This window comes from Lynx canadensis, chromosome A2 (assembly GCF_007474595.2).
Source record: "Lynx canadensis isolate LIC74 chromosome A2, mLynCan4.pri.v2, whole genome shotgun sequence".
In the NCBI taxonomy this organism is placed as follows: Eukaryota; Metazoa; Chordata; class Mammalia; order Carnivora; family Felidae; genus Lynx; species Lynx canadensis.
Window position 1 is genome coordinate 39,372,393 of NC_044304.2, and position 144,179 is coordinate 39,516,571.

General features: G+C 42.7%; 1 protein-coding gene and 1 pseudogene across 1 annotated transcript; both read right to left on the minus strand.

Moving 5' to 3' along the window:
• Window positions 1-25,997: 25,997 nt before the first annotated feature.
• On the minus strand, window positions 25,998-111,596 carry LOC115508483 (RING1 and YY1 binding protein). The gene is made up of 5 exons (XM_030307243.1): window positions 111,491-111,596; window positions 110,609-110,734; window positions 30,609-30,785; window positions 30,414-30,512; window positions 25,998-29,980 (listed from the first exon to the last, which is right to left on the minus strand). Exons 1-5 carry the CDS (start codon window positions 111,520-111,522, stop codon window positions 29,728-29,730), a joined length of 687 nt encoding a protein of 228 aa, XP_030163103.1. The 5' UTR covers window positions 111,523-111,596; the 3' UTR covers window positions 25,998-29,727.
• A 14,056-nt stretch (window positions 111,597-125,652) lies between these two features.
• LOC115501246 lies at window positions 125,653-126,845 on the minus strand (annotated as a pseudogene).
• Window positions 126,846-144,179: the final 17,334 nt, after the last annotated feature.

Consider the following 144,179-nt stretch of genomic DNA (forward strand, 5'->3'; position numbering starts at 1 on the left):
AGCCAAGATTTTTCAAGAAAAACACACACTTTACCCTTCTCTGCCCTTTACTTCCTAACCAGCTACCAAACACTGAAGTCTACAATGGGAAGGTTTCCATGAGGATTAACTAGCCCCTCCCCCAAGCAGCCCAGAGAGGCAATGCGGTGGCAGCTGGGGCTGCAGGGGTGTCTCCCCAAAGTGGGAAGAGGATGACAGGAGGGTCTCTTGGGCCAGCACTGATGTCACATTGAAGAAACGGAGCCAGATCTGCAGAAGGAATGTTCGCTTTACTTAAGAGGACACCCTAATCAATGTCATTGCAGTGTTCATTCAATTGCACGCACAAACATTTCAATCAGCCACTAAGGTAACCCAGGACCAGGAGAGCTGGTTAACTCTACTAACTGCATGGTTTAAAGCCTTTGCTTTACAAACACAGTCATCCTGGATTGATGTAACAATAGAACCGCGACTGGTGTATGTCATCCTGTGTCCAGCACCCACCGTGAGCTGGGGCTCTGCCCTGAGCACTTTATCTCCACTAAAACTCAGCAACTTCAGGGACGCCTGGGTGGCTCAGTCAGTTAAGCATCCAACTTCGGCTCAGGTCATGATCTCTCAGTCCATGAGTTTGAGCCCCCTGTGGGACTCTGTACTGACAGCTCAGAGCCTGGAGCCTGCTTCAGATTGTCTCTCTCTCTCTCTCTCTCTCTCTGCCCCTCCCCCCCTCAGTCTCGTGCTCTTTCTCTCTCTCTCAAAAAAAACATTAAAAAAAATTTAAGGCTCAGCAATTTCACAGTGTTTCAGAGAGATAAGGTGTGTCCATTCTACACGTGAGAAAACTGAGGCTCAGAGAGATTGGGTCACCTGGTCAGGGCCACAGTGCTCTTCTCATTTCCACTTTTGTTACCCTACAACAGGAATCAGCAAACCATGGCCTAGAGGCCAATCTAGCTGCTGCCTATTTTCATAAAGTTTTATTGAAACACAGCTATCCCCGGTTGCTTACGAATCGCTTCTCGCTGTTTTTGTGCTATATAGCAGCAGTCCTGATTAGTCACAGCAGAAACTACATGACCCTCAAGGCCAAAACTATTTACTATCTGGACTTTTACAGAGAAACAACACAACCCCTGTCCTATAATCTATTCGCTGCCTGTTCCCCAAAGGGATTCTTTAAAAAGCTACCTCAAGTCATGACCCAAACCTGCTTAAAATCTTTTGAATAAAATCCCAGTTTCTTCCCATAGCCCAGAAGTCAGCAGGATTTGGTATCTGCTAACCTCTCCCACTCTCCCCCCAATTAACAGGTCCAACACCCAGGACGTTTTTCCATTTACCTAAAGTACTGGGCTGTTTCTGACCTCAGGCCCCTTGTACACGCTCTTCCCTTGTCTAGAATGCTTTTCCCCCAGCTTTAAGACTTAGCTCAAATACCATTTCCTCAGAAAGGCCTTCCCTGCTGTTATTCTGCATCCCCCTTTCTAGCAGTGATGATAGTCTGTCGTTTTTTTGTCAATACGGTCACTTTTTTATTTTTATTATTTTTTTTTAATTAAAAAAATTTTTTTTTCAACGTTTATTTATTTTTGGGACAGAGAGAGACAGAGCATGAATGGGGGAGGGGCAGAGAGAGAGGGAGACACAGAATCGGAAACAGGCTCCAGGCTCTGAGCCATCAGCCCAGAGCCCGACGCGGGGCTCGAACTCACGGACCGCGAGATCGTGACCTGGCTGAAGTCGGACGCTTAACCGACTGCGCCACCCAGGCGCCCCTTTACGGTCACTTTTTTAAAGTTTATTCATTTACAGTCTCTACACCCAACGTGAGACTCAAACTCATGACCCCGAGAACACATGCATGCTCCAGCAACCAAGCCGACCAGGCCCCCCTGTGTGTTCACTTTTAATCTCTCTGTTGCCCTAGGCTGCAAGCCTCATGGGGGCAGGGACTGTCACTGTGTTGATCAGTGCTTTATCTCCTGCCTGGTACCTAGGAGATGATCAGTGACTATATCTATGGACATATGAATGACTGTTAGCACTGCACGGCAGCATCCAGGCTTGCAAGACTCCAAACCGCATTCTCAGATGCCTTTATCCCTCCTCCTTCCCACGAGCACTCAGAAGACAAGACTCATAAAAGCGTGCCGAGGAACTAGACAAGTCCCAGGAAGTGGACAGCCAGGCCCCGCCCTCAGACAACTCCCCAGGGACCAAATCCTCCCACCCAAACCTCTTCCCTCCTTCCGAAGTGGCTGGCCAGAGAAGAGAGACCCCCTTGAGGGGCTGCCTGGGAGTGTCCCCGTGCTCAGGTAGAAATGAGCTGCTCCTCACTCAGTCTCCACCAAATGTCCGCCAGGATTCCCGTCTGCTGAGAGGCTTTCTTGTTTCCCCAGAGAAGGTGACGCTGCAGGACTGGGTTGGGGGCCGAACAGGATCCAGATCCCAGGTGTAATGGGGTTGAGTGGCGGCCATTAAAAAGATACGTCCAAATCCTAATGCCTGGCACTTGTGAATGTGACTGTATTGGGACTGTATCTGCGTCTGTAAAGACAGATGTAAATAAGGATCTCAAGATGGGATCATCCTGGCCTCCTGGGGTAGGTTCCAAATCAAATCACAAGGGTCCTTTCAAGAGACAGAAAAGAAGATGCAGACACAGGAGAAGGCCAACGTGGACACAGAGGCGCCCCAGAACGCCTGGAGCCACAGGAAGCTGAAACTGGCAAGGAAGGACCCTTTCCTAGAGCCCTGGGAAGCAGTGTGGCCTTGCCACCCCATGGGTTTCAGATGCCTAAGCCCCAGAACTGTGAGAGAACACGCTTCTGGAGCTATCAGCTGCCCAGTGTGTGGCCAATTTGTTAGCACAGCCCCAGGAAAGGAATACACCTGCGAAGGGAAGGCTCACTTCTTGTTTCAGCCCTTAGAGGACACGCTTCAGAGAACCACAGAATTTTCTGCAGGAAGGGACATCAGGGCCAAGTCCCCTGAATCCAGGCACCTGTCGGCTCCACCTGTTTTCCCTTCCACACACCACTCTGCTCCTTCTCCCCGACTATTCGTCTTCACGGGGACCGAACTTTCCCCTGCTCGGGTGCATCTCCAGACCGTCATCTGTGTGTAGAGAGAACCAGCACCATTTGCAACTTATTTCATCCACCCCTCTATTCATTTATCCGGTCCACAAAACATTTGTGAAGCACTGACTCCACACCGGACGACACTCAAGGCCCTGGAAACGCAGCAGGGATGCCGCAGACGTGAATCCCCACCCTGCTGGGCCTGGCGTTCTCCTGTGGAATGGGCTGGGGGATACTTGCCCAAGTAAATACAAAGCTGTTAAAAAATTTACAACCTGTAGTGACATGTCCCCTAAAACTGTCTGTGACCCCCAGGTGGGGAAGTGCTGACAAAGCCCCGCTCTTCCCTCACAGGGAAGTAGAGGAGGGTGGGGAGCAGGGTGGAGGCAGAGACCAGGGTTTGAATTCTGGGTGTGCCACTTCCTGGCTCTATGCTCCGAGAGCCTTGGTCTCCCCCCCCTCCCCCCACCACCTCAACCAAAGCAGAAGGCGTCCAGTTCCTGGGCCTCCTAGTCCTCTGTGGCCAAGAGCCTGTGCTTCTGTGAGAGGGGGGCCTGGCCCTGGGGGCAGGGGTTAGCACCGTTCATTTCCCAGGGGCTGAGTCCACCAGGCCCAGAGGCCGGCTGCGAGGGCAAACGAGAGAGAGGCTCTGGGGGAAAGAAGGTACGGCCTGCCAGAGCTCGGAGGCTGTGCCAACCCCATCCTCCCACGGGCGACAGGAAGGGGTGTCGTGTGACTTGTGGGATCTGTGGGCAAACAAACCGTGACGCTGGATACTCGCCCAGGGAGGACAGGAAGCCTGCTTCTGAATCCTCTGGTTGTAATAAACATCATGCATTGCGTAGCTACAATTTGGCAAGCCCAGACGACCTGTTTTATACGGTTTACCAGCACAACACTCATCGATGTCACAAATGAGATGGAGGTACAGCAAGGTCACACAGCTGTAAGTGGCAAGGCCAGGATTTGAACCCAGGGCTGATCTTGGCCACCTCCCTCGAATGTCTTTAGCTCTATTTCTGAATTAGTAAGGTGTTTTTGACTGCAAGGGACAAATAACGAAATCAAACTTAACCCCACTTCTATCCCCCAAAACAATTTATTGTAGAGTTCAGGGCTTTCAGGCACAGCTGGATCTAGATGCTCAAGCAGTGCTCTCACAACTCTGTCTCACCCTCGGGCTTTGTTTTCCTCAGGATCACCTTTACTTTACAGTATGAGAGGTACAAAGATGGCCACCTCTGAGACTCCGGGTTTCTACTCTGCTTTACAAAGTCAATGGAAACCGGACCTCCGGCTCTAATAGTTGTAGCACATATCCTGGCTATCATTGTCATTGAGCCAGGTTGGATCCCATGACCAGCCTGGAACCAATCATTCAGTCAAGGGGATGCAGCATTCCCATTGGCCAGAAAGGGTTCAGGTGTCCACCCTTGAAGAGGGTAGGTGAGGACAGCAACCTCTCTCCCCAAAATCACATAGAATGAAAATGGGAGGAGGTGATTCACCAAAGGGAAATAGGAATCATTTACCAGCACAAGAGACTCTTGGCAAGCAGACACAACTGGCGTGCACTGTGGCTTGTTTCTCTCCCTTCAGTCTTCGGTAAATTTCCTTTGGAAAATCTCCAACCTCATCCTCATGGAAAGTAGAGGCCCAGCCTTCTCCCACCACAGCAAGGCAAGATGGCCCTGGGATGAGTTGCCTTTGTGTGGTAGATTGGATTGTAGAGGAAGTGGATTGTACCTCTCCCTGAACTGAGAGTGTCCTTGGTCATTCGACTGCCTTTGGCCAACAGGGTGTAAGTGAGTGTGCGGGGACAGAAATTTTACATGCGTCTGCTGTGCTGAGTTCAGTCTCCTCAGCTTCTGCTATTTGCCACAGAAACGTCCTCTGGGTGACTACAGACTGGAGAATGCAGATGTACATGGAATACCCGATCGTCGTCCCAGCCTAAACCAGAGCTATCCCAGATGACCCATGAACCCAAGAGGAAGACACATAAATGGAGGTTTTTGTTAAGTTCGTAAGATTCGGGGCAAGTTGCTTGTTACGTGGCATTATAACAGCAAAATCTGACTATCACACTTGGAAAGTTTAGGAGGTTTTACGTTGAGGGAGACCACTATTCTCTGAAGTAAACAGTCTTTGAGGAAGGTACTCAGGGCCATGGTCAGTGGGTATTCTGCCACCATCCCCTGGGGACCCAGAAAGGCACAGCCACCATAGTTTAACACAGCACCCATATTTCAACTCCTACCCAAGAAAGTCTCCACAGGCCAAAAGGAGTTTCAGCATCTTTTCTAGAGTCCTGCAATCTGCCTTACCCTCTATCTGGGGTCTCTCAGGATCTTTATGAGCTGTGTTAATCACTTGCCCTCTCTGAGCCTTAGTTTCCTCACCTGCAAAAAGGAGTAATACTAATCCTTGGCTTTGGGGAAACTGATTAAGAGTATCACAGTTATAGTGCCTGGTACAGTGAAAATGTTAGCTTTGTATTTACTTTGTTTAAATTTCTTTTTAAGTTTATTTACTTATTTTGAGAGAGACCCATCATGAGCAGGGGAGGGGCAGAAAGAGAGTGAGAGAGAGAGAAACCCAAGCAGGCTCAGCAGTGTCAGACATGACCTGAGCCAGCAAGAGTCCAACACTTAACTAACTGAGGCACCCAGGTGCTTGTATATTTACTTATTTTTCAAATTATTAGAGGAGTGAAGATGTATCTGAATGTCTGGTCTGTTTCTCTGAGCCTTGGGAACACCATGCACCAAGCATGTCTGTATCCTATAGCAAAGAAGCTCCAGGGAAACCTGACCCTGGAGGGGGGGGGGGGGGGGGCCGGGAAGGAATCCGGAAATTGACAAGGCAGGTTTTTCTCTTCTGTTGGGTTAGGTTTCAGTTACTTGAAATCACGTAGCCAATGTATTTATTTTGAATGTTCATCTCACAAGTAAAAATAAAACAAAGACATTGGCACAGCAGCAGCATTTGCTACCACGTGAACCTATGATAAAGAACCCTGGCTGGAAGAAAAGTCACAATTCCATTAATCGGAAAGACATGGAACTGGCACCCTTCATTCCCCCGGGGGAATTTACTGTGAGCTGGGACTTTAATCCCAACTGACTGACGGGCCCCTGGTCCAGCCTTCTTCGGGCTCTGCCTCTCTTAGACTCCTGTTCCCGGCCCTGCAGTGTGAACCTCAGAGTGAAATAACGACGCTTTAACTAAACGACAGCAGCGAAGCAATAGCCAATCGGGTACTCACCAGGTGCTAGGCGCTGTGTTACACGCTTGACATGCCGAACCTTCTTGGCACCCACCACATCCCCGCCAGGCTGCTATCCACTTTACTGCAGATGAGCAGCTAAGACTCAGAGATTTCAGGGCATGTGCCCACATCCCACTTCCAGCGGGGACAGATCCAGGACGTGAAGTCAGCTCTGGTCCTGGGTGCTGCCAGCCCAGGCGATGCTGGGTCAGCAAGAGTCCCCTCCATCTTGTATGGAGGCCCAGAAAGAAGCTCAGTGTCAGGGTCCTCCTTCTCCGCATTCTGTAGTTCCCATCCCAGTCTGTGAATCTGGCCATGGCTGCATCCCTCTCCTGGGAGAGACGGATCCCAAGCGGCAGCCCCTTGGAGCCCATCGCTGGCCGTAGCTGGGGCGGGCATCCTTGAAGCTCGAACCTTCTGACCCCACAGCCAAGTTCCCAGTCCGGGTCTCGGTGGCAGGCAGTCTTCTCTTCCCAGCTGCATGGCCTCAGACATTCACTAATCTCCCTGGGCCTCAGTCGACCCATCTGTAAAAGAGTAGCTTACGGTCAGCTCAGTGGTTCCCAATTTGAGGCGAGGACACAATGGGTGGAAGCACAGGTAAAACGCCCTGGGTCAATCCAGTGCCGGAGCAGCTGTTCCAGATGAGAGAGGCCTAGGTCTTGGCCCGCCTGAGTCCCCCCTGGGAGCAGTGGGAACACTCCTCACCTGGCTCATCCCTGAGGCCCCATCCAGCTCTAACATTCTGTGATCCTTGGATCTCAACACATGCCCCCCAGAAAAGTTTTTCTTCCCAGATGTGTTTATCAAGACCCTTGGGATCCAAGTGACCAAAACTCAGCTCAAACCAAGGGAAGCAGAAAGGGGAATATATGGGCAGAGTCCCCAGAATTCCACTTTGGTTTGTTCAAACGTGGCAGTCCCTTGCTTTTCTTGAATGGCTTTTTGCAGCTCGTGGGGGGGAAAATGCAAATGCTTTGTGTTAGCCTCTGAGTCTGTGCCTGACCTGGGCCCTGATGCTTACTCCCTCATACTGAACCTTCCTCTCCCTCCTCCGGGCCTTTGCACATGCTGTGTCCTCCACCTGGGACATTTTTTTCCAAGGTTTTTCGCATCCAGCTCACTCTCCCAATCAGGCTGCAGCTCGCTTGTCACCTCTCCAGAGAAGCCTATCATGTCCACTCCAACTTAGGTGGCCCCCCGTTCTCCCTTTCGCCTCACCTGGCCTTATTTCCTTATCACAGTGATCTTACCTGTGCGCTCCGGTGCCTGCTGCCATCTCCCTGTTAGAATGTCCATTGCCTAAGGCTCTTTGAATCACCTACTGGGGTATCCCTGACATCCACACTCCCCTCGCTGTGCGCAAGTGTTCCATAAATATTTGTGGAATGAACGAATAAATAGTGACAGTAACTCTTCATGCTTTATCAGGTCCAGATTCCTCTGCCTCAAACTCAACATGCCCTTACAAACCAGAGCCTCTTTCTTTTCTCAGCTGGGAGCCACACCCCCCTGGCCAGGTCTGCAAGATAGTGCATCCTGGGCACCTCCCCGCACCCTCCCACCAACCCGTCTCCCCCCACCCCGATCTGTCAAGTTTCTGCTTAATCTCCCGAAGCCAACCACTTCTGCCCGTCCCTACACCCCCACTCCAGGCCAAGCAGGCATCTCCCCCGCCACACACACACCTCAGGGCACCTGCTGCAGCTTCCCAGGGGCTCTCCTGGAACCCCTTCTCACCTCACGCCAACCTCATCCCTGCACCGCTGCTCTGATCGTGTCTCCCTCCACTGAGAAGTTACCATAGCCCCATCCAGACACTCGGAAGAAGCTCGCTGCCTTCTGGAGGCCGCAGCTCTGCATGGCCCATCCCCAGGAGCCCATCGTGTGCCTTCCTGCCCCTCTCTGCTCCAACGCTGTGTTCACCAGACTCTTGCCCCCAGCTTAGAGCACGGACCACGGTTGTTCACACGCTTCAGCTGGGGCTCCTGGAGCAAGGCTGCCTCTTCTACTTCAGTTTAAACTCCAGGGGCGGAGACACTTGCCTGGCTTTGCATGCACAGCCCAGCCCTATTCCTGGCATTCAGTGGTGCTTGATAAATATTGGTAAATGAATGGATGAATAAACGCGATTGAATGTCTTCTATATGCCAGATGTTGGGCTAAAAATATAAACACGTTATCTAATTTTCCCGGCAATCTTGCAAACGAGGTGCTGTTATGTTTGTTGATTGAATACATGAGTGAACGGATGAATGAAAGAACTAAGGGGAGCAGAGCCGCAATCCCAAAGCATACAGAGGCCAGGAGGAAATAAAATTTGTAAAAGGCACCCAACGTAAGGCACTAGAGAGTAAAAGAGACCATGGCAAAATGGAGCCCCATGGCATCTATTATAGGCTGAATTGTAGTCCCTCGAAATTCATAGGTTCAAGTGCTAACCCCCAGTACCTCAGAATGTGATCTTATTAGGAGATAGGGTCTTTGCAGATTAAGATGAGATTGTTAGGATGGGCCGTAGTCCAATATGTCTGGTGTCCTTATAAAAAGAGCAAATTTAGACACAGAGACAAACACACACAGAGGGGAGACCATGTGAAGGCACACAGAGAGAAAATAGCCAAGGACAGGGGGCCTGGCACAGATCCTTCCCCCACAGCCCTCACTCAGAAGGACCCCTGCCAGTACCTTGATCTTGGACTCCCAGCCCCCAAGCTGTGAAATCATACATTTCTGCTGTTTAAGCATCCCCCCACTCCTGGTCTGCGGTACCTGGTTACAGCAGCCATAGCAGACGAATGCACATCTGAAGGCATTCACATTCAAAACCATTTTTCAACCCTGGTGGGCCAAATGAGATTTATCCGGAGGCCACGTCCTGCCCGAGAGGGCACAGGTGGAAACCCCTGCCGCTTCCCGGGCCCAGCCACACTCTGCCCGCTGGGAATTGGCTCTGTGGGAAGCTGAGGTCAAGCAGATCAAATGGGAATTCAATTATGGTTTGGAGACAAGTCCTCGAAGTCACAGATTAAATGAGGGCAGGTACTGAAGCCAGGGCCTCCCCGTGGTGCCTGAGCCCCAGGCTTAAGAAGCTGGGCATTGCCTCCCAGCAGAACCCCACGAGGTCCAGCCTGTTTGTCAAGTATAGCAGAAAACCCAAATTAAAAAGAAGAGGTAGATTGGATTAGTTTAGACATGCCTGTCGACTAATATCCCCAGCATATGGTAATCAATGTTCTGTAAAGCACATTGGAACTGCTGTTTACCAGTATCTGTTATTTGTAAAAAAAAAAAAAAAAAAATGAATATTTTTTTCCCCTCCATTTAATTCAGAAATCTCATGTTACACAGAAAGGTTAATTACAAACCGACTTCTAAGAACCCTTTGTTGGAAGCTTCTGTTTCATTTTCTCCAAGATGAGTCCTTGAACTCCATATTTGGGAATGCAGACTCAGGCTGGCTTAGAGAAATCATTTCCTCATTCTAGCGGCCCCCAGATGCAGCAAATCTCTCAGATGGCCTGATGGAGCTGGGATTAACCAGAAACCACTTCAAACCACCCAAAACCGTCTAAAATGTGGTTTTGTTGCTTTTTCCATTTAGATTGAAGACCACCATCTTTTCAACATGTTGTCCTGGTTGCAAAAGTAAGAGGGTCTCGAGTTCTGGGACCACAATGAGAGACATCCAATATTCCAGTGGCTACACCAATTAGGTCTGTTTGCTCCCAGCTCCGGAGAAGGTAAACGGTCTATTACTTGGTAGGTAATGCATACCACATGGCATTCCTCAGCCTCAAGCCTGAGAGGCCTTGTTTTCCTGGCATGGTACAGAGTAGGGCCCCAGCACCCAGGCTGAGCCCGTTCCCCGTTAGCTGTGCCCAGAGCTTGCCATGGCCCCGTTGCAGCCTTCCCAGAAGGCTTCTGTTCTCTCCAGCCGTGCTTGGAAAACTTCCTTACAGTAGATGTGGGCAAGACTGGTTTTTGTCTGCCTGGACCCTGGGCATCGTGGCTGGGCCAATCAGAGGACTGCATCCCTCCGTTTGGGTCGCGGACGGGCACGTGACCCAAATTCCCTAGGACGTAGAGCTAGTGTTTAAAGATAGTCCTCCTCTTTAAAAGAAAAAAAAAATTTATTCTGCCCTACAAGAATATACAACTAAGCTTCTAGGAACCAACGTTCTTGCCCGATGGAGTGTTCCCAGCTGCAGCTGAACCACAAAATAAATCCCAATGATAATAATAATAAGAATAGTTAAATACTTATATATTATTGACTCTGGCAAGCACTATTCTAAACATGTTACGTATATTACCTCCCTGAATCCCCACAACTTTCCTCTGAGGTCAGTACTCTGTTATCACATCCTGATTCTATACAGATTAGGAAACCGAGGCACAGGAAGGTTAAGTAACTTGCCCAAGGTCACAAAACAAGTGAGATTCAAATCCAGGGAATCTAGCTCCAGAGTCCTCACGCTCAAAGACTACCATTGAGCGAGCAAGGGAAAGAGGGAAAGGTGCCATCATTTAAGCCCCAGGATCTAGCCATGCCTGAAGCTACCGCTGGATTTCTTAGCATCACAAAGCAATTCATTCCCTTTGTTTGCTTACCTGCTGTGTTTTGCTGTCTTTTGCAACCAAAGGAGTCCTGCTTCAGTTATCCCTCCAATACATTCTGCCCGGGTAGAAGATTGGCAAGAAGCATCTCAATGTTTCCTAGAGTCTATTTCCCAGGGCTTGGACGACAAGCATAAAATCCCTTCTTCAGGTTCTATTATTAATCTCGTTTCACTGACTATGAAACTGAGGCTGGAAGAGGTTAAGTCACTCCTCCAAGACTGCATAGCTGATAAGTAACAGGCATGCCTAAGGCCCCTCATGTCTGGCTGAACCTATGTCCATGACCCCCCACTACCTCCATCCCAATCTGTAGTATCACTGCGCTGATTTGTAATGCATAGCCCGTCTACTTCCAACATCAACATAAAGGTTCGTAGTAGAAATTCAGATGCCAAGACAGTTAAAAGTGGGTGTTGTTGTTAATTTTTTAAGTAATCTCTACCTCCCATGTGGGGCTTGAAGTCACAACCCTGAGATCAACAGTCACATGCTCTACCAACAGCCACCAGTCACCACTAAATTTGGTGCCTATTTTCTTTTTTTTTTTTTTTTTTCTTTTTTTTTTTTTTTTGAGAGAGAGAGAGAGAGTATAAGAGAGTGTGTGTGGGGAAGGGCAGAGGGAGAGAGAGAATCCCAAGCAGGCTCCGTGCTTAGCACAGAAGCCGACATGGGGCTCGATCTCACAACCGTGAGATCATGACCCAAGCTGAATTCAAGAGTTAGATGCTTAACTCACTGAGCCACCCGGGCGCCCCTAAATTTGGTGCTTTTTAACAATAATTTTATTGATACATGACTCACATGTTACACAATTCAAACAGTAAAATTTACAATTCAATGATTTTTAGCATATTCACAGAGTTGTGCAGGCATCGCCCAAATCAACTTCAGAACATTTCATCACCCCAAAGGAAACCCTGTAGTCTTTCACAGTCACTTTCCATGTCTCTATAAATTTGCTAACTCTTAGACGTTTCATATCAGTAGAATCATAAAATATATGAAATTTGTGTCTGGCTCCTTTCACTCAGAATAATATTTTCAAGGTTCATCCATGTTGTAATATGTATCAGTACTTTGTTTCTTTTTATTGCTAACACTGGAAATTCTATGGATATACTGAGTCTTACTTACCCATTCATCAGGTGATGGATATTTGTGGGGGGTTTTCGTTCACTTTTTGGATACTATAAAAAATCCTGCTAAGAATATTTGTGAACATGTTTTCCTGTTTTCATTTCTTTGGTATGTACCCAGGATTTGCTGGGCTTGCTGTAGGGTAACTCCATGCTTAACTTTTTGAAGAACTTCCAGACTATTTTCCAAAATCGCTACACAATTTTACATTCTCACCAACACTTTTGATTCTCCATCTTTTTTATTATGGCCATCCCAAGGAGTGTATCTCAACATGGTTTTGATTTGCATTTCTCTGATGGTTAATCATATAAGCGTCGTTTCACATGCTTATTGGCTATTTGTATGAATATATTGGGAAAATGTCTATTCAGATCCTTTGCCCAATTGTTAATTGCATTCTCTTTTTATAATTGACTTGTAAGAGATCTTTATATATTCTATAAAGTCCCTTATCAAATATATCAGTTGTGAATATTTTCTCCCATTCTATGAGTGTCTTTACTTTTTAAAAATTTTTTTAAAATATTTATTTATTTTCAAGAGTGAGTGAGAGAGAGAGGCAGGAGAAGGACAGAGACAGAGGAAGACAGAGAATCTAAAGCAGGCTTAGCACTGAAAGCGCAAAGGCAGACCTGAGGTTTGAACCCACGAACCGTGAGATCATGACCTGAGCTGAAGTCGGATGTTCAACTGACTGAGCCACCCAGGTGCCTTTCTTTTCACTTTTTTGATGGTATCCTCCGAAGCATGAAAGGTTTTAATTTTTATGGACTCCAATTTATCATTGTTTCTTTGGTTGCTTTCGCTTTTGGCATCATATGTAAGAAATCATTACCTGATCCAAGGTTTATGAAGATTTACTCCTGTGTTTTCTTCTAAGGGTTTTATAGTTTTAGCTCTTACATTAGGTCTTTGATCCATTTTGAATTAATTGTGTATGTATATGGTGTGAGGTAAGGTGTCCAGCTTTGTTCTTTTGCATGTGGACACCCAGTTATCCCAGCAGCATTTATCAAAAAGACTATTCTTTCTCTGTTCAATTGTTTTGTCACAGTTGTCTAAAATCAATTGATTGTAGGGGCACCTGGGTGGCTCAGTCAGTTAAGCTTCCAACTCTTGATTTCAGCTCAGGTCCTGATCTCACACGTTCATAAGTTTGAGCCCCATGTGGGGCTCTGCACTGTCACTGCACCTTGCTTGTCATTCTCACTCTCAAAATAAATAAATAAACTTTAAAAAAATCAATTGATTGTAAATGTGAGGGTTTATTTCTGAATTCTCAATTCTATTCCATTGATCTATAGATCTTTCCTTATGCCAGTATCACAATATCCTGATTATTTTTGCCCTGTATTGTTTTTAATATAAGAAGTGTGAGTGCTTTGATTTTGTTGCTTTTAAAAAGATTGTTTTAGCTATTCTGGGTCTTTTACATTTCTGTGTGAATTTTAGGATAAGCAATTTCTGCAAAGAAGCCAACTGGGATTTTGATAGGGATTGCATTATGTCTGTAGATCATGGGGGAGTATTGCCATCTTAACAATATTAAATTTCTGATCCATGAACATGGGATATCTTTCCATTTATTTAGGCCTTCTTTTGTCTCTTTCAACAATATTTTATAGTTTTCAGCATATAGGTTTTACATTTCTTCTGTTAAACATATCCTTTTTAAGTATTTTATTCTTTTTAATGCTCTTGTAAAATGGAATTTTCTTAGTTTTATTTTCAGATTGCTCCTTGTTGGTAGATAGAAATACAGTTGGTTTTTAAATACTGATCTTTTATTCTGCAATCTTGCTGAACTTCGCTGCAATAGCGTTTTGTGGATTCCTTAGGATTTTCTATATATAAGATCAAGCCAATTGCAAATAAAGATAATTTTACTTATGTATTTCCAATCTGGATGCCTCTTGTCTCATTTTCTTGCCTAATTAGCCTAGCTAGAAATCTCAGTACGATGTTGAATAAAATTGGTAAGAGCAGACATCTTTGTCTTGCTCCTGATCTAAGGGGGAAAGTAGTCTTTCACCATGTAGTTTGATGTGGGTTTTTCATAGATATCTTTCATCAATTTGAGGAAGTTCTCTTCTATTCCTAGTTTATTGTTTTTATATCACAATGGTGAAAATTAGTTTTAAAAAGAGATCTTGAGGCTTTCAGATAAAGACAGAGCATTGAACACACATACCATTTTGTTCCCTCTTGGACACCATCTGAACTGGAGTCAAAGTTCTTTTGTTTTGTTTTGTTTTTTTGCAAGAAACCGCAGGTCTGAGAGAATGAAGAGGACACAATAAAAGAAAATACTTTAAGCTGGGAGCAGACGGGGAGGTAGTCAGTGCCTGCTGAAAGCCAAATCTAAGCCAACATGCAAAAGCCAACAAAACCAACCAAATCCTCCAAAAGTCAGGAACTCATTACTCATGTAATTCTAGAAGGGCAGGTGAAGGGTGGCGAGGACCGAATAAGGAAAATCAGTTAAAAGCCAGCAAGAAAAGCAGATGGCTTCCCATATCTGCTCCCTGGGTCACCCCTCACTCCAGGATGCAGGGCATCCAGCCCTCCTCCACTCCCCTTAAGAAAGAAGGTTTATTTCCTGAAGAGTGTGACGCAGAGGATATGGGACTGTCCATGATGAAGGCTGAGGCCCCAGACTGCTCCCCAGTCTCTACCTCCAGGCAGGAATTTGGAAGGGTCTGACGAACACAAAGTGGAAAAAAACTAAAGATATTTACATTTAGGGTTCCCCCAAAAAAGAGTTCCCCCGCAGCCCTCTACCTTTAACAAGTTCTATTCTTGGCTTGGTGTTTTTAGCCTTAGCTTGCCTCTCCATAGGATTTAGAGACACCTGAGAAGAGCCTTTAACAGGACATAAAACAAGGAACTTAACAACAGCAGACTAGTCTGAGAAAAGAAAGCTTTAAATCATCATTAATTTTCTCCAATGAGAAAATATATTGCAGGCATGAAATAAGAGGCTGAAATGACAAAACAGAAGTGTACAGAACAGCAAAAGAATGGCCCGTGGAAATGGGAAACATGATATAAGAAATGAAGAACTTAATAGAAGACATGGAAGGCAAAGATGAGGTGTATTCGTTTCCTAGGGCGGCTCTAACCAAGTACCACAGACTGGGGTACTTAAAGCAATAGAAATTTACCATCTCACAGTTCCGGAGGCCAGAAGTCAAAAATCAAGGTACTGGCAGAGATTAGTTCTCTCCGAGGACTCTACAAGGAGAATCTGTTCCTTACCTCTCTCCTCCATTCTGGGGGTTTGCTGGCAATTTTTGGTGTCCCACGGCTTGTAGAAATATCACTCCAATCTCTGTCTTCATTTTGACTGGCGTTCTCTCTGTGTCTGTGTCCAGATTGCCCCTGCAATAATGATGCCAGTCATATTGGATTAAGACCTACCCTATTGATTTCACTTTAACTTGATTAGCTCTGCAAAGACCCTATTTCCAAATAAGGCCACACTCACAGACACTGGGGGTTAGGAGTTCAGCGTATTTTGGGGGACACAATTCAGCCCATAGCATGAGGTTGTTTTTTTTCTTAAAAAAACCTGAAAGCATGAAAAGAACACAAACAGAAATCACAAGAAAATCAGAGGAGGTACAGTATCTGGATAACAGAAGTTCCAGAAAGAAAAGGTAGAGAAAATGAAGTCATCAGTGAAATAGTTTAAGGAAATTTCCCAACACTGAACGATTTGAATTTGGGGATTGAAAGCAGCCAGTGGGCATTCGGCACAGTTGTGAAAATAGATCCACCCCAAAGAGCATAGTCATGAGGTATCAGTGTACTGGGGACACAAAAGAGCTTCTTTATTTTATGTTATGTTATTTTATGCTATTTTATTATTTTATTTTATTTTAGATTTTATGTTGGCTGTTGCATCCAACATGGGGCTCAAACTCACAACCTTGGGATCAAGAGTCACATGCTCTACCCACTGAGCCAGCCAGGAGCCCCCAGAAAAGCTTCTTTAAATGTCCAGAGAGAAAAAAATAGGTCCCATGTGCAGGATCGGGAACCAGAAGGCTTGAGGCTTCTCATCAGTGTCACCAGATGTGAGGAAGGAAAATGACTTCCAGGGGAGTGTACAAGGTGGGTATGAAGGAAGAATGCAGACATCGTTGGTCTTGAAAGGTCTCAAAGAATAGAGCCCCCCCCACCCCCCCACATCCTTTCTCAGGAAGCTACTGGAGGATGAGCTCCACCAAAACGAGGAAGTAAAACAACAAAGAGGAAAACCGGGATGACAGGAAACAGGAGATACAACAGAGAAGAGAGGGACATACCAGGGTGGTAGTCAAGGGAGGTCCCACTGTGCTCGGCCTGGATGGGGACAGGTCGGGAGACACTAGAAGAGATGTCTTCAAGAAGCTGAAACGAGGGCACCTAAAGCCAATGAATCTGTTGGCAAGCATCGAGCCCACAGGCCAGCTAGCCTCGTCTTCCCCCTCCACCCTGCATTTCCTCCCTTTTCTGACTGGCAGTTTCAGGAGGCTATCCCCGTGGATTGCCAGTTTTGAGCTCCCTCGCCCTTGGCTTCCTGTCGGGCTGGCTATTGAGTAGCATTGGCAGGAGATGAGAGGGGATGAAGCAAGGGGGGTCAAGTGTATTTCATGCTCCTCCCGGCCTGCTTTGATGCCACCTTTTTGGCAGTGGCTACTTTATCCCTCCCCAACCACAAATCCTGCAAAGCTGCTTCTCTTGCAGAGCTGTAAATGCTCTAGGCTCCGGTAAGCCTCTTTCCCCTCTTTGCCCTTCAGGCCTGGCACTGGTAATGGCTTCCCACTGTTGCTAACGTCTGTGGGTACCTCTCCACCCAAGTCCACACCTCTCTCAAAAGCCCTTTCATGTAGAGCCCTCGGGTGGAAACCTCTCAGTGATATGCTCTGTATGACCAGGGCCCTGACTAAGCCTATGCATGTTTGGTTTTGAACTGGTGATAAATGCAGAGAGAAATAAGCAGACAAAAAAATACTAACTCCAGAAAAAAAAAAATGTGCAGGAAAGACAAAGTAATCACAATTTTACCATAAAACTCCACTGTGATATACACTTACGTACATAGTCAAAATAATATAAATGCTGATGCTGATCTAATCAAATATGCTATACAGACAGTGGGTCTGGGGTCAGGGAGAAGTCTATGTTTGTAGATTGAAAATGGGCAGAAGGAAAGAGCTAAAATCTCATCTCCCATAGTAGAAGTTAAGAGGTAACACGCAAGATGGAAAACAGGAAAGAACCCACTGGGCATGATTGTGACATATGAAAAGAAATACCAAATAGTGATAAGGAATAAAAAAGAGTTTCCTCTGAGAAAAAGGAAATGGAAGAGAACGGAAGCAGGACTGGAAGTTTAGACTGCTGTTACTCTTAATGGACTAATCCTCTAGGGATGCATAACTAAATACCACCGATTGGGTGGCTTAAAAAACAGATATTTATTTGTTCACAGTTCTGGAGGCCAGAAGTCTAAGATCTAGACACCTGCAGCAGGGATGGTCTCTGCAGACAGCTGCCTTCTTGTGGCCTCGCATGGCCTTTGACCTGTGCGCGGTGAGAGAGTGAGGTCTCCGGTGTCTCTACCTCTTCTTATAAGGACATCAGTCCCCTTAAGGGACCCACCCTTACCACCTCACTTAACCTTACATATGTCTTTAAATTTTTTTTTTAATGTTTATTTATTTTTGAGAGAGAGAGTGAGATGGAGTGTGAGCAGGGGAGGGCCAGAGAGAGGGAGACACAGAATCAGAAGCAGGCCCCAGGCTCCGAGCTGTCATCACAGAGCCTGACGCGGGGCTCGAACTCATGGACCGCGAGATCATGACCTGAGCTGAAGTTGGACGCCCAACCGACTGAGCCACCCATGGGGGCCCCCCCTTACATATGTCTTTAAAGACTCTATCTCCAAACAGTTCACTTTGGGAGTTGGAGCTTCAACATATGAATTTGGGAGGAACACAATTCAAACCATAACACCTAACATGACTTGATCCGGGAGATTCTTTAGACTATGGCTATGTGCATTACGGTGTATCTAGGGAGCATCCAACTGTGCGTTAAATTGTCCTGATGTAAAGGCAGGATTAAGGGCATAAAGACACAGGCTAATGGTGGACTTTGGTGACACACACGCTTCTTACGGATCCTGGCTTTGGATCACACAGGAGACTTGCCATCAAGGGCTCCAAATATGGACCAGACTCACACAAAGACCTTCCAGAGCAGATGCAATTAAATGCATAACTGAAACCTCATCCCTTCCCCAACCCAAAACCTCAGACCACGGAATTCCCCAACTTGAGGACCATTTCCCAGGTTTCACTTTGGAGGAGGTGGACTGGAACAAAGAGGTGACTGGGAACGTGAAGCGGGATTAATTATCAGCCTGGCTCGCCCAAAGTTCCAGGTGCCTCCACCTGGCTTCAGTTCGCTCCCACTTTTAACAATACAGCCAGAATGGGAAACCAGGTTTTTCTGCTCGGAGTCTCTCCTTGGATATGGGAGGGTGAAGGGTGAAGGGACTGGAATGGAGGAAGCGAAGTTGGGAGTTAGTTCTTTCTAATTCCTGGTCAATCTCTGTTTATGTTCTTATAGTCTGGTAAAATGGTATGGTAGACTAGTTAATGCTCAAAATATCTGCTGCCCCTCCCCGTGGCACCCAGCCTAGAGGAGATGATACATCGCTATCCTGTGTTGGGGAAGGGATGCTTTTTTCTTCAGGGAGAAAGTCATTTATAGGAAGAGAAGTCAGAGTCATGCCCAAGTTGTTTGGATCCTTCTTGGCCTGCAGTGGAGATATATACACGTCTCCTTCTTTTTCTCTGGAGAGCCCTAACTAATACATAGTGGTTTAAATAAAAGAGAAGTTTATGTCTCACCAATAGGGGTCAGGGGCTAGGCAGGGCGCCTGGGGATGACAGCTCTAAGGTGTCATCAGGGACCCAGGCTCTATCTTTCAGCTCTTCCTGTCAATAGGTAGCTTCCATCCTTAAGATGACCTCATGGTCCATGATGACTGACAGTTCCAGCCATCACCTTAAAGTTCTAAGCCAGCAGCCTGAAGAATCAGGCAAAATTAAAGCATGCTGGCCTCCCTCCCATCATTCAAGGACATTAAGAGTCTCTACTGCATAAGGGCACCTGGCTGGCTCAGTCGGTTAAGGGTCTGACTTCAGCTCAGGTCATGATCTCACGGTTCGTGGGTTCGAGCCCCGTGTCGGGCTCTGTGCTGACAGCTGGGACCCTGGAGTCTGCTTCAGGTTCTGTGTCTCCTTCACTCTCTAGCCCTCCCCCACTCGCAGTCTGTCTCTCTCTCTCAAAAATGAATAAACAAGAAAAAAAGAGTGTCTACTGCATAACTGGAAGATACCCTTGTTCTTATATTCAAATACGGCCCTGGCCCTTCTAATCAGACTCATTTCGGGCCGTGCACTTTGCAACACTGGGCAACGGTTGTCAAGGTGTAAGGACTGTCGTGTTTGCCTTCGGTCTGTGACGGTTGTTAACGGGAGGTCGGGTCAGACTCCTTTTCAGGGTGGGCTCCTTGCAGGCAAAGACAGGGTGAGCAGAGTGAAAGTAAATAAATATGCTGACATCTGACAAACAAGAGAAAACAGCCAAGCAGAGGCATACAAAACTCAGGAAACAAGAGGTTAAGCCCTCAGACACAGAGGGTGGAGACAGGGCTGGCCCCCAACTGGGCTCCCCACAAAGGGCCTGCTGCCTCTTGGGATGCCCGCCCCAGCTCTACCGGTGGCCCTGAAATGGGAGAGGCTGTTCTCCAAGCGTTAGAAGGCGAAGCCAGAATCTTCCCTGTGGGGAGGACTCCGAGAAGGGGGTGAGGCTTGCAGCTAGATTGCTGTCTTGGAACTAGGTCCTTTGGTCAGTGCTGGTGTCCACGGAGCAGTTCACACCGTTGGTTGCATGCTTTTAGGGGCGCTCAGGAGCGCACGTGGGAGGGCCTCGGGCCCTATCTGCCAACTAACTGCTGGGCCCCGGCACCCGCGCTCTGCCCGCTGTGCCTCCACCCCTCCCCCTCCCCTCCCGAACGAGGCTGCAGGCCCGGGCGGCGGCGGGAAGTGGCGGGCCCTCCGGGCAGAAAGAGGGGTGCGCCCACCCGGCAGCGAGTCCGCCAGTTCTTGCGCTTCATTCTTAAACACGCGGCCGGAGGACTTCGCCGCTCCACGCTTCGGACGAGGACACTGCGGTCCGGCCGCTCCTGCGAGCCCACTGGCCTCTCCGGCTCCACCCTTTCCCTGCCCCCTTCCCCTTCTCCGTCCCCAGTCCTGTCCCGGGCCCCTTTCCCGTCCCCCCACCTTCCCCATCCCCGGATCAATCGCCACCCCGTTCTCCCGACCCCTTCCGCCACCCCGGCCCCCCTCCCTGGTCCCATTCGCGGCCTGTCCGCTTGCCCCCGGGGGCCCTGGCGCGGCAGCCTCCCGCAGGCCGGGAGCCCCCACAGCCCTCCTTCGCGGCAGCGGACTCTACTAAGCCGCATCTTCAGATGTCTGGGATGCGGGCGGAGGGGACTTTCTCAGACCCCCGAAGTGGACGGTCATGTCAAGAGGCCGCGGAAGCCTCACCTGCTGCCGGGAACAAAGGCTTCCGGCGTCGGGGGAGTCAAGAACGACTCACGCAAGCAGGAGTGTGACTGAGATGAGAGCGGAATCCAGAGTCCAGCTGACAGCCAGGGCGCACCTTTAGATCTGCTCAGAATGGGTCGGAGGAGAAACCTCCGAGGCGGAGCGCACGGGCTGGCCAGGGCCTGGGCCACGCTGCTGGCTCGCACTGGCTGGAGCCCGCTCTCCCGTCGGCTTCTCTCTCCTGCGGTGGGGGCTCCCTGTTATGGCTCTGAATGGTCCTATCCTTGTAACTCATGGGCACCGGGAGGTGACGCGAGCCACCCCTTTGCAAAGCTACTGTGGTCCGCACGTGGCCTCAAAGGTAGGAAATGGCGGGTGTGCAGGATACGGAGTCACCCTGTGGAGCAGGGAACTGAGATTTTGTAGGTATCTAGGAGGAGCCGGGAACTCTAGCTCACAAGACCTTTGTGTTACCGTTCTCCAGAGAAAGAAGCCAAGGTTCAGAGAGGCTCAATCATTTTCTAACGGCCACAGAGAGGCCCAGTAGGTCTTAACTACAGTCTTTTCACAAACGCTCCCCCCAGAGTTATGTTAGTTGGTGGAATACATTTTTAAAACACCATATTAAAGAAAGTGAAATGGGTTTCTTTCCAGCAGGACTTCTCAGAGCCTTTGATATACTAATGATCACTGTGAAACTCCAAGAGGGCTTCTGTATTAAACAGGACTTCAACCAAATGTATTTGGCCACAGCCAGGCATCTGGCCTAACTCGAGTTCAAGGAACATACTTTGGAGGAAGCTGCCCATTCAGCCTCTTGAAGACTAAACTCTGAATTAGACAGCCTTGATTCAAATCTCAATTCCTCCACTTACTAGCTGGGTGGCCTTGGGCAAGTTCCTTAAGATCTCCGTGCTCCAGTTGCCTCATTTGTAAAACAGGCAGGCAGCGATTTCTTCATTCCACAACCATTTATCCAGCACAGACTGCCAGTAACCCTTCTAGACACTGAGGGCTATGTCAGTGCTTACCTCATAGAATGTGACAGACGGCAGTGTATTCCAGGAAGCAGTACATTTTTTTCTCTGAGGGGCCAGATAATAAATATTTTAGGCTCTGTGGCCCACACGGTCTCCACTGCAACAATTCCACTCTGCCTTTGTAGCAGGAAAGCAGCCACAGACAGCACGTGAACGAACGGGTGTGGCTGTGTGCCAATAAAACTTTATTTATAGATGCTGAAATCTGAATTTCCTATATTTTTCATCACAAATATCATTCTTTAAAAATTTCTTTCAACCACTTAAAAATGTAAAATCCATTCTGAACTCACGGGCTGTACAAATACAGGCAGTGGGGAAGGATGTGGCCCACGGGCTGTCGTGTGCCCATCCTGACTATATTCCATAATGTTTCTGTGCGGATTAAGTGAGTTAATACTAGGCGCTAAACACAGTACCAAGAAAGTGTGTTCTTGCTATGTAAATAAATTTTGCTACGGTGATGTCGCTCCATGTTGCGCAGAAGGGATTTACAGAGTCAGGATGAAGTGAGGGATTGTCACAGAGCTGGGAACATAAAAAAGGGTCCCACGCAACTGTGGTTCCCAGGACCCGCCACTCACACCCGCTGTTCCTGGTGTACACAGTGCTCTTCGAGGGTAAATCCCCACTAGGGATTCACGGGGCTTCTACGGAAGAGTAGCAAGCCCAGGCGTTGTCGGCCCTCGGCCTCTGCTCAGCAGCCACCGAAGTGGTCCCCACGTCTCGCCGGCCACACAGGCAAGCTGGCCCCTCCATCCACCAGTGGCTGCTGATGGCTTTGGGATGAATGGAGGTGCTGGCAATTCTCCCTCTTATTAGTCTATTTGTTTGCATTGTCAGGATGATCTCTGCACACAGGAGTCACTTGGAATGTTACAGTACCATTTATTAGAGGGTCTTGCCTCTTGGGAATGCCTCCCCTTCACACATTTTCCACTCTGGCAGATTGTTATAATTCCAGCCAATGAGATAACTCTACTGTAGACTTCTCCAAACGGGTACAAATTTCTTTAAACGTGAAGAGGCAATGAATACAATTTATATATCTGCCTTGCTCCCCTGCACGGAGCTCTCCTCCTTCTGGGGCTGCTGTGATGGCTGAATTACTCAGGCTGAAAAAATGGTTCTCATCTACAATTCACTCTCCATGAGCGTATTTGGGGCCGATCTAATGGATTGTAGCTCAAACTTCTCTGTGCCAGGAGCTCGTGACATTTATGCACGAATGAAAAGCCCCACTCCCCATCAGTACACATGTGCGTATACACTTACGACATACACACGTATAGACACATATGCACGCAGGTACAACATATGTGTGTGTAATCCACAACCGATGCTTAGTAATCTCCTACTGTGTCGTGATGCCAGGCACCCTGTGGCTCTCTAATTCTCCCACTGGCTCTAAACTTCTTTTTTGGTAATAACAGGACAGCGAACATCATTTAAAAAAATCAAACTTTTAATGAAGAGAAGCCATATTCATTGTAACACTGTGTGTAGATACAGAAACACCAAGCAGCTGTCAAAAATACCACCGGACTTGATTTACATGTGGCCTTTGCCCAATTGCTCTGGGCCAAGGCCGGGGGTGGGGGGGGTGGGGTGGGGGGGGCAGGTATATAACATAAAATATAAAAACAAGATAAAACAATCACAAACCAAACCTTTCTCATTCCCAGTGTTGCCATCAGTGAAGCATTATAGCGAACGTCCAGGAAATAAAGTTGTCCCACTTATTAAAACCACGACAAAATAGAAGCAACCCTGGGGGGGGCGGAGCGGAGACCTGGGCAGAGTAGTGTTTGTTTCTGAGATGAGGAAAATGAGCCTAGGGAGGCTGACTTGCCCACAGTCACCCACAAAGTCAGGTAGAGGTGGGAGCCTTCCACAGCTCTGACTCCCAGCATGAGCCTTGCTGTTTCCAGGAATCACATCCGTTTGGTGTTTTGCCCTGTTATTTGAGAGTCCCTGGGGTTGGCAGAACCGGTGCGACAGCCTGGGCAGGTCCTGGTCTGGCCTACATGGCTACACCCATCACTGCCAGCAGGCCTTTGGGTCTGGCATTTAAAGCTACAATGCTTGGCACTGGCCGCCTCCTCTGGTCCCATTTTAAACAGGAAAGCGGAGGTTTTCGAAAAGTTGGTGTTGGATATTTAGTTTCCTTCTTTCCGGACTCCTTCAAGTCTCTCAGCCAGCCTTCCATTGAGAATCCCTATGGCCCCAGGGAGGGCTCCACAACGGAAGAGTTGACTAAGTCAGCCTTGTAGGGTCCCCCAGTTGCTTTGGATGGGTTTGGTCCAGGGAAGGAATGGCAAATGAGTTTTACCACACAGGAACACGGGGTCACAAGACTGTAGAGCTGTGTTGAGGCTTTGGAGTCTGAATTCAGCTGAAAAGAGAGTACTGTGAGTGATTAGTGAGGTCTGGCACAGCTCCAGATGGGGGAACAGGTGGGGGTGTGGTCACTTGAATGCCAGGTCTAGGTCAAAAGCACCGGCAGGAGGGGGCCAATTTCAGTCTGCATCCACGCGCTTAACCTGTGTTGTAACACGGGTAACACGCTTAGCTGTGTTCTGGCAAAGCACTGGATCTGTCATTGGGACTAGAAACACCCAGTCACCAGGTGCCTTACAGTGAGCCCCCCGTCGCAGCCTTGTGATGAATGCCTGGAGAGAAGGCAGGTTTCCCAGGCAGAACATGACACCTGGATATCTACTTTCGCTTCAGGGTCTGCCCTGACCTGAGCCCCTTCCTCTATCTTTCCAGACATGTCCTATGACCTTTTCTAGAAAAATCAGAGCCTCCCCTGCAGTATTCAGTGGTCCGTGTCTATTGCACTTCACAGAACTCCAACTGCTAGGGAAAAGACTGCACCTTCCTGACAAACACTATTAGGAGCGGCCAGAACAGACCTTGGCTTCTTTGACAATTAACAAGCAGGACCTTGATCAAGAGGATGGTTCTGAACCTTTCCTTCCCGGGATGTTAAGGTTTCGGAGTAGCTCTTCAGAACCACTCGGAGATCAGGGACGAGACAGACCAAAGGCCTCCCTGACACCCCTCATCTCCTTGCTGCCCCAGGCAGAGGCTGGCCGGTTGCCACGTCACAGGATTGTGAAAGCAGAGCATAAGCCTGGGTGCCTTCCGGCTTCAGGGATCATCCTATCCTTGACCAGGATGAATTCAGCCAGGGTCTATACCATGTCGGTGTCACACCCCAGCCACGGTGTTCCTCAGTGGGGGTCTGGACGCGTCGACACGGCGTTTAGCCGAGGACAAGAGGGAAGGAGCCACTGTCTCCCTTCCCTCTTGTCCTTACGGCCAGAAAGGATCCAACTTCTTGCTGTACGTCTCTATCTATGCGAGGCAGCTGCCATCCTCCTCAAAGGGTGGAGCCAGGGCCACCAGCAGCGGGGACCCTCACGCAGGACTCCTCAGACACCAAAGAAAGCAGAGAGATAGGGGGTACAACCAATCGCCTGTCTATAGCCACAATAGCCACTGGGAAACAGGAGACGCCATCTGATCCCTGCCCTTACATCCTTCCAGATCCTTTCCGAGACTTCTGAGGAGCCAGACTTGGGTGACGACTCCATACCGGCAATTAAGGACCAAGGAGAACGCAGCTTTCTTAGTTTCCTTTCGTCAGGACGAACCCATTTTCCAGTTGGGGGTCCTGCACCATTTTACACCGTGTTCCTTTCAGTGCTAGTCCAAGTGCAAACTCAGGACAAAGAAGAGTAATCAGGGGTGCACCCTGAAGCGTTTCAAGTGGTTTTCGTATCCTCTGGAAGGGCACAGCGACCGCTGTGGCCACTCAGCAGTGGTCTCCCTAGCACGCGGCAAGCTTTGTGTGTGTGGCCTTCAGGTCTGACACTGCACTTCGTTTACATCGGAGTCACAATTTACCTAACTGCAGTTGGCCAGAAATGGGTTGTCTTCTGACAGTTTGCGGCGAGCCACTGAACTGACCGTTGTCAGCCACCATCTCTTTTTAAATCGCTATAACCGATCTCAAAGGATGAGCTTAGACACATTAAGATGGTTTTCTTCCCAAATCTGGACGTTCTTTTTGTTCAGTTAGGTTTGCTGTTGCAGCTTTGAGATATGCACACCTAAACCAACTTGCGCTCTTGGCCTCCTGTTCCCATTGGAAATAACCCGCGAGCTAAAAATCCAAGTACAAAATGGAACCATTTTCCTAAGGCTAAAATCTATACACGAGGAAATAAAGATTTCAGTGTAAATTTTACTATTTTATTTGTGAAAAAACTACAAGCAGAATTCATAAATAGACATTTCTATTTAAAGCAGGAAAATGATAAAGTGGCTTCTAATAACATAGTCGTGCACATGCCAGTAACAGGAATATATTAACATCTTTTATTTGCTAGACAAAGAGCAGTGTCCAATATAAATTTCCCCAAAACATTTAAGACCTGTGAATTTCTGACCAGTTCACAAAACCACCAACTGACACTTTAGCATGAAGAAAAAAACAAACCTAACAGACTGTCAGCTCTAAAGACGTTACAGAGCAGAAACTTCCAAAAGCGTTATACAAGCTGTCTTTCTGGGCAAATGAAAAATATAGCTCGTATAATACATTAACAAAAATTCACAAGATAAGATTATGTTTTGACATACTTAACAAGCATTCTCTATTTGTCTCCAACAAACAAAGCTAAGGAAATAATGTAACCATCTTTACACAGTAAATTAAGGTTACAAGTCATACACAAGAACAGAACTGCTTGCGCATTAAAAACTGTTCAGCTCCATTGTCATACTCTAAATGTTGGCTCTTAAACCATTTTCGGTTACATACAAGCAAAGGTTATTATATATTCAGCAATTAATAAATTTTCAATAATTTAAGATACGGTAGCTTAAAAAAGTAGACTGAGAATGGTCTTGATAAGGCAGGTGAGACATCTTAGTGGAACTAAACTCACAGAAGCTTCTGCCAATGTTTTTAAAGATCCAGATTGAAACTGAAAGGTTTGATCAGAATATTTTGTGGGTGTCAAGATGTCTTTCCCTTTTTTTTTTTTTTTAAACTGCATGACTCAAGCAGAGCACGCTGGGGAAGCTCTGTCGTGTGTGCGCACGCACGAGTGTGATAGAGCGTGTGGTATGAAAACAAATGGAAACTTGCAAGCGTAACACTGTGCTTTTGTTTGTTTTGTTTTTATAACCTGCTTACTGTGCCACTGAATACCAAGTATTTCTGGTCCTCTTTTAATATATATCTTTATAAACTACACTAGTGTTTTTATGCGCTGCCTACTAGTTGTAGGGCAAACTGCAAATGCAGAAGTTATAGGAATTCCATTTCCAGAATACATGCCTGAGGGATGTCTTCAATTTCGGAAATTAAAAGTGTAGAGTCCCCACCACTTCACTACCTCAACAGGATACACCACAGCAGCTGGAGGACTGGCCCAACGGCATGTGACTGTCGAGAAGTCCCAGTGTTAGCTGCAGTTTCTAGCAAAATGCCAATTTCACCTTACCTGTTTGAAAGCAACCCTCCCTGCCTTCACCCCTCCCAATCCTTTCCTCTATTCTTTATCACGGAGGCAAAACTGAAAAACCAAGACACTGGCGATGAATTAATTAGCAGCCTATGAGTAGCTGGTTCATCAGCTCTTTCCACTAATCTAGGGGTCCAATCACTTTACATGAAACGAATTTTGAGAAAGTACACAGTGTTTCTGAACAAAGTGCATACCAACACTTATTGGTTCAAAAAGCAGTGCAACCCACGAGTTTGGTGGCATTTAAATTTTCTTAAAAAGGTAATTAGAAAACGTAGCAATTCCTTACATCTCTGGAAAATAAATATGGCTGACTAATTTACCCTCCCTGAGACCCTTAATAAAAGGAATATTAAAACTTTAGAAGGAATGTCTTTGCAATATCCCACTAATATTAAAACGTGGATTTAAAATTCATAGTCAAATCACTATGGATTATATATTCTGATGCTTACAGAAAGCATCTGATTTCCTTTGGTTCATTAATAAATACTTTAAAAATGTATTTAAAAAGAGAACATAGCTTGCATCCCAGATACAAGCATCATTTTAAAAAGAGGGGAACAATTGTCCATGCATTTGAGAATAGGAGCACAGCAACAAATAGCACTGCTTTACAGCCTACACCTTTGAGGACGGAATTTAAATTACGGCACACCAGTGACTACCGAATAGTTTTAATGTAAATGTGAAAGGAACCTTTCCTCTTGGCTACTCAAATCAAGCTGTTAATTGTTTCTTTACTCGTTGCCTCCATAGACAGGTACTTCTGTTCTTAAGCAAACCAGGTTTTTCACCCCACAATGTGGCACTTCATCACAAATCTGCCCTCCCGTGAGTCCTTCAGTATGATCAAATAAAGGAAGGTGACACCAAGTTCCCATGTTTGAAATGACTCTGAAGCCTACAGACCGCGTGGATATGAACGTAAGAGTCAAACGCAAGAGACCCGAAATCCAAACAAAGCAAAACAACACATTTGAAAAACAAGGAGGGGGTGGAATCATGTTAGTGGTCTTTGTTTTTTGTTTTGTTTTTGCAAGACAGTGAAAAATGAGGGAACAGAAATGTTGAAAAAGACAAAGATCACACGCTCGCAGGAAGTCTGAACTTTCCCTGCAATTCTGGCTGCTAATGCTTAAACCATTCACCACGTTCCCACAGCAGGGAATCAAGAAATGTCTCTAAACACTGTAAATACTCCATGTCGGGACTGGATGTGCGTTTGAGAACGTTGGTTCAGTCAAAAACAAATAAGTTTTAAGAAGGAAGAAGAATTCTCATAAACTAAATTGGCAGGGTAAGGAAAAGGAGAGGACACAAGGCAAACCAACTTCAATTACAAAAACCATGACTGCAATGTCACGTGCAAAGTGGTAATAGGGAGTTGCTTCTTGTATGGACCAAAAATATAGGTTAGACAGTTTCAGTCCTGAAACTAAGAGATTTACCTCAGACATGAGTGGAGGTCTGGAAAATGGATGGAATTCGAGTTACAGAATACCATATTTTCATGAGTGCTTATGTAAGAACAGCAATGCTAACATGTAACCGGAACTTACACGAATACTTGGCATTCTGGAGCTAGTTTAGTTACTTTTGAATCGTCTTCAAAGCCCTCCCAACTAAACCATTTGTGATTTGTCAGTTATTCCATTGCAAATGCAGGCTATCTGGAGCAGTCTTGAAATCTGAGATCACATTGTGTAAAAAATATATATTTTTATATCGTCCAGTACTCTTTAGACAGATGAGAGTCAAGTTCCCACGTGGGTTGGAACATACTTCATGTAGGACTGATTTTAATTTAATTTCAGCACTTTCCTAGAAGGGACTGTCCCAGATCTGTAACTGTTCAATGTTGTATTCACTTCACAGTGTATCAAGCACCAGCGTTGCCATGGATTGGTTTCAAATAACCCTTTATATATAATTTTATATTTATATATATATAGTTATATCAAAACTGATAGTACATAGTATAACTGGAAGAAAGAACTAAACTTAAAAGGATATGCTGAAAGGATGGAGTCTGTGAACACAATAAATAAAAGTTCCCTCCCCCACCCAGCCCCCCACCGCCCCCCCCAACAAAACAAAAACAAAAAACCAGTTGTCATGTACATGGAAAATTGTGCACAGCAGATTTTTTTTTTTTTTTTATAAAAAGTAGATTCAGGAGCACATCCAATTATAAATGATTGTTAGGAAAATCATATAAAACAATGGAATACATAAAAGTGTCAAGAGTAATCGTCAGGGTGCGAAATTCCTTGGTGGCCAGATGCCCATGGCAAGCAGAAATCATCCTGGCAGCTTCACTAAGAGGCCGATGTCCACAGAAGATTCTCCAGGGGGTGCAAGCAGCATGGGCAGGTGGAGGATTTGAATTTCATACCCTGATTCATAGTTTTCACAATTCCATGTGCAATTTCAGAAAGATTCATCATTTACTGCTGACATGTCGCCCTTTGGCGTGGAGGAACGGGAGGAGCCCTTGTCTGTGCTCTCTGACCCCGAGCTGCTCTGGTTCTGCTGTTCTGACCCTGCACTGGAGGTCACTGTGGATGAGGAGGTCGAGGAGGAGCGAGTCTTTTCCTTAAAGTCTGTGATAATGACGGTGACGTTGCCCACAGTCACTGCCAACTGCTGTGCGGTGCTCCTGTCCACGTTTTTCAGCCGGGGCCTGAAAGCAACACCCCGGGGAACAGCCAATTAAATATAAGCTATGGATTCAAAGCAACTTCTCCATCAATATACACACGGACCTCACACCACCGTGGGTGGCAAGGGGTCTAAATCACCACCACACACACCAAGAGCTTCCAGCAAAGTCTGCTGATTAACTTTTAGCGACAGAAACCACCACGGGTTAAACCAAGCTTTTGGGCCAATGCAAAATTATCATCGGTTGATCTTTCTCCTGTTGTGGGCACAGTGATACAGAAGAAACCCACATATTTACACGTGTGTTTTCCGAGTGAACAGGCCCACACCTAGCTCCTGCCCCCACCCCTTCTTAGCTTGCAAGCTCACAGGCACAAAACCTGCCCCGGGTTCTGGACCGGGACAAAGTAAATCAGAGCAGCAATGCTGTGTTTCAATCTAGCTTCAAATACCTTGAGGTGTGATTCGTTTCACTGGTCTTTGTTGTAGCATTTGCAGACTGTATACTGTTTGCTTCACTAGGAGGATCTTTCAGAATATCGGACTTTGGTCTGGGGGGCGGGGCGGAAACAAAAAGAGGCATTTAAAACAGGGCTGGAGTTCACCGGCAAAATAACAGAACTGTGCAGAGTGGGCTGGGAACTTACTTTGTTTTCTTGTTGGTATTTTTCTTGGTAACACTAGGACTGATTTCCTTATCTTTCTCAGGTTTCTCTTTGTCTTGCTTCTCCACCTTCTCCTTCTTTTCCTTCTTCGGGGGCGGCGGGGTGGCGTACTGCTGCGCCACTTGCTGCGCCACCAGCTGAGAATTGATCCGAGGTTTTCTAAAACGTTTAAGGAAAGACACGTCACTATTTGCTTTGTATTATTTCTCTCACTTTTTTTTTGCTTTGGTCTTACAATCTCTCAAAGTATTTTATGACCGGTGTCTGGCAAGTGCAAACTACACTACTTGTTATTTCTCCGTTACTGCTCCTACGCAATAGGTAGAACCCTCTTCCTCTTTCAGATCCACCTCCTGCATGTCTGCCTTTAACGACACACACACATGTGCTCCCACAGACACATCCCTTTGCACAAAAAGTCTTTCGGGCCATAAAACATGACACTGTTTCTAAGAGTGCAGAGAGCACTTCTTCTTTTGAGCTGTCAAGATTATACTGACTGACAGCTTTCAAATACTCCTGCTGCAGAGGGTTAATCTCATTTTATTAAATGGACACTGGTAATCCCTTGAAAGGAGAATGAAATTAGAAGTGTGACATTCACTCCTCAATCTAATTATTCCAACTCGGTCTGCTCCCCTGCAGCTCTGTGATTGGCATGGACAACACATATAGAGCAATAAAAGGTAACTGTGGTTCATACTAGCTCCCAAGGGGAGTGAAAGACTGAAAGTCACTATAAAAAAACCTCAGACAAGTGATACATTCATTGTGCCATCAACCATTATGTCCGCGCCAATCTCCAACTGACACCGGCTCTTAACACTATTGTTTACAAAATCTAAGTGCTGCCAAACACTTTGCACAATGCAGGAGCATTCAGACCCAAATGGGAAAGGGAGACAGAAGAGCCTATGCGTTATTTCTATACAATATTAATTTTCAAACATTTCCCATCTAGATCTCCATTTATAATATAATAGATCGCCATTTGCAATATAGTAACTTCTCCAAGAACAAGCTAGGAAACAAACACCTCCAGGTGGGTCGTTAATAAGGTGAAATGACCAGCTGCCACAATGTAACCATCACCTTCAGACCCTACATCTCCCTCTCGGTCCCCAGGATGGAGAAGAGGGCTGGGGAAAAATAACCAGCCACACTAGTTCTAGCTCATCATTGGGAAGCCTGGGGGGGGGGGGGGGGGGAAACAAATGGGGGGGGGGGGAAGCTTCCTTCTTAAGTAATTCTGCCATTTTTGGGCAGGAAAACAGTTGCTAGATACCTGACATGCTGAACCCCTAATTCCTGGAGCTTCTGAGGGCTGGTGTGGCGTAGATGAGGAGGAAAGCAGCACAAGGAGGAGACAGTCAGCTCACTCCTGCGAGTTCCCCAAGGTGAGCCTGAGCGTGGAAGGCACTGGGTTTGCTCTGAGCGTTTCAGTACTTGTTCAGTGGTAGGGTGGCTTTACCAGAAAACGTACCAACAAAGGTATAATCTCAGAGCAAACTTCCTATCAGTCTCTAGCAACATAGGCCTTGGTCATGGGTGGTCACCACAAAACCCAGTCACAGGTACACCTCAGCCTGGACCACAATATTGTCAGTGGTAAGAGATGCAAACGCAGACGTGAAGTACCTCTAGAGAAAGGGAGGAAGGTACTTAACTCTAAGCCCCCAGAAGATCCCGTATGGAAGTAACTTTCTTTTTCCACAGGTTCTGAGAAAGGCAGCAGCAGCCATGCTAACACATTCTACTCCTTCAAAGAGCAAGCACGAATGTGTTCATACTTACAAAGAAGATCATCACCACCACAAACATTTCCCAAGCACTCACTGGGGATCCAAACAGATCAGCTGTCTAAAGGGATTACCAGTTTAATTCAGGTGAAACAAAATGCCACACACTAAACAATACTCTGGTATCAAAATAAGTCAGCCAGAGTTAATACTGTGAATAAACCATAAAAACTATGAAAAAACTACACCTTGAGAGAGAATTTCAATTAAGCCAGCACATTCATTTTATTCCAGAGAAGTCTGACGTGCAAGAACATGAAAGGACACCCGGACATCAGTCTAAGAGAACCTTCCACAGGGAAGGAATAAAAGGTTAACTGCCAGCCAAATCACCAGGCCCATCCAATCCGAGTTAGAGGTGCCTGTCTCATTCTAGAACAGTCTACAAAGTTCTGTCACTTACAACGCTGTACTGTGATTGCCAGTCAACTGTACACCCCTCAGTGGCAACCTCACATCTTAATCATTCTTGTCACCATGTCATTCAGCACGGTGACAGGTGCTCAATAAAGTTATCTACTGGATGAATAAAGAATAAACGAACATAGCAAAGACAAAGTAAAATGAGGATGAACAAGAGGGCCCAAGCTTCGATAACCAGAAGGAGGTCAATGCCGACCACCAGGAGAACAAGCCACATGGGATCAAGGGCTGCGAAGATGAACGGACGGTCAGCGCACTACTACAGAGATGGCCAATAGGAACCCTTCTGAGAACTGTGGTGCAAAAGTGAGCACGGCCCTGGCCATTGTGGAAAGGGGTAAGCAGGGTTTGAGACTGCTATAGGAAAAGAAGACTTATATCATGCTGTATGCTGAAACAGACCGGAGGCAGGCAAGAGAGGTTAATTCATGGGGTAAAGGAGAGACAGTACAATCAAGACAAGTCCTGGGAAAGGAATGGGGACACATTCTTCTGAAGCAGGAAAGGGATGCTAAGTAAATGGGGGTTATGGGCAAAATTCAGGAATAAGAAGTCAGAGAAGAGATTCAGAAACCAGGGACCTTAGAAGCAGTGCCCGGTTCAGTGAGTAGCAGGCACGAACATTAGCAGAAACGAGAGCTAATGATGAGCGGTGAGAAAAGGAAATTGCTTCTTTTGAGTACAGATGACATACCAGGTTACATTAGTTTCAGGTGATTCAACAACTCTATATGCTGTACTCACCCCAAGTGTAGCTACCATCAAAAAGAAAGCTACTTGTATCTCACGAATGGCCCTTAAGGGCATGAGTGGGGGGACCATAAGAAGCTGTGAGGCAGCCAGACATCACGCGTGAAGAGGACGGAGTACCCCGAAACGAGGCCGGCTTGCCAAGGCTCCAGGCAGACTGTGGACAACAGGTGAGGTGCCTGCGGTGTGTTTCTGTGCCAGATAAGCATTCCCTAAGACTTCAGCAAAATGCATGGTCTAAATTCTTCAGCACATGCAAACCATGATTCACTATCTACAGGAAAAAATCTATATATACCTAAGGTAAAAATCAGCTGTGATTCCTAATACACAGCACACATGCACAGCCATGTGATGGCTTGTACCTGCTCCTAAGAAAATGAATGTCTGACTAGAAGAGTGAATGCCGCTCTCCGCCAATGGTTAACCAAGCCACAAGCTCAGAAAACGACAAGGACCCAAGGCTATTTGTGATCTGATAATAAGCAAATAAGCAAGGAATAGGGGATGTCTGCTAAAGACATTTGTGTTGTTTCGAAGGTATTACTGTGTTTTATGTCACCCATTTCCAAAGTCACAACCTAACTCCTCAGTTGTTACCTGACCCCCTCCTCACAAAAAACCCTCCAAAACTGAGGAATATTTATTATTGAAATTACTATTGCCAAAAAAAAAAAAAAATTACTATCGCAGCTTTTTCAAACTCTCTCTCTCCAACAAGTCCCATAGAATTTCTAAGATCAGGGTACAGAGGATGTAGGAAATAAACCTAGCCAATTTTTAAAAGATTTGATTTTTAAGTAATCTCTACACCCAACATGGGGCTCAAACTCACAACCCCAAGACCAAGAGTCACATGTTCTCCTGAGACAGCCAGGTGCCCCAAACCTATCCAATTTTTACCAGCTGCACAGTACTTTTCTCAATCAAGTGCATACCAATACTTACTGGTTCAAAAAGGAAAGCCAACTTTTTTGCAAGGGGAAGGTTAAGAAGACCAGAAGGCCCACCAGTGTGTACCTGCCAAATAAAAGTGCCACCCCGTCAGCACTACTCGGGCAGCTCCTGCCATCTGTCCCCTCTGGTTCCTAGGCTTATGCTCTGACTGCATGTGGGACAATGGGGACGCCCCATCTCCATAAGAGCTGCACCCACCTCACTCCAGTGAGGCCACCCCAGCCTCTCTAGACTAGACACGGCGAAGTGCCTGGAGTAGCAGAGGCAGATCCATTTCCCAGCCATCACAAGACAGGCACAACGTGAAGCTAGATTTAGCACAACTCTAGGAAGAACTGACTGTCTCCAAATTACAAATTAAGAAGATTGAGGACCAGAAAGATAAACTTGTCTAAGGCTAACAATTAAGTGGCTGAGCTGGGATTTTTAACCCAAATCCATCTGGACTCTTGGTGGATTCCTATTTTGAAGGTAACCTCAAAAGAGTCTCTCTGCCTTAAATAGCCCAGACTTGTCTACGTGTGTGTGTGTGTGTGTGTGTGTGTGTGTGTGTGTGTGAGAGAGAGAGAGAGAGAGAGAGAGAGAGAGTGTGTGTGTGTGTGTGTGTGTGTGTGTGTGTGTGTGTGTGAGACTTGGGCCTGAGGTACTAGGGATGAAAACCTCAGGTCAATCCGTTGAGCTACACAACTCACTGACAATGCCAGGAGCCTCATTAGCCTCGTCATCCTCATTGTGGCAAGAGGACTACTTGGTTGTCCCTAAGGGAAGAGAAAAGGGCAGTGGAAACTACCAAGAATGCTTTCCACTGCCTGTGGAACATTCCCAGTAACAAGGGAACACCTATCATGATTATGTGATACTGCTGATCAGTGAGAAATCATTACTTCCCACAGATTTACATAGCTCACTGCATCTTCTAAGTGTCATACAACGCACAGTGTAGACAGCACATTTAGTGGGCAGAACTTTCAACATGTTGCAGAAAGTCAATCCTTCAGTATGCAACTGCAGAGTCTGGGTTCTTCAAAATTATCTGTTTTCCAACTATCAAACCTAAAATAAACTATTAATAGCCTTCAAAATACAGTGGGAAACATAGATCAAAACATATGGCTTAAGCTTTTGATGTCTAAGCCTTGAACTAAAGCCAATAAACTAACAACAACACGAAACAAAAACACTACTGGAGAAGTGTTATATAGTAAACAGGGGTTCTAGTTTCTTTAAAAAGAGTAAAGCTGACACTGAACAAGTTTTCTGTATCTTCCTCAAGACTTTTTTATAACCAAAAAAAAAAAAAAATTACCCTATGGGTTTATGGTTGCTGTCTCAGTAACATTTACAAATGAAAATCTGCTGTGAAATTTCAGTAAAAGACATCATCAGGAAAACATGTCTACTTATTTGCTTTTAAAACAGCTTAATATTTCAGGGGTGTCTGGGTGGCTCAGTGAGTTAAGCATCTGACTCTTTATTTCATTATCTGGCTGAGTGTGGTGCCTGCTTAAGATTCTCTCTCCCTCTTTCTGGGGCTCGCACTCTCTTAAAAACAAAAAACAAGAACCCAGCTAATATTTCAGAAAAGTCCATTCCATGAAAAGTGAAGCAAATCTTCATCTAGGGACAGCCTTAATTTTAGACAAGGAAAATTTTCAGAGTTTGAACATACATGAGTAAATGAACACAGTAAGAGCACAAAACAATCTTTCTGAATTGTTTCTGGTATGTGTACTCATGTCACTGGGGTAAGCACAGACAGACCTTTTTCTCTTTCTTTTTTTTAAAGGCAAACCATATTTTTAAGAGGTGTTTCTACCATATACCCTTTTCCTTGTTTGCCTGTATACTCAGGGGAACCTGAGATTTTTTTTTTTAATTTTTTTTTTCAACGTTTATTTATTTTTGGGACAGAGAGAGAGCATGAACGGGGGAGGGGCAGACAGAGAGGGAGACACAGAATCGGAAACAGGCTCCAGGCTCTGAGCCATCAGCCCAGAGCCTGACGCGGGGCTCGAACTCACGGACCGCGAGATCGTGACCTGGCTGAAGTCGGACGCTTAATCGACTGCGCCACCCAGGCGCCCCAAGGGGAACATGAGATTTTACCGCTCATTTCTCATAAACTTCTCTATATCTAAGCTACCTAACAAGCAACAACACAAACCACCGTCTTGTGGTTCAGGCAACAAAGAGCAAGAAGAATCTCTAACAAATTGTATCTTTCTCTTGATTATGTTCAGCTTTTCCTAAATTATCATTTGTGCATTTTGCCAACTTAGAGAATTCCATCTGGTGTTTCACTTTTCAATTAAAATACCCTAAAGGCTCTGGAATCAGACAATCAACTCATCCATTAAAAAAACAAAAAAAAAAAAAACAAAACAAAAAACAAAACAAAAAACAAAAAACAAAAACAAAAAAAAATGGTGCTTTACAAACTTGCCAAATCGTCTTCACTGAGCTTATACAGTCCTTGAGTTCTCTGGCCATTTACATCTCCCCAACCTTTTCCTTGCTTTGGTGATCTGCTAGGTGAAGAACTATTAACTTCTAGGATTTAACAGCTGTGAGAATGCTTTTCCATTTAGCTCACTTCTATCAGGACCCAAGATTCTTCATGAGAGACCACATGGCAATACAATTTTTTTTTTTTAACGTTTATTATTGAGACAGAGAGAGAGACAGCATGAGCAGGGGAGAGGCAGAGAGAGGAAGAGACACAGAATCTGAAGCAGGCTCCAGGCTCCAAGCTGTCAGCACAGAGCCCAACGCGGGGCTCGAACTCACAAACCGCAAGATCATGACCTGAGCCGAAGTCAGACACTCAACCAACTGAGCCACCCAGGCACCCGGACCACATGGCAATATAAAAGGAAACTTGACATGACCAATTTTCCTGTCCTTACATGCAAAAGGTCATCCTACACATATTGTTACACCAGCTAAGACAGATTCTATACCACCCATAGTGATTGAATTTTTGTATTGATGATGCCCCCCCCCCAAAAAAAACAACACACAGCAGCTGGGAACACAGCGCAGTCTGTATTTATGGCAAAGGCAATATACATGTTGGGTCAACAACACTGGCCACTACACACTAATGGCCCCTGGCTTTGATGCCTAGTACAGAAAAGAGGCCCTACAAGAACAACCTGTTTTCTTTTAAAAAAAAAAAAAAAATTTTTTTTTAACGTTTATTTATTTTTGAGACAGAGAGAGAGACAGAGCATGAACGGGGGAGGGTCAGAGAGAGGGAGACACAGAATCTGAAACAGGCTCTAGGCTGTCAGCACAGAGCCCGACGCGGGGCTCGAACTCACAGACCGTGAGATCATGACCTGAGCCGAAGCTGGCCACTCAACCGACTGAGCCACCCAGGCGCCCCAAGAACAACCTGTTTTCTATTCATTTTACCTACCGGCTCTTGAGCCATTGTATCTTTTTTTTTTTTTTTTAATACCAAAGATAACCCAAAGTAGAAATGCTGCAAACAGAACACAAGTTAGAATTCCAGCTTTGACACCAAGGATCACAAGCCTAATGAGTCGAAATCATTTGTTTTAGTTTAAACTAATTATCATATTCAGTTCATTCTAGCCCTTTCTGGATTCGTTCATAGGCTAGACTTGCGGCTCAGAAATGAAATTAATAGTAGTGTCACGGTGAGTACGGTTGATAAGTTGTCTCTTTGAGAGGCTCAGGGTAAGGGTAGCAGGAGTGCGATTTCTAGGTCAGTAGAAATGTAACAGCTACTAGGAAAAACTTTATGGAGAAGGGCAGGCGGGCAGACAGACCCTAGTGTGGGTCAAATCCGCATTCATATGGGCTTGCTTTTTCTGCGTAGATGTTTAGTTGGGGCAGGCAGAATGCAATTAGTATGAGTAGTGTAGATAATAACGTGTTGGTGAGTAAAGTTAATATTCCATTTATTATTCCTTTTCGGATTACACCGAATGTATAGAACAGATTTCAAGTTAACAGGCTACCTTTAGGGCTCTTCCCCCTCTGCGTGTACTTATATATATATATTTTTTAACAACTGTTGCCTCACTTTGTATCTTTAACAGTTCTAAAAGGTAAGTTAGAGACTAAGATTCTCAGTTTTTAAAAATGAGAGGATTAACAACTAGACCAGAGAAATGGAATCTCCAGACTATTCATGTGGTGATCTTTCAGCTACACCATGTGAGGCTAAGACTTTTTTTAAATGAAGGGTTTTAATCTCTTAAAAACCTCTGTACTTTTTCATATTTGTTCAAGTGTTATAGGACAGTATTATTATTAAGAATCACCAATGTGGGGCGCCTGGGTGGCGCAGTCGGTTAAGCGTCCGACTTCAGCCAGGTCACGATCTCGCGGTCCGTGAGTTCGAGCCCCGCGTCAGGCTCTGGGCTGATGGCTCAGAGCCTGGAGCCTGTTTCCGATTCTGTGTCTCCCTCTCTCTCTGCCCCTCCCCCGTTCATGCTCTGTCTCTCTCTGTCCCAAAAATAAACGTTGAAAAAAAAAAATTAAAAAAAAAAAAAAAAAAAAGAATCACCAATGTGATCAATTGGCCCAATGAAGAATAACGGATGAAGAAACACAGCAGATAATCTGGTTTAAAAGTAAAACCCCAGGGAATTCCTAGGTACGTGCTTTGTTTGCCACTATTTTATTTTATTTTATTTTTTTTAATGTTTATTCATTTTTTGAAAGACAGAGACAGAGCACAGGCAGGGATGGGGCGGGGACACAGAATGTGAAGCAGGCTCCAGGCTCTGAGCTGTCAGCACAGAGCCCGACATGGGGCTCAAACTCACGAACTGTGAGATCATGGCCTCAGCCGAAGTCGGATGCTCAACCGACTGAGCCACCCAGGTGCCCCAATGTTTGCCACTATTTTAAAGGACGGGTTATCTTAACAGACCACTGTGCAAATATTCGTTATGTTCAGCCATGGGAAGATGAAACCAGCTCCAACCTAATTCCTCTCTGATGCAGGACATACAAGACTTTGTTGTACCAGGTGTTAGTCCCAATGACCAAGGTACCCTTTCCGCTGGCTTGTTCAGGCCCATGTGAACACTCCTTAGACCTAGCTGGCTCTCCTCTGAAAGATGAGTACCCCTAGCTGTCCCCTGAGCTGCTCCTGACGCAACCTCCAGCCATGCTGCACCAGGGTGAAAAGAAACCTATGTGACCTTGTGACCTACACTGAAGCCAACCATCATAATAAGGATAATTTTAAAGTATCTTTTTCTAAAAAAATGTTTATTTATTTTTGACGGGCAGGGGGGCGGTGCCAGAGGATCCCAGGCAGGCTCTGTGTGACAGCAGAGAGCCCGATGCAGGGCTCCAACACACAAACCGTGTGATCATGACCTGAGCTGAAGTCAGACGCTCATCCAACTGAGCCCCCAGGTAATCCCTAATATGGATACTTTTAAAAGTCAACTATCACTTTACTTTGCTAGGATCATATACATGGTATGGCATTATTAACTTCTCCCTGCCTTGCAAATAGTATCTCTTCTTGCTGTTCTTTTTCTCCCACACCATTCTTTCCTCTCTCATGTAAATATCTGACTTCATGAAATCTCTCAAATCCTCTGGCTCATCCTTTAGAATGAAGCACTAAGTGACCCAGGGGGTCTCAGTTACTACCATTTTAGGTTACTCCTTCCCAACAGTACACATCCTTGAAACAGGGTAACCACTCTACTCTGTACCAGAAAACAAACTTTCTCTCAATTTCGACTCCAACTATCAAATTTTTTTTTAGAAAACAAACCATCCCCTTTGTCTGTCTTTCCTTCTGCCGTCTTCACAGCTGAGAAGGAGAGCATGGACTCTGGAGTTAGGATAACTTTATATAATAGGCTCTGCTACTGGAGAGCTCAGCAGTAGTAGTAACTCAAAAGGGAATGGGGCCCTATCTCATTTAATACAGCTGAAGCGAAGATTAAACGAGGTGAAGTTCACTTAGCTTGTCATAGGACATGCACACAGAATGTATAAATACTTAACAAAATAATTCCCCTTAGAAGTAATATATATACACTACTTTTCCAGCTGCAGATGTATCTACCACCCTTCCTCAGGTACTGGGAGGCAAATATAAAGGTTTACAAGTGAGACAAGTTGGTAAGCCCTGCCCTAGGAAAAGGATTCCAGAGACACATATCTTTCACAAAAGTTGGTGTCCCAAAGCTAATTATGCTGTCTAGCTTCAACACAGCAGCACTAAGCATCCTCATCAACATGGCTACCAATATATCTACATACTTCAGAGAGCACTTTGGCTGTAGATATTCCTTTTATTTATTTTATTTTTTTAATTTTTATGTTTATTTATTTTTGAGACAGAGAGAGACAGAGCATGAACAGGGGAGGGTCAGAGAGAGAGGGAGACACAGAATCGGAAACAGGCTCCAGGCACCGAGCTGTCAGCACAGAGCCCGACGCGGGGCTGGAACTCACGGACCGCGAGATCATGACCTGAGCCGAAGTCGGACGCTCAACCGACTGAGCCACCCAGGCGCCCCTGTAGATATTCCTTTTAAAAGAGAACGCCTTCAGGGGAAGCTACCAGGCTTCAACTGTGCAATATCTACAGTATTACCCAACTCTCACCAGACACAACTTGGTTAGGAACAGCTGACTCCAACAGAACGAACGAACGCAAGCATCATTCATAAGCAGCAGAATCAACAATGTTCTATTCCAGGTTAAAAATTGCCGTTTTGAAAATTCAAATGTCTCTTATGCCCTGAAACACATGACTTTACAAATAACCACCACTAAGTACAGGCACCAGAACTTTTTTTCTAGAACTCAGAAACATATTCAAGTAGGTAAGAGAGCAACAAATGGTTTAGAGTCTTGAAAGCAAGACCTGTATTTCATAAGCAAACCTGTGAGCAATGAGTATCTTAGCCCCATAGTTCTCAAAGCATGATCCAGAGATTCCTGGGGGTCCTCTAGAACTTTTTAAGGAGGATCTACCTATGAAGGCCAAAACTATTCCCGTAATAATTTTCCGTAACTTTTACTTCCACAATAATTCTAAGACATCACTTACCTATTCACTTTCCAAAGATTACATGACATGTAACATCACTGCTCTGACACCTAATGAAATGTATGTCTGTACAACTGACCCTTGAACAATACAAGTTTAAACCACACAGGTCTACTTATACAGAGATCTCCTGATACAGTACTGTAAATGTATTTTCTCTTCCTTATGATTTTAATAATGTTTTTTCTCTAGCTTACTTTATTGTAGGAATACAGTATGTAATATAAAATGTGTTAACTGTTTATGTTACAGAAAGAGAAGGTAATAGCAGGCTATTAGTAGGTCATTGCTTTCTGGGGGGAGTCAAAAGTTATATGCAGATTTGACTTCAGGGGTGTGTGGGGGGGGGAGGGACTGGCGCCTCTCACCTGCGTGTTATTCAAGGATCAACTGTATAGTTTTGTGTTCTAAACATTTCTCAGTTTTCATTTCTGATATGGAAAACATCTATAGATACAACCAACATGATGCGAAAGCTCCTCGGGATCCATAATAATTTTATCAACAATGCAAGAGATTCTCTGGCCAAAAAGCTTGAGAACTGCTATCCTAGGACCATGCCAAATTATTTTTTTCTGTGCCAGTCTGCTTCATTATAGGCAAAGAAAGAAGAGACTTTCTTTAGATGGCAACTTCTAAAATAACTCAAGCTTAAAATCTTCCTTAGCAAAACTTCAAAAAAGAAACATGAAAAGCAACATTACCTCCAACTGCAGGTTAAAAAAACAGTTTGAAAATAAAGAACAATTTTAAACTTACTAAACATCAGAACAACTTTCAAGAAGTGGGCTTAAAAGTATTTCAACCATAGACTATAAATCTGGCTTCCTTCCATTTCCTCTCCCCTGTGGTGCCTAAAATAACAATTTTATTGTGGTCATCCAAATATTTTAAGTAAATGTCCCATAATAAATATGCCCTTTAGATCTCCCACAGCTATCTTTCCAAAAGCAAGCCCACTGACAAAGAATGTACTAGTTGACTTTATATAAGGAAAAATGTTTCCTAAACTGTTTTTAAACTGGACCTTCTTTGAAGGTAGCTAACTGAATCTCTCCTTTTTTTAATGTTTATTTATTTTGAGAGAGAGAGAGAGAGAGGGAGGGAGGGAGGGAGGATCGCAAGCAGGCTCTGCACTGTCAGCACAGATCCTGATGGGGCTCAATCTCAAGAACTGAGATTGTGACCTGAGCCAAAATCAAGAGTCAGATGCTCAAGTCACTGAGCCCAGCAAGGGTTCCTAAGTGAATTTCTTTTTGATACCTCCATTCATTATTTTCAACATGAATTTTATTCTACAGCAAAAGACTTCAGTGTTCAGACTGAAAAGGTCTTTTGCTTGCTGAGGATTTGGTCTGAGTAAGTGTTTTAGGGAATACTACTCATACTGGAGGCAGCCTATCACCGGAGCCATTGGTCATGTGACTACAGGTGTGGTAGCAACACTCTTCTCTTCACCAGCCCCCTTTAGAGGAAAGCCCAAACAGGCATCTAATCCCTAATTTCTGGGCCAGCATCCTCTACCTCTCAAACTTCATTTGAATAAAGGGACAGAGACATGGCATGCCTTGTGCTGTCTCCTTTCCCAGTTTCACGTCTGGCATTCTGGCTTTTGTTTTGAAATTCACTAAACACGTTTTTCCTGGTGCCTACCATATGCCGAGGCAGGGTGCTGTGCACTTGGGATGTGCATGCATATATGCTCATTATCCAAGGAGTTGGTAAGACATGACATAACAGATACCAATGGCCGAGATCACTGGTGAGGGTCCTCTGTGTTTTATGGGGTGCTCCCTGACACACAAACCGGATCATAAGACTTAACAGGTGAGATGCCTAAGCTTTCCCCCTTCTTGCTTTCTGTACTTATTTTGGGACCTAACTCGGTGACTGTGAGTACTACCCTCTCTAAACTTCAGTTTCCTCACTGGCAAAGGAGATTAGAGGTAAGTGATCTCTACGGTTCCTTTAGCTGAGACACCTGTATTCAATATTTAATAAAGACAACTACATAGAGTATTTGTTCTCAAGGTAGAGGCAGGTTTTCAGTTTATGCTGTTAGTAACTCATTTAGCCTCTTATTTTAAAAAGGATTAAATATCATGGGGTACATTCTACAAACTATACTGTTGGTTTAGTGACTATGATATGACCCCTCTCTCCTGCTGCGAAAGACATACGAAATTACCTTATAAATCATGTCAATAATTTAGAAGGAATCACAGAAACTACAAATCTCTAAGCAAACCACATTTTCAGATGCAAATAAATCCAATGATGAACCAAGGTTTTCTCTCTCCAAGAAACACTTTACAACAGCAATCCAATCTACTCTGCAAATTACTTTATAGTTGTCAAAGATCCCATTTAAAATGCATTTAAACACTTCAAAATTACAGTTCATGTCACAAAACTGGGCACCTGCAAAGCACACAAAAGAATTAGTAAATCTTCAAAGGGGAAAAAAAAAAAGGTAATTAGATAACTCAAAGGAATCTGAGGTCTAACAAGTCCATTGCCTCCTTCAGGTCTTGGGTTTCCTTACCTGCAAAATTAAAGCATTGGGCTTCATTAACATCATCGTTTAGGATTCCTTCAAATCTAATCCTTGAAAAAACCAAACCAAAACGTACATACTAGACAGTAACCGTTCTAACAAACATGGCTAGAGCTAGTTCATGGTCAAATTATGTCATAATGGGTTTCCTACATCACTGGGTATCAAAACTTAAAGCCCGCCATCACTTGGCAAAGAGGTTCACCGCAGGGTTTTTCAGCCTCAGCACTGTTGATCTTTTGGACCTCCTAACTCTTTGCTATAGGGGCTGTACTTAAGCACAGAGGAATATTTAGCAGCATCCCCCCCCCCCACCTACCAGATGCCAGGGGCACCCCAATCCCCAAGTCATGACAGGCAGAAATTTCTCTAGACACTGCCAAATGTTCTCTAGGAGGCAAAATCACTCCCAGGTGAAAACCACTGTTATGTACAAGATTATCATACAGAGAAGCAAAATATCTACAAAGATGGGAAAGCAGCCCAGAATACAACAGTGCTTCTGTTAAAATGTTATCGAAAGATATCCACCAGAAACATCTGTAATGTGTTCATCATCCTAATTGTTGGAGGTTACCAGAGAGTGAGATTTAGGAAGAACAATCTGAAGAACTTTGAATATATTAACAGTGGTTTTTCAAATGAAGTCGTATGATCACTCTTCTCAAACATTTTGCGATACTTTTACTAAATAAAGTTCTATACCTCACAGCAACACAAGGATTTACCTGTAAGATATATCATTTACACTGACATTAAACAGAAGTCTTTGGTAATTTCATATAGAGCCAAGCATCACACATTTGGTCGGGAACATACCAGTCGCTGAGATCTAAGTAACAGTGTTTTAATGTGTAGCACGTAATCTAAGGGGGGAAAACCCAAGGTAAAATGTAAAGCAACTTCAGTATATTAATAACCACGAGACCGGTCTGACCAATCACCAAAGAGAAGGCAGAGGAAAGACTATTTGATGGTCTCTACACAATTTCAACTCTATTAAGATCATCTAGATTTCAGGCATTTCAGGTGAATCAGTTTTTATTTCCAGTAAGGGAAGGGAAATTTTAGGGTTATCTCATTTCAAACGGTTGAAAAGTTCGATGCGAATGAAGGCGAGAACTCTGAAACCACCAGTAGCTCTCAGCAAGAGAAACTAGCACTGGAGTTTGAGAACTCCTTCAACTCCATGAACAGGATTTTGTTTTGCTGGGACAGTGTGGCACAGGCTGGAGATCGGGATTCAGAGAGCAACTTAAACAGTATGGTAAATCTTTGAGTTAAATATTGGTCCTATTTGTTACACAGGGATGAAACATTTCTCAGAATCAGAAAATAATGAGAATTATTTGAAGAAGAATAGAAGTTTCAATAAAGACGAGAATATTTTGAGATACACTGTCAGCAGTCACGTATCACACCCCCAACAGGTCCGAGCATGCACCTTATCTTAGTGCCTAAGAAATCAGTGATGCAAGTATCAAAATCTATGTCAGATAAGGAAAACACATTTATTGGAAAATGTTGATAGCCACGCCTCCTAGAATGAATACTTTTAATTCTGAGGGACCGAAGGAAGTGTTTAGGACACTACATTAACCAACATCTCTATGAAGAAAGTGAATTCTGTGCACAGCCCCTACCCACCCTTGAGTACTTTTCTTCCCTTAAGCAAAATTCTCAGAACAACTTTCCTAGCAATTAAGCGTGATGAACTGAATGGGCGCTGCCTAATGCTTTCAGTGTCAAATCATGTGTTACTACTATGGTCAGAACACCTTCCCAGGAAGATATACTCTCTCCCCTTCCTCATTCTTAACATGCTACTGTGACCTCAGAACAGGGGCTGCTTACCTCCACTACTCATCCCTACAACCCCACTTCTGGATCTTCACTGTCTTCCTCCATTCTAGCTCAGGGCCTAAACACCTTCCTCCTCAATGTCCTACCTGCAACGTCCAGTCTTGCCCCTAGTTAATCCCACATGACGCTACTGAGACCAAGGGTCTGAAAAAGAAAGTGTAATTGGCGATTTCTCTGTTTAACATCTACCCCCGACCACGGTTTACAGAAGTAAATCTGAACTCCCGAACTTGATGTGAGGGGCTCCTCACAACTCGGTTCTGACGATCCTCTCCAGCTCACTCCGCCTCCACCACAGCCTGCTCCTGAGCTCTAGCTTAAGCCACACGGACTTGAGCCCATCTTTTTCAGAAGATACCTTTTATCTCTTGCTGTATTTGCTCACCATACTGATCCCTTAGCTTCTGAAATGTCCTTCCCCATAACTGATGTGCAAAACCCATACGTACCTAAGACCCAGCTCAAATGCTGCTTTTCCAAATTCTACTGGCTAATACCGGTTTGTGGCCAGATTTTCAGGGTTCCCTAGCACCCCTGGACCTACCTCTACCACTTAATACTCTGTATTATTATCACTCTGTCTCTCCTTACTAGATTATAAACATCTGAGGCCATACTGACACTTTACATTTTGTTTTACTTCCCAAACTTGCTTCAAAATAACTGACAAGAGCTCAGTTAATGTTGCCTGCAAGAACCCAGGTCCCCTGTACAATGTGGTGCAGACAGCAAGTGCTGTATCAGCATGTGACACAAGATTATATTATTATCATGCTGTACATAACAGTCTCTCTGGGACTCAGAACTGAGGGACTTTGTACAACTCCTCTTTCACACTGCCATTCCCCAGCAAAACACTAGGACACAGGAGGTTCTCAAAGAATATCAATACCTACCCCAGAGGCAGAACAACTCCCAGTTTAAAAGAGGGGAAGAAAGGAGCAAGAAAATGAATGGGGAATGCACTGCACCCTCTGAAGAGGCACTGTGTCACGTGTCCTGCACGCATCACCTCACAATCCTCACAACTTTCCCAAGTCACTGAAGGGACCAAAGCCTGAAGGTCCAACGGTAAAGGGAAGGCTAGAGCCGGTAGAGTCTAATCCAAGTTTATGCTCTTTCCACTAACCAACACTGCCTGCCCAGTGAACCTCGAGAAGGAAGAAAAGAAGTGAACTGAAGCCAGTGAAAACACAAGAGAAGACTATACCACAAGAGACACAGAGGCAGAGACAAAGAGACAGAGAGAGAGGGAGGGAGACGGAGATCGACTCCAAGAAAGAACAGCCAATATTGAAAGCTGCAGCAAATGAGGACACAAAAAACGAGATCTCTGAATCTGCTAATCAACGAAGTGCATTTGCAAAAGAAATGTTTCTCTTCTGTTCCTTCACTACATAACATAGTGCCCCTTCACCTTTCCTCTGACCTCAAATATCCCAACTATTTCAACATATCCAACCTACACTCCACAACTATATAGGTATGGAAAAAGCAGACTCTGACATTCTGTTGTACAATGCCTGGATTTTTAAATATCTAGAGCCCAGGATTTTTAAATATCTAGAGCCCAGGAATTGGTACAAAATTCTTAGGAAGTCTAAGGAATGCTCTTCATCTTTTCCGTTTCTTTAGCAAAGTAAAAAGATCTATGGGTACTAACAAATGACTTCTCAAAGCATTGCACAATTAGTAAGTCCGCTTACTTAACCTTACAGGAACCACACTATTTTCAAGAGTAAGCACTGTGGCATCAAGTGGGATCCTCATACTACCAGCAAGCTCTCCAATTACACAGCTTTATCTAAATCCCTGGCTTGTAAGAAGGGACATTCGGATACACAGAGATGGTGGTGTGGTGCATACCTGCAAGTACCCGCACCACTCTGGAACAACTTCTCAAGCTGGCACTCCACTCCACATCAAGTATCTGCATTTGGCATGAAAGTAAGCCAATCTGCATGCCTTGTAGTAAGTTTCCAACAGGGTAAGGATCCTACAGGTTCCAAAAATGACTCTTACGTGTCTTTGTTTGAAATGGGCTTTTTTTTTGTTCTTAAACCAAACTGCTACAACTGCACTTTGTTTGAAGGTTTGCTGAAAATTGGATTTGCTAACTGGCAAAGATAAAATAGAGATTTTTCAAATTCTTTGTTTTAGAAGTCTGAAAACACAAATGTTTTGTTTTTAACTAATTTTAGAGTTGCAAAAATGGTACTCAGCATATACCCCTCACGTGGCCTCTCCTGATGTTAACTTCTTATATAAACATAATTATCAAAACCTGAAAATTAACACTGGGGTACAATACTGTTAACTAAAATGGACACTTTCTTTTATTCTCACCACTCATCCCACCAATGTTCTTTTTCTCTTTCAGGATCCTGTCTAGGCTCATGCATTGCATTCTATTGTTAGTTCTCATCAGCTCCTCAGTCTCCAGGTCTCTGATGACCCTGAAACCTTTGAAGAGTACTGGTCATTATTATGTAACAATGTCCTTCAATTGGGGTTTGTCTGATGAGTTCTCGCCCATTTTCACAACACCAGGGCCAAGATGTGTATCCTCCTGTGTCTGTTTTCACACCTTATTTGTAATGTTAACCATAACCACTTGGCTAAGGAGGTGTCTGTCAGGTTTCTCAAAAGTTATTGTCTTTTAAATAAACATCTTGAGAGGTATCTTGAGACTATATATAAAAATATGTTGTTTCTCCTCAAACTTTCACCTATTAACGTCAGCATCCAAATGTGGACTGTGCAAAAATTACTATTTTGTTTTGGTTTTGCCCAATGGTGGCTTTCTGGGTGCCTCTTTCTTTCTGTATTTACTAACTGGGATTCTCCTGGAGGTAAGAACTGTCTTTTCTCTCCCAGTATGGATTCATGGATATTTACTTTATCCTACAGGTTAATATCCAGTATTACCATTATTTATTTTGTGTCTCCAATCACTTCAGCTTTGGCCATCAGGAGCTCTTTCTTCAGGTTCAGTTCTACAATCCCTCATCCTTTTCTGAGGCTTTAAAACTCTACAAAGTTTTAGGATCAACTGTTCCTAGGACTATTTCACATTCCTAAGCACTGTACCCAAAACCAGTTACAGCCCAGCTAGCAAGGAATAAAACACCCTAACTTACCAGTCATGTAAAGTGATAGATAAATCACTACATCCTGTCCCAATCAGCATTATATTCCAGACAGCACAACTATTAACAAAAACGGGTGATGCCTAAGCAAATGGGAGCTCTAGGTATCATTATGAGTACATTTCCTCCAAAGGTACTATTTTAATGCCTCTTCTAACAGAAAACTGCTGTATTCTAAAGACATCCTTGATCACCAAACAATTTGCGGCCAGAGGTAAAAATGCCAGAAAGAACAATGATGGATTCCAGTTAGGTAGAAAGTGTTCTCTAAAACACATTCAGGGAGGGGGACTGTGGGGGAGGGGGGACAGACTTCAAACTCTGAAAGAACCTGGAAATATTCTGACCAGGAATAGAAAAGAGCGCAAAAGCCAAAGCTGAGTGCATGCACCAAACAGCAAATAGCCTCTGGTGGGGGAAACAGAAGCCACCCCTGCCCACTTTGTGCGGCTCTGTCCATGGCCTTGGAAGAAATAACTAGCAGCACCTCCAAAAGGACTTCCCTTTGCTTTACAGGTGCATGCTTACCTGCCATCAAAGGAAAACCAAGGGAGGCAGGTAGTAAGAGTACTAGGTGCTGTGGCCTGCTAACTAGAACAACTTTTGCCTAGGATACATTTTAAGAAGGCACAATTTACATAAAATGCACACAGTTTTAGCATTACAGTTTAAGTTTTGACAAATGTATACAGCAGTAGTCATCACCCCCAATCCAGATTCCTTTGTGTCCACCTTCCCAGACAACCCCTACTGCCAGCTCCATGAGTCTACTGATTTGTTTTTTGTCACTATGGTTTAAATCTTTGAGTTTCACATAAATGAAATTATATAGCATCTTTGTTTGTATGTATTTTTGCTGAACATAGTATTTCTGAGATTCACCTACGGTGCTGTATTTTGCTTACCCAGTCTCCTAATGATGGACAGTTGGGCCGTTGCCAATTTTTAGCTATCATGAATAAGGCTGCTATTAACATTCATGCACAAGTCTTTGTGTGAACATGTTTTCATTTCTCTTGGCTAAAATTCCTATGGCAACTATATACTTCACTTTATGGTAAGTGTATATTTAACTTTTTAAGAAATCGCCCAACTATTTTTCAACGGGACTGTGCCGTGTTACATTTCCTCCAGCAAAGTATGGGTATTCCACTATTCCACATGTTCAACAACGCTTGGTACCATCAGTCTTTTTAATTTGAGTAATTCTAGTGGCCGTACAGTAGTATCTCAATGTGGTTTTAACATGTAATTCCCCAAAGAATAATGATGTTCAGCCAATGTGTTGCCTAGGATGTACTCTTATACAAGTGCAGTTGATGCCTTACCAGAAACAGTAAGATTTTACAGTATTTGTAAAGATCAAGAGGCTTTCCAATACGGTAACTGTTGAAGCTGGGTGACGGGTAGAGAGACTGTGGTCTCTACTTTTGTGTCTAAATTATGTTTATTAAGAATAAATAAACCAGAACCCTGCTGGGTTGCATGCCCAGAGAACGTCTTAATGTTTTAACGGAGGTAAAGAACTCAGAAAAGAATGAGGTGAAGACAATTACTTGTCTGATTCTGGTACAGAGTAATGAAATAAAGCATTTCTGATTCTGACTTAAACAGCCTAAAGAAACTATGAACAAACTCCTAAAAATTAGCCAACTGACCCAGATGATTAAGTGTTTATGTACTATATAGAAAAGTTTGTGTAAATCAGTGAATTAGACGCAGACACACAGAAGACAGGGGACCAGACCAGCAAGGATAGCTACCACTTTAGATGACAGAATGAAATTCTGAAGAGGTTCAGCAAACTGGAATAATGGACTTGAGATCAGACAATAAGGTTTCACAGGACAGCGGTATTAACGGACATAATCTGCTTCTTGTACTTCTTAATCTGAATGCGACTGGTCCAGTCAAGAGTCACAGATGTTAAGAAAATGGAATTTTAGCTCTGGTTCTTTATCAATTTGCAGAATAATAACCAAGAAACACAGCCTTCAGCCTCAGTTTCCCCAGTTGTTAAAGAGAAAAGACCTGTCCTATGTTCCTCCAATAAAGTTAAGGAGAAAATGTTGGACAAGGAAAACAAACACTTGGGGAGACAAGTAGAGAAGACCTATTTTTTTTTTTTTTTAAATTTTTTTTTTCAACGTTTATTTATTTTTTTTGGGACAGAGAGAGACAGAGCATGAACGGGGGAGGGGCAGAGAGAGAGGGAGACACAGAATCGGAAACAGGCTCCAGGCTCTGAGCCATCAGCCCAGAGCCCGACGCGGGGCTCGAACTCACGGACCGCGAGATCGTGACCTGGCTGAAGTCGGACGCTTAACCGACTGCGCCACCCAGGCGCCCCAGAGAAGACCTATTTTGGTTTTCATGTTCACATACACTTTTGCACACATGTTCAAATTTTAAAAACTTTGATTTTAGTAAAAATGGAAGAATATCTCCCCATATGTCATAACAACATATGCCTCAGAGGGCTGATGCTACATAAATACCCCAGCAAGAAAAACAGACAAGCCTTCATTGCCACACTACATTTACTGAGTACCACTGGGGGTAGGTACGCCCAGTGCCAACCAGGGTTAAAGATAAAGAGCTTTTAAAAACTATACTCTATATTCCTATTATTAAATATTTCATGGAAAATAATTTAACCCTGATTATTTTAAGCTATTACAGCGAGAGTCCCTGGAAAAGTATGAAAGGTGGCCCCAGGCCCCCCACAGTCCACGTTACTGTTTTCATCGGTATGTCCATGACAGTGCCATCTCTGCTACCCCAGCAGCTGTCTAGTTCCCGCTGTTAATAAGGAGCCATCCACACACACACTCAGGAAGCCGAGAATGCACTTGTAAAAGAACATGCTAGAATTGAGAATACAATGTTTTCAGAAGCAGATTACAATGCTCTCAACTTCTGACCGCTAATCTGGCATCTTCCCCAAGTAACTTTTCAAGAAACTTGTTCTTTTTAAAAAAAAAAAAATTTTTTTTAATGTGTATTTATCTTTGAAGGAAAGAGAGACAGTGTGTGAACAGGGGAGGGGCAGAGAGAGAGGGAGACACAGAATCTGAAACGGGATCCAGGCTCTGAGGTGTCAGCACAGCTCGAGGGCTCGAGCTTACAAACCACGAGATCATGACCTGAGCTGAAATCGGTCGGTTAACCGACTGAGCCACCCAGGTGCCCCGAAACTTGTTCTCGAGTTATTACTATGTTAAATCCATCAAACAAAAAATACACTTAAAACTTTCTCTTATACTTAACTGTTCTTAGTAATAAGTCACAGCCAAGTTATCTCACTATGCACACACATCCAACCTATAATCTAGTAAGAAAAACTTGAAAAAACAAACCAACCAGTAGTCATCTTCATTCTACAAGTAGAAAGTACTCTCTCACAAGAATGACATCTACAGTTAATATCAAAGCTGTTCCCTTCAAACAGCAACTAACATACATACATATATATATATATACACACACACACACACACACATATATATACATATATATACATATATATTTTGACAGCAGGGTGGGGGTGGTATTCTGTTTTCCTAAAGAAAGTTGTGATTCGTTTCTTTTTTTTCTAGTAATAAAAGTTAATTCTAAAAAGGGCTAAGTGTCTGTGATAAAAGTATGAGTTAGAAGCCAAAGCGGTAATGAGTGTAAACATTTCACACATTACAGTTCCCGGGGTAATCTTATTGTAGTTACAGGATTATTAATGCCTTCCAAAAATGTTAATAGGTAAGAGAATACCTACAGAGGTTGCTGGAGTATGCTCAATACCCTCTCTTGTGCTTAGTTTCAAAGAATGGTATGACTTGATGGTGTGAAAGCAACGCACAATCAGAAGAGGCCATCCTTCAAATTTGGAGTGTGGATCTTTTCCCAGGCTGGTGGTATATGGTATGAGCCTCTCCTGTGAGGCTGGGCATCTGCACATGCAGCTCCCAGCCAGCCCAGCGATCACAAGGGTCAATAACTGATACGCTGACAACTATTCCATTATTCACTTTCAGTAGAGTATTCAACAGATTACATGAGATGTTATTATAAAATATGCACATCCCCACAAAAAAGGCCTTGTATTACAAAATAGGCTCTTATTTTAAAATAGGCTTTGTGTTGGGGCGCCTGGGTGGCGCAGTCGGTTAAGCGTCCGACTTCAGCCAGGTCACGATCTCGCGGTCCGTGAGTTCGAGCCCCGCGTCGGGCTCTGGGCTGATGGCTCAGAGCCTGGAGCCTGTTTCCGATTCTGTGTCTCCCTCTCTCTCTGCCCCTCCCCCGTTCATGCTCTGTCTCTCTCTGTCCCAAAAATAAATAAACGTTGAAAAAAAAAAAATTTAAAATAGGCTTTGTGTTAGATGATTGTGCCCAACTAAAGGCTAACGTAAATGCTCTGAGCACGTTTAACGTAGGCTAGGCCAAACTGTGATGTCCTGCAGGTTAGGTGGTATTACATGTACTGTAGACTTATATTTTCAACTCACAATGAGTTCATTAGGAACAAAACTCCATCCTAACTCAAGGAAGACCTATTAATTACTTTTTCATAATAGTAAGTAATTTCCTTTATTTTTACAGATGAGTAAAGAGGCTTAGAGATAAATAGTAATTTTCTCAAGAATCCGAGTGTCATTTACCACACAGTAACAACCAACGACCTAACCAAGACTCCTAATCATTTTTCCCAGTTTATAATAGAAGGGTCATTGCCTAACTAAAACTCTTACTCATCTATTCCAAGCCCTAAACCCAAGCGATGTCATGTTTCTTAATCTAACCAGATGTCAAAGGGAAATTTTTACACTCCCACTTTCTAACACCAACTGAGATGTCAACAATTTCAATGTGTGTTACTATTTCAAAAGATTAAAATGTGGAAGGTGATGTATCAGAATGGGCAAAACAGGGTATGATTTGATTTACTCCTATGGATCACTTAACTGGAAGTTACCACTGCAATAGGCATGGTGCTTAAAAATTAAACTGCATGAACTTAAAAATACTCTAATATTCTAGTTCTTAAGTCAGATTGGACCCCTCCCTTTCTATTCCAAAACAGTTAGCTCTCATTAATACATAACTTAAAGCTCCACTTCAAGGAAGTGGCTGTTACCATGTGTCTATCAATTGCTATAAAAAAAAAAAAAAAAACCTTAAAAAAATAAAAATTTTCACAATGATCCAGGACAAGTATTCTCCTTAAAACTGCATTTTATTCTGCTGTTCTGGGGCCCAAAGAAAAAAGCAAGAGCATGGGTTAGTGGAGGATATTATGGGTTATCTACAGTAATAAATTTTCCCAGAAAAATACCAGACTTCTGTCCCGGAGATAAATTTATTCACTGTCCTAAGTGCTAAGGAAACAAATTAAGAATACTACCTATGTATCTCAAATTCTTCAGTACTTAACATGGGTTTTTGGGTGGGGTCTTCTATGGAAGCTTTTGTGAATACGATAAGTATTAATCTACTCAGAAAAAAAGTACACAAACAAGTAAATATCTGTGTGCAATTTCAATCTTGACCAGTTATAGCTGGTCCAACAAATATAAAAACAAACAAGAATAATAGGGATGACTGGCCAAGATTCCATCTGGAAGCCACAAAATCTCCAAATGTTACTGTTCAAGCTGACTGACTCTTATCAACTAGGAGAACTGCAAATTCAGCATTTAAGGTAGATCATGCCTTTAACAGTATCCAAAAACTTAGCTAAATTAAAATGACTGAAAATGGCCACACAAATGCCATCCTACCTTTTTTTTTTGCCATCTTATCTTTTTTTGTTAAGATAGAGTCACCTGTATTGTTTCCGTTAGCGTGCAATTTAATCCTTCCATCTTTCCCTCTCCCTTTTCCCAACCCTGTCACCGCCATTTATTACAGAGAAATTAACAGAGTTTATATTTAAAAAAATTTTTTTTAATGTTTATTTATTTTTGAGAGAGAGTAAGAGAGCGAGTGGGGGAGAACCAGACAGAGAGGGAGATACAGAATCCAAACCAGGCTCCAGGCTCTGAGCTGTCAGCACAGGGCCTCATGCGGGACTTGAACTCATGAACCACAAGATCATGACCTGATTTGGATGCTTAACACAGAGTTTATATTTTGAAACTTGCTTGGGGAGCCTGGGTGGCTCAGCCGGTTAAGTGTCTGACATCGGCTCAGGTCATGATCTCATGGCTTGTGGGTTCAAGCCCCGTGTCAGGCTCTATGCTGACAGCTCAGAGCCTGGAGCCTGCTTCAGATTCTGTCTCCCTCTCTCTCTGCCCCTCCCGCCTCGTGCTCTGTCTCTCTCAAAAATAAACATACATAAAAAAAATTTTTTTTAACTTGCTTATTTCTCTCTTAAGTTGAGTTTTTGCTGTGTGTTTAATTTCCTTAACTAAGTATTTTGTGATCAACAGTTTGCTTATTCTTTTTTCAAATCCGAGCCTCTGTAAAATATTACCTTGAAGATGAAGACAATTACTAACATCTAGCATTACAGGACTAAGATCTGTTTCTTTTCTCCTATGACACCTTGAACATTAGCCCTGAATTCAAAAATCTGCACTTTAAAGTTCTCTCAGAATAGAGATTATTTTGAAATATGTTCCAACACGAGGGAATAAGTCTTTATACAAAGGTTTATTCAGTCTCCTTCACAGCTGAATCCACTGGGCCCACTGTGAAAATGTGAATATGAAGAGAATTTGGCCTTAACTCAGTCAGATGCTTGAGTGATGTGATGAGGGCAGACTAAAATGGGGTGGGGTTGGGTAAGATGAGTTCCACAGGCCTATGTAGCAAAGCCATCCATACGGAATATGTGTGTGTGTGTGTGTGTGTGTGTGTGTGTGTGTGTGTGTGTGTGTGTGTAATGAGATAATCCCAGTTGAGGGCAAAGGCAACTTCCAAAAGCAGAAATGTGGCCTCTCTTGGAGGTCTCCAAATGAAATTTCAACCTGCCAGATAAGAACCTACTCTTTCCCACCAAACAGCCTTCCTTCCAGGTAAAACAGTACTCTACTGTTAACTGCCTCTTGTTCTTCACCATGGACTATAGCTAACAAACAGAATTAGACTTAACTGACTTCTGAGTTTAGAATATAAAAAAATCATGGCTTTCTCCCTTGCTCTCTCTTGGACCATTGTGAAAAGCTGGCAGTCATGGTCATGAAGAATCTTACAAAGACTCAGGGAGAGGTTCATATGGTGAGCAACCAAGACCTCCCCTGCCATGCCTGCCAACAGCCAGCAAGGAACTGAGGTCTTCCACAAAGTCATGTAAATAAGCATTTTGAGAAGCAGGACCTGCACCCCCCCCCCCCCAATACAACCCCAGTCAAGCCTCCAGATGACTGCAGCCCCACCAAACATCTTGCTACATACATTCTTATTAGGGACCCTGCCTGAACCAGAACCACCCAGATAAGCCATTCCTACATCCCTAACTCTTAAGAAAAGATATGACAATTGATAAAGGTGGTCAAAAGCTACGAACTTCCACCTGTAAGATTAAATAAGTACTGGGGATGTAAGGTACAACATAAAGAATACAGTAGCACTGCTCTCTGGTGTATCTAAAAGTTACTAAGAGAGTACATCCTACAAGTTCCCACCACAATGGAAAAACCTTCCTCCTCACTTTTTAAAAAAAAATGTATGCGGTTAAAGATGTTAACTAAACTTTGGTAATCATTTCGCAATATATGTAAGTCAAATCATTATGCTGTACATCTTAAACTTATGCAGTTATCTTATCATTATGCAGTGCTGTATGTCAATTATATCTCAAAAAAAAACTTGAAAAAAAGGTGTGAAATAATAGGTTTAAGTTGCTATTTGGGGAATCATTTGTTACACAGCCATAGATAATGCACGCACACACACACACACACACACACACACACACACTTCTCAAATATACAGTAATTTTTTTATAAAGTAAAATTAAAAAAAAATGCCTAGAAAAAAAAAAGATTCATGTTCCAGGTTATAAAACATCTACTACTTCCTACAAAACCTTTAAAGGTTATACATCCTAATGAGATCCACTCTAGGGAGAATAAAGGTTAATTTGAGAAGCCAGAAGTGAATCTTAATTAATATAAGTAACCCAGCTGACCTCACAGTCCAGTCGTCAGATATTCAATCAAATACTGTCAATAGTTACTGTATTCCTTTAGAACAGGGACCAGTGAACTTTTGATGTAAAAGGCCAGATAGTGACTATTTTGGGTTTTGTAAGCCAAGAGGCAAAAACTAAAGAGTATGGACACACTTACGTAACAACCATTTAAAGCTGTAAAGAGCATTCTGAGCTCCCAGACCCTACAAATATAGGTGGTCAGCTTCAGAGTCTAGGCTACAGAAAATATATGGTCTCTCATATTAAGCAATCCAAAACTTTCAGGGTCTGTATTTCAAAGGACTTCCCCCAAAGGTTGCACATTATGCAAGTACTGGTAAAGCAACAAGAAACCTTATAACTAGAATGGCTGCTTTTTCATAAGATGATAAGGTCTGCCATTCCAAAGTTAACAAAATCTCAATACCAGAGTCAGAAGAACAAGGATACATTCCTGTCAAACTGGAAGATGCAAATGTGTTTCAGTAAGAATATTAAGGGCAAGAGAACGATAATGGTAATATTGCCAGCAAATAAATTTATCATTAAACAAGGGGTCTGAGTAGCAAAAATGGCATAGTGGCTAGCCAATACAACAAAGAAACACAACTCACCTTCAACAATTCCCATTCTCTGGCTTTAAAACTCATCAAGTTACAGATATACACACGCACACACACACAGCTTTGTAAGCTCAACTTATGTGGATCAATGGGTGCCTGAAATAAGGTTAATCACATTAAATTAGCCCTCATCACACTGTAAGAGTCAAGAGACCTCCAACATCTAGTCCTTATACTTTGTGACTAACTGCTCAATCTTTGCCCATTTATCTTCACTGGGATTCATTCATATTCTACGTGATGGAACTAGAATTTATTATATCTCTGAATCTTGTGAATGGCAAAAATCCATGACCATAGATGTATCTATTTATAACAAATAAAAAGAAATCTAAAATAAGTTAATTCTGTCTCCTTAATGGATTTAAGGCAGTACACAGGTGTTCTTATACTAAAAAGAGGCAAGAAAACCAAGAGGCAAGAAAATACTCCATTTGCTCAAGTTCTCACATAGAATTCTCTAGCCAATGAAATGTTTTCTTAAGGGAAAATATCACTAAAGAACTTGAAATCAGTCTGGCAGGCCAATCAATGACCCTGAAAACCCCTACAGGAAAATAACAGGATCAAGCTACATCTGCCACAAAAGAGTAGCCAGGTAGTTACTGGGAAATTAGAGAGAGGCTTGCACTCAACTTGTCTACATGGTATCCTACTTGATGGATGAAAGCATTGAGGGAAGACATTATCCTATCTTTGGCACATAGTGATAGCAAGGATCCAGTCTGAATCCAAGCGGAAACTGCTCAAAATCTTCAATATTTTAGATATATTTAGCATAAAATTGTGAATGTACTTTAGAGTCCATACTGAAGTAAAAAAATTTTTTTAATTTGAAAAATAATTTTGATCTTTAGGAAAACTGGATGTTTTAAGAAAACTTGTATTTCCTTAAGTTTATTTCTTCATAAATTTGGTGCTGCACCAAGGCTAATCATTTTCTGGCTAATAAAATCTATTTTATATATTACTTTAATGAGGATCAAACAGAGGGAACAGAAAAGACCTAAATGTTTCAAAATAAAAAGTGCAAATGAAACGAGTATTTATTAAAAAATGTTTTTCTAATGTTTATTTTTGAGAGGGGGAAGGGAGGGACAGAAATAGAGACACAGAATCTGAAGCAGGCTCCAGGGCTGACAGGCTCTGAGCCGTCAGCACAGAGCGACGCGGGGCTCTAACTCACACACTGCAAGATCAGGACCTGAGCCCAAGTCGGATGCTTACCTGACTGAGCCACGCAGGCACCCCAAAACTAGTATTTAAATGAGCAGATTTGGGACTTGAAAACAAAACAAAACAAAACAAAACTTAACCATTATTCTCCTTCTTCCGTGTTCTACAAAGGATGAGATGGCTTACAATATTTAAGTTGCAATATTTATATATACAAATCAATATATTTATTTATATATACAAAATCAATACTAAATGAAAAACAAAAGCAGAAAATGAGGACAAGGAAAAAGAATATAGAACACTGTTGGTAGATAGTTAAACTTCAAATTCTGGCTCTGTGTTTTCCAGGACTCTTAGGCACATGTGAAAACCACTGAGTAACAAGCCTGTGTGGCCATTTGATCCTTAAGGGAGAGTTTAGGAGCAAATGGACTAAGGAGTCTCTCTAAGCTTCCTTTAGTATCAGTAATTTTTTGTTTTTGCCAATTTTTGAGAGAAGCTAAACAGAATCAACTGGAGGAAAAATTTTTTGGCGAGGGCCCAGATACTAACCAGCTAGAAGTTAAGTGCTGAGGCAGGACAACAATTAAGACACCTAGCACCAAGCCATCTACCCACTTGGGGAGTGAACAGCAGAGAAAGCTATAGGCAAAGGGTCATTTTTTTGTTATTTGGGTAGCCCATTTACGCACATGTACAAGTTCTTAAGCTGACCTCCCTGAAGTTCTGCATCACAGGCCATGTAAGGTGATCCTCACTTGGAAAATTTTCAGAAAAGGCGCCCCCACCAAGATCACAGAAAGGTCTTCCGGATCCTGCCATGGATATTCTGGCTTTGCTAATGCTTTGCCGTGTGTTTAACCACTAAATAAGCATAAACTTCTGGCAAGGCCAGTTATTAGCAAAGAACACTGATAAATCTGTGATTTTATTCCCTGGATAATTAAAAAAGGGGGTAACTAAGGTGGGAGGGAAGCCAAATACAATTACCATTTTTCCCTTAGTTTATGTATTAGAATGTCTTATTTTAAGCTGTGAGATAAATCCAGACAAAATATACTAGGCAACTATGTTCTATTGGTTCTTCACAATTAAAAAACATTTACACCAAAGTCTTTTCTTTTATAGATAACAACAACAACAACAACAACAACAAAAGCAGATACTTGTGTTTTGCCAAATGTTTTACTGTTATTTTGTCTCTCCTACCTCCTGGGAGAGAGGAGAATCTTATAAAATTCACATATATATCCTGAGTATTTACAGATGGATGAAAATACATTATCAGAAATTTGCCCTAAAGAATCATCTGCTATCAAAAAGCATCAAAAATTAATGAACTGGTTTGCCTGTGAATTTTGGACAAAGGAATGGATCATCCCCATCTCTCTAAAAACAGTAACAACAACAAACCAAAAAAACCCCCAACCATCCACCGAAGTCACAAATACCTTATTTAAGTCAGTAAGTTTTGCTAACCATTTGACAGTGGTTCCACTACAAAATAACTGCTCTTTATTATTTCTCCTCTACAAGTGTTCTTACCATCCATCCCACAAAGTCCAAGAATGACAAACAGCCAGCACCAATTCTCGTCCTTCCAAACCCAGAGCAAACATGGCCAAGCCCAAATGAGGCTCCAGATTCCTCAAAAATACATTCCAGGAAGCTGTTAAGATCAAACCCATAACCTACTCTTTTCTCTCACCTAGTACTAATAGTTCCTTCTTTCTCTTCCACTTTAGCCTCTATACTATTGCCAAAATCATCTTAAAATACAACTTTGATCCTGCCTCTAAGATCTTAACGGTCCTTCAACTACCTAGAAAGTAAATCCTAAAGCCCACAATGTAACATGACATAAATCTAAAGCCTGCCTTTCTCCAGCCCAACTGCTATGTCCTTAAAAATTGGTTTGGCCACTGACACTGTTCACCAGCCCAAACTGACAACTACTCCCTTTCCTACCTCCTTCTACCTCTGTTTAAACCTTTCCTGACTGCTCCTGTCCACGACAGGATCTCCAGCCTCAGTAGTCTTTGACCTCCTATTCGCTCTCCTATTCTTTATTTGGTTCTACAGACACATGGCTAATGGAATTTCTGTCCAGTTACTCTGCACTTTCATTTATTCTTTCATTCAACATATGCTGTAACTCAAGCACTGTGCTAGAAACTAGAAATAAAATGGTGGATAAAAACAGGCTAATCCCTGCTCTTTAAGAGCTTCATCTAAACAGATAAGTCAAACCAGCATATAATCACACACAAACAGAAAATTACAGAGGAAAGAGTTCAAAAGAAACATCAACGGCATATTAAAAAAAACAGGAGTTTTGGGGTGAGGGAGTTAATGAGGGATATGGGGACGTAAGAGTCAAGGACAGCAGGCTCAGGTAGGGGAAACATGGAAAATAGCACTGTGGTAGGAAAGAAAGTCTTATGGTATTAAGTAATACTAAAAAAAGACCAAGGTGGCCAATTTGCAAAGACCAGGCAGTAAATGATGAGGCAGGAAGAGTAGGCAGGGAGCCAGACTGTCACTATTATTTAGGGATCATGTATTCTGTTTACTATAAATTCCCTGTACTGTCTACTATAGTATCATATAGTGAAAAACTTAACATTTACTTGCTGAATGGAGGTAAATGCATCAACAGAACTGTGCTGAAATAGTAAACAAAATATGCAACTTGCTAAAGAAATGAGCAGTCTGGTAGCCAATCCTATCAAATTCATATCATTGATTCCCACCCATGCTTACCCTTATAGAGCCTCAATTCTCAAATCTAACTGCACATTAGCATCAACTGGGGAGCCTTTAAAGAACCGTAATGCTCTGGCCCCAACAACAGGGATACTGATTTAATCGGTCAGAGATCGGGCCCACCTAGGCAAATAAATTTTATTTTTTTATTTATTACTGAAGTATAACTGGCTTACAATACCATACTAATTTCAGGTGCACAACATATTGACTTGACAATTCTATACATTACTTAATGCTCACAATAAGTATAGTCACCGTACAATGTTACTACTATATTATTGACCATATTCCCCAAACTGTACTCCTCTCCTCCATGACTTATTATTTTATAACTACAAGTTATGCACCTCTCAATCCCCTTCATCATTTTGCCCATGTTCCCACCTACCTTCCCTCTGGCAACCACCAATTTGTTCTATTTAAGTGTCTGTTTTTTTGGGATTCCACATATAACCATATCTTCTTTATCTAGTCATCTATTAATGGACACCTGGCTTGCTTCCAGATCTTGGCTACTGCAATAATGCAATAAACACAAAGGTGCACATATCCTTTTAAATTAATGTTTTTATACGGAAACCCTCTTGCACTATTGGTAGGAATGCAAACTGGCGCAGGTGCTCTGGAAAACAGTACAGAAGTTCCTCAAAAAATTAAAAATAGAACTATCCTATGACCCAGCAATAGTGCTACTAGTAATTTATCCAAAGGATACAGAGTGTTGATTCATAGGGGCACATGTACCCCAATGTTTATAGCAGAGCTTTCAACAATAGCCAAATTACGGAAAGAGCCCAAGTGTCCACCAACTGATGAATGTTATGATAAAGAAGATGTGGTTTATACATACAATGGAATACTACTCGGCAATGAGAAAAAATGAAACCTTGCCATTTGCAGCAACATGGACGGAACTGGAGGGTATTATGCTAAGTAAAGTAAGTCAGTCAAAGACATATCCTATGTTTTCATGCATGTGGAATTTGAGAAACTTAACAGAGGACCATGGGGGAAGGGAAGGGGAAAAAAAGAGTTTTAAACAGAGAGGGAGGTAAACCATAAGAGACTCTTAAATACAGAGAACAAACTGAAGGTTGATGGGGGATAGGGGGAGGATGCCACAGGGAAAATGGGTGATGGGCACTGAGTAGGACACCTGTTGGGACAAGCACTGGGTGCTATATGTAAGTGATGAATCATGGGAATCTACTCTTGGACCCAAGAGCACACTGTATACACCTTATGTTAGCTAACTTGGCAATATACTATATTAAAAAAAAAAAGGTAAAAACCATAATCGAAACAATGTAAAAAAAATATCAATTAGTGTTTTTGTTTCTTTGGGTAAATACCTAGTAGCAGAATTACTGGATCCTATGGTATTTGTAATTGTTGAGGAACCTCCATACCGTTTTCCACACTGGTTGCACCAATTTACATTCCCAACAACAATGCATGAGGGTTCGTTCCCTTTTCTCCACATCCAACACTTGTTATTTCTTATCTTTGATTTTAGTCAACCAAACAGGAATACAGTGATATCTCATTGTGGTTATGGTTTGCATTTCTCTGATTAGTGATATTGAACATCTTTTCATGTGCTTGTTGGCCATCTGTATGTCTTCTGTGATCTTATTCAGGTTCTCTGTTCATTTTTAAAATCGGATTGTTCTTTGGTCATGAGTCTGTATTTTGATTATTACCTCCTATCAGATACATCATTTGCAAATATTTTCTATTTACGAGGTTGCCTTTTTACTTTGTTGATCATTTCCTTTGTTGCACAAAAGCTTTTTATTTTGGTGTAGTCCCAATAGTTTATTTTTGCTTATATTGCCAATGTTTCCTTTTAGTTTTAAGAATTCAGGTCTCACATTTAGGTCTTTAATCCATTTTGAATTTACTTTGTGTAAGGTATAAGTCATCTAGTTTCATTCTAAGAAATTGTCTTTCCCCAACTGTATATTCTAGCCTCCTGTGTCACAGGTTAATTGACCAGAGAGGTGTGGGTTTATTTCTGAGTTCTCTATCCTATTCCATTGATCTGTATCTATTTTTGTGACAGTACCACACTGTTCTGATTACTGTGTGGCCTTTTTTTTTTTAAGTTTATTTATTTATTTTCGAAAGGTGGGGACAGGCAGAGAGAGAGGGAGAGAGAAAATCCCAAGAAGGGTGTGCACTGTGAGCAGAGAGCCTGATGTGGGGCTCCAACTCATGAACTGTGAGATCATGACCTGAGCTGAAATCAATAGTTGGACACTTAACCATGCCCCTCTGATTATTGTACTATTTCTTCATATTTCTTCATATCTGGGATTGTGATACCTCCAGTTTTGTTCTTACTCAAGATTACTTTGGCTAGTCGAGGTCTTTTGTACTTCTACACCTATTTTGCAATTGTTTTAGGTCTAACACACTACTGCCATTTTGACAGGGATTGCACAGAATCTGTAGACTGCTTTGGGTAGTATGGACATTTTAAGAATATTAATTCTTCTAATCTGTGAGCACGGTATACCCTCCTCTGTCGGTATGGTCTTTAGTTTCTTTCATCAGTCTTAAACAGTTTTTGGGAGTATGAGGTTTTTTACCTCCTTGGTTAATTAAAATTTACTCCTATGTATTTTATTGGGCAAAAGTATTTTAAATAGCTTCCCAGGAAACTCTAATGTGATCTCTAGGTAGAGAACCATTTGCCTTAGGGACAAGTCCTCTTAACAAATTGTTCAGAAATAGCTTTATGTTTCTCCTAGCTTTTCCTTAAACACCAGACATAGGCCCGCCCCCATTCCTCCTAAGTTTAACGCAACCCGCTGGTGTTCCCAAACACCAAACGCATCTCTGTAGCTACATCCCAGGAACCACCTTCATTCATTCTACACACTTTCAAACAAGCAAGATGGTATAAAAAAATGAAGAGGGGCTGAAGGTGTTGAGTTGGAATAAAAAAAAAAAAAAAATCCTGAAACTAACCCAGTTCAGTTTTGAATACCCTAGTCAAAACTCTAATTTGGGGGCGCCTGGGTGGCTCAGTTGGTTAAGCAGCCGACTTCGGCTCAGGTCATGATCTCGCGGTCTGTGAGTTCGAGCCCCACGTCGGGCTGTGTGCTGACAGCTCAGAGCCTGGAGCCTGTTTCGGATTCTGTGTCTCCCTCTCTCTGACCCTCCCCCGTTCATGCTCTGTCTCACTCTGTCTCAAAAGTAAATAAATGTTAAAAAACAAAAAAAATTTAAAACTCTAATTTGTGTAACAAGAGTAAAATCTCTAAGGTGGCAAACAAAATGAGAAGATGAGTGAATTCTGTCCTAAAGAGAACAATCTGCCTCCATCATCAGTAAAAAAGGAGAAAGAGCTGGGAAAGGAAAACCACTTAATTCATGTTTGCTTGTGTCCCAGGCAAAAGGCTTTGAGAGACTGAAAGAACATTACACAGCGGGGTCCCAAGACACTGGGAGGAGAGGAGTGCATTCCAAATTGCTCCTGAAGTTGCAGGCTTGTAACAGTTATAAGAGCTCAAATACAAGTCAAATGTAGGTCGACTCTTAAGCTATTAAAATTGCTTGCCTTTAAGGAGAGAGATTTTGGCTATTGTTTTTGTTTTGTAGTATAAGAAAATTGCTAATTGAGGTCACCTGTAATAATAGGATTCTATCCCTAATGCTGGTTATAAACAAAGGTAATATTTAAAATAATTCAGGGCGCCTGGGTGGCTCAGTCGGTTAAGCGTCTGACTTCGGCTCAGGTCCTGATCTCAGAGCTCGTCAGCTTGAGCCCCGAGTCGGGCTCTGTGCTAACAGCTCAGAGCCTGAAGCCTGCTTTGGATTCTCTGTCTCTGTCTCTCTCTGTCCCTTCCCAACTCATGCTCACTCTCTCAAAAATAAACAAACATAATTCAAAATTAAATGCATCTTATGAACAAGTTTAGATTTCACTGGCTACTTTGGATTATCTGTGCATGTCATATTCTTCATCATCAGGCTGATGTACAAGCACAAGGTAAGATTTTAATCCTTATGTATGTAGTTTTACACATGAGAAAAAAAACAGGGTTTGCTGAAATTTATCTCAAAAGATGCAAGCCAATTTCACCTTCTCTATTTTAAAACTAAACCCATTCTAAGAACAATTACAAGTGACACAATGAGAAAAATTAGCTCTCTCCAAGAACTTTCCGTTCTAAGACGAACCTGGGCCAATTGTAAATCACACCGTCCTGGCACCATTATTTGAAGTCCTTTTCCATTTAAAGAGTCTCACATCAATGGCAGAAGTTCCTTTCATAACGCTTCCCATTTAATGGCCACAATCTCTCCCAGGTTCCACCAACTGGACTATATAGAGCTGATGTGAGAGTGCATTATTGGGCTTCTTAATGCCTTTACTTCCTGTTAGCTAAAGGTTGAACACTTGGCAAAGCATCTCAACTATGTAATGTGTGGAAACGTCAGCCTAACACAGTGTTTTAAGCAGAGTCTTGAATGAATAAATGAAATAAATAAACAATGTCGGCTCAGCAAATGCCTCCCACCTCCAAACTTCTAAATTTCAAACATACATAAAATGTTTTTTTCTTAAATCCAGGAACAAGAACATTCTGCTTCACCTTTTGAGGACACAATTTAAAAGACATTTCCACCAGATTTTTATTTCCTTCCCCAAACATAATTACACTTTGGAAAAAAGGATAACTGAAAAATGCCATCCAGTGTTAAGTCTTTCTTTTAAGAATGGCTGTATTCTTGGAAATGTGTTCTATTCTATCATCACCATTAAAGACAGCGGTATGTGTTTGTGTTTAAAATATTAACGTTACATAAATCTTAGAACTGGCAGAAACAATGCCAAATTACTTTATCATGCAGCAGGCAGCATTTTCAAATATATTCTCTTCATGTGGTACTTAAAAGTTTTGTCTATCATCTCAGCAATTTAATACTCCCCAAACCGTTTCCTCTACCTTTAGTATTTCATCCAATTGTAAATGAACCATATGAAACATTAAACTAAACTACCACTTCTTACTAAAACTATTTTTAAAGTAATAAGCCTGTTCACACTGGACTAAGCTCAATACCAAACAAAGAAAAGGTAGTGATTCCCTTTTGGAGATTATGATCTAAACTTACAGAACACAAAATATTCAGGGCACCCAAAAAATATTTGATGCAAGCTAAAAGGTTCATCCAGTGGAGTGGTGAAAATATATATGGGCAAAGAAGTAAGTAATGGCAGTATGTTGCAATAAATCCTTAAGACTTCCTAGAGACTAGACGAACACTTCTTGATAGTACAGGCATCTATGTGACTCAAATCTCTGGGGTTACTGACGGGAGGAAGAAGACAAGCTGATAAAAGACATATCCAAAATAAATGCAATTAGAAGGACTGAATAGAAAATAAATGAAGTGGACTGCTGTGCATAAATCTGTATGGTCTCTAGAAGGCAAAGAAGTGTGAAGATATGAAAGGAAAAAAATGTAATGCGTTCAAGAAAGGGTGCTTTGGAATATAAAACAACTGATACAGTGCGCTCAGCCAAGTAAGTTAACTGGTAAAAATCATATTTTCATTTTTTCTTTGGGTACTTAGCATAGATAGCTAACTTACTCAAAGTGGGAAGTTAATTACTGGACAGAGATCTTAGTTTTACTTTCAAAGGTCTGTATTTATTTTTCTCCCCAAATTCTTAATTTGTAATAAACTACCCATCATATCAGATGATCTTTTAGAAATGGGTATTATGCATTTTCAAAGTGGTTAAAGATCCTCACAGTAAGACTGATGTCCGATGTTACAGTAAAAACTTAAAAGTCTTATTCAAAAAATAATTACTAAATCCCTTGAACAGAAACAAATTATGTTTCTCAAGAAATCAAAACCAACTTCACCTTAGTTCTCCACCAAATTTGGAAAGGGAAAGCCCAAAGAGGTGGGTCCACAGTTAAAGGTGATCCTTCACAACAACACAACTACCACTCCACTACTCCCCACTTTCTTCCTCAATGTAACTCCTTCCTCTGCAACTCAAGTTAGTGTATTATACTGACTACATGTATCCTCTGGGTGGGTTATGGCTATCTTCACCTGTAAGTTTATGTATTTATTTAAGAGAGAGAGAGAGTGAGTCAAGGAGGGACCCACAGAGGGGGAGACAGAGAATCCCAAGCAGGCTCTGGGCTGCCAGTGCAGAGCCGGATACGGGGTTCGAACTCACAGAACTATGAGATCATGACCTGAGCCAAAACCAAGAGTCAGATGCTTAGCCCACCCAGCCACCCAGGTGCCCCAACTATCCTCATCTTTAAAATGAGTGAGGGGCACCTGGGTGGCTCAGCTGGTTGAGCGTCCAATTTCGGCTCAGGTCATGATCTCACGGCTCATGAGTTCGAGCCCCGAGTCGGGCTCTGTGCTGACAGCTCGGAGCCTGGAGCCTGCTTCGGATTCTGTGTCTCCCTCTCTCTCTGCCCCTCCCCTGCTCATGCTCTGTCTCTCCCTGTCAAAAATAAATAAAACATTCAAAAAAAATTTTTTTAAATGAGTGATACCGAGGGCCTTAAAGGCTGCTGTAAAGAGTCACCTAAAAATGTACCAGACCTGGGAAACTTACTGGAGATTTACTGGTCACTTGGCAAATCGTTATCATCTCACCTCCTGCTGTAGATCAAAGTACAGCTCACCTGAGCTACCTGTACTTAGTACAAACCTCCTCGCCTCTAGTACTGCCCTTTCTTGTTTATCACAGAGTCTCAAAGTTCATTCTTCCACTGTCACTAATTATATACCACTCCTTTCCTCCAAAGCATCAGCCTGAGTTCCCATATGCATTATGGGGCTAGACCCAAGATGTTCACTTCATGACCCATTCCTCAGGAGCAATGACATTTCTAGACGTTCTCCAGAGGTACCTTCTCCCAGACTACTCTTTCGGCTGCATAGTTTAACCTATGGTGCCATTCTTGTTCATTATACCTCGAGACTCACTTCTTTCACTGACTCAACAAATAAGTACTGAATATCTACTATATACAAGGCCCAATGTATTAATCTCTGATCTACAGAATAGCCAATAGCTAGAAACCTCTCCACAATTCAAACCCAGAATCTCAGTTTCGCTACACTTCACACTTGTACTTTGTTGCTTCCTCACTTGCAACACAGTTGTTCATACATTCATTTCTCACAAAACAACACTTTCACAAATAAGAAAACTATGAGAAATCAGTAATGGTGTTGACCTCTTAAGACCTAACTAGGAACAATGTAGGCAATCTCATTTAAGTCTTCTCGTACGCCCCTCCTGTGAAGCTCTATTTATTTTTTTATGTTTATTTTGACCTGGCGGGGGGAGGGGGGGAGAGCGAGCGAGCAGGGGAGGGACAGAGAGAGAAGAGACAAAGAATCCCAAATAGACTCCACACTGTCAGGGCAGAGCTCTACACAGGGCTCTAACTCATGACCTGAGCCAAAACCAAAGAGCTTGATGCTTAACCAACTGAGCCACCTGGGCACCCCTAGTTATTTCTTTAAAGACCCTGCTGGCTTATTCTCTGCCACAAATTATGTACCTGTGTTTGATGTATTGTAGTTTCTACATCACTCAGGACAGTGTTTTAATGTTCTCATGCTCCTGTCAGGCAGCAGCAAGTAGTATGGGTTCAAAGGGTTTGAGTGTGGTGTTTACAGAAACCAAGACTGAATTTCTATCTCCGTGTAGACCAAGGTGTTCTGTCTGGTGCCCAGATATGCTGCTGCTATTGCTGCAAAACCTTCCGATAAATGCCTATCATTACGCAGAGCCGGAGAGTGTAATGTTTCCTTCAACAGTCAACCAACACACATTGGCTGTTGACAGGTCATACGGACCCTGACTTCCGGGGATGGGTAGGGAACAGGGGTGGGGAGACAATCCTGTGAAACATTACTGTTAAATGTGAAAGATGGTGAGGGTGCTAGCTATGGTGGCACAAAAAAGAGGGAAGACCAACTTCGCCTTGGGAGATGAAGGAGTCTTCATTCACAGAACTAGGTGAACAAAGGGAGGACCCCCAGGAGGGACAAGGTCTAAGCGAGGGGAGAGAGCCAAAGAAGGATGGGAAACTCCCAAATCATTTGGGCAGCCAAGCACGGTATCACTGCTGATTAGAAAGGACTTCAGGTGCTAAGTATTCGCGTACCCGGAAAACTAAAAGCATTTGTCTGGTGGTGATGTCTTAAGTACAAAGAACATCTCTGCTGCCAGTTTTGTTTTGCATTTGTAAATTCACATGAGAAATGATTCTATCACAGTATATTCTTCTAGCTCCACAGCCTTTCTCAGCCTCAACCGCACATCTCAAAAAATGACTTATTTTCTCGATTCTCCCAAGGATATACGTAACCAGTATGATTTCAAACACAGAGAGGGTAACTCATTATCCAGTGGAAGCCTTAGAGCAGTGGGGCCAATTCTCTCCAGAACCGAGTAAGAGAGGCTGTTGGGCTTCACAATGCTGCACTTGCACTTGTCTTAGAAATGAACACTGAACGGATACATAACTCAACCTGAGGTTTGTGCTCTTATCTGAAACCTAGTAAACGGTAAGGGATTTCCACTGCTGTTTTGTTGTTTTGTTCTCAGAGGTGGGGGGGGGGGGGAAGCAGTAGGAGACACTATTTTCCATAGTCTGTGAGATATCTGCAAATAATGCAACTGTTAAGCCTTTCAGATGAAGTATTTACTTAAAACAAAGCTTTGTAACACACACACACACACACACAGAACCACAGCCTGCAAACTGGAGGATTTAGAACTGGAAAGCACTGCTGAAGTCTAATAAGCCTTTCATTTTAGAGATCAGAAAACAAAGGCCAGAGAAGGTGTGTGACTTGCCCAGAGTCGCACGCAGTGCTCAGGCAGAGGCTGCACACTGAATTCCAGACTTTCCAGGCACGCCCCCCCTTCACTACTTACCCTCCTTTCAAGCAACATACCCCACTTCAAAACTTTATAATCGAGTAATAATTAGCAATAGCAATGATGGGGGGGAAAGGTTGACTTATATTGCTTCCCAAACTCGGTATTTATATTCACTTGAACATATACTATAATAACTAAGCTCTCATCTGGTTGTATTTCAGTGACAACCTCTTAAGTCTAAAAATACTTTTAAATGTATTTATTACTGACACTGTTGTTCTACTCAGTGAGAAACTGATTACGATCAGAAGTATTTTCTAATGTGCTAAGAACATCTAACATAGATACCAATTTTGTAGTAATTTTTTAAAAGCTGCTACATCGCTGAAGTTTCTATAAGGAGATATTTTACAAATTCAACTATAACAACATCTTGTGTCTCATTTAACTCTTGCTTTACCAGAATAAATAATCAAAGCATGAATTTATTTGACCCACACCAAAGTAATTTATTTTCAGTTTCATTTCATTGTGGTGATTACCTACTTTTTTTCTGTGATATATTTAGAAACTTTAAAGTACAATGTAAACTACATCGATACCTCAGAATACAAACCTAAGTACATCTTACATATAAAGAGAATGAGTCATCAACCAACTTTAGCCCAGATGACAAATTCCAGAACAAGTAGCAAAAATCAAGGATAATTCAGCGAAATTGTAAATATGTTGAGAAGCCCTCTGAATATTTATCACAGATAAATGTGATTAATGTGAAAAGAGGATTCCCTCATGTGCCTTGACCGTTTCATATGTGGCCTGCATGAAATATACAGCTTGGCAAATAAAATTTTTTTAATGTTTTTTTTTGGGGGGGGGCAACGTGAATGGGGGAGAGGCAGAAAGAGAGGGTGACATAGAATAGGAAGCAGGTGCCAGGCTGCACAGAGCCTGATGGGGGGGGGCTCAAACTCACAAACTGTGAGATCATGACCTGAGCCAAAGTCAGATGCTTAACCAACTGAGCCACCCAGGTGCCCTCACAGCCTGGCAATTTTAAAGGCCAAGATCTGTAGGAAGGTAAAATGAGGTTGGTTTCACTCTTCTCCTTGTCAAAAGATTCAGGATTCCAATCAATCCTTATCCAGCTATACTAATGATGTAAGAAACAATACACAATTTTTTTCTATACTGCACCAAAAGGGGTTCCATTATTTGTTAGCAGATTTACCTTTTTAACACATTCATCCTTAATTACAGGAAGGCTGTCTAGAGATCAGGGCAAGTGTACTGGTCAAAGCAAATTCCTTCCTCAAACACCCTCCTCTCCCTCCTCCTCAAGACACTGAACAAACAAGTGTTATTAGAGAATATTCTTCAAAAACAGAAAAATAAAATCCATCACCAGCTCTTAAGCAAATGCGGTGAAGAAAAACCTAATTAACTCATACAGTGAAAATGTAGCCAGGGAGCAAAACCATAATGCTTGGGAAGAGAATTAAAGCAAGTAGGTTAAGTCTAGTCACCTGCTTGTTAACAACCCATCTTTCTTCAATGGTCCGCACATATGCTTCCTGGTTTGTAACTGAGGGAAAGCATCCACATCAGCTGGGGGCGGGGTGCCGGGAGGAGGGCCTGCCCACTCAGTTTCCCAGACTATGTGTGGCAAGAGGGCAGGATCAGAATGCCTACCCAGCTAGGTGCAGCTTTGCTAACTGCAGCCTAACCAAAAGCTTGGGGTTAACAACATGACCCATCACCACAGAAGGCTTGAAACTGTTACCTGATATCAGTTTCTGGCAAATTCCAAGAAAGGAGAGGTTTAAAAGATTACAGCATGCTTAGTAAAATAACACTTTCCCCTCTTTTCTGTGCATCAATTATGTGGAAAAAAAACTGTTACATGTCTGCAGAAGCAGACACTCCATATCTACAAGATGAACCTCCACACAACTGTGTTCCACATAAAACAGAGGAGACACCCGCCAAAATGGCACAACTAAGTCTCTGGTGGCAACAATCTTGTACATGAGCTTCACATGTTATTTCACCAACACTCCAAATGCCATACTTTCTCCCTCGCAGAATTCCCTCGTTTAAGAAGCTTTCCAGTGAAGCAGCAATTCAATTCCTACTGACTTTCCCATCTTTTCATCAACTTTAGAGATGCTGTTTTACTCCTTTGCAACAAGAAAAATCCACACTTTTCCAAGCAAAAATCTGCCTGTGAACCAAGAAGCATACACTCCTCAGTTCGTACTATCCTGTCCTGAGACGCTGTCCCAGGCCCCTCTGGTTTCTCACTTTCATTGTTGCAGTCACTGATACAGCTTGAGCCTGCACGTGTTTATACAATGCCCAAAGCAGAACTGTTCTGTACAGAATAGATGCATACAAGACAGCTGATAGAAGGCAGTGCTAAGTATATGGAAAAAGTACTCAGAGAGCTCTTGAACTGGTCCCCATCTTGAAACGCACCTAAGCAGTTCACTTGTAATTATCAATATGCTGACTTCTGCGTATGAAGGAGCTGAGTGGGTAAGAAGTCCAACTCTAATGCCATAATTAGGGATATAGTTTGCATTCCTTCCCTTATCAGATTTTCCTTTTTAACAAAATTTACTCACAGTCTGCCTCTGCGTTTCGATAATTTTACTAGTAAGCTGATAATGGCAAACTAAGATGAAACTGAGACATATAGGTATGAATGGAGGAAAAAAGAGGACAAAAATTTAATATTTCTCAAGCCAGAATTACACTGCTGCAATTTACTTCTAGAGGGCAATTTTTAAAAAGCTTGTTGTAACAATGAAGTCTGTATTAAAAAGTTGCAGAAGGAGAAACTGAAGACCCTTTCTACTTCTGCTACGAGTTCGAAAAAGGTGAGGGATAGAGGATAGAGCTGGGATAGAGACTGGTTCCCCACTAGCCTGCACTTCTAATAATATTCGGATGGCATCTGGCATTCATTTTAACGTGTGTATGTATGTATATATATCTATATCTATCTATATAGATATAGATATATATATAGTGCATCTCAATCAAGCTCAATTACTATTATTCAAGAAAATGTCCTGAACAGGTCTAGGGTGAAAAGTATTCATTGCTTTTTCACAGTAAACAAATGATGAAAACCAAACTGTTCACATAAGATTTATAATATATTCAGAAGGTTCTGGGGCAAAAATACAGATACTATAAGCTGTTTTTTCATTATTGGGTAATAAAACTAAGAATCAAGAAAAGAATCAAGGCAGTAACCCAACATCATTTTAGAAACAATAATAAAAGCTCATAATGTACATAATTCTTTCCCTGGCTAAAACTGACTTCTCAAAATATGTACTTCTGTTAAGACAAAAAAAATGTGCTAACTGGACTTCCATCAAAATTTAAAACTTTTGCTCTTCAAAAGATATACGTAAGAAAATTAAAAGGCATATTTACTTGATAAAGGACATATATCCAGGATGTAGAAAGAACTCTTACAAACTTTAAGCAGACAACCCAATTTAAAAAATGGGCAAAATATCTGAATAGACATTTGGCCAAAGAAGATATACAAATGGCTAATAAGCATAAGAAAAGATGCTCAATATCATTAGTCATTTGAAAAATGCAAATGAAAACCACAGTGAGCTTGGCACAATACATCTACTGAAAAGGTTATAATCCAAAGTGTTGGTGAGGACATGGAGAAACGAGAACCCTCATATGTTGTTGGCGTAATATAAAATATTGCAATTGCTTTGAAAAACAGTTCAACAGTTTCTTCAAAGATGTAAACATGAAATTACCATACAAGCCAGCAATCCACCTAGGTTATCTACTCCAGACAAACACTTGTCCATGCAAATGTTTATAGTAGCACAATTCATAACAGCCACAAATTGGAAACGATCCTAATCCATTAACTGGTAAATACAGAAAATGTGGTTTATCCATGCAATGAAATACTACCCAGCGATGAGATGGACAAACCTCACAGAGATTATGAAAGAAGCCAGAAAGAAGACAGATGTAAAAACGACTACAGACAGTTATTCCACTGACACAGTATTTCTATAGAAACTAAAAGTGTTATCAGTGGTTGCCTGGAGAGTAAGGACTAACTGCAAACAGGCACAATGGGACGTTGTGAGGTGATTAAGTGTCCCAAAACTGGGGTAGGGTGATGGCTGTACAACTAAATTCACTAAAATTCACTCAACTGTTTGATAACTCAACTGTATAGTCAATTACAATGCAATCAAAGTTGTCAAAGTAAAAAGTTTAACAACCCAATCCTCCAAAAATTTTAATATAGAAGCTACTTTAATTTTCACATTTATTTATTTCACATTTATTTACCAAAGACAAGAGATTATGTTTTCAAACACAAACTGTATTAGGCTTAAAAGGAACTCAAGACGATAGCAGTTTCTCATTTAAGGCATATTGTTTAGAAATATCTAACATGGCAGACACTTCATTCTCCTCTACAGGGTCAAATAAAACAGTGCATTGCTCAGTAATTGTACTCTTGGACGTTTACTCTAGAGAAAGGAAAACTTACACTCACATAACAAACTGTACATAAATGTTCACAGTAGCTCTATGTGTTCATAGCCCAAAACTGAAAACAACCCAAATGTCCTTCAACGGGTAAATGCTACAGCTGTGGTACATCCATACCACACAGTACCACTTAACAACAAAAAGGGATGAACTACTGATACACACTATCTTAATGGACATTAAAGGAATCAGAATAAGTGGGAAAAAAAATCCAATCTTAAAGGGTAACATATGTAGGATTCCATTTACAAAACATTCCTGAAATGATGAAATTATGGAGATGGAGAAGAGATTAGTAGTTGCCAAAGAGGCTGGGAGCAGAGGACAGGACAGTGGCTGCAAGAGAGGAGCATGTGGGATTCTTGTGATGGGCCTATTCTGTATCTATCTTTACTGTGACAGTGGCCAAACACACTACACATATGGTAACATTACCTTTAAGTCAGTATGCGGGTACACACACACTCTCTAACAACATCACATATAGGTCCAAGTGAAACTAGAGGAATTTGAATAAAGTTTTGATTGTGTCAGTGTCAATTTTCCTGATGTGGTATCGTACTACAGTCATTCAAGATGTTATCGCTGGGAAAAAGAGGATGAAGAGTCTATGAGATTTCTCTAGTATTTCTTACAACTGCACATAAATCTACAATTATTTCAAGATAATTTTTTTATCTTTTAACTATTTTTTAATAGTTAAAAAAATCAACACAGTGTATTTTCACTGTTACTTTCACGGAATACCAATATACCACATATTCTGAGGCTATACTACATTTAAGTCTTACAATATACTACTCTTTTTTTATGGGGTACCAGCATTCTCATAAACAGAAGGTTTACCAAGAAAAATGATTAGAATCAATCATTAACTACTGAGTTTTAAACACCGGAGAACAAAAGGTAGGAAAGACATCTAGCACTTACAACTTCTACACCAAGGCTGCAAACAATAATCTCTAGAGGTGGATTTAAGTTTTTCTCTCTCTTTCACTCACACTCACACTCTCACACACACACACACACACACACACACACACACAAATAGGGAGTTTCTTCAATTAGAAAGGTATTTTCTAGGGGCGTCTGGGTAGCTCAACCAGCTCTTGATTTCAGCTCAGGTCGGCTGAGGTCATGATCTCACAGACTGTGGGATCGAGCCCCACAAGGGGCTCATGCTGATGGCAGAGAGCCTGCTGGGATTCTCTCCCTCCTTGTCTCTCTCTGCCCCTCCCTCGTGTATGCACACAAGAGCTGGAGTGCATGCTCTTTCTCTCTCAAACTTTAAAAAGAAAGAAAGGATATATTGTACAGAAGGACATATTGTAGTGTGCTACAGATGAAACCATGCCTTCAAGAATACAAGACACACAAAAAGGACACATCTTTCATTGTGAATTCCAAGTTTACCACGTAAGTTCAAATCACTAACCTGGGTTCTTAGCACATTTTGACACCTTAAACTGCATCTGACAGGATCCTTGGTTACTGGAAAGAAGGATCACAATCAACTGCCATTCTGCAAATACTTCAGTCTTTTGGGATCCCAATTCCATCTCCATCTCTCCACTCCACATAAAGCATGAAAAGCCAAACCCCTTCAACCTGGTGACCTCCTGACGGCACCCAGAAAATCTTCCAATGCTGGACAGCAGTCAGGAAAGGGAGAGCTGGGAGTGAAGAAGGTGGGGAAGACTTCCTCTCCATTTCAAAGTAAAGAGAGACAGTAAAGGAGCCATTCGAAAACTGTAACATTACCTGATAGTTAGAACAATAGAAAGAAAAGCAAGATGGGCATATACTGTAGTCCTTTTCGCACCCTGAAATAAACAGTTAACTAAAGACAAAAGACAGATAACATGAGAAGAGACTATAAAGGAACCAAAAGAAAGGGAACACCAAAGTTCAAATTCAAAAATCAAAACTAAGGGACCTGAACATTCCAACACAGTTAACAAAAAGAGCAAGACTTCAAAGAGCTAACAAACATATGAAAAGAAGTTTACACTTCTGGATAAGGGAAATGTAAATTAAAACAATGAAACATCATTTTTAACCCTATGCTTTCCACTCTTTTCTGAATTTGAAATCTAATAATCCCAACTATTGGTATTATACAGGAAAACTGGAATTCTGCCCTTAGCAAAAACACTTTGAAGACCCAATTTAATACTTCTTAAACACTGAAGAAGCCCCATCCTATGATTCGGCAATTCCACTTAAAGATCTCCAACCTAAAGAAATCTATACTTGTCACAAGACGTGTACAGAGATGCTCACAACAGTGTTATTTGTAATAAAGGCAAGGAGAAGCTATCTAAGAATAGATAACTGTATTTTACCCAAGGAAATAGAACCTAACAGTTAAAATGTGCAAGCCAGATCCACCATCAACATGGTAAGGTTGATCCAGCATCACCAGGGCATCTAAGACAATGCTAAGCTGTGTGCGTGTGTGTGTGTGCGCGCGCGCACGGCGGGGCAGGGGGTGGTGGTGAGACAAGGTGCAAAAGGATATGTACAGTACACCATTTAGGTCGATTTGTAGAACGATACACATCTTCAACAAAAGTGGTTGGGGAAAGGCACCGAGGGAGAAACAGTCAGAGAAAAGAGGTGCTCACTGTTTACATTCCTGCTAAATGTTTACCGTTTGAACATTTCATCAAAACTATCCAAATCAAATAGAGAAAAACTGTTAACACTAATAAGCAGTAGGTGAGGAGTATGTAATACTTTTGTGTGTTCTTCTATTAAAGGATTATGTGTTTTCTGAAGTTTTAAAAGGCGGTAGTATATTAAGTCAAAGTGAAAAAAGAAGATGCAAATTCTTTGTATCAGGAATCAAAGAAGAGACATCATTACAAGTCTTACAGACATTAAAAGGATAAAGGAACTTATAAACAATTTCTGTCTAAGTTTGACAGCTTAGATGAGATGTCTCAAAGAATTTTTCCAAATTAACAAAGCTTACATAAGAACAGGTAACATAAATAGACCTATACATATTTTTTTAATGTTTTATTTATTTATTTTTGGGGGGGGGAGGGAGGGAGAGGGGGAGAGAGGGAGAGGGAGAGGGAGGGAGAGAGAGAGAGAGAGAGAGAGAGAGAGAGAGAGGCAGAGCACAAGCTGGGGAGGGACAGAGAGGGAGACACTGAATCTGAAGCAGGATCCAGGCTCCGAGCCGTGAGCACAGAGCCTGACATGGGGCTGGAACCCATAAACTGGGAGACCATGACCTGAGCCGAACTCGGACGCTCAACCGACTGAGCCACCCAGGCACACCAGACCTATACGTATTAAATAAACTGGTCTGTACTTGACACAACAAACCCAAAAGAATCCTTCCCCGACCTCTAATCAAGAGGACTTCATTGGTGAATTTCTACCAAAAATGTAACAACAAACTCTACACACACTCTGGCAAAAGAAAAAGAACGCTTTTCAATATTATAAAGCCAGCATTACTGAAACACCAAAATTAAAGACAACACAAGAAAACTATAGATCCATCTCTCAAGAATATGGAACCAAAACTCCTTAGCTAATTATTAGCATACTGAATCCAGCAATACCTAAAAAGGATAAATAACATGTGATGACCAAGTGAGTTTATACCATGAATGCAAAATTGTTTCAATATCTGAAAAATGAAGATAATTCACCATGTCAACATATTAAAGAAAAACTATATGATCATAATAATAAATGAGGTAAAAATGTATTGACAAAATTCAGCATCCATTCATAATAATTTTTAAAAAGCCAGCAAACGAAGTCTTCTGGTCAACATCTGGTGGGCCAGGAGTATGGAATAAGTGGGGAAAACAAATACAATTAGAAATTAAAAATAAAGACAAGTACCACTTACAGTAGCATAAAAAATGAACTATTCAGGGATAAATCCAACAAAATATGTACAAGATCTATATGCCACATTCTACAAAAAACAATGATGAGAGATAAAAAATTTAACTGAAGAGGAGAAATACTATGCTTGTGGATTAGAAAACTCATTATTGTTAAGTCAATTTTCCTGCAAATGATCTATAGTTATGATATTCAATACAGTAGACACTTGTAACAGGACTATTTACATTTGAGTTTAATTAAAATCTGGTAAAATTTAGAATCTATTTCCTCAGTCTAACTACTTTTCAAGTAGCCAGGTCACATGCTGTTAGTAACTACCACATACTGGACAGCATAGACAGAAAACATTACCATCGTCACACAAAGTTCTGGTGTTATTGGACAGTGCTGAGCTACAAATTCAGTGCAATCCAGTAAAAGTCTCAGCAAATTTCACAGAAATGAGGATGGAAAAAGAGGACCTATTATACTCAAAAAATTTTTTTTCTGAAAAAGAAGTACCAAGTTTAAGGATAGATTTCATGATTTATGTTGACTTACAGTATTCAACACAGTGTTGCTGGATTTTATGATTTATGGTGGCCTTACAGTATTTAAACACAGTGTGGTATTGGCAAAAGGAGAGTTCAGAAATAGATACACACATTTATGATCATCCGATTTTAAACAAAGACACAACATAATTTGATAGAGAAAGGAGAGTCTTTCAACAAATAGTATAGAAAAAACTGGGATGTCCCCAGGTAAAAATTAAAGACCTTAATCTATACTTTATCCATATATAAGAATTAACTTAAAAAGGCAAACACATTATTGAAAAATCTCAAAGTTACTATAAAACTTTTGAGAAAACATAAAGGAAAATCTTTAAGACCCCGTCTATGCAAAGATTCCTTGGATAAAACATAAAAAACAGAAACTGCAAAAGAAAAAAAATACTGAATTACAAAAAGTTAAAAATAAAAATCCTCTGAAACATAGCATCTCTCCAGTTTTGAGAACAAAAAGTTTAAGGTGTGTAGCATGTGGCTTGATTTACACTTATTATAAAATGATAACCCCAAGTTTAGCTTAACACCCATCATCTCACAGAGATACAATAAAAAGAAAAAAACTCAAGGGGCGCGTGCGGCTCAGTTGGTTAAGCGTCCAACTTCGGTTCAGGTCATGATATCGCAGTTTGTTGAGTTCGATCTCTGCGCCCAGCTCTGTGCTGTCAGCTTGGAGCCTAGAGCCCGCTTCCAATTCTGTGTCTCTCTGTCTGCCCCTTTCCTGCTCGTTCTCTGTCTCTCGCTCTCAAAAATAAATAAACATTAAAAAAAATTAAAAAAAAAAAGAAAAATGAAAAAACTTTCTCCTCGTGGTGAGAACTCTTAGAATCCACTCTTTTAACAACTTTGCTATATGCCATACAGCAGTGTTCATTATGGTCATAATGCTGTACATACATCCTTAGTATTTATCTGTAAGTGGGCATTTCTACCTTTTGACCACCTTCCTCTTATTCTCTGCCCCCACTCCACCCTGAAAGACACCATCAAGAAAATGAAAAGCCACAGACTAGGAGGAAAAAATATGCAAAATACGTATCTAATTTAAAAAAACTGTTATTTAGATTATATAAAAACCTCTAAAAGCTGAATAATAAACAACACACTTTAAAAATGGGCAAAAAAAATTTGAAGTCATTTCCCCAGAGATATATGGGTGACTTACATAAACACATGAAAAGAGATTTATCACTAGTCATTAAGGCAATGCAAACTAAAACTACAGTGAGATAACCACTAAGATGTATATTGGCTATTAAAAAAAAAAAAGTGGCAATGCTGACTACTGAGGATGTACAGACAGGAATTTCTATAGTGTTGACGATGAAAAGCAAAATGGTATTTTGGGGGGGATGATGGGAATTCGTTCTTAATTGTAATTACAAGTCTAAGTGCATAAAAATTCACAGACCTATACACCCAAAAGAGTTACGCTTAATATGAATTACCTCGGTAAACATGACCTGAAAAAAATTCTCACTTTTCCAGTATTTTCTTTGAAATATTTTAAACACTTCAGTTTTCCAAATTCAATTCAAACTTTTCTAACACCTCTCCTCAATTACTTCTAAATGGCCTTCTGAAAGCCTCCTATAACCAGTTTGATCAAACCTTAACTCCACAAGGCAAGCAAATGTTCCATATGACTAGACAATCTGTTTCCAATGCATAGGATGTACAATTAATCACAGAAGCTTCAAGAAGGAAAGACACGTAAAGCATTCCACCTGCACCCAAGTCCTACAGGTGCTCCAGTTATCTAAAAGAAAATCGTCAAGAGGAATAATCAAAGGAAAGGATTCTAAAAACAAAAGAAATCTTACGAAGGGAAAGGAAGTGCTCTGGATGCGATGGTCACAACAACAAAAAATCACCAATCCACACTCAGACATACCCCCTCTCACTGGGAGAAATCAGGTGGGCAGAAGAACAGAAACTATCAAAAGAAACCTAATGCTCACCCTGAATCACGTCATATCAAATTTCCCTGTCGTGCAAACCAAATCATAGGACTTCCAAGACAATATACAAGCACTGGAAGTCTAAGATAGTTAGAACAGTTAATGGACTATGCCAGGGAGAATTTCATAGAAATGATTATGCAGAGGAAAGTAAGAGCTGGTAATTGAGAAAAAACAGTTGCTATTTCATTATGAAATGCACATGTGCCTGCCATAGTTCCAAATCTTAACTGTAAAGAAACCCTGAAATACAAAGCACTTAATATTGCATAGAATCCAGAGGAATACCTCTAATCATCTTCTTAACGCCTGCTTTGTCACAAAGACGGTACCATTTGTTGGGAATAGGACAAATCTAGTCCAGAAGTCTAGGCCAGGTTCTATTACTACTAACCTGTTTCACAACTTAGGGTCAGTCCCTGAATCTCACTGGCTTCTAGTTTTCCTGGATATAATGACTGGATAAAATTACCTCTATGAGGCCCATTCTAAAGACATTTTTCCATGGAGGAAGAACAGGAGCCTAGGGCAATCCAAAGAATTGTAGTTCTTCTTGGCCAGATACGGCTACAGCCATATGAATGTGGATTTAACACTATCTCATTTTGTAAAACTACATTATATATTTACCAGTAGCATATGGGCTTCAGCAAAAAGCAAGACGCTGCCCTACAAACTCTAAGCACAATAAACATCTTCTACGTAGAGAGCAACACCAAGGCTCATCACAATCAAACTGGCAAAAGCCAGTGATAAAGGGAATCTTAAAAGCAACTAAAAACGCATTTTGTAGAGAAAGAAAGAAAAAAGAATGGCAGATTATTCATCAGAAGTGATGCAACCCAGAAGACAATGGAACAACATATATTTAAGGTACTTTAAGGTATTAAGGTACTTAGATAAAGAGGTCTGGGGGGCTCAGATGGTGAGCTTAGGTTCTGAACTCCGGGCTTGTGAGTTGGAGCGCCACTTCCGGCTCACTGCTGTCAGCATGGAGTCCGCTTCAGATCCTCTGTTCCCTTCTCTCTCTGCCCCTGCTGCTGCTGCTCTCTCTCTCTCAAAAATAAATTTAAAACAACATTAAAAAGATAATAAACTGAACCTAGAATTCTATATCCACCGAAAACATCTTTCAAAACAAGCACGAGAAATTGGAAGGCTCATAGACCATCAGTGGTAATATAAAATGGTGCAGCCACTTTGGAAAACATTGTGGTAAATTTCAAAATATTAAAGACTTATCAACTGTCCCAGCAATTCTAGGTATATACCCAAGAGAAATTAAAAGATATATCTATTGGGGCACCTGGGTGGCTCAAGCAGTTGAGCGTCTGACTTCAGCTCAGGTCATGGTCTCACAGTTTGTGGGTTCGAGCCCCGCGTCGGGCTCTGTGCTGACAGCTCAGAGCCTGGAGCCTGCTTCGGATTCTGTGTCTCCCTCTCTCTCTGCCCCTCCCCACTCACACTCTGTCTCCATCTCTCAAAGATGAATAAACATTAAAAAAAAAAAACAAACTAAAAAAAACCAAAAGATGTATCTATTAAAAATTGTATATGCTAATGTTTATAGCAGCATTCATAATGGCCAAAAAGTGGGAAAAATTCAAAATAACCAACTGGATAAACACAATGAGGTATATTATACAATATTATTTGGCTATAAATAGGAACAGGTACTGATACATGCTACGACATACATGCTGTTTCCAAGGTGAGCCTTGGAAACATGGCAGTGAAAGAACCCTGTCACAAAAGACCACATATATTATTTCATTTACACAAAATACCCCAAACCAGGAAGAGTGTATCAATGGTTCCCTAGGACTGGGGATGCCTGTGTGCAGTGGAGTGGGGACACCCTGGAGGGTGACAGCTTAAAAAGCACAGGATTCCTTTGGGGAGTAAGGAAATGAGGCCACAGTTCGTTATTCTGTGAATGTACTAAACACCAATGAACTGCACACTTTAAATAGATGAACTGTATGATACAGGAGTTGTATCTTTAAAAAAGCTGTTATAAGAAAAGCAAAAATTAAAACTTCTGAGGAATAAAACACAAATCAATCAATCACCCGCAGACCTCAGCTACAAGGAATGTTACACTAAGTCTTTCAGGCAGAAGGAAAATATTACCACATGGAAATCTGGACCTAAACAAAGGAATGAAGAGCACCAGAAATGGTAAATATGTGGGAAAATACAAAAGACTTCTTTTGTTATACTTTGCAATCTCTTTAAAATATAATTGACTACATAAAAATGTTAATATATAATGGGAGATTACAACAGCAGCAACAGCAGAAAGGCAAGGTATAAGAGTGGTAGCATACTACTCTACGATTCTTATATTACAGATGAACTTGAACACCACCAGTCTGAACTGCATGGGTTCAATTACAAGTGGGTTTCTTTTTTTTTTTTTTTTCTCGAAAAACACAGTATCATAAATGTATTTTCTCTGTTCTCTGATTGTGTTAGTATTTTTTTCCTTAGCTTACTTTATTGTAAGAATACGCTATATAATACATATACAAAATGTGTTGAGTGTTCATGTTATTTGTATGGCTCCCTATAAATAGTAAGCTATCAGTAGTTAAGTTTTAGGGGAGTCAGAAGTTATATGTGGATTTCAATTCCATATGGAGTCAGCACCTCTAACCCCCATGTTGTTCGAAGGTCAACAGTATAGGTAAAAAAAAGTCTGTCAGGGACGCCTGGGTGACCTCAGTTAAGTGTCCTATCAGGATCTAGCCCCAGGTCATGATCTCAGGGTTCCTGAGTTCCAAATGCCACATCAGGCTCTGCGCTGACAGTGGAGAACCTGCTTGGGGTTCTCTCTCTCTGTCCCTCTTCTGCTTGGGCACAGGTGTGCTTTCTCTCTCTTTCTCTAAATAAATAAATAAGTAAGTAAATAAGTATACTAAGGCAACAAATTAAACCAAAGACTTACAGGTAAGAAGAAAGAATATAAACAGAAATTAAAAAAAAAAAAAAAAAACAAAAACAAAACACTCAACCAAGCCAAAGATGGCAGAAGAAAAGGGGAAGAAGATAGGTGGGAAAAATAGAAAACAAAAAGACAGTAGATTTAAAACCAATCATATCAATAATCACATTAAATGTAAATGACCTTTAACTACAAAAATTTAATTATATCTGCCTGTAAGAAATCCATTTCAAAGATAAAGACAAAAGGGCGTTTGGGTGGCTCAGTCGGTTAACCATCTGAGCCTTGATTTTGGCTCAGGTGATTATCTCATGGTGTGCAGGTTTAGCCCCACACTGGGATTCATGCTGACAGTGAGGAGCCTGCTTGAGATTCTATCTTCCTCTTTCTCTACCCCTTCCCCACTTGCACACTTACACACACATCCACGTGCTCTCTCTCAAAATAAAGTAAAAAAAAAAAAAAAAGACACACAATTATGGAAAAAGATAAGTCACGATAACCCTACTCATTTATTAAACCTCCTTGATATATGACAAAGGAGTATCAGAACAAAAAAACTTATCAGTGATAAAGGTGATCCCATAATGACAAGGGCTCAATTCCTCAAGACACAATTCTAATTATTTATGCATCTAATAAGAAAGTGGACATAATTAAATCAGAAGTCAAAAACAGAAAACTGGAAAAACCTCACGTTTGGAAACAAGGTGACAACTTGAAATCATGCATCAGCCAAAAGAGGGAGGGAAAATTATAAAACACTTTTAACGGAATGAAAACGAAATACAACAATATCAAATTGCATGGACTGTAACTAAAGAAATACTCAAAAGGGAAATTTATAGCATCAAATGTCTTTATCTGAAAAACAAAGTTCTCAAATCAATCACATCAAAGTGACACCTAAGGAAACTAGGAATAGAAGAGTAAATGAAACTTAAAATACACAAAATAAAGACCAGATCAGGAATCAATGGAAAACGTAAGAAAAACAATGGAACCAAAATCTTGTTGAGCTCAATAAAATTCTAATAAGCCAGACTCATCAGAAAAAGAAGACACAGGTCAACAATAAGGAGTAAGGTGACATCTCAATAGCTGCTACACATCTTAAAAGGATAATATGGGAATATTATCAACAGTTTTATTTCGGTAAAATGGACAAATTCCTACATTCCTTGAAAGGCACAAACTGCCAAAGCTCACTCAAGAAGAAACAAGTAATATATAAATTTTAAAGAAATTCAGTTTGTATTTCAAACCTCCATAGACAAAACTCTAGGCTCAGACGGCTCCACTGGTGAATTCTACCAAACATTTAAAAAGAATTAATACTAATTCTAGGGGCGCCTGGGTGGCGCAGTCGGTTAAGCGTCCGACTTCAGCCAGGTCACGATCTCACGGTCCGTGAGTTCGAGCCCCGCGTCAGGCTCTGGGCTGATGGCTCAGAGCCTGGAGCCTGTTTCCGATTCTGTGTCTCCCTCTCTCTCTGCCCCTCCCCCGTTCATGCTCTGTCTCTCTCTGTCCCAAAAATAAATAAACGTTGAAAAAAAAAATTAAAAAAAAAAAAAAAAAAAAGAATTAATACTAATTCTACAGAAACCCCTCCCGAAAAATGAAAACGAAGAAGGAATTCCCAACTAATTCTATGAGACCCACATTAGTATGAATACAAAACCAACTACATGACAAGGTTAAGTAAACCACACACCAATAGCCTTCATGAGTGTAGGTGCAAATATTCTTAAAGAAAAAAAAAAATCTAGGGGCACCTGGGTGGCTCAGATGGTTGAGCATCTGACTTTGGCTCAGGTCATGATCTCACGATTTGTGGGTTCGAGCCCTGCGCAGGACTCTGTGCTGACAGCTCAGAGTCTGGAGCCTGCTTTAGATTCTGTGTCTCCTTCTCTCTGCCCCTCCCCTGGCTCATGCTCTGTCTCTGTCTCTCTCTCTCAAAAATAAACCAACATTTAAAAAACTTTTTTAAAAATCGAACACGGATTATTGCCAAGAACATAAATGTATCACGACAAAGTGGGCTTTTCCCCCAGGAATGCAAGGTTGGTTTAAAATTCCAAAAACTGGGGCGCCTGGGTGGCGCAGTCGGTTAAGCGTCCGACTTCAGCCAGGTCACGATCTCGCGGTCCGTGAGTTCGAGCCCCGCGTCGGGCTCTGGGCTGATGGCTCAGAGCCTGGAGCCTGTTTCCGATTCTGTGTCTCCCTCTCTCTCTGCCCCTCCCCCGTTCATGCTCTGTCTCTCTCTGTACCAAAAATAAATAAACGTTGAAAAAAAAAAAAATTTAAAAAAAATAAAAAAAATAAAAAATAAAAAAAATAAAATTCCAAAAACCAACCAATGTAATTCGGCATTAAACATGAACAACTGTATGATCATCTTAATAAATGCAGGAGATGCAGAGCAGGGAAATGTACTTGACAAATCCAACGTTCATTCCTTAATTAAAAACTCTTGGCAAAGTAGAAAAGAACTTCCTCAATCTACAAAAAAGTACAGCTAATACCATACTTAACGATAAAAGACTGAATTAAAACTCAAGAACAATGTAAGGATGTCCACTCTTTATAACTTCTATTCAACACTATTCTGAAGAGGTAGTGTAGCAGGCAAGTAAAGAAAAATGAAAGACATCAAAACTGGAGAAGTAAAACTGTCTTAATTCACTGATAGGGTCATCTATAGAAAAAACTGCAAAATCCACACAAAAGCTACAGAAGCAGTAAGTTTAGCAAAGATGCAGGAAACAAGACACACAAAAATAACTATTTGTATAAACCAGCTAAAAACAACCAGAAATTAAAATCTTTAAAGTAGAAACAGTTACAAAGATAGCATCAAAAATGTGAAACACTTTGTGATGAATTTGACAAAAGATAGCCAAGAATGAAACCCACAGAACGCCACTATGAGAAGACCTAAATGGGAAACCCATACAGTTTTCAGAGATTGACTACTGAATCTAATGTGGTTAAGATGTCTGTTTTCTACAAATTCAATGCATCCCAATAAAAATCCCAGCAGGCTTGGGGAGCCTGGGTAGCTCTGTCAGTTAAGCGTCTGACTTCGGGTCAGGTCATGATCTCACAGTCCATGAGTTCGAGCCCCGCATCGGGCTCTGTGCTGACAGCCTGGAGCCTGCTTCAGATTCTGTGTCTCCCTCTCTCTCTGCCCCTCCCCCGCTCTCACTCTGTGTCTCTCAAAAATAAAGATTAAAAAAAAAATCTTTTAAGAATCCCAGCTTTTTTTGCAGAAACTGACAAGGTGATGCTAAAATTTATATGCAAATACAAAGGACCTAGAATAGCCAAAATAACTTCGAAATGAACAAAAGTGTATCTTAATACTCCCCAATTTCAAGAGCCTAAAAAAAAAAATGTTAAGACAGCACAATACCAGTGTACAGAGATTGAGGGAACAAAACAGAGTCCAGAAAGTGACATGTATACAGTCCATTGGTTTTCACCAAGATACCAAGCCAATTCAAATGGAGATATAATCTTTTCAATACAAGATCCTAGAATAACAGGATGGGCATATGTAAAAAACAAAACCAAAAGAAACCACCTAATTCACCCTTACAAATATGTATACAAATATCAGCTCAAAACAGACTGAAGATCCAAATTTAAGAGTTAAAACTATAAAACTCCTAGAAGTAAAGACCTGAGAAAAGCTTGGTGACGTTGCGTTTGGCAGAGATTTCTTAGATATGACACAAAAAGTAAAAGTTATAAGAGAAAAAAATCACAAATTGGACTTCATCTAAAACCAGTGTTCTTCAGAAGACTTTTAAAACATACACCTGAATCTAGAATAAAGAACTGTCACAATTCAGTAAATCAAACAACCCAATTTAAACATGGGTAGAAGATCTGGGGGGAAAAAAAAACCCACAAAAAACCTTAAAATATACAGATGGCAAATAAGCACATGAAAACAACAATCAATGTTATTAGTTATCAGGAAAATACAAAACCACAGTAAGAGACCTTCAGGCATCCTCTATCTGCCTAAACTTAAAAACACACACATCAAGGTTGACAGAAATGGGGAGCAACACAAACTCTCACACACTGCTTCGGGAATTTAAAATACAAAGCCACTGTGAAAAAACAGTTTGGCAGTTTGTTAAAACATTAAAAATACCCGGTGACTCCAGCGCTTAACCCAAGAGAAATGAAAGCATAGGTGTACACCAAGACTTGTTTGGAAATGTACAGAGCAGCTTTCTTTGTACTGGCTAGAAACTGGAAACGCAAATGTCCATCAACAGGTGGATAAACAAGTAGAACAGGTGTACGATGGAATATTATTCAGCAATAAAAAGGAATAAATATGGACAAATCTCAAAATAAGTACGCTGATTCAAAGAAACCAAAGGAAAACCAAAAAGTGTATGTTGTAGGATCACATGTATACAAAATTCAAGAAAACGCATACTAATGTGTAGTTGCAGAAAGCAGATTAGTGGTTGACTGGGAACAGAAAAGGGTAGGAGGAATTACCAAAGGGCAAGAGGAAATTTTTAGAGATGACAGATAATTATTTCACTTGTGGTGGTTTCTCCAGGTTCTTCTTTAAACATGAAGTTTCTTACAGGCCAATTATATTTTACTAAAGTTAAAAAATTAAACCCAGATGACAAGATGTTGTGCTTTTTCTCCTGATTACAATACTTTTTAGTTTTTCCTAAATAATAGAGGATTTAGTAATACAGAGTAATAGAGAAATTATACATTAGTGTATAAATAAATGTTTTGTTGTTCATCACTTTTTTAAAATCAGGACATCAAATCTAGTTGTTCGGTACTATTCGATAATGTATTACAGAAATGCTATGAATACATCTGCTTTTTGTAAAGTAAAGTATTTCTCACTAGCTTGTAAGTATTTTCAAAATGCTCTATCTTCCTTCCCAGTAATTTTAATTGGCAAATAAGCCTAACATTTTAGCTGTAAATTTAGTATCAATACCATCATTACCATTACACAAACTCACCCCATAAATTATAACATGCATCTCTTCAGAAACAATCTGTACCACCACAGTTTTCACCAAGGCATAAAGTGGTTTTCCTGATGGCTGGAAGAGTTCATAAATCCAGCTTGTTTACAACTTCATGTAATTTTGGGGTCACTATGTTATTTCTTATATTGCCTGTATAGTAGAGTAAAATCCTATTCTTCTTCCCGATCTCTACACCAGTATCTAGTCCGAAAGTTTTTAGGCCCAGCACAAGAAAAGATATGAAAGGCAAAAATCACAGCCAGGCTAAGTTTACTTAAAGGTCAATTACCTAGCTAGTTCTTTCTTGGTTATGGCATGTAAGTTTTCATGGGGCTAGACAAAGGGAGAGATGGGACTTCTTTCACTACTTTTGAATCCCTGAGCCTTGAAAAGCCAGAAGTAAGGAAAGAAAGTAAACCAACTCTCATTTACCAGAAGTCTTGCTTTTTTAAATTCCAGGGCTAGGGTTTGTTTGTTTGTTTGTTTGTTTGGGGGAGATGGGGTAGGGTGGTGGTAAAAAGGTTTAAACTACTAATTAAAATGAATTTTCAGGTTAGATGAGGAAAATCCAAATCACGTAAGACAAGTGGAAACTGGCACTGATTGCTCTGCATTCATCATTCTTAGGCTGTTTTTTGCTGCAAAGCAGATGCAAAGGAAGCCAACAAGATCGCTTTCTTGAGTCTAAATACAGCCAGTCGCAAGAATTAAAAATATGTTCATTCATATACAATAAATGGTATTCCATAACTTACAACAAATACTTGCTAAACTGAAGATCCAATTAGAATCCTCAAGAACGGACCTGTAGAAAAAGTCTGATTTATCTGCAAACTACAAATATTCTAACTCAAAAGGGCAATCCATCAGTCCAAAAGTCTGTTCTTGAAAGAAAAAAATATATATATACATATATATATCACACAAGAAAACCACATTCTGTATCTTACTTTGTACAATCCTGATAGATTTACTCAATTACATCAAGGTAAGAGTTTTACAATGAAAGATTAAGGAGCAGACACCACCAGGAAGTCAAAGTTACAAGTTTAGCTCACACCTCTTTCCTCAAAAATCTGACTCATTAGCACTAGACTTAGCAAAGTTAAAATGACACAGAAATATCCAAGATATGTTTGTCATTATGTAGAATTTGAAAGATTTTTACACTTCAACACACTGCCTATTATTAAGACTTTGGAAACACTACTATAAATTTAAGTTCCACTATATAAATAAGACACTTGAAAAAGTAAAGAGTTACCAAAATAAATAAATAAATAAGTAAATAAAAGTAAAGAGTTACAATAAAACTCTCATTTCTAAAGCCCTATTTCATATAAAACTAGACAGCCTGGATAAAGGAAAGAGGACTAGGAAAAGATAATTAGGACCTATTTACTTGACAAGATCAATGAACTGGAAACAAAACAAAATTCTGGTGATTACAAAACATAACTGAAAGAGTGAAGACTATACTGGTCACTGAGAAAAACAAGGAAATATCCTTATACAATTTTCTGTGCATGTTATGAATAAAATTACATCTGAAAATATACCTTTCAAAACAAGAGGATCACAAAGATTCATCAAGTTACCATTAGCTGGTTTAACTAATAGGATTAAGCCAAACACTAAATTTATAGCAAAAGTTCCCGAGCTAGGGATCAACATGGTTGCTGTGTACTAAATTTATTCATGCTTATATAGAACATTTCCTGTTTGTAAATGCTTTTAAAACTAGGTATGGACTTTCTAAGTTTGCATGTAACATCTTTTTAGAAGCCAACTCTGCAGTTCGGCATTAGTCTCTATTTTCACTGGGTATTTGTTTATTCCCAAAGTCGTGTTCCAGTAATTAAATGCGTATTAATAGGTAACAGGTTAAGTGAAAATGTAAAATTCTCTTTTTACAAAAACATTCCAATTCATCAGAAGTACCTTCTTTCATGAAATTCATTATTAGGTCAATGAGTTTTAAAAATACTGATAAACAATTAAGAGGCTTCATTTATAAAATAGAACCAACTGAAAGGGAAAGATCATATAGGACTTCCATTCTGAAAATAATAGGTAAAATACCAATATCTGTATTATATTAACCAGTTCAAAAAATTCTCCAACCCATCTCTTGAAAACCCCTTGCTAAGAGAATTCCACCCATTCTGAGTCCTACTGAGCTTCAAAATTTCTAAGAAAAACAGACTTCATGACTTGGTCAATTTTAATCCTATCCTCCTTTAAACCATATTGCATCTAGACCAGGCTAGCCACTGTTTTACAAACCTTTCAAGATAGCTGTTTCTAAAACCTTAAGCCAGCAAGCAGAGAACAGAACAGAATTTAAGAGAAAGGTATTTTTTAGTTCTCCTGAGAGGGAGAACCTTTTTAAAAAAGACACTGGTTCACAAGAATTCTATTTTGGGGTGCCTGGGTGGCTCAGTCAGTTAAGCATCCAATTCTTGCTTTCAGTCCAGGTCATGATCTCCAGGTCCAGGAGTTGGAGCCTCACATCCTGCTCTTTGCTGACAGTGCAGACAGAGCCTTCTCTCTTTCTTCCTCTGTCCCTCCCATGTCTCTCTCTCTCTCAAAATAAATAAATAAACTTTTAGGGGCGCCTGGGTGGCGCAGTCGGTTAAGCGTCCGACTTCAGCCAGGTCACGATCTCGCGGTCCGGGAGTTCGAGCCCCGCGTCAGGCTCTGGGCTGATGGCTCAGAGCCTGGAGCCTGTTTCCGATTCTGTGTCTCCCTCTCTCTCTGCCCCTCCCCCGTTCATGCTCTGTCTCTCTCTGTCCCAAAAATAAATAAACGTTGAAAAAAAAATTAAAAAAAAAAAATAAATAAATAAATAAATAAACTTTTAAAAAATTCTATTTTGCAATAAATTGTAGTCTCAGCTGTGAGCAGAAAAGCAAGTATGAGTTTGAAAGGGAGATAATGAAGGAACCTATCTTAAGAATAAGACTATGCAAAGAGTAAAAATTCTATAGAAACTAGAGAGAAAGTAAACAAATGTGGGTAGCATTTCCAAGTCATTTATCGAGTGATTTTTTTTTTGAAAGGACATAACCTATTTGCACAAAGGGTTAACCAATATATGACATTATTTTAAAAAGGAAACATTTTACACTAGAGATTGGAGAATGGATTACACTTGAAAAGGTACACCTACGAGTACAAAGCTGCAGCACAGTAAGATCCTGCCTCTGAAGACTGAATAACAGTCACTGTCCCTGCCCATGAGGGCTTCAAATTTAAATTTGGGGCAACAAATGTTAACAAGAAATTCTGGTGCAAAATGATGATGTGCTGCTAGAGAAATACACAAAGTTCTTCTATGATCACGGAAAAAAAGAACCAAGAGAGGTTTCCCAAAAGAGTTGACATGAGCTGGGTCTTACCATGCAAAGGTGGTGTTTACTGTTTACTTTACCAAGTAACAGTAATAAGGTAAGAGTCTTCAGGCACTGTCACAAAGAACATGCTGAAGGAACACTTAAGTTTGACCAGAAGGTGCATGGTAAGAACAGGCAAACATGAGCGGGTGGGTAGGACAGTGCCAGCCCAGGCTGGGCCTTGCACATGACGTTTAAGGAGACAAGGCAATACCTCCCTGGGCAATCAGGCAGCAACCAAGTATCCTAAGCAGACAAGCTACATGATCTAGGTGTTTTCTAGAGAGATCACTGACTACCTGGCCGACCAAGGCTACTGCAATAGTCCAGGTGCAAGTCTGGACTAGAGAGGCTTGCAATTAATGAAGTTCACAATGAAATAATGAGGACCTGAAGTGAGGTGGTAGCAACAGGAATACAGGAGAAATAGAGTAACAGAATTTAATACCTGGCGGCTACAGGTGGGTGTCTTAAAATGATGTCTACAGAGGCGCCTGGGGGGCTCGGTTGGGCATCCGACTCTTGGTTTCGGCTCAGGTCATGATCTCACGGTCCATGAGTTCAAGCCCCACATTGGGCTCTGCGCTGACAGCGTGGAGCCTGCTTGGGATTCTGTCTCTCCCTCTCTCTCTGCCCCTTCCCCCCCAAAAGTAAATAAACTTAAAAAAAAAAATGAGGTCTACAGATTGGTGGCTATAGAGGTGGCAATGCCATCTTCAGAGGAAAACTAAATAGAAACAATATAAATGTGGAGTTGGAAAAGATCTGAGTCACGTGCAACTGTGCTATGTAAACTCAGGTTGGGAATGTAAACTCTAAGCCTCATTTCATTATCTGAAATGGAGATATATATCATAAATTTAAAGCGATGAAATGAGACAATGCATGAAATGGGCTTAATATAGTGCCTACTATACATTAAATGCCCATTAAATGTTGGCCCTTATCAGCATAATTATTAGGTAGGTTGGGGCCAGGTTACTGATGAAACCTTCGATGAGCTGTGTCCCACACGTCTTCCTGTTACCTACTGAAGCTCGTTCTAGGTCTTACAGTTACAGTACCTAACTCACTCAATTACGGTTTGTTCAATAAATGCTAAGCATAAAAAAATGTAGGGGCACCTGGGTGGCTCGGTCGGTTAAGCGTCCGACTTTGGCTCAGGTCATGATCTTGTGATGGTTCGTGAATTCGAGTCCCGCGTTGGGCTCTGTGCTGACAGCTCAGAGTCTGGAGCCTGCTTCCGATTCTGCGTCTCCCTCTCTCTGCTCCTCCCCCACTCATATTCTCTCTCGCTCTCTCCCTCTCTCAAAAATAAATAAAGCTTAAAAGAATTTTTTTAAAAAGTGCAAATTACTCCTGCTGTATTAGAACCAAGCTTTGCCTTGAGGCAGGACCCAGGATTAACTATTGCAGAAATACAAACTTTGTAAAAATAAGAAATAGAGAGAAGCATCAGAGTCATTCTTTTAATTAAAAGATATAACAAAGACTACCACTAGGACTGCAGCACACCTGTCTGTAGTTAAAACACCTTCCACACCAATGTTTTGACAGAAAGCCTGTATCTTAAGGATCCTTAATAGGAGATTAACTGAATCTAGTTTTGGTCAGTCTGAAAGTTTAATTTTTTAGACCGGGAAAAACAGAACAAAGATTTTTAAGTCCACAAATGAAGGATTTCAAAATAAAAACACTAACTATTATCTTTTTTTTTTTAATTTTTTTTTCAACGTTTATTTATTTTTGAGACAGGGAGAGACAGAGCATGAACAGGGGAGGGTCAGAGAGAGGGAGACACAGAATCTGAAACAGGCTCCAGGCTCTGAGCTGGCAGCACAGAGCCCGACGCGGGGCTCGAACTCACGGACCGTGAGATCATGACCTGAGCCGAAGTCGGACGCTTAACCGACTGAGCCACCCAGACGCCCCTCTTGCCAAAAAATTTTAACACATAAAGCCTTCCTATTCCTATTCAAATTCTGAAATATACAAATATCTACGGACATTATCTTGGAATAGAGGAGTGAGACATTACAAATAAATTATTTTCCATATACTTTTAGACAAGTAATTTGGCATCATGGTATTTAAGTCATTTCATTATTATAAACTGCCAAAACTGACACAAATCACAGTATTTTACAACTGGAGGAGACACAGAAATCATCTAGTTCTGCAAATTTCAGGGAACTTCAACTTATTGCAACTCAGTTTAAAATCCCAATCTGTTATCTGTACATACATAATGTCTTACAATGTGATATTTTTAAAGCTTTCATTCACAACTGCAGTAAGCAGAAAACTGTGTACAGTGAAACTTCTAAGACATCCTAAGCATTGAGAAAAAACAAGACTCTTTGAAACATAATTCCATCAAATTTCAGTCTGTCTGGACAGCCAAATTCCACAATCCTCATAACCTTCCAATAAAGAAAAAAACAAAACCAAACACTAATTGCAGAATTTCATGTTGCTAAGATTCACCTAGATCAGAAGTAAGTTCTCCGTATAGAATTCTGATGGGTTTTTTGTATATGATTTATAGGTTGGGTAGACCAGAGAGGAGGCATTGTCAGGCACATCCTGCGGGGCCAAAAACAAAAACAAAAACAAAGGGCAGAGAAAAAATCAGGGGGCAAAGAACACTACCTACCCACCTCCCCCTATTATCTATCACTCCGGTCCTGAGCATCAAAATGTAATTCCCCTTCTTATAAATTCACTTCAATGATGCACACCAAAAGTACATGCCAGGATAAGCTGACAGTTTATGGTCATACATTTTGTCCCAGAGTACACAACAAATTATATGTCCTGTGAGTGACTTCTTTAATTTTCTTAACTGGAGGAAAAAACCACAAATAAAGACAGCAGTACATACCAGGATAGCAGAATGTACATAACAGAACACAGATGCTGAACGTCTAATGATATGTGTGCTCCATCAGACCCTGCTCAGGAGACAGATACCTTCCACTGCACCACTGCCTTGGGAGAGTCAATAATTCACAAACTCACTGCTGCTTCTGACCACTGATTTTAATGGTGGCATGGCATGTTCTTTCAAAGAATTGTGTAATTTTCTGAATGAGTCAAGCGATGAACAGTGCTTCAAAGGTGATTTTATGGCAGTCAGCACATACTGCATATTCTCGGCCCATTTTTATGGGCATATTTGATCAAGAGACAGACTGAAAAACATCACAACAAGCAAAATAAATCACCCAATCTATACAGGCTTATGGTAACTTTTTACATCATAGGTGATATGATTAACCTAATAATCTCAGGATAATTCTAAGCAAAGTAGCTATTCAGCAAACATTGTATTATGGCCCTTTTCTAATTTTAACGGCCCTGGAAAAGGGTGACATGTTCTCCCGTGAGATGGCAAAGGTGAAGGGAAAGAATTAAAAGAATGCAGTTAAAATACTTTGGTACTATATTAATTTGTCCATTTAATTATGTCACATTTCTATTTCTTCCATTCTACTAACTGGATAGGAAATCAAGTAAGTTACTTCACTTTTCTGAGCCCCAACTTCCTTAACTGTGGAAGCTGGAATAACAACTTTATCTCAGGATTGCTTTGAGTATTACATTGGGAAAACGGACATAAAAAAGGTATGGAAAATGTAAAGTGCTATGCAAATATAAAGTATTTGAATATATCATCTTAAGATTTACAGTCTAAATGTTCAAGTGCCTGGTGCAATACACTCTACATGAGTGCTCAAATATTTGTCCATTTATTCAATCATCATTTAAAACTTAGGTCCCAAAAATTCAATTCTGGAACACAAAGACCACCTCATGTACTACTTATGTATTTTTCAGTAGTAACATTAAGAAATCAGTTTTGCCTAGGGGCACCTGGGTGGCTCAGGTGGTTAAACGTCCAACTTCAGCTCAGGTCATGATCTCACGGCTTCTGAGTTCGAGCCCCATGTTGGGGTCTGTGCTGACAGCTCAGAGCCTGGAACCTCTTTTGGATTCTGTGTCCCTCTATCGCGCTGCTTCTCCCCCACTCATACTCTGTCTCTCTCTCTCAAGAATAAATGAAACATTAAAAAAAAATTAAAAAGAAATCAGTTGTGCCTTTAGAATGAGTCATTCGATCCAATCCAATCCAAATCAACAGGTTGTTTTTTTTTTTTTACAATATGTATTCTGTGCTAGGTCCTGCGCCAAGTTGCTACATACAATAACTCACTCATTTAGTACTTATAATACCCCTGTGGAGAAGTTACCATCCACAAATGAAAAACGAAAGCACAAGTTTAAGTAACATGCCCAAGGACATAAGGTTAGCAAATGACAGAGCTGGTGTTAGTTGAACTTAGGTAGGACACCAAAACCTTGGCTCTCAACTACTACTACTAACTCTCCAATATGGTAGCCACATGTGGCTACTGGGCACTTGAAAGCTGGCCAGTCTGAACTCAACTGTGCTGTAATTACAAAATGCACACCAGATTGCGAAGACCTAGTATGATAAAAAGAACACAGAAAGTCTTACTGCAATTTTATGTTGATTACATGCTGAAGCAGTAGTATTTTAGATAAAACAGATTAAACAAAATAAATTCTTAAAATTAATTTCACCTGCTTTTTACTCTCTCACTGTGGCTAGCAAAGTTTAAAATTTCATGTGGCTTGCAATGCATATACTTACATTGGACAGCATTGATTCAGAACATCATACAAAACATTTCTAATACAAAAAGCACAAAAGAGCTTAAAATTTACAAACACAACATGTTTTAGAGTACAAATATACTCTTCAATCTCAGCTAATAGCTGTTTTAATACTAAATTAGTGTAACCAATATAAAAAAAAAAAACCTTTATATAATCTCTTAATGTGGATTATTTAAATTTTATTCCAGAATTAGATTTTTTAAATTTCCCATTATGAAAATTGCTTTTTCCAACTGCAAAAGTGGTATCAACTCATCTATACTATAGAAATTATAGAAAAGCACACACACAAAAGAATCCATCATCTTACCAGTCAGAATATTTTAATCATTACTTCCAGGTATATATATCAAATGATATGAAATACTGAAGTGCGATCATATGGTTTTATCATTTTGAAACTTGCTTTTTTTCTAACATATTACGAACATTTCCTTTTATTACATATTCTTTCTAAAACTTAACTTTTTTATTTTGAAATAGTTAGATACACAGGATGTTGCAAAAATAGTATGACGTCCCATATAACTTTCATCCAGTTTCCATACAGGGTCGCATCTTCTGGATTATATATAGTACAACATCAAAACCAAGAAACTGGGTACTGGCATGCGTGTGTGTGTGTGTGTGTGTGTGTGTGTGCATGCGCAGTTCCATGCCACCTTTTCACAAGTGTAGATTCATGTAACCACCAAAACAGTCAAGATTAGATTTCATCAACACACAACTTTCTGTCTTGCTACCTCTTTACCCATCTTCCTCCTTTCCCACCAGCCGTAACCCTTGGCAACAACTAATCTAATTTTGTTATTACAAAAATGTTAATGGGCTCCTAGGGTATGTGATCTTCAGAGATTGGCTTTTTTCACTCAGCATCAGATAACTGAAATTGGTGCCAGTTGTTCTATTTATCAAGAATTTGTTCCTCCTTAATTGCTAAATAGTATTCCACATGGTATGGATGTACCCCTCGTCTACTGAAGGACATTTATATTATTTCCAGTTTCAGGCTATTACAAATAAAGCTGCCGTGAACATTTGTGAACAGGTTTTGTGTGAACTTAAGTTAACATTTCTCTGGGACAAATGCCCAGGAATGCAACTAGTAAGTCATACAAGTAAGTATATGGTTGATTTTGCAATAAACTGCCAAACTATTTTTCAGAGCGGTTTTATCATTTTACATTCCCACCACAAATGTATAAAAGACCTCCAAACATTTTTTGAGTTACAAAATATTTACTGATATTCCATATTTTTTTTTTAATAATTCGCTGCTGATTCCTATGTAGGTAATTTTCTTCCTCTTTTTTTTTTTTTTTTTTTAAACTTGTAGCAAGAATTACTACTATCAAACTCCACTTACTGGGCCAGAGACCCCTGTGGTATTAGGGAAAGACTTGCCCCTCAGGTAGCACACTACCTACATTTGTGAGTTTATCATCCAGTCATTTTGTTACAATACTGATGTAGTTAATATGTTTACACAAATATTTTTACATGCAGATCACACAAATTCCTAGAAGGTGAATTGTTTGGTCTCAGGGTACAAATATTATTATTTTTAAAATATAACTTATTTACATGCAACACCCAGTGCTCGTCCCAACTAGTGCCTTCCTCAGTGTCCATCACCCACTTTCCCCTCTCCCCCACCCCCAATCCACCCTCAGTTTGTTCTCTGTATTTAAGAGTCTCTTATGGTTTGCCTCCCTCCCTCTCTGTAACTATTTTTTCCCTTTCTCTTCCCCCATGGTCTTCTTTTAAGTTTCTCAAGATCCATATATAAGTGAAAACATAGGATATCTGTCTTTCTCTGACTTACTTCACTTAGCATGACACCCTCCAGTTCCATCCATGTTGCTACAAATGGCATGATTTCATTCTTTCTCATTGCCAAGTAGTATTCCATTATATATATAAACAACATCTTCTTTATCCATTCATCAGTGGATGGACATTTAGGCTCTTTCCGTAATTTGGCTATTGTTGAAAGCACTACTATAAATACTGGGGTACATGTGCCCGTATGCATCAGCACTCCTGTTATCTCACGGTACAAATATTAAAGGCATGATACCAACTGCCATAATGGCCTTCAGAAAATTTAAATCAACCTACTCAGCCACCAAGTATCTGTGAGAACACCCAATTCTTCCTAGACTCACCAAAAAATTTTTAATCTTTAAAATGAGATTTCCCAAAAATGCTTTTCTGTATTTATTTAACTAATGGGAAGGTGATACATTTCTGTTTCCTGACTTAATTTGTGTTCTTTTATAAACTACCTATTTGTGTTCTTTGCCAACATTTTACTGAAATGCGGGTTTACTATAAAACTTAGTTCTATCGTATGTTGCAAAGAAATAGTTTAAAATACGTATATCTGAAATTCAACGCACGTGTTAATAGTACAAGACAATATCTGATTTTACAATGAAAAAAAGATGCAAATTTAGTTGATATGACTCCCCAATTTATTTGTAAGTATTCCTATATTACATACAACGTACTGGTTAAAAAAAATCATTTCCAATGCCAATTCTAGATTAAAAACATGGCTCAGCTGGTTAAGCGTCCAACTCTTGGTTTCAGTCCAGGTCATGACCTCAGTTTGTCAGTTCAAGCCCTGCAAAGGGCTCTGCATTGACAGTGCAGAGCCTGCTTGGAATTCTCTCTCTCTGCCCCTCCCTTGCGTGTGCATTCTCTCTCTCCTGCTCTCTCTCTCAAAATAAGTAAATAAAACAGTATAGAGCTGTGGTCTTCTAATAAAAGTTAAAATAAATAAATTTAAAAAATGAATGTTGATCAATTCTCTTAAATTCACTCTGAAATACCAAGACATAAATTTTCCATAGCAAACATCAAGAACTATCTCCAGCTTCATTAAAAAACATGGCTGGCTTCTCTTTAGGAGAATTTAAGGTATCCAACCAGCGCTTCTCAAAAGTGCTTCCCAGACCAGCACAGCAGTATGAACATCACCTAGGACCTTCTAAGAAATGCAAATTCACAGGCCCTACCCCAGACCTACTCAATATAAATCCAGGGGGTGAGGGAAGGAACAGGGAATCTAGCAATGTGTTTCAACAAGCTTTCAGGTGATTCTGATACATAGTGAAGTTTGAGAATCACCACTGTCAACAAATTTAATATAAAAACATGGAATCTCGATTGCCTTGTATCCATATTCTTTTAAATGAAGGACTTGGGCAAAGTTAATCATGCCACAGATATTACAAATTCATTGACAGATTTTCATTCTTCCCCAAATTAAAACAATCCAGAAAGAAAACTGTAAACTGAATGTTAGCTTTATTTCCTGCAAAAAGGAATCCTAAAAACCATGAAGTGTTCACAAAAAATTTCCCTTAGAAGAAACATCCAAAATGAACCATATAAACTAACAGGTCGAAATATGTGTCTTTCAAACCAAAACTCAACTAGTTTTGTACCATACACTGCCTGACTTTCCCACTCCTACATCAACTATTCCCTATCACACTTCGACAATTCAGTGAACTAGCGTATTAGATCACACCTGGAAAACTAGTTACTCAAATATTTGTGGTCCAGTAAACAAATAAATTGGTCAATAAATAAAAATAATTCTGCAAGGCAGTATATGGGTGACCCTTGTTTTTCTGTTTTGTCCCCAAAGTTTCTGTAGTAACTATGTATTACCACCTTCACGACGAAAATAAAGGAGAATCGTGACTGTAACTAATGATACAGGAGACGAACCTATAAAACACCCATATTATTAATTTTACCAATGTACTGATAATCTTTCCTTCCTTTATCTGTATGATTAAAAAATTTACATGATGCTGGTAAACAAAATTCCAGCCTTCAAGTTTATTACAGTTCTCAATTAGAACTGAATATATATCCTAAGTATTAACCCAGTTACAAAGTTGTGTTACTATGGTAATTATTTTCTATCCACCTGGTTAAGCGTCCATCTCTCTTCAAGTAAGACTTCAGATGTGTTTGTTAGGCTTGGACAATCCAAGTATCCCAACCTCCAGGCAACAAAGAACGGTCCAAGAGCTGGGCGAGTGACAGGGGTCCTGATTCCTGCAGCTGACTCCGAGTTCAAATTATGTAAACCAGCAAAACTGTTTTGTTTTGACTTAAGGTTAGTTTGAGCTGAATTCTTCGTTCTTGAAACCTCGAATATTCCAGCAGCACTTAGGACACGAACAACTTTTAAAGGAATGTTTTGTAAAAGAATGAAGAGTGTGTAAACCTTATAACCTACATATGAAATGATATCTTCTTAGAAAGCAGTAACCAAGTTTGTTTTCTCCTTGACTAACCAGCATGTACTAAGTTTTAAGATCCCACATGTGGTGATGAAACTGGCTACATCACCTTTCATTTCTTCTCCCTCCCGAAGGCTACTTCATCTTAAATTGTACTGCTAATGCTCTTAAATGATAAAGTTTTGAGTAAGGTTTTTCTTTTTACATATCCCTTCCACCAGTTTATTTCCTAACCAAAGAATAATTTAAATGGTTTTCAAAGTAGACAGGAGAGGGAAAGGAGAACAGTAATACCTAATCCTATTTAAAAATTAAAATTGCACCTGTTTACCTTGTGATTTCAACTATCCATGATTTCTGAGTAACACTGCAGTTTATTTGCATTGCGTTCACTGAGAATTCATCTTTGGCACAACAGTCTGTGTCAATCACTGTTTCAGCATGCAACTGAAATTGAAGCTAAATAAATGAAGTGAATAAGTCAAGACTTCAACGGAAGTAATTAACCCAAATTACTCAACAGAACAGTAATACACAGTATGTAGAAGGTACAACTACCAACTTATAGGTATGTTAACACAACAGAACTTATACAAGGGACAGTGTAACATCAACAACACCCAACACGTTTTGAGTCTATTTTTAGACTGCCTTTAGGTGCCAGCTCTCACGCACACCCATCTAGTTCCTTAAAACTGGTTTTGCACAACATGACTGATCCTCGGCCCCAGTGTCAGACTTTCATGACTTTGAGCTGCTTAAGTAACCAAAAGGGCAACCAGAAAGAAGATTAAGAATCGCCACGGTTATTTTTTAGGTAAATGTGCTAATGCTCTGAAGCTCCAAACCACTCCAGGAAGTACTTTAAATGAACTGCCTACAGCCTCCAAGGCTGAAGTTCTGTGTTTCATTTCTAGTACACATTTAGAAAAACCCAGAAAAACAGGAATACTACTTTTAAGGACACACTTTATCAAGACAACTTTCCCCTAAATCAATGAATTACCCACACAAGATGCAAGACTAATGTGAAAGCATATCTATTACACAGAACCCTTAGCTGGGACAGTTTTAAAGGGAACTCCTCTTGAAAGTCCTAGACTTCATTTATTCTATATACACTTACTGAACCCCTGGCAACTGCCAGGCACTGGACTAGATTTTTAAAGAAAATAAAGCTGTGAAAAGAAATGATCCTGCCCTCAAAAAAGGTGAAAACCTAACAGAGGTGATCAAATAAAAATTCTGTTCAAGTGTTACAATGAGGTATACATGATTTGAAGGGTGAGGCAATCAAATAAAAACACTTCAAGTGTTACAATGAGGGGTACCTGACCGGAGAGTGATGGAAAGGTTTCCTGAGACGTCTAGAAGGACAAACAGAAGACAGGCAGGACACAGAAGGAAGGAAAAGCATTTCAGAAGAAAATCCAGAGGAAAGGAATGTGTGAAGGTATGGAAATGAGAGATCACGGTCCATGCGTAGAAAATAAGCAGTTTGGCATGAAACACACACATGCTGTATGTGGAGGGCAGATGGGTGTGAGGTAGCAGGCAGTCGGCTTCCAGAAATCCTAAAGGAACATGAAAAGATTAAACCAGAAGCCCCTCGTGATGATCAGCATTTAGACTTCTCTTAAAGGCAATAAATACTAGGAGAGAATTGAAGTTGACCAGGTGGAACGGCCTCAAAACAAGTTGGATTTGATCGTCATGGGTATGCACGCATGAGAGCAGGGATATGTATGGTTACTACATAGTATCTGCGAATTACCAGCCAGCCAGGAGAAGTTGAAAGGTATGGATGACATCTCAAGTGAGAGAAAAGCTTAAAAGGAGGTAGAGGGAACAAAGAACTTCTTTAAGCCTGTACAACAAACTCTGCATCAATCACAGAATCATACAGTCCTCATTCAAATCCCAGATTCAGTGAAGCCTTCCCCAATGTACCCACACAGACTACCTCTACCATGGACTCATTCATTCCACGCATACCGTCACTGGGTGCTTTACACCACTGAAGATGTTACCTAACCTTTTCAACATGGTTGTTGGGGGTCCCTCAAAGGACGAATTTTCTGTTTACTTAACCAATGACTTGAAATATTATAAATGACTTATGAACACAACTGGATGTGAGGCAGTTTACCCCCTTTACTATCTGCAGGAAGTTCCACACACCAGGTTTTATCCTCTCACCTAATGTGTCAATTTACACCAGCTGAAAGAAGACAGCTGTGTTCAAGTATGTAGGTAATAGAAATCAAGAAGAGACCCTATCGCTAGAACGTCTCTAAGGGTCTACATGTAAAAAGCGGAGTTCCAGGGGCGCCTGGGTGGCTCAGTAGATTAAGCGTCCGACTTCAGCTCAGGCCATGATCTCACCGGCTCTGAGTTCCAGCCTGGAGACTGCCTTGGATTCTGTGTGTCCCTCTCTCTTTCTACACCTCCCCCACTCACGCTCTGTCTTTCTCTCTCAAAAATAAAATTAATAAAAAAAAAAACTGAGTTCCAATATACTCTTAGGATGAAACAGCACTGATAAAATAAACAAGAGCCACACAATAATATGGATGAATCTCAAAAACCCAGACCTAAGGGCACCTGGGTGGCTCAGTCAGTTTAGCATCTGACTCTTCATTTCGGCTCAGGCCATAATCTCATGGTTTCATGGGTTCGAGCCCCGCATCCGGCTCTGTGCTGGTAGTGCAGAAGTGCACACAAGCATAGGACTCCACTCATAAAGATCAGAGACATGCAGAACTCCTCTGCAGCATTACAAATCAGGACAGTGGCTAAAGTGACTGTCAAGAGTGTAAGATGGGCTCTGGGGTCCTGGCAATCTTCTGTTTCTGGGTACAAGTTACACGGATGTGTTCACCTTGGGAAAGTTCGTCAAGTCTTATTATTATGATTTGTGCACTTCTCTCTGTATATACTATAGTTCAAAAAGCTTACTTAAAAACAAACAGGTAAATGGCTCCCAGCTGACTCAGTCAGTGGAGCATGCAACTTGATCTTGGGGTTGTGAGTTTGAGCCCCAAGTTGGGTGTGACTACTTATTTTATTTTTAAGATTTCATTTTTTAACAGGTAAAAAAAAAAAAAAAAAGAGCAACACTCATGACAGGGAGGATAAAGAGGTCACAAAGGAAAAAAGCCCTAGTGATCTAGTGATGGAGCCAAAGAGAAAATGAGAGCCAGAAAGACTAGAATGTTTTAGTTCAAGCTGTAAAGGAGACATTTAGAGATCCACTATTACCTAAAGTACTAATGAACTGAATTAGTGCCAACAACTTCCTCAAGTAGCTGTAGTTTACCAAAATAGTTTTTATTAGTCTTGGAATTTCTTCAGTATTTACAGAAGCACAGGACAATTGTATGCCACATGAATAATACATAACTGAATCCATTCAAACCTCCTATCCCAGTAACTAACAGGATATACTAACAAGTTTGCTGGCCTGGCTTCAATACGTGACATGCAACTAAGGAAAAGTTGAGTAGCCTGTGCACAAAGGTTCCAACTCTAAACTGTCCCCAACCCAATGAGCTAAATGGCACAGACTACAGAAATAACTATCTCCTTACTCCAAAAGAAAGCAGCATGCATGCTGGCTAAAAAGACCAATGTGTTATCTCTACGTGGTCTAAAAAGTAGTCACCTGCCCCAGCTCTCATCACTCTATAGTTCCATACCCTGATCTAATTTCTCCCAAACACTTGCCACGGGTCGAAATTGTATTTTATTTTCCTGTTTACTTATTTTCTCTTCCTCTCCATAGTATTTTAAACTCCACGAAAACAAGGACCTTGTCTGTCTTTCCACCACTGCACACCCAGAGCCCATGCGGCTGTGTGCTCAATAAAAACTTGTCAAATAACCACAACTACCCAGGTAATTTACTTTAAGGTCACCAAGTATACATAAGATCGAGTCGGTACCAATAAATCAGTAAGTCCAACGTAATAGCAAATAACAAAATAAATTATCACTGTTTCTGGGTAAGAGTGATCATTAAAACTCTAGCGGCTTTGAGGCTGAAAGGTTTCCTAAGGTTTGATGGTTTGGAAGACAGGTAATTTTTCCATATATTTTATGGAGAAATTTTATGAAAGACAAATACTACAGCAAAACCAATGTGACCTAAGAAGCAAAACCACTGTGGTGGGTGAAAGCATAGGGAAGAGTTAGGTACACCCCACCTCTGCTTTCTGGGAGCTTTCCTATCTGAACATTACCTCAGGGTGATGTAGTTTTGAAGATCAGAACTTTCACTTATCGCTAATTATGTGTGTTTTCCTCTAAAACTTCACAATAGTGAAGTACTTCACAACTATTCAAGGGATGTTGAGTTGTTAGGCTATCTGAAGTTAAGGAGAGAAAATGTCCACATTTATAACTGCAAAGAATGAGGGAGCTCCTATACAAGGAGAACATTTTACAAATAACACAGCTGAGTACCAACCTCTAATTCAATATCCTGAGTACCGATTTTTTTTAAGTGACATAATCTTACTACACATCTAAAGTAAATTCCTCACTTCTACTTGCCTATAAAAGCTCTAAAAAGAGTACACTTTTCAGAGGGATGGTATTTAAATAAACAGGATTTGAACACAACATCATGATACAATCTGGCACTGAAGACTAGCAAAGTTCTAAATCTCTGCTAATTACCCAAAGCAAAAGTTTACCAGTTTTCGAGCGTGACTTAAGCAGCAGCTGGTCAAAATGCAGCACTATGATCAAAAGAAAAACCACTGATCAGCGAGAGTTGCAGCGGTGTCTCGGCGATCTGTACTTTCCAACCAAGACACCGCTGCATTTCCAGCAATAGTAGACCGAAGCAAAACACATTTCATTTATCACCAAGTCTAGGAAGTTACTTTGCTCAACACTCAAGAAATTCCACTTAAGAGAATAATCAGGTAAATGTGTTAATTTGCAGGGTTTTTTCCTTCTAAAAGCTGGTGGTATCAACTTTCATGAGACTGGCAAAGTAGGTTGGGAAATCCTACTTTATCTCCTATTTACCACCTACGACAGGGATAGTGTTTCCTCCCCACCCACGGCCACCTTACAGACACACTCTTTTATTTCCTATGTTGAAAGGCCTAAGCCCTTAGAGAGCTCAGCATGGTGAGGAGGCAACCTTCCAGTGCTCTTATGACATATCACAGAACAGGCAGAAGAAAACCATGTGATGTGATGAAAATCTAAAACTAGTTTGTGGTGATGCGAAAATCTAAAATCTAGTTTGTGGTGATGGCAGCAGAAGTCTTTAAAATAACTAAAGTTCAATGAATCATACACTTACAATTAGTGAATTGCATAGTATGCAAATCACACCCAGTAAAGCTATAAAAAATGAAAACAGAGTGTGACAATATAGTTAGAAAAAGGAGCGTATACGGAGACCCTCCATATAACTGAGATATCCAAAATATAGATCTCTACTGCCCGCTGAACTTCCAAGCAGCCTAGTAAGCATCTCCTCCTTCCCTTAACACGTTCCTTAGGAGCAATCTGGTCCTCCTTCATTCTGCTCTAGGCTGCTCCAATAGGAAGAAGACCTTATGAATTACTCTCATGAATATACCTGCAGAATTCAAGATATCCGGTACACATGGCAATAACAATGAAGAGGTGGCAGGTGATTTTATAGAAATCAATTCTCCTTGCCCAAACAAATGGGGAGGCGGAGGAGGAATCCTTCTAATTGATTCCCCAAGTCAGACTGCTCCAATCTCCCATAGCATTATTTACACCACTCTTAGAGTCTTTATAACCTGGATTCTGATCATCCCTGTACATGCCTACCCAACCCATGCTCCCTACCAATGTCTTGACCAGTATTTTTCACCTCCTAGGAACTTAATAAATGTTCTTTGGATGAGAGTCAATATTTTCCTCATCAAACTGAGTAACACCAATTCTATCTCAAAGGGTAAATGCACTTCTGTGTCCTATTGGACCTACTACTAATTAAAATCTGACTTCAATGGTTGACTAGATAATGGTGACAGCAACAAAAATGATGAACTCCAAAATGACCAGTGGCTAGGCCACCAGATAGGCTGTTACTACAATACGAGTAAGAAACACCAGCCCAGAGCAGTAAAACCTGATTTCTATACCAGTCAACAGGTTTACAAAGCCCTTTGTGATTATTTAAGTTATTCTAAAATCAATTTCTGCCTATTACTCAGCATCCAAAACCCAACAATTTTCTACTGTCCTCAATACCAGGTGTGATTAAAACAATGCAAGGCAAAAAGTATTAAACCTTTGAGGTACCAAGAAAATTTCAAGAAAAAGGCACAGGAAAATCACACAGCAATAAGGAGTACTATCACTGAGAAATTAACCAACAGCTACTAGACTGAGTAAATCTGGATGAAGCGCTGTGAAATTCACCTGTCTACATGAAATCCATTCACAGCATGAGAAAGCCAAAATGTCATTCACCTTCCAATTAATGACGACTTCAAGAATAGATCTAAAACACCAAAATATTGACAGTACCCAAGATGAAACACACTTTGGCTATGCAAGGGTATCATACGTGACTTGTTAGGAGTTTAAGTCCTCACGTCTCGGAAAGCTGTGTTCAAATCCTACTCAACAAGAGACCTCAAAAAATTACACAAAAACCCGTAAAGGTTAGAAGGGACTGTCCTATTCCTAAAATATTTCATCTTTAATTATTTAATGTATTTGTTTAAAAAAACTGAATCTCACTGTCATCATCTGTAACCCTGAAAAAACTAAACATTTCTATTACTTTTAAAATCAAACCTCCCACAGGCTTTCAGAAAGTTTGATAAGTCAGATTTTTTTTAATACACCAAGAAACTGAAACGCATTTCATTATAAGATAATTATTCCCAGCAATACATCAGATGTAAACTTGAATTTGGTTTTTGCTCTTCACCAGTAAAGTTCTCAAGTTCTTAGGAGTTTCCTAGTCACTTGAACATCATCTACGGTAACACTCAAAGCAAAACCACAATAAAGAGGTTTGGCCTCTGAGGGATTCTACGTGTAAAAAAACATTACTCATAAATAAAATACAATCACTATTGCTTTAAATAACAAATACATTTCTAAACTTTCATCCCATTTGATGGAATTCCCTGTTTCGTAGAACAAAGCAAAATCTATTAAGCTCCCAATATGTGCTTTTTATTTTAACTAAATCTGTTCTATGGTATTTAGTTCTTGTTCTACAAAACTTGACATGAATTTGCTGTAAAAACTTCTGAAAAAATATTTCTAGTACTTGAATACTTGTATTCAAAGCACTCATCACTTCAAGAGTTAGTGGAAGTCACAGAACTGCTCTCCCAGTAATTGCACCAATTCATCCCAGAATTATATTCTTCAGATTACCCGATATCCTAGGTAATTCCCAGGTATAAATAAAGCAAGAAAATCCTAACGGGACACACTCATTCAGTCCAAGGACCTTATCCAGTTAGAACTATGCAGTACTACCACACAGTCATATTGGAACACTACCAACTCAAAAATAAGTACCTGATGAAATGAGACTTCTGGCAATCGACTTAAGTCTTCAAGGATTCACTAGACTCTCAACTCCTCTCTGGCCTTCACACACACATCCCCCAATGCCCTCCCATTAAACGACATCAAGAACAGTTTAACTTCAAACTCTAACATCCCCTGAACCAAATTCCAGATACGATTTAAAAAATGACCAGAAAACTACAAAATCAACTTTGATATTTTATCCAAATATATCTGAACGTTAAAAGTGAAATATTTCCACTCATTTTGACACCAGATGCGATTTACTACCTTCACAAAAAACGAAAAGAAATTCTTTCAACATTCTTTTCATTATAATAAAGCTTTACATGCAAACTTCAATATATTCCTTTCACCATTTTGCAAAATCGTCCTCCATCACCACTCTGCATAAGCTAATCAGAAAACACACAAATTGACAGCTCAGCTTTCCAAATACTACTTTATCAAACCCCAACATTTCTTTTCACAGGGCGAGAAATAACAGACATTTGCAGCTCAAGACAGGAAAAGCACAATAACCAGCCTAACTGTACATTCACCGTTAAATCTCTCGGAAAAGGAAAAAAAAAAATTCAGGACAGGCAAATTAAAAACATTCTACACATGGCAAAAATAAAAGGTCTAAAGTCCTACAATGCATAGCAAAAGCACTACTTCCTCTCTTTTTGAGCCAATACCAATAAGCCAATGGATACAAGTGTCAAATAAATCCAGTCTGTTTGAAATAAGACGAAAACCTGGAAAAATTCCCTCCCATAAATCATTCAGTGAATAGGAAGCTTTGCACCCAACACGAAATACACACAACCAAAACCACACATTACCCACCCCCCAAATGCAAAAAAGCCGTAATCAACAAGTTGGAAAGAGGGCAGCAAGTACAGCTCTCTACCCTATCTCCCACCTTAAGAAAAAAAAAAAAAAAAAAAAAGTCCTTCAACAAAAGCTCACACAGATCCTCAAGTACCTGGTGGAGGTGCCTTTCCTCACATCGCAGATGCTGCATTTAAAGGCTTCAGCGCTGTTTCTGAAGGTGCAGACGCTACAATCCCAAAAGCCTTCGTCTGCGGCAGGTTTCGCTTGTCTTTTTGGCCTTCGGAGGAGTGAGGAGTGGGGGAAAGGGGAGGGAAGAGACAGGGAGCAGGAAAAAGGGGGAGAAACAGCAAAACACAGGCGCTGGTGAGCCGTCGCAATTTCGCAGGAATCCAGTGCTGGAAACTTCGCTCAGGCGACCACCCACCCACCCTTTTCGGGGACTGAAAGAGGGACCGGGGGAGGGCACGGGGCGCCCCTACCGGCACCCCGCAACCCCCGGGCGCGGGCCGTACTGCCTCGCACAGCAGGCGGCGGCGGCGGCGCCCCGGGAAGGGCCGCGGCGGGCGCAGGAAGCGGGCGGACTTGTGGACTTGAGCGTGGGGCTGGGGGGGCCGGCAGGGGAGCCGCGGGCCGGATCTGGAGGGGGCGCGCAGGGGCAGCCCGAGGCCGGCGGCGGCGGGGAGTGGGCCGGCTCCTTCCCTCTCCCCTCCCATGCTCGCGCCCTCCCTCCCTCCCCACCTGGTTAAATCTCCCTTTGTCTGGGAGGAGTGGCGGCGGCGGCGGCGGAGGGCGGCTGAGGAGGAGCCGCCATGGCTGCGGCGCGCACGGCCGCCGGCCCCGAGCGGGAGCGACACCGCCTCCCGCCGCCGCCGCCGCCGCCACCGCCCGCCGCCGCCGCCTCCCCCCGCCCCCGGATCTCCATCTTAGCAGCGCCTCCCCCCCGCCCCGGGTGGCTCCGGGGCCTAGTCGTCGCCGGCCCCCGCCCGCCCCCAACCCTCCCTCCCCTTCCGCCCCCTCAGCTCGGAGCAGGTACCTGGTCGGGCTCTTCTTGTCGCCCATGGTCATGGATGGGCTGTACCCCCGCCCCCCCCAAAGCCGAAATCGGCGCCGCTCGGAGGAGAAACGCCGTCCGGGGAGTCGTCGCGGACCGGCCCCCCTCCCTCCCCCGCGCCCGCCCGCCCGCCCTCAGCCGCTGGGGCTCGAGCTCCGGCCGCCGCCGCCGCCGCCGCTGCCAGTCTCCGGACGAGACTAGTCCCCGCCAGCGCCGCCTCCGCCGAGTGACTGACGAGGGGCGGGGCCGGGCGCCGCGCGTCACGCGCCGTGTGGCCAATGGGAGGACGGCAGCCTGCGCCGCGAGGGCGGGGGCGGGGCGCGGGGGAGGGCGGGGCGTGGCGGACGTGGGCTGGGCCGTCGGTGTGCGTGCCCGGGAGTGTGTGCGCGCTGGGGGCGCGCGTGCCTGCCGGTGGCCCGGCGGCCCGGCGCGGCGGAGCGTGCAAGCCTAGAGGGGCGCACGTGGCCGCGCCCGGGAAGCGGCGGTGGGCTCCGGATCCCACGCTCCCGCTTTATCGGGCTGTCGCGTGGACCCCGGCCCCGAAGCCGCCCCGGGGGAAGTAGTTCCGCGCAGTTTGCGCGCGCCACTGGGGCTGGCAACTGCCGCGCCGCTTGCAACGCCTCGAGGCTTGTAGTGCCCCGGGAGTCGGCAGGGCCTCTTTCTTTTGGCCCGGGCTCCCCCGCGTCCCTCTGCTCCTCTGCCACGCGGAGCTTTGTATCTGCCTCTCTTAAAGTCTTGGCTTCCTGCGGATACTCCGGCCCTAAGCCCCTTCTCTGGCCCCTGACGCAGGAGAGAACTGTGCATTAAGGGTGTGGCACAACTAGAGGTTCCCCAAGGCTGACTCTGAACTCCAATGCACCAACTCCCACTCGAGACCACCCCCCCCACCACCACCACCACCAGCCTAAATAGGGCGTTTCCCTAGGGAAGTTGCTGTTCAAACCCTGGCTGCCACATGCCAGCAGGCTAACCTTGTGCCTCAGCTTCTTCGTCTCCAAGGTGAGGGTTAACAACTGTCCTCTTAGTGTTGTTGGGGAAATTCAGAGATGGAATGCACGAAAAGCACGGAAGTCAGTGCCTTGCACTAAGGAAGGACCAATACAAAGTATCGGGTTAAGAACTTTTGTAATTGGGTCTGGGTTGAGCACCATTTCCCCCGCTTTGGAAGATTCTCGAAGGCGAAGAACAACTTTCCGCCCTGCTCCAAGAGTGCTTGCCAAATTGACTTGAACATGATTCGGGCCCCTTTGCCCTTGAGGAGTCAGGACCCTAAGATGGTTAGATAAAAGGCTTGGCGGGGCTGAAGCTCTGGCTGGGGGGTAGGGACTTGGTCAAAGAATGATGCTAGTAGTTGGGAGGTGCGGATAGGGGTGTGGAGGGAAGATAAGACAGGCCTGCAGCATCTACTGAGATACGTTTATATGCAAACACAAAGTGGATTATCAGGACTGCCCCATGGAAGGGAAACATACGGAAGCCTGAGAGACCAGGGAAGCTTTCCGAGACTGAATGCCCAAGGAGCAGGAAGTCCTAGGATCATTCCAGCGAACAGAAGGGAGAGAATAAAAGAGGGAGGGAACGTGTCAATGATAAGCTTGATCAGCACATGCTGTCCTTTGCAGGCAGGCACACCCTGGAGGGCCAGGAGGGACAGCATTATTTAGCAAGGGTCAGCAACTCCCGCACCTCCCTGGCTTCCACCCCCCTGCCTTCTGAGGAAAGGAGGGAGAAAAGGAGGAAGAAGAGGGAGGCAGAGGGCCAAAGGGGCCAGAGAAAGCCAAGGGGCATGCACACAAGCCATGGCCCAGTGCCCACAGCCTTGGCCTCTGGTGTCTGCGTGGCTTCCTCCCAGGACTCCACCCCTGGTATGCAGGTACTGAAAAAAAGGAGCATTAGGAAATCCCAGCTGGAGGAGTGGCCTCTGGGTAGGGAAACTGGGTAGCTGGGAGCCACAGCTTATGGAAAGGAGACTGACTTTATTATTATTTACATAGAATAAAATGCACAAATCATTCTACAGCTCCATGAAGTTTTATAGATACCTGCTATACTTTGTATCCACCATCCAGATCAAGATATAAAATATTTTCATCCTCCCACTGAGTAACTACCCTCTCCAAAGGTAGCCACTGTTCCAGCTTGTGTCACCAAAGATCAGTTTTGCTTGTTTGTGAATGTCATATATATAGGTCATAAAGTATGTATTCGTGTGTCTGCTCAAAATTATTTTTGTGATATTCGTCTATATTTTTGCCTGTTTTCAGTAGTTCCTTTTAATTTGCTTTCTTAAGTGTGTGGCATTCCATTGCAAATACACAGTAATTTAGTTATCCATAGGAGACGAACTTTTTAGTGGTTTTTCTTTTTAATCGTTGACCTGTTTTACCTTTTCAAAAAACAAAAAAGTTGGGGCGCCTGGGTGGCGCAGTCGGTTAAGCGTCCGACTTCAGCCAGGTCACGATCTCGCGGTCTGTGAGTTCGAGCCCCGCGTCGGGCTCTGGGCTGATGGCTCAGAGCCTGGAGCCTGTTTCCGATTCTGTGTCTCCCTCTCTCTCTGCCCCTCCCCCGTTCATGCTCTGTCTCTCTCTGTCCCAAAAATAAATAAACGTTAAAAAAAAAAAAAAAAAATTTAAAAAAAAAAAAAAAAAAAAAAAAAAAAAAACAAAAAAGTTTTTAAAAACTGTTTTGAAGGAAAAAGAAGTTCCAGAATAGAGAACTCATTTCTAGGAAAATATCAGACCCACACATCACCATGTGGTTATAACTGTAGAGACTAATTTGGTTTCCTTGTTGGGGGTAAATATCTTTTGAAAGCCTCCTTATAGGTACAGAAGCCAGACAAGCATACTTCTGGAGCAGTGTACTATAGAACACTTGTCTCCAGGCAGAGCATCAGAGTATCATTCTAGAGTGGTTTTTGTTGCACCTGAGCTATTTGGGGAACAAATCTTCCTCCATGGTGTTGCCTTGAACCATCGTTGGGTACAGGGATGAGTGGGATTTGACAGACAGCCCCTCCTCTGCTCCTCTGTTCCCTATTTTGAACTTCCATTTCAAGTTTCATCTGAAGGAAGGGTTCTTTTGATTTAAAAATTATTTGAAATCCATGGTTTTTTAGAATAGATGCTAGTTAGAAGCACTCCCCAAGAAGTGTCCGATGTAAATGATTACACAGATACGTAGAATAGATTAAAAGACCATATTCTTTCTCCCTTCCCATCATTCACTCTACTCAAGTCACATTGGCTTCTTTGCTTTTCCTGGAGCACTCGTGCTCCCACCTCAGGGCCTTTGCACCTGCTCTTCTGTCTGCCTGGAATGTTTACCCCTAGATAATCACATTCTTAGCTGCCTGGCTTCCTTCAGGTCTTTGTTCAAAAGTGACATTCTCAGTGAGGTTTTTCCTGAGCACCCATTGAAACATATCACACACCACCGCATAACCTGATACCTTAACTATTTTACTTTTTTCTCCTTAGCACTTAACCATCATCTATGTACCATGGAGTTTACTTATCTTGTTTAGCAGCTCATTGCCCAGTAGACTATAAGTTCTGTAACCGCAAGAATTTTCTCTGTTTGCATTTTTTCCTTCCCAATGTTATATATAAGTGCCCTGAGAAGTGCCCGATAAGCATGCACTGAAGAGAATTTTGTTTTCCTTTAACAGTAATTTATAGAGTAGCAACTAGGTGCCATACCCCATGCCAGGGACTGGAAGATCAGATGGCCGTCATAGACTTCATTCCTAATCTTTTGGAGTTTACATTCTAGTTGAGAAGGCAGACTTTATACAAGTAATTAATTATGATTGTGGCAGTTGCTACAAAGACAAACCATAGGATGCATGGCAAGAGGGTACTAGGGGAGGAGGGGAGTTGATACAGCTGGCGGGGAGGAGGGGGCACTGCCCCGAAAAAGTAAAGATCACCCAGAAGAAGAAAAGAGCAGTCAGGGATATGTTACTTTACAGGAGATGAAGACAAGCAGCTGTGGGCAGAGCCCTGCAGGAGAGGAGAGATGAGGCTGGAGAGGGAGAGCCCGCCTAGATCCCCTATATGGCAGGGCAGGCTCAGCTGGGATTGGTGTCTGTATCCTGAATGCCATGGAAGCCACTGATGAGTTTACCAAGACTATTTGTTGGGGCACCTGGGTGGCTCACATCGGTTGAGCGTCTGCCTCTTGATTTCAGCTCAAGTCTTGGTCGCAGGGTTAGGAGTTCAAGCTCTGCACCGGGCTTCACGCTGGGTGTGAAGCCTACTTAACCAAAAACAAAAAAAAGGAAAAAGAAGAATATTTGCCTGTCTGTTTGTGGTCTGCCTTCACAAATGAGATGCGGGTGAAAGCAGACCCCTTGGAGGCAGGAGGTAGTGAAGGAACTTTAGATTGGCCTGATAGTTGGAGCAGGAGGGCAGCTCCAGCAGGCTTCCTTTCTTTTGCTCAAGAAAGAAGCGAAAATTATTAGTGCCCACCAAAGAAGGGTCTGGAGTTTTGTCAACTTTGCCTCCTCCTGCCTTTAAATTTGTAAGTATTTTTCCTAAACAGAAATCCTAAATACTCTGTGCTATTTCTAAAATTTTTTTTAATGTTTATTTTTGAGACAGAGAGAGACAGAGCATGAACGGGGGAGGGTCAGAGAGAGGGAGACACAGAATCTGAAACAGGCTCCAGGCTCTGAGCTGTCAGCACAGAGCCCGACACGGGGCTCGAACCCACGGACGGTGAGATCATGACCTGAGCTGAAGTCGGGCGCTTAACCGACCGAGCCACCCAGGCGCCCCGGAAGTTTGGATAATTTAATACCCCCCTCCCTTTTTTTTTTTTTTTTTTTCAGATTTCTAGGTTTTTTAACTTTTTGGCCTTGAAGATATTAGGACTTATGGTTGAGTAAGAGCATCAGATTCACACACTAGACCAGTGTAAAAAAGAATTTTATATTCATATCTCAAGTTAAAGACCTGATACTCTTACAGAAATAGTGCCAGACCCTTTTAGATACTCTTTTTCTGCCTCATCATTCTTGATGTAATAAATAAATGCCTTCTAAATAAAAGCAAGAGTAGACATTAGTTATCTTTCTTAAAATGTTCTCGACTAGCCACATCACAACGTGACAATTCTCTATTGACTTCTTTTTTTTTTGTTTTTTTAAGCAATCTCTACACCCAACGTGGGGCTCAAACTTCCGACACTGACATCAGGAACCCCATGCTCTCTACTCATAGAGCCAGCCAGGCAACCCCATGTTGACTTTCTAACTTTCTCTCCTCACTGATTTTATTCTTGACATTTTAAGCAGAGCAAAATCTAAATGATTTTAATGAAACTTTAATGAAACTTTTACTGAGGAGAAGAGGAAGGAGAAAACAGTATGATCTGGTGACTAGAAAAGCCACCCAAGCAGGACAGAAACTAGGAAGGTTAAGATTTCCACCCTAATTGCTAAGATTTAATGCCCTACTTTGCACTGAATGTTCCTTCAGTGGTTTAAGAGAGAACACTGCTTCTCGAAGCAAACTAACTACATGGAGTGTTTTAGGAACTGGGGAGAATCTAATTCATTTCAAAGACTCAGGCTTGTGCTGGTATCACTGGGGACATCGGCAGAGCAATACTCAGGATAGGATTAACATCTAAAGAAACAGCCCTGGAGGCAGAGAGAGGTGGAGCTTCCCTGACCACCTGTGTTTGAACCTTAACCAGATTTTGCAACCAGCCTGTGCACGTGCTTATCAGAGCTATGAAGTTTTATTGATCTGCTTCTGGCACAGTAGGAAATATCACCAGTCAAAATTGTCCCGGGTTATACCTCATGCCATTTACAAAAATTAATTCCAAATAGATCATAGGCCTGAGCATAAAACCTATAACTATAAAACTTACAGAAGAAAATACAGGAGAAAACCTCTGTGCCCCTGGATAGAAAAAGATTTCTTAGGCATGATACAAAAAATATGACCCGTAGAAGAAAAAGCCAATAGTTTGGACTTAGTCAAAATTAAAAACTGCCCTTGGGGTGCCTGGGTGGTTCTGTCGGTTGAGCATCTTCCTCTGATTTCAGCTCCAGTCATGATCCCAGGGTTGTGGGATCAAGCCTCCCACTGGGCTCTGAGCCGAGCATGGAGCCTGCTCTCTTTCTCTCTCCCTCTGCCCCTCCCCCATGCGCATGCTCCCTCTCTCCCTCTCTCTCTGTCTCTCAAAAGAAAAAAAAACTGCTCTTAGAAAGCACTGTGAAGAAAATGAAAAGACAGGTCAAAGACTGGGAGAAAATATTTGTAAATCACCTATCTGACAAAGGCATCATATACAAAATATATGTAGAATTTTTACTATACACAAAAAGACAAGCAACCTAATGAAAACACAAGCAAAAGATTTGAATGGACATTTTGCAGAAAAGGATACATGAATGGCTAATAAACACATGAAAAGACACTGAAAATCATTATTCATTTGGAAGATGCAAATGAAAACCACAATTAGGTACCACTGCACATTAGAATGGCTTAAAAAAAAAAAAATCCTAACAATCCCAAGTGCTGGGGAGGAAGTGCAGGGACCCTCACACAATGCCAGTGGGAGTGCAATATGGTACAGTTCCTCTGGGAAAATGGTCTGGCAGTTTCTTATAAAGTTAAACACACACTTACCATATGAGCCAACAATCCCACTTCTAGAAAGTTACTAAAAGAAATAAAGACATATGTTCACACATAAACCTGTACTCAGATATTTATAGCAGCTTTATTCATCTCACCAAAATCTGGAAGCAGCCCAAATGCCCTTGAGCTGGCGAATGAGAAACGAAGAGTGGGTCCATCCCTACCGTGGAGTACTACTCAGCAAGAAAAAAGGAACCAACTACTGACATATGCAACACAGACGAATCTCAAATACATTATCACAAGTGACAGAAGCCGGTCTCAAAAAGAGACAGACAGGCTCATGTTGTGTGATTTTTTTTTTCCATTGTTTTTTTTTTTTTTTTTTTTTTCCAAACAGCACAAGGAGGCGAAAGGGGCACAGGGAGAAAGAGAGAATGTCAAACAGGCTCCACGTTCAGCATAGGGTTGGGGAACAGATCAGTGGTTGCCAGGGTTTGGGTTTGAGAGAAGGTTTGACCACAGAGAGGAGCAGCAAGCAAGAGGGGTTTTGGAGAGGAGATGGAAGTAATTTACATCTCGGTTGTGGAGGTAGTTACCGGACCAAATGCACTTGTCCAAACGCGGACCTATACACCAAAAAGAGTTTTATTACCCATAAATTACACTTCAGTAAATCCGACTTTGGATGCTTCTGCCATGTTAGCATGGAAAATTCCTCATGCCTCTACCTCCCATCCTGCCTGCCCTATTATAGTATTAATTACATGAGCTAGCATTCTGTAGTTTAACTGTGTGCCTAGCACGGGGGGCAATCCTGCGCTTTCCTGAGTGCTCTTCTCTTCAGTAATTCACCCAGTTCCTCAGGCCATGATTTGTGGAATCATCCTGACTCCACTCTTTCCCTTATGCCCTACATCCAGCCCATCAGCAAATCTTTTGCACTTGGCCTTCACCGCACATCCTGCATCTGACCACTTCTCATTATGTTTATTGCTATCACTCCAGTCCAAGCTAGGACCACCTTTCGGCCACCTAAATGGCCTCTCTAACCTCTCCTCCTGCTCCTCGCACCTGTCTGCATATACTAGTTCACGCTATGGTTTCGACTCCCCAGTCTTTGTGATTTATCTCTGAAAGGTTGATTTCTCCCAGAAGTGACATGTCCGCTGCAGGCCAGCTGTAGCTCTGCCCCGTGTCTCCTCCCTCTAGAACCCAGGCTGATGGAGCAGTGTCCAGCTTGAGCCCTGCTGGTCACAGAGATGGTGGGTGGGGTGGGGCGGGGAGGATTTATAGACAGACTTGCAGTGGCAACTAATTAACAACGTGGCCTGTAAGTGATACTTCTGACTTTCACTCATTGGTCATAGCTCATGGCCCCACTCAGTGACAGGAAGTGCAGCCCACCATGTGTCTAGGAGGTGGAAAGCGGAAAGTGTGTGTTCATCAGCTTTGTGATGACCATGATTCTTTCAAGTCTCTTCTCCAAACAGTAGTCAGAGAGATGTGCATGACCAAGGCAGTCTCCTGCTCAGAATCCTCTAATAACTTATCATGACACTTAAATGAAAAATCACAATCTTGGGGTGCCTGGGGAGCTTGGTCAGTTAAGCATCCAGGTTCGGCCCAGGTCATGATCCCTTGGTTTGTGGGTTCAAGCCCTGCGTCGGGCTCTGTCCTGACAGCTCAGAGCCTGGAGCCTGCTTCATATTCTGTGTCTCCCCCTCTCTCTGCCCCTCTCCTGCTTGTGCTCTCTGTCTCTCTCAAGAATAAATAAACAGTAAAAAATTATATGTGTGTGTGTGTATGTATACATATATATGTACACGTATATATGTATATATACACACACACACACACACACACACACATATACACATATATATATCTCACAGTCTTGACCCTGGCCTTCAAGGCTTACTGACTTCATCTACTTCCAATTCAGCTCTAGGCACACTGGCCTCTTGTGGTTTCCTGCCAAGCCCCAAACTTAGGTCCTAACTGTTCTCCCCCAGATATTGCCATGGCTCCATCTTTCTCACTGTCCAGGCGTCTGCTAAATGCCCCGACTTCAGAGAGGATCTCCTGGCTGAAATATCATACATGGCATAACCCCCAGTCAGTGCTTATCCTGCTTTTTCTTTCCATCCTTTTTATGCCCTGGCATTATCTGATGTAGTATTTGTTTTTGCCTGACTCTTGCACTAGAATTTAATGTCTATCAGGGCAATGACTTTGCTTTGTCCCAATTCTGTATCCCCTGTGCCTAGAACAGTGTAGAAAATGTTCCTCCACATAGTAGAAACTTAAAAATTATTTGTGGAACGAATGAAGCACTTTCATTTTTTATTATTTTTAAAAATATTGAGTTATTATGGGGAGAGTGCAAGCTGGGGAGCAGCAAAGAGAGGAGGACAGAGGATTTGAAGCGGGCTGCACACTGACAGCAGCAAGTTGGATGTGGGGCTCGAACTCACAAGCCACAAGATCAAGACCAGAGCTAAAGTTGGACACTCAACCAACTGAGCCACCCAGGTGCCCTGAATGAAGCACTTTCTTTTTTTTTTTTTTTTTTTTTTACGTTTATTTGAGAGAGAGAGAGAGCACAAGTTGGGGAGGGGCAGAGAGCAAGGGAGACACAGAATCCGAAGCAGGCTCCAGGCTCCGAGCTGTCAGCACAGAGCCTGACGCGGGGCTCGAACCCACAAACCGCGAGATCCTGACCTGAGCTGACGTCAGACACTTAACCGAATGAGCCACCCAGGCGCCCCCTGAATGAAGCACTTTTATATTCGTTACCCTCAATGAAACCCCAAATGACGCAGTGAGGTAAGAACTTTTATAGCCCTATTTGACAGATGAAAAATCTGTGTCAGGGAAGTGATTTGCCTGGAGCCAGGGACAGAGTTCGAATTCAAAGTCAGCATCTGACTTTCCAACTCCACCTCTTACATTTCTCTTTCTGCCGTGCTGCTTATGAAGCGTTGTGTTCACTGAAAAAGAACCAGCCGGTTTTAGAGGGTGCCTGAGGAGGACGGGCTGACGTGGAAGCTCAAGGGGTCCTCTCTGACAGGAGATCCCAGGGTCCTCTTCACAAACAGGTTTTTGGCCCTGGCACACCTAGTTTATGGGCCCACGTTACTGTGAGTTCTTGCCACATCAGACAAGACACGCGTGCCAGAACCCAGGGCATGAATGATATGCTTTGGTATGGCTCCATTTGGGGCCTTAAGAAAATGCACAGTGAGGGTTCTCTATGATGGTGTGATTTCCGTCGTTGATTCAACATTATCTATTGGCGCTTTGGATGCAGAAACTTTTCCCTAGAAGCTTCTGCTTGATACTTCCTACCTTTAGAGTCCGAATCACAGAATTTTGAGGGTGGAAAGGAGAGAATCAATGCATCTGCTTGTGTCCTTTTACTTCAAGGGCAAGAACCCCGGGGGGCATGGAGATTACAGAGGGCTTTCACACACATGGTCGCCCTTGATCCTCACTGAACCCCTCGTAAGAGCTACCATTGTCCTCCTCTTTAGAACAGAGGTGTCCATGCTGAGGCTCAGGCAGGCTTTTTCTGATGGCAGGTTCTCTCTACTACATAGCAAACAGAATCCAGAGAACCTGGGATAAATATCCTGGGATTCATTAAGAACTGAATTAAGAAAGAGGCTCCCCCACAGGAACAACAAATGTTGTGGTCGGTTTATGCATCGTCATGGACTGGACTGTGTAACCCCCCACACACCCTGCAGATTCATATAGAAAGCCCTACCCCCCAGCAGCTCAGGATATGACTGTATTTGGAGATAGGGCTTTTTAAAATTATGATAAAGTTACAGTGAAGCCCTTACAGTGGGACCTAATCCAATGTGACTGGTTTCCTTATAAGAGGGGAGGAGACACGAGGCACGTGTGCACACAGAGGAAAGGCCATGTGAGGACACAGTGACAAGGAGGCCATCTGCAAGTCAAAGAGAGTCCCCCACTGACACCTTCATCGCTGACTTCCAGCCTCCACAATGAGAGACAACAAACGTCTGTTGTTTAAGTCACCCAGTGTGTTGTATTTTGTTACAGCAGCCCCAGAACGCTGATAATACCCGGTTTATGAGTTTGTGGGTGGCTACAGAGTGGCCACCCGTGGCATAGTAATAGCCAGCCTACATGGAGTGTTTACTCAGGTGCTAAAAACTTTAGGTGTGTTAATGAAATGAATGCTAACAATAGCCCCGTGAGGTAGATTCTATGATGGTGCCCCTTTTAAAATCAGGAAAGTCAGACAAAGAAAAGTCACCTGCTCTGAGCTGCCTGTTTGTAAAGTGGCAGGGCGACGATTTGAATCCTGGCGGCCTGGGCTCCCAGGCCCTTGTTCTGAAGGATCTAGCTGAGTTCGTTATCATCACCCCCATCTTCCAGATGAGCAAACTGAGACTCACACACTTGTCCAACATCCCAGAGCCAGGGTGTGGTGGAACCAGAATTCCAAATTCTTTGATTTTGTCGCAAACGAATGGCTGGAACTCAAGGATCCTGAAAGTCATTCACTGGAGGAAGGGAAGGGACTCACCCGAAAGAGTAGGAGCAAAAATCTATGTATACACAAAATGAATTTGTGGGGGGAGAGGAATGTGACAGAGAAGTTTGGGCCCACTGAAGGGTGAGCGGCCATACAGCTAGGTAGACAGCTGGCAGGATTCATTCAGGTGTCCTTGACTCTCAAGTCCACTCTCCTCTATCATTTTTAGCTTTGACAGGTATTTACAAGGCATCTACTATGGGTCTGATATCAGAGGCTGACCACACGGGGATAAAGGATATGGCAGGCCTTGGCCTTTGGAACCCACAGTCTGGATGAAATGGGTACACACACAGATCATTTCCAGGGTGGTGAGGGCCATGGGGGCCAGGGGATCATAACTGTCCATGTTCTTTTGTGTCCTGGTATCTTCTTCCTTTCCCAAGCAGTTGATTGGGTCTGTGCTCTCTGTCTTAAGGTAAAAAATCTGACAGAGTAGAAAAAAAAAGGCCTTAGTCTCTGCCTCTTGTGTCCATAATTCTAACCTCTCAAAGGTCCCCCCGGGGCAATCCAGGGCCGGTAAGGGATAAATGTTCCAAAGAAGGAAGGAGAGGAGAGTGCTTTTTCAAGACAAGAAAACTCTTCAAAGGTGCTAAGGGAGGGAGAAAAGACAGTAAGTACATTAGAGAGAGGTGAGGGCCAGAGAGCAGGAGGGTATGTCCATAAAGGGGGCCCTGGGAAGGGGCCCTGGGAAGGGGGCCTGGGAAGGGGGCCTGGGAAGGGTGGCAAGGCCTCAGAGTAGGTGTGGTAGTGGTGATATATATGTGCAAAGCCAAGGCCACCCTGCAGAGATTCTAGGGACCCAGCATGGAGTAGGCATTGCCTACGTGACTCCTGGACTTGAAGGGGACATGAGGAGAAAACCAGGGATATCTTTATGGGAACCTATGATGAACAGATGCCCTGAAGCTAGGCAGACACGTCCCTCAGCACTGTGACACTAGAAAGTCTAGAACTTAGATACAACACTGGAGGGAGAGGAAGTGCCAAACTGATGGCGATTGAGTTGGGATGGGGTTCAAAATACAAATTGAGAAGGGAGAAATGAAAATAAGGAAAGATATTCCTGGTGTGCCGGAAATTCACACCTAAGTTGTACGATAGGCGAACCAAGGTGCGTGAGAGCATGCTGGCCAGCCAGGATTGTCCAGGGAGACGTCAGGGAGGGCAGCCCAGGCCCAGAGGACCACCCATGCAGTGACACTACGGGGCAGTGACTTGTGGACCACAAGGAAATCAGTGTGCAGGAACTAGAAGGATGTGGAACAGTGGAGGTGACAGTCCAGAGAGGCACGCCCGGTCTTGACACAGCTTACAAACCCTGCACGATGGCTGGAGTTTATGTTGAAGATAAAGGTAGGTTATGGACACATTGTGATCAAGGAAGTTGTAGGATTAATACCAAGTTTTTCAAATCTCTTGGGAGGGGGGCTGCTTGGGTGGCTCAGGGAGTTAAGTGTCTGACTTCGGCTCAGGTCATCTTGTGGTTCATGAGTTCAAGCCTCGTGTTGGGCTCTGTGCTGACAGCTCAGACCCTGGAGCCTGCTTTGGATTCTATGTACCCCCCCCCCCGCCCCTCCCCTGCTTGGCTCTGTCTCTCTCTCTCCCTCAAAAATAAATACACATTAAAAAAACATTTTTTCTTACAATAAAATCTCTTTGGGAGCAATATAGATGGTGGTGGCTTGGGTCAAAATGAGAAAGGGCTCAGAAGAACAGTACAAGTGGCAAGGAGTTGAAAAGAACAAGGAGGGGATTAATGGAAAGAAACAGAGATTTTCAGCAGTAGAATCTTCTGGACTTTTTTTTTTTTTTTAAAGAACAATAAAGATTTATTTTCCAATATGTTTTTATTTGGACCTCCCCACCCCCACCCCTGCCAACTGAATTCACTCCCCACCATTAGTCCAAAGGGAGGGTTCTCTCCACCAGGCATCACAGCACATCACAATACTAGCCTTCTCAGCTCAGAGGAAATAGTGTTTGCCCTGTGGCTCAACAATCTTTGTCCTAACCTGGCCCCAGCCTCAGGTGCACAAGCACATGCCTTTGGTCACCTGAGACTTTTAAGCAGCACTAGCTGGTACTCTAGCTGATTTGGACCTTAAATACCACTACCCACCAGAGAAGAGGCTCTGACTCGATTCCAAGCCTGTTCTTTAAATTATTTTTCAAAAATATTTTTTAAAAAGCAACTTAGGGGGGCGCCTGGGTGGCGCAGTCGGTTAAGCGTCCGACTTCAGCCAGGTCACGATCTCACGGTCCGTGAGTTCGAGCCCCGCGTCGGGCTCTGGGCTGATGGCTCAGAGCCTGGAGCCTGTTTCCGATTCTGTGTCTCCCTCTCTCTCTGCCCCTCCCCCGTTCATGCTCTGTCTCTCTCTGTCCCAAAAATAAATAAACGTTGAAGAAAAAAAAAAAAAAAAAAAAGCAACTTAGGGGCGCCTGGGTGGCTCAGTCGGTTAAGAGGCCGACTTCAGCTCAGGTCACGATCTCACGGTCCGTGAGTTCGAGCCCCGCGTCGGGCTCTGGGCTGATGGCTCAGAGCCTGGAGCCTGCTTCCGATTCTGTGTCTCCCTCTCTCTCTGCCCCTCCCCCATTCATGCTCTGTCTTTCTCTGTCTCAAAAATAAAACGTTAAAAAAATAAAGATAAAAATAAAAATAAAATAAATAAAAAGCAACTTAGTAGAAAACAAGGCCATCCTAGGAATGTTGTCAAAGTCTCTAGTTGGCTTTTGACTGATATATGAAGTTACAGATAATAAAGAAGACCTCCCCCACCAGGCGTAAGACTAAACCAGCAGCTTCTGGGCCCCGGTCTCCAGTGTTCAGAAAGACACATTGGCTTAAAGACAGAGACTAGAGACACTGTAGCCCCCAGGGCCTCTGTAAATGACACCTCCCAGTCACCGGTGGACAGACACATGGTGTCGGGCATTTGTCCTTGAACCCTCCCTTATCCTGAGATTCACAAGCAAGATCTCTGTGAGGGGAACAGCCCATACTTCTGTGGGAGGATGGATGTAATACTTTCCAGGGCACAGCCTGGATGAATGATGCCAAACTTTCCAAGTACAGACAAGTCAACCACAGTTGAGCCCAAGCAGTACTCAGGGCTCTGGCCATCCCCAATTGGTCCCCCATCAATGACCGGCAACAATTGAGGCCAGAGGTACAGGAATTCCTTGACATTTGGAGAACTGGCCTAAGAGTCAAGGTTGGTACTGGTGAGAGCAAGTGTTGCTCAAACACCTAGGCCAAATCCTGCATGAAGCCATGATCAGGAGTCCAGGTGCCTACAAGAGGAGTAAAGGGGTTCAGGTCCTTACTGAGCTCTTGGGAGCTTTCCAACACCAGGGTCACTGGTTCTGATAATAAGTCTTTCAGGAGCACCTTGAATATGCTCAACATGGCAGTCCCTGTAGACATCGTCCACATGGCCCAGATAGACAGGCGGCAGCTTGGCCTTGCTGCAGCCCTTGAGGGGGTACACAGCGCCCTGTGCTGCTGAGCAACTTGCCGAGAAGGCCAGGCCCTATGGTGTGTGGGTGGGGACCACCACCATGGCGGGCGCCTGTGCGCAGCTCAGCCACGGAGGCCCAAAACACCTTGGTCCAGCGGGCAAGGCCACACTCCCGGGGAGCCACAACAGCCAGGCCCTTGGCACTGGCAGAGTGGGGCTCAGAATGCAGAGGAGCTGGCTGCTGTGGACAAAGCCCCCGCCCCCGCCCCCATCCCTCATTCAACCCGGTGCTGGCAGCCACCACGGCTCTCAGCGCCTGCAAATCTCCTGGACTTAACTCATGATTAGATTTTAGGGGTGAGGCAGAGGGAGGAGTCAAGGATGATGGCCAGGTTTCTGATGTGGGTCAATGAGTCAGTCATGGTGATATTAACAGGGCTAGAGTTATAGGAGGGGAGGCTGGTTGGAAGAAGATATTGAGTTGAGTTGTAGATGTAGTGAATTTGACGTATCATTTAGGATGCTCTTGGCTGCAAGTAACAACAAAACAAAACAAAACGAAACAAAATAAAAACCCATGCAAACAATAAGGGACTATATTGTTTAACATAGTTGGAAGCCCCTTTCCCGATAAGATTCAATCAGCTGGTCATTAAGGACCCAGGCTCTACTCCTGTTGGATTTCACCTATCCCTCATGGTTGCAGTTGGTTTTCCTGACTCTGACTGACTCCAAGGCACAGCAGTATCGAGAAGGAGAAAAGAAGCCATCATTCATGTGTCTGTTTGAGAGAAAACTTTTCCTAGACATTCCCAGCAATCTGCCCTGCCTGGGTCACATGCCCACTCCTTAAGCAATCACGGGCTTCAGCCAATCGTCCGGAAAGGATTGGCAGCTGAGGAGTCATCCAACACCACGACCAACAGCCCTACAAGGTGACCGTGGCATATGCAAATGGAGTTAGCTTGGAAACAGTCGGAAACAAGGAACAAAGGACAGATTTGGGGTGAAGGCACCATAGAGGTGCTATGAGGAAAGCTGTCCCCTGCGGAGACAGGGGCAGAGAGAACAGGGGCCAAACACACAACTCCAGAGAACACCTCTATCTAAGGGGTATCCTAGGAAGAAAAACTGCATTGTAATGGTTGACAACTTGACTCTGGATTCAGACAGACCTAGGTGGGAATTCCATTCCTGCTGCTTATAAGCCATTGACCTACAAGGGGGTCAGTGAAGATCCCTGCACTACGCAGAGCCTTACCTTCCTTGTCTGAAAAAGGGAACCCATAAGTCCCACCTCCCAGGGCTGCTGTGAAGCGTCGATAAGAAAATGCACACAAAGCCTCCGCACGACCTCAGCCCACGGCAGCTGCTCCTAGCCATTGGTGAAAAAGAACAGCCTAGAGAGTATCTGAAAAGTGAAGGGGGAAGCTGGTGAATAACAGGATGAGATGGAGTCATTGAAGGCACGGGGCGAGAGGATTTCAAGGAGGAAAGAGTGGGCAATTATGTCATCTGCTGAAGAGAGGTCAGGTCAGAAGTGGACTGAAAACTGCCCTTTGGATTTAGCAATTAGAAGGTCACTGGTACCCTTGACAAGAGCACTCTCAGTGGAGTGCTGGGGTTGGGAGCCAGGAAGCAGGGGGTCAGCAGTGAAGACCAGAATTCAAGTCGCCTGACTACCAACTGACAGCAGCGTGCTTTGCACGATGCCAGGAGCTGCTTGGTGTTGAAAACTCCCGTTTTCAGTCATGCCCCAGGAGCTGCTTGGTGTTGAAAACTCCCGTTTTCAGTCATGCCTCAAAAATACTCATTCAGAGAGCAGTAAACAGTAGGATTCCACAATCTGTGAACGAAACGGCCCCTGTTCATCATTTTTAATTTTTTTTTTTGTGGATAAAGCGAAGGTGGTTGTTTCCTTTCATTAGAAATATGTTGCATCCTTTTCGAGGATTTGTGTTTACATTACCATTTTATTGCTATATGGTTCTTTTTTATATAACATATTTTGGAACCATAAAAACAAACAAACACAACAAACAAAACCCAAACAACATATGTGCTTTGCATTAAATTCAGAAAGTTCAAACCCCTCACTCTGTGCACGTTTTCGAGGCAAAGTGTGGGACTAGGAAAACCCTTCAAGAAACACGCAATTTGACAAATCCTCCTTTAAGAAATGATAGCAGTTGCTTTTGAGACCAATTTGGTCACACGGATCCTGTTTGTCAGGGCTGTCATTAAAAGCCTAATATTTTTCCCATTGCAGAATGTCTCCCAGTGACTCAAACGTGGGCAGAGGCTAAGCACGGTCAATTTCGTGACCTCCCTCGTGCTACCCACTCCCCCGCCCCCCTCACCCCGCCCTGGCTATCTCAACTCCCCAGTGGATGATCTCTTATCCCTAGCAACAACTGGAGCTGCTACTGTTTCTCGACTCTGGCGAGGAAAGTGGGCTTAGGGCCAAGTCTACTGGCCAGGGCTCCCCGTGGAAGATGCTAGAAGAGCACTCCACATTCTCTCACCATCAGTGACCCAAGTTCCTCACCTCTGCCGAACATCTGGATTGCAACACACAGAGTTCAAAGGTCCAGCATGTGTGTCTGCACCTGGCCTCGCTGTTGAAACAGAGCTGACCTCAAACCAAACACGCGGCCTCTCTGCTGTTATTTATGCGGAGGGTCGGATGCCAGATATAAATATTAACTTCGGCATCTTCTCCCCACAGGACTTTGTGATTAAAGGATGCATGTAAACCATCTACCAGGCAGAAAAAGCAGCTCTACTCTTCTCGGCGTATTGAACCCTTCTCAAAAGAAAGCTGATCCCCTTTCCTACCTTTGTGAATGTGTGTTGGTTTACTTTAATAATAGCACGGCTCCTTCCCGCCATGGGGCTCCCCGTAGCCTCTTGCGTTTGAAGCCATCAGGTGGTGGGCCTGCTGCAGACATGGTGCATCCCGTCCCCAGGAGAGGCTTGCGAGCGAGCACCATATGTTATTAAGACCTCCCAGAACTGGTTGCCATCGTTGGGAGCACAGTCAAGGAAGAGAGAGGCAAGAAGCGGCCGTGTAGCAGACGTGGGTCCTCGGTGCCCGGCAGCTCTGAGCCATCCCCCCCTCTTTGAAGTCGGCTAAGGAAGATAGATGAGTATGTGGGGGGGCAAGTGTGGCTGACAGCAGCCAGGGGTAGAACAGGTGTAGTAGTTTAAGGAAAACGAGGATCATGAGATTCCCGGGCACAGGAATGGACCTAGTTTTTCTGTTTCTAGAAAGAGACCGGAAGATACAGAGAGCATGATTTAATTTCCACCAACATGTGTTAGCAAATTATGATACCCAGTGTAGTAATGCTGGGGGACAAGGGCACGCACAAAATACTACGGAGTTAAGAGGGGAAACACCCTCTCCACTTGACAGGGAAACTAATACAATTTTCACAGAGAAAGAAGCATTTGAATGAATGACTGAGTCATTCCTTCATTCAACAAATGCTTATTGAGCCCCATCATGTGCCAGCACCATCCGGGGGCTACACAGATGACAGGCAAGGTCACTTCCATCTGCGAGCTCACTCTCTTGTGAAGCTAGACTGCATGCCTACTGGGTGCCCAGCCCTGGGAGATGCCCTCTTGGAGATTAACATTCTGTTGAAACAGATGAGTCACTTCAAAATTGTGCCATGGGTGTTATGCTCAGAGCAGGACAGGAAGCCACGGGATGACAAGAAGGGGACTTGGGTTAGTCCAATGGTTTGCAATCCGGGGCAGGGGCAATTCTGTCCCCCAGGGAAAATGTCACAGTGTCTGGACACATTTGTGGTTGTGGAAACTGGGGGAGGCAGGTGCCGCTGGCGTCTAGCAGGGAGAGGCCAGCCATGCTGCCAGACACCCTACGATGCCCAGGGCAACCTCCACAGCAGACGATGAACCAACCCGAAATGTCAACAGGGCCAAGGTTGAGGAACTCTGGCCTAGTACTAGACTCAGGGAACGCTTTGGGGAAGTGCAGTTTGGGTTGAGAACTAGCGGGTGCTAGAAGTTCAGAATGCCGGGCATAGGAGTCCAGCATGGAATCAGAGGACATCGTGAAGAGAAAGAGAAGTCCCCAGGAGCTCCAGCTGAGAATGCAGGGAAGGTGGAGGGGATACAAAACACAAAATCCAATCTGTTTCCAGAGGGACTAGAAGGTCTTCTGTGCCATGTTATGAAGTGCAGACTTTATCTGGAGGGCATGATGGCTAATACAACCTGCCCCCCCACCTCCTCCCCCACACATCTACTCTGTTGGAAAATTTTAAATCCCATCACACGATTCTGTTGGTTTTTAGAAAATCCCTTCTAACAGCAATGCAGGTGATTGCGGGGGAGTGGGGGGGAGATTGGAGGCACGTGAGAGACTTTTGCAATACAGAAGTGACGGCTGGAGGCCATGGCAGGGAACATGGGGGGAAGCTGCAACAGACTCCTGAGAATTGAGGAATTTTTATACTTGATGATTGATTGGGTGTTGCAAAAGAAGGAATTCCTTAGGATGAATGAGGTTTCTAGCTGAGGGCCAGTGTGAGTGGTGAGGTGTGTGACAGAGGAGAAGTCATTTGTAGGGGACAGAGTTCAGTTTACAGATACGGTGTTGATGGTCCCATGGGGACATCCAAGTGGACACATCCTGTTCACAGAGAGAAAAGCAGATCTGTGTTGGGGAAAGACGTGCCCTGGAGACATGGACGTGGGGATCACAAAGGCCCACCGGTGGTAACCAAAGTCTTGAACGTGGAGAAGGCACCTCCTGGTGCTGGTGAGAGACGAGAAGCCACTAGGGCGGAATGCCGGGGTTCATACAGAGTCGAGGGGCAGAAAGAGAAGGAACCACAGAAGGCGGACCAGAGACATGGAAAGAGTAGTGACACACACCAAGAGAGGGACTCACTTTAAGAATAAGAAAGTGGTCAAGCTGTCTAATGCAGCAGAAGTTAAGCAGGATGTGAAATTAGATGGAGCTATTCAACATGTCAATCAAGAGGTCATTGGTGACCTTTTCAAGAGCAGTTTCACTACAATGGTGGGTGAGGAATTTATTTAAAAACACTTGATTACTCAAATCAAGAGGAAGAAAATGGGAACCGAATGTCTTTATATCTGGGCAGAATTTGAATAGCAGTCATTCTGCCGGCTTGGCAAACAGAAAAGGAGTAAAACAGTTAGGCAGAAAACCGGATTAACAATAGGCCCAATCATAAAAACAGTTATTGTATACCAAAAAGATGTTTAGAGGCAAACAGCCTCAGAGTCAACTTGGCAGCTTAGTGATGTCTTTAAGAATCTAGACTCTTTCTATTTTTCTGCCCTGTCATTCTCATCCTCGTTACCACGTGGTCACAAAATGGCAGCTGCAGGCTCCAAGCATTCCATCCCCACGTGACAGTACCTAAAGCAAGGAGGAAGATGCCAGGGACCAAACTGAGGCTCACCTCACACTCCCCTCTCCTTTTGTTGGGAGACTTTCCCTTATATCTTATCACATGCCTCCTCTTAGACCAATTAAGATAGAAGTAAATGGGACTACCAGAAGTAGCTCGTACAAATCATCGTTCTTCCCCTGGGGCTAGGCACATGGCTGCTTGAACAGAATTGGTGTTCTGTTCACAAGGAAGAAGGGGGACTGGCAGTTGGGGTGACAACCTGTCGTGTCGGCCATAGGAAACTATCCTTTCACAGGGTGAGGGGAGCCCATCAGAGACCTTACAGCATCGGACAAGCCCTTGGGATGCTTCGAAAAGAATGACTAGCTGTTACAGTTAATATTCAGAGCTGAGATGTTATTATAATATCCACTACATATAGGGGCGCCTGCATGACTCCGTTGATTAAGGGTCTGACTCTTGATTTTGGCTCAGGTCATGATCTCACGATTCGTGAGTTCGAGCCCCACATTGGGCTCTGAGCTCACAGTGTGGAACCTGCTTGGGATTCTTTCTCTCCCTTTTTCTCTGTTCCTCCCCCACTTGTGCTCTCTCTCTCTCAAAATAAATAAACTTATCCACCACATATTCACTACCAACCCTAGGCAGAAGGCTGATTGTTTCACGGATCGTATACGCTCAGCAACATCAAGATGTAGGTAATAATTGGATGATGATGCTGGCAATGAAGTACGCTTATTGAGGGCTTACTATGTGCCAGGCACTTTATATTCATTACCTTAATCTTCAAAACACAAGTGAGATGGATAGATGCTATTTATATGTCCATTTTCTTTTTAAATTATTTTTACATTTATTAATTTTTGAGAGACAGAGAGACAGAGCATGAGTAGGAGAGGGGCAGAAAGAGAGGTAGACACAGAACCCGCATCAGGCTCCAGGCTCTGAGCTGCCAGCAGTGAGCCCGATGCAAGGCTCGAACTCATGAACTATGAGATCATGACCTGAGCCGAAGTCAGACGTTTAACCAACTGAGCCATTTTATAGAGGTGAAAACTGAGGCATGTAGAGTTTCAATAACTTGCCTGGTGTCCCTCAGCTAGTAGCAGCCGACCCAGGACCACCCCATCCCAAAGTCAGTGCACGCGCTGATGACACTCTACTACCGCCTTTGATAAAAAGAAGCCACTGGGAAGTTTTGTTACACCCGGGAGTGGAAGCAATTGTATGTGAGGATGGAAAAATGTGCTGCGATGAGCTTTCTCTCCTTTACCAGTGTCCTGAGTTTCCAGCCTTTCATTTTCCCACACAACTTTGCAACAAAAGCACATCCAGCAGACAGCCCATTCCCTTCCAGCTTCGCCCCCTCATTAACAAGCTCACTGATCTTACACTGCTCCTCCGGAAACTGAAGACTGAGGTGGGTAGGCGTGCTCACCGGCTAAGACTAGGTGCACATCACGGAAACCAGAACTTCTTCCTGGTGGGCGCAGTGTCGTGGATGAGATTTGGGGAGGAAGATTAAAATCTGAGGTCATTCATATGGAATAAAAGGGGACCTCCAATCAAAAAAGGTCAGAAACTCTTGTGTGTTCAACAGGGTTTCAGGCAGAATTTGGGTTCACGTCTTGAGATGAGCAACGAATGGGAGCTGACGTTGCTAACTATGTTCTCTGCTCCGTGCCCAGCCTTCCACGTGCATTATCTCAGAGAACCTCACCATGAGGTTAGAGAAGAAACTTTTATTGTCTCTGTTTTATAGATGAGGGAAAGGAGGTTCAGAGCATTAAGCAATTTGCTTAGGGTTCTACAACGAGTGAGTGGCAAAGATGAGATTGAACCCACCCAGAGCTGTCCCTGCAGACTGATCACGTGTAACCACTACGCTTTACTCCCTGCGGACTCCCTAGGTACTGCTGTGAATACACAGCTCCACGGAGGAAGGGGTTCTTGGGACTCACCAGCTTTCTGTTTCCTTAAAATCCTGTCTCTGTTCCAAATACATTCCCAAGGGCATAAATTTCAGGATGAGTTCCCATACAGAATTTAAATCATGGAAGCATGTTGGGAAGGCATTTTAACAGGACTACAAATAAAAGTAAAGAGGCCCTAAATACTATACAACCCCTTATCTAGGCCTATAGTGCCCTAAGGGTGGGGTGAAGGGGCTTTGCGTTTTCTCACACAGTCCTAAGACAAGCCGGCCTTTCTCAGGGTTAACATAGGCACCTGCTCTAGACTGGGATTTTACGGGGTTGTTTTGCTAAACAGGTTCCAGTTTCTTCCCCCACCACTCCCAAGACCGCTAAGATCGCTCCTTGGGATTTGGATCAGGGCTGTGTGTAGAGAGACCAGCTGGGAACTGGCAAGAAGACCCTACCCACCCACTGACAGGTGGAAACGCAGCTCCAGGCACCAATGTCAACCCCTCTCTCCTTCGAAAATGATGAACAGAATTTGGATTCCTCTTGCCAGTACATACACCAGAGGTATGATCCAAGTCATAGTCAAAACTTAAAACTTAAAGCAGGGGAAATCTGAAACAATGTTATGCCCATCCAGTGCTCCCATAGGTGCCCTAAGATGTGCATTAGAACATGGCACGTCTTCTTCTGGGCAGTACAAGCTGGTGCCAGTGTACAAGATGTAGTGGGTCGAGGGTGGCCTGAATTTGAGCCCTCACTATGCAAAGCACAATAGAAAATGGCAGCACTGACCCAGGTCCTGTCTCAGCTTCCCAGAATGTTTTCCAGTGTTCAAAAGCAGAAAGCTGGTGGACACATTCTCACCCAGCTTAAAGGGAGAGAAGGAACCTGAGAACTCTTTTCTTGTTGAAATACTTAAATCCTGCAGCTCAGCCTGGAAAGACTCAATTAAGAGGAGTTGTTGGAAAACCTCAGAACCATGAAAGGCCCAAGGCCATGTTCAAAAAGCTTTCTGAAACTGTTAGCATGGAACAATTTTGTTTAGTTCACAAAATTGGCATTGACCCAACACCTCTCCTATTAGCTTCATCTCTCAGCCTCCTTCCCAACTCCTCATGGCAGAGGAGGAAGGAAGATAGAAAGCTTCGGAGGGTAGCCTCTAGATTTAGGTTTAGAATTGGCCATGGCACTTTAGAGCTGTGTGACCCTGAGCAAGTTACTAAACTTCTCTGAACAATTTTCTCACAGGGTTATCATAGTGGATAAGTAGGTTAGTGATGCACACAGTACTTTGTATTATGCTTGCCCCTTGGAAACTGAAGAATACATAATAGTTATTATTAACCCAAGCAATGCTGGAAGAAAGAACTCAGGAGGGTTCAGCCCATCTGACACCTCTTTTTGTTTTCATGCCTCATCCCCACATGGGTTGGGGCCAGCATGGTAAAAGAAGTTCCAGTAGGTACAACTGGCAGTAGGCATGACCAACTTTTTTTTTTTTTTTTTTTTTTTTTTTTTTTTTTTTTATGTATCGAGCATCTATAGATGAGGCACTGGCCTAAGAATAGTGGTGAAGATAAGGATTAAAAAAAAAAAAAATCCTCTGCCCTTAGAGAATGTGCAGATTGGCAGGAAAAGAAGTGATAAAGGGGTATCTGCCATTTTCAGTTCAGGAAAAACTTTTGGAGGTGTCTGTCACTTATTTCCTCCCTGCTCCATTCATCACCTGGGGGGGCCAGCCCTTCCTTCATGTCTTGTGACACCTGACCCATCCTGGGTACAGCTCATTGCGCCAGAGCTAGTCACGTGACCACACCCGGCGAATCAAATTGTTTTCCTGGGAATTTAAAATGGAGTGGATTCAAATTCAGACTCAGGATGAAGTTAATCATGGTGATGGGTACAAATAGCAAAAGTGACATAAACTCAGGGCTGCTGGAATTCTCAGCCTTGGGCACACCAGTGGATAAGCAGAGAATTATCCACACCAGTGGATAAGCAGTGAATAAGCAGGAAAACTGATGTGAGGCTAGGTAGCTGTAGCCAGACGTGAGAGAGAGAAAGAGATGGAAGGGGTAGCCTTTTATGTTCCTAATGGCTTTTCACTTCTGACGAGGCGCCGCTATACTTTCTTCAATGGGGCTTCGTGAGCCTTCTCTTCCCGTACACCCCTTTTTACTCTAGCAGTTGATGCCCCCCGGTTCCACAGAAAAGCTCAGTGTGTGGGACCCACTGCCTGGAGATAAGAAGCTGCCAAAGCCCGCTCAGATACGATTCTTTTAATCAAAATAACTGCCTCTTGAAAGCCTGATTAAATTAACCACTTGGTTTTAATCCAAACAACTGTTTGGCAATTGATCCCATTTGAACAGATCCAGGGAAACAGGAGTAGCATCTCCTTTTACTCAGAGCACCATGATGTTATGTGATGGTACACCACTATGAAGAGTTCCCTGAAAAATGCATACTTCTGGGGAAACAACATTCCAAATTTGTAGATGAGAAAGAAGTGCAATTAACGTTATTTTAGGCTCTTGTAGGCTTATCTTGTGATTTCTAAGGGGAGGCAACCACTTATTTCCAAGTCTTGGCCTTTTAGACGTGTACTTATTTCCACGGCAGACTTAAGGGACACCGTATGCCCACACCACCCGTTGTACAGAAGGCAGGGTCAGCTGGTCAACGATCCAAACACAGTGCCCATGCAAAAGATTTTTTTTTTTTAATGTTTATTTATTTTTGAGAGAAACAGAGACAGAATGCGAGTGGGTTAGGGGCAGAGAAAGAGGGAGACACAGAATCCAAAGCAGGCTCCGGTCTCTGAGCTGTCAGCGCAGAGCCCGACGCAGGGCTTGAACTCACAAGCCGTGAGATCGTGACCTGAGCTGAAGTTGTATGCTCAACTGTCTGAGCCACCCGGGTGCCTCCAAAAGTTTTTTTTTTTTTTTTTAATTTTTTTTTTTTTCCAACGTTTATTTATTTTGGGGACAGAGAGAGACAGAGCATGAACGGGGGAGGGGCAGAGAGAGAAGGAGACACAGAATCGGAAACAGGCTCCAGGCTCTGAGCCATCAGCCCAGAGCCCGCCGCGGGGCTCGAACTCACGGAGCGCGAGATCGTGACCTGGCTGAAGTCGGACGCTTAACCGACTGCGCCACCCAGGCGCCCCCAAAAGTTTTTTTTTTAAAAAGCACAAAGACAATTCCTTGTATCCAAGCATCCTTTCTGAATATCCTGGGCTTGCCGGTACATTAGCAACATTATTTTGCCATCACTGAAGCCTCTAAGATTTAATTCAGGGAAGTCTATGAAAGGGGTATTGCATCTGAGGAATATGTATATTGCCTGTACATCAATTGGCATCTTGGGACCGCTCTGGGGCACCGAGGTCAAAGTTTAGTGATGCATGGAGTTGTCCTCCTAATGGTAAGTATTGATCAGCAGCCTCAGAAAAAAAAACAGCACGCACTCAGTCTTTCCCCAGCCAGACGCCAGGCTCCCGAAAAAAGGTGTGTCTTTCCCAGAGAGCCTTGGAAAACGATGCACGGAACACTTGAGCCTGCAATACATTCACTAAGATAGTGAATGACTGCTTCAGCAGGATAAGTGGAAAATGATAAATAACACTGTGCACCATCTGCATAGCTATGATACCTGGAAGGAAGGGGCTCAAAAGCAATACATGCCATATATGCATAAATATGTTCATTTTCCATGGCTGCCATAACAAATTACCCCAAATTTTGTAACCAAAAATAATACAGATTTATTATCGCACACCTCTGTAGACCCGAAATTCCAGTTGGCTGGATTGGTTTCTCTGCTCTGGGTTTCTCAAGGCCAACATCAAGCTGTCAGCAAGGCTGCATTCCTTGCTGGAGACTTCAGGATAAATCACTTCCAAGCTCATTCAAGTTGGGGTTGAATTCAGTTCCTTACAGATGTAAAGTTGAGGTCCCTGTTGCCTTGCCAGCTGTCAGCTGGGTGCTAGTCTTTGCCCCTAGAGGCTGCCCACATTGACTCTCACGCTTTACACATTGCCCCTTCACCAGTGGTGGGATCCCTCTCTTACTTGGAATCTCTCCAGCTTCTGCCTCTGCCAAATTTCTCCCATCTCCGGCCAGTGAAAGTTCTCTGCCTTTAAGGGTTTGTGCGATTCGATTGGGCTCACTTGGATCACCCAGGATAATCTATATTAAAGTTTGTAATCTTAGGGTGCCTGGCTGGCTCAGCCAGTTAAGCGTGCAACTCTTGATTTCGGCCCATGTTGTGGATTGAGCCCTCCTGGGATCAAGCCCTGCTGGGATCGAACCCTGTGTCAGGCTCTGTGCTAGGCACAGGACCTGCTTAAGATTCTCTCTTTCCCTCCCTTCTGCCCCTCCGCTGTTTTCACTCCCACTTTCACTCTTGAAAGAAAGGAAGATAGGAAGGAAGGAAGGATGGAAGGAAGAAAGAAAGAAAGTTACATGGGCAAAGTCCCTCTTGCCATGGGACATAATGTATTCACACATTCCAGGGATTAGGATGTGAACATTTTGGAGGGCCCATTATTTGATCTACCAAAAAATATACATACATTTTTATATCCTGAAAAGCAGGATTGCAGCCAGCGCCCTGGTGTGGTCTGCACTGTGGCACTGCAATCTGACTAACTGAGCAAAATGTAACTGATGGTGTATTAGTTATCTACTGTTGCATAGCAAATTACCCCAGAAGTTCGCAGTTTAAAACAACAAATCACCTTTATGCCACAACTTCAGTGTGTCAAAAATCAGGTGCGGCTCAGCTGAGTGCTTCTACCCCAAAGTCTCTCGTGAGGCTGCAGTCAAGCTGCTTGTGACGGCTACAGTTTTATCTGAAGGCTCAACTGGGGAAGGGTTAAGGATCCACTTCCAAGTATATTCACATGTTGGCAGGAATCAGAAGACTCAAGTCCGAATTCACCCAGGTATTACTGGCAGAACACTGCTCCTCACCTCATGGGTCTCTCCATAGGCTGCCTGAGTGTCCCCCCAACATGACAGTTGGGGATCTGAAAGATAGCCTGGGCTGGAGGGCAACGGAGAGGGGGCATACCAAGAGAGAGCCTGCAATGGAAGCCAAATTTTTTTTTTTACCATCTTAACCATTTCTACATGTGTAGTTTGATAGTGTTGAATATATTCACATTGTGCATCAGATCTCCAGAACTTTTCCATCTTGCAAAACCAGCACTCTCTCCTCGCTGAACGACTCCCCATTTCCCTCTACTCCTGCCAACCACTATTCTACTTTCTGTCTACGAATTTGACTTCTCTAGGTGCCTCACCTTGGTGGAACCATATGGTATTTGTCCTTTGGTGACTGGGTCATTTCACTAAGTATACTGCCTTCCAGTTCATCCATGTTGTAGTATGTAATAGGATGTCCTTCTTTTTTAAGACCGAATAATATCCCATCATACGCATTATACCACATTTTCTTTATCCATTCGTTTGTCAGTGGGCATTTGAGTTGTTTTCACTCCTTTGCTATTGTGAAGAGTGCTGTTGTGAACATGGGTATACAAATATCTCTTCAAGATCCTTCAAGACCCAAGTTTTTTTGGGTATAGACTCAACAGTTGGATTGCTGGATCAGATGGTACTTCTATTTTTAAAAAAAATTTTTTAATGTATATTTATTTTTGAGAGAGAGACAGAGTGAGGTGGGGAGGGGCAGAGAGAGAAGGAGACACAGAATCCGAAGCAGGCTCCAGGCTCTGAGCTGTCAACACAGAGCCTGACGTGGGGCTCAAACTCACGAACTTCGAGATCATGACTTGAGCCGCAGTTGGACGCTTAATCGACTGAACCACCCAGGTGCCCTGGTAATTCTATTTTTAATTTGTGAGGACCCTCCATACCGTGTTTGGCTGCACGTGTTCAATTTCTCCACATCCTCACCATCACATGTTATTTTCCATTGTTTCGCTTTGTTTTGTTTTATGGTGGCCATCCTAATAGGTGTGAGGTGATATCTCACTGTGGTTTGGATTTGCATTTCCCTACTGATGAGTGACACTGAGTATCTTTCACACACTATTGGCCATTTGTGTACATTCTTTGGATGGAAGCCACAATCTTTTAAAAACCTAATATTGAAAGTACTATGCATCACTTCCATTGTATTCTGTTCATTAGAAGGGAGTCAATGAGCCCCGTCCACACTCAAGAGGAGCAGAATACTAGGAGGCAGGGATCACAAGGATAATCCTAGGGGCTGCCAGCCTCAGATGGAGTGTCAAGAGTCTGTGCAGAAGGACGACTCAGGCCTTCAGTGTACCAAGGAGCTTTTCCTAAACTTCCCTTGTGTTAAGAATCACTTGAAGCATTTATTAAAATCAGATTCTTAGGATCTTCCCTAGAGGTGCTAACTCAATGTATCTGAGGGAGGATCTTAGATCTTGGGATCTTAGATCTTGGGAATCTGCTTTTTTAAAAACTGCCCAGGTTTTTGTCTTTGTTACTTTTTTCCTTTCTTTTTTTTTTTTTAAGACTTTATTTTTTAAGTAATCTCTACACCCAACGTGGGGCTTGAACTCACAGCCCCGAGATCAAGAGCTGTGTGCTCTATTCACTGAACCAGCCAGGCACCCTCGTTTCTCTTTTTAAAGATATAATTCACATGCCATAAAATCCACCCTTTTAAAGTATACCATTCACGATTTTTAATATATTCGCACAGTTGTGCAACCATCACCACTTTCTGAGAACATTTCATCACCCCTTAAAGAAACTCCCATCCATCAGCACTCACTCTGCATTCCTCTCTCCCTCTGAACCCCTGACAACCACTGATCAACTTTCTGTCTCCATGGATTGGCCTATTCTGGACATTTCATATTAATGGAATTGTATACTACGTGGCCTCTTGTATCTGACTTCTTTTACTTAGGATAATGTTTTCAAGGCTCATCCACTGTGGCAGCAAATATCAGTATTTCACTTCTTTTTATGGTTGAGTATTATTGCATTGCATGGCTACATCACATTTTATCCATTCATTTGTTGATGGACTGAGGAGATGCTTATCATAAAGGAAGCCTGAGAAAGGCTGGAAACTAAGTTTTACAGGGAGATCAAAAGTAGTTCAGATGCCTTAGGAGCTTGTAAAAATGCAGGTTTCTGGGCCCAACCCAAATCTCCTTATTACAATTAGGGACAGGCCCAGGAATCTGTATTTTTTCTTAAGTAAGCTTTAGGCCCAACGTGGGGTTTGAACTCACAACCCCAAGATCAGGAGTCACACGCTCCACTGTCTGAGCCAGCCAGGCACCCCAGAACCTGTATTTAAATAAGCATCCCAGAAAGATTCTTTTGCACAGTGAAACTCAGACTTAGAGGAGAAGTGAGGTGAGGTAGGTAGCAGGAAAAGAAGACAATTGTTCTAAGAACTTTACTCCCAAGCAGCACCTTTTTAACCATTAAAAAAAAATTTTTTTTTTAACATGTATTTATTTTTGAGACAGAGAGAGACAGAGCATGAACAGGGGAGGAGCAGAGAGAGAGGGAGACACAGAATCTGAAACAGGCTCCAGGCTCTGAGCTGTCAGCACAGAGCCCGACACGGGGCTCGAACTCACGGACGGTGAGATCATGACCTGAGCCGAAGTTGGACACTTAACCGACCAAGCCACCCAGGTGCCCCTAACCATTTTTTTAAAGGTAATGTGATAAGATGGCAATTCGACACTTAGCAATATGACTCTAACAAAAAGACCTGGGCAGAAGCCATATGAACACAGGATCTTGAGACATTTGCGGGAGGTAGTCAAAGATGACACTTCTTATTGTGGGTTTCCTATGTTTATCCCTCTGCAGACCCAGCCCTCTGGCCAGGCCCTGTCCCCAGACCAGCTTCTTCTGATAGTGGAATTTAACCAACTAGGTCTAATGTCATATGTTCATAAAGCAGAGAAGAACTAAAGAGCTTATCTTGTCCAGTGGCTCACAGCTGATTTTCCAGTTTTAGGATTCTTTCAAAAATCCTGTTTTCCAAAAAACAAAAAAACAAAAAATCCTGTTTTCCAACACTGCCCACTGCCCCCCCCCCACCCCATATACCCACACTCCAGAAGCTTCAACTGGTAGCTCTGGGGCCTTGAAATCTGTGGTTTTGCAAAGCTCTCCAGGTGAATCTGATGGTCAGCCAGATTCCATAACCACTGGTCCAACACCCTTGTTTTTCACAGCAGGAAACTGACCCAACATCAGACAACTTCAGGAAAGAGCATTGCCTAGAACTTAGGTCTCCTAGATCTTCATCAGTATTCTTTGAAACCCATGTTGTCGAAATGTCAAATTGCTGGAGCAAAAACCATGGAATTTGGTTTTTGACACTGGGGCACAAGCCTGTACACAAATATGCTGTCAGGACTGAGGCCACTCCTGGGTGCTGTGTTGGCTGGCCCGTGTTAAATGGTAAGAGAATAAAGGATGAACCAAATTGTCATTACCAAGTTAATACTGCTTGGAATCAGCCATTAGTATTTCAATTTGGGGGGTACCTCCCGGTGGTTTGACCATCATTAAGATTTAGGAATTACAAAATTTGGACTTTAGCCGTATCATAAATATGGATAAAATGCTCGCTCACATTTATTTCCCGTAAACCTGGAAATAACAACTTTCCAGCTCAGTGGTTCTCCAATCTCACTGTGTATGAGAATCACCTGGGAGTGTTTAAAAATGTCCTATTGCCCAGCCCTGACTGTCCAGAGCTCAAGAAATAGAATCAAGGGCCAAGCCCGGTCATTCATTCATTCATTTGTTCATTTACTTATTTATATTTTTTCAGGCTTATGTATTTCTGAAATGAAGCTCCTAACTAAAGCTCCCCCAAGTTATTCTGATGCATAGCCAGGGCTCACACCCACTCTTCTTGTAGCCACGTAAGTGTCTAATAAAATGAGAATAATTAGAAAACTTTTAAGTTTCCCGTTATATTCTGAGAAGCATTTTCACCCTGAACGGGCTCGTGAAGGATCACGTTCCGGGATCCCTGAGAATTCTAATCAGTAACATTTGTGCCCTGCTTTATAATTTACTAAGCACTTTCACACACATGTCGCCACCCGGTTATGATTATTTATTAAGTGTCTATCATGCCTTTTCTGCTAGAAGTTCAAGGTGGTGGATTCTCCTGCCCATTCTTAAAAGAATTCCATTGATGAGGCTTTTCTTTTTAGAATTTTAAATAAGGCAGAGGAAAAAAATGTCAGAAAACGGGGCAGAAATCTCACTGGAAAATTGTGCTTTATGTAATGACACCAGGACTCCTTGCACATTATATTCGGAGATTGGGCTAAATTCAGCCTCAGAGGGTCACAGACCCTCGGGGTTGAAGTAATGATGAGAAAGGAAATGGGGAAAATGTGAGTTCTAAACCAGAGCTTTTCAGATTCTAAACTGCATGTGAATCACCTGGGATCTTGTTAAAATGCAGATTCTGTTTCGCCTGGTCTCCTATGGATTTGAGATTGCGCATTTTTAACAAGCTTCCAGGTAACACCAATGCTGCTGGTCTGCAGATTACATATTGAATGTAAAGAGTCTAGAATTAGGGACAGGCAGAGGGAAAGAGGTCGGGAGATTTGTCCCCCAGCCCTATTCCCCCAGGTTCTGCAACAAATTTAGATTTCTCATTCAGAAAATGGGGCCCGGGGATTGGTCTAGATCAGAGATAAATAAATACTTATCCCTTATGACCACTCTCCCAGATGTCGTGGAAAGACAGAAGATCCTGGAGACAGAATGGGCATGATTTGTAGTCCTACAGCCCAGAAAATGCAGGTGGTATCTTCAAGAAGCACGTAGTTAATTTAAGTTGTCAAGTATTGCAAACCATGACCCCCATGACTCTTTCGCACGAATGTGATTGTCAAAGCAATTGGGTTCAGAGTTCATCCAGGTATGGTTAAGTTTTGATGGGGAAAGAAGTGGCCGTAGTGAGAAAGCCTGATGTACCAAAAGCCCCTTTGAAGAGAAAGACACAAAAAGGGAGGGAAGGAGTCCAGCAGGAGATCGGCAGGGGAGCCACAGGGAACACACTTAACCCTCTCCCTAGTGTCCTGGCCCTTGTATTATCATCTGGAGCCTTGATCTTCCTAGGATTTCTACTTCATCTCCTAAACCTGGACTCCTACCATGGAAGGGACCTCTCTGGCCCATCCCAAGCAGAAGAACAAAGACCCCTATGGGAGAGCCTGCCCACATTCTCCATTAGAACCCTGGAGGTTCAGGGGCGCCTGGGTGGCTTGGTTGGTTGAGTGTCCGACTTCGGCTCAGGTCATGATCTCACACTCCGCGAGTTCGAGCCCCGCGTCGGGCTCTGTGCTGACAGCTCAGAGCCTGGAGCCTGTTTCAGATTCTGTGTCTCCCTCACTCTGTGACCCTCCCCCGTTCATGCTCTGTCTCTCTCTGTCTCAAAAATAAATAAAAACGTTTAAAAAAAATTAAAAAAAAAAAAAAAAAAGAACCCTGGAGGTTCAGTTGGTTAAGTGACTTTGGCCCAGGTCATGATCTCACGGTTCTTGAGTTCGAGCCCCGCGTTGGGCTCTGTGCTGACACCTTGGAGCCTGGAGCCTGTTTCGGATTCTGTGTCTCCCTCTCCTTCTGCCCTTGCCCTGCTCAGCTCTGTCTCTCTCTCTCTCTCTCAAAAATAAAAA

Excerpts from the sequence above, each read along its gene's own strand:
- LOC115508483 (XM_030307243.1), bottom strand. The coding sequence starts at position 111,522 with ATGACCATGGGCGACAAGAAGAGCCCGACCAG. Across the intron at positions 30,513-30,608 it reads AATACCAACAAGAAAACAAA|ACCAAAGTCCGATATTCTGA; the intron begins GTAAGTTCCCAG and ends CCCGCCCCCCAG. Across the intron at positions 29,981-30,413 it reads GAAACGAATCACACCTCAAG|GCCCCGGCTGAAAAACGTGG; the intron begins GTATTTGAAGCT and ends TGTTGCTTTCAG.